The sequence below is a fragment of the Stegostoma tigrinum genome, chromosome 25 (assembly GCF_030684315.1).
Source record: "Stegostoma tigrinum isolate sSteTig4 chromosome 25, sSteTig4.hap1, whole genome shotgun sequence".
NCBI lineage: Eukaryota > Metazoa > Chordata > Chondrichthyes > Orectolobiformes > Stegostomatidae > Stegostoma > Stegostoma tigrinum.
Window position 1 is genome coordinate 37,901,090 of NC_081378.1, and position 144,179 is coordinate 38,045,268.

A 144,179-nucleotide genomic window follows, 5' to 3' on the forward strand; every position below is an offset into this window, starting at 1 on the left:
GAAGATCCCTTTGACTTGCTGCCAGATTACATCAGCTGTCTGGAGAGGAAGACAGCACATCCCAGTGAGCCCTGGATCATTGTCTGAAACTTTCGTTAAGATCAGCAATGAGGACTCCTGACTCTTTCATTAAATGCATTGTGTGCTTCCTGGAGGCAGCAATTGTAACGCTTTCTGCAGCTGTCAGGACAGGCAGCAGTTACTTTGGGACCACTCACCAGTTTGCCCACTTGAGTGCTCCGATTCTCAAAGTGGGACAAGGTGAAACATGGCCTGATTGAAATTTGACAGCTCGAACTACAGCAATACATGATGCACTCGTGGGTCTCATCAATGTTGCGTAAATACCTCAACAAAAGCAATTATATGAATGCCCTTTGACATAAAAGATCTGTTCTGACAAGCACAAACCAGTTGGAGCCAGAGGGAAAAACTTTCATAGCCTCATTCGTTTGTGACTGGATACCTCAACAAGCTCCATCAGTAGATTATAGAATTCGAAATCAGAGGCATGAGGTTTTTCTCAGATTGGCGAATGAAAATTTCAGGCACTCCCCACGGCTAAAGGTTCGACGGTACTCGATACTCAATGCCAGTTGCTGACCTTGTCATACGTTGCAAATCACATCCCAACGCCACCTTACATGAAATTCATATTTACCAGGTGTACTTGTTTCAGTGGAGGTTGTGAATAGGCTGGTTGTCGTCGGAACAGTTGTTGACGGTTGGTTTTCGCAGCAAACTCGAATTTGGTAGTCAGAACAGAATGTTTCTGACGAACTGCTGGAGTGAATACACACCAATCCTACTCCTTTAATGCATTCCACATTGTCTTGTGATTCACTTAGTGGCTTCGAAGGGTGTTGTACAAATTGACACTGAACGTCACCAATAGAATCAGTGGGAGCACACAACCTCTTGCGTATGGGCTCAACATCATTCGGATCGTAATAGGATGGCGTATGTATATTGGACCAGGAAGACCATTCACCAAGACAGACCACCTCTGGAATAGAAAAGAGGGCAGATATTTAACAGCTGCATTCAGCAAATAGAAAAAGAGTATTCTAAACAAGTGAGTGGCAAGGCCGCATTCTTAACATTCAATTGTAGTTTTAACAAATACAATTCCTCATTTCTCGATGTAATGCCAAACAGCTGAATGAGAATTGTCACACTATATTCAGAACAAATACTTGTTGCATGTTGTTGCACGAATCCGGAAAAATCGTTGGAATGTTCCAAAGTTGTCGAAGGACTCAGAAAGTTGCCTCAGTTCCTAGACACAGAGATGACACCAGACCTGCTGAGTTACTTCAGAAAATTCTCTTTTCGGTTTCTCACATTCCCAGCAAGCCCAGCAGTTTGCTTTGTGAGGTCTTCCTCTTCAGTGAAAGTTGATGCAGAAGCAGAGATTGTACTTCCAGGGCAAATGCATAATGGGGGTGGATAATCAATAAAGTGGGACTGAAAACTTGGGTATCATGTGTGTAACATTCATCAACAGCTAAACTTTGTCTGAAAGCCGTGTGGGAAGTCATCCTGATGCAACACCAGAGAGATTGTCTGCTGCAGATGAAAGCTACGGTGTTTTGGTGATGTTCAAGGTGCAGGAGTGTCATGTGATCCCACAGGCTCCCCAGCTTAGAGTGTGATGCAATGACCACAGCTGACACTGGGAATTTTCTGACCAGGCACTTCAGTTATAACCACTCTGTCTTGATAAAGTATGTATGACGTTGAATGAAACATGTCATCACTCACCAGTTGTGGAACTGGCAGGTGAACTGGCTGTGGTGGTTATCTCTGTTGTTGTTGTTGTTGTTGTTTGTCCTGGTGGGAAACAAATGCAAGCAATCACATTCAATACACCCATGATAAAAGAGGACAGTGTTATGAAAATGTCAGCGTCACTGACACACCGAAATGCCCACTGCCCGATATCCTGTTAGCTGCCATTACTTGTATTTGCTACAGCACTCACTGGTGCCTGCTTTTTATCGTACTTGCGTTTTGAACTGAAGACAATTCTCGTTCAGAATGAATGTATTTACTTTGCACAAAAGCAAACAAAGAGAGAAGCAATGATAGACAATTGTATTACAATTATCATTTCCCTCTCAGGCCTTGCTGTTCTACAAGGAAGCAATTCCTCACTCACCACTTGTCAAAATACTGGTGGAGCCTGTTGTTGTTGGTGGCAAAGGTGTCGTCGTTTCTTCTGAAATGAGAAAATGATGTTCAAAATCACTAGATGCCGGCTTGATTTAGAATCCACTCATCTAATATTTATTCTGAAATGCAAAGTGATCCTGGGTCACAAAAATTTGATGTTAATTTTTAAAATGTGCATTTACATGGCACCATCTTACGATGAAATGGACAAGAAGATTGAAAACATTTCTGATGCGCGTTCGCTTCCAAGCCAAAACATCTGTAAAGGCAATCTGACGTGAAAATACATTGTAACGTAACATGAAAGGAGATATTACTCACCCGCTGTGGAACTGGCAGCCAATCCAGTTGTGGTGGTGCTTCCTGTTGGAGCTGTTGATTCTTCTGAAGGAAACAAAATGCATTCAAAATCTTCACATTCAATTGGAATTGAAAAGGTTCCATTTCTCGGTTACCAGATGAAAACAAGTTCAATGCAACGGATATAGGTCAACTGATTAAGACAGGAGGTGAAACACTGTTTTGCCTTCAAGCAGTGCATTGTTATGCAAACAATCAAACTACAAAGAAACTTTGACACAAATTAGAACAGGCCTTCACAAATTAGGTGTGAATTGGAAATGAAGAAGCAAAGATGTTGTTAACTGCCGACATGAAGAAAGAAATTTATGCAAAAAGCTCCCTGATGGTTAAAAATGATTTTTCTCACCAGTTGTCGAAGTGGCGGTCGTTGCGGGTGTGGTGCTTGTCCCTGTTGTTGTGGTCACTTCTTTTGAAGAGAAAGACAAACGTTAACAACCACAGTATCCAAGTTGACTTTGCCGCAGCATTAACGATGTTCCACATTGCAGCAGGGCCATACTGTTCCCAGCAATCCAGTTAGCAACTGAAATGATACTTTTCTGCTGTCTCTACAGATTTATTGCTAATCCTAAGCATAAAGCTAGAATTACTATTAATACTTGACACAGCTATTCCAAATGGAAGGGAACTCCATGTTTCTAGAATACTTCTACTCCCACTGTGATAACACTCAATATGATTGGCCGAACTGCCTGCTTCAGAAGATCAATGTTGCCCAACACCTGAAGATCCCATTGTCTTGCTGCCAGATTACATCAGCTGTCTGGAGAGGAAGACAGCACATCCAAGTCAGCCCTGGATCATTGTCAGAAACTTTTCTCAAGATCAGCAATGAGGACTCTTGCCTCTTTCATTATATGCATTGTGTGCCTCCTGGAGGCAGCAATTGTAACGCTTTCTGCAGCTGTCAGGACAGGCAACACTTACTTTGGGACCAGTCACCACTTTGCCCACTTGAGTGCTCAGATTCTCAAATTGGGACAAGGTGAAATATGGCCTGACTGAAAATTGACAGCTCGAACTACAGCAATACACGATGCACTCGTGGATCTCATCAATGTTGCATAAATATCTCAACAAAAGCAATTTACTATTAATACTTGACACAGCTATTCCAAATGGAAGGGAACTCCATGTTTCTAGAATACTTCTACTCAATGTTGCCCAACGCCGGAAGATCCCTTTGACTTGCTGCCAGATTACATCAGCTGTCTGGAGAGGAAGACAGCACATCCCAGTGAGCCCTGGATCATTGTCTGAAACTTTCGTCAAGATCAGCAATGAGGACTCCTGCCTCTTTCATTATATGCATTGTGTGCTTCCTGGAGGCAGCAATTGTAACGCTTTCTGCAGCTCTCAGGACAGGCAGCAGTTACTTTGGGACCACTCACCACTTTGCCCACTTGAGTGCTCAGATTCTCATAGTGGGACAAGGTGAAACATGGCCTGACTGAAATTTGACAGCTCGAACTACAGCAATACATGATGCACTCGTGGGTCTCATCAATGTTGCGTAAATATCTCAACAAAAGCAATTATATGAATGCCCTTTGACATAAAAGATTTGTTCTGACAAGCACAAACCAGTTGGAGCCAGAGGGAAAAACTTTCATAGCCTCATTCGTTTGTGACTGGATACCTCAACAAGCTCCATCAGTCGATTATAGAATTCGAAATCAGAGGCATGAGGTTTTTCTCAGATTGGCGAATGAAAATTTCAGGCACTCCCCACGGCTAAAGGTTCGACGGTACTCGATACTCAATGCCAGTTGCTGACCTTGTCATACGTTGCAAATCACATCCCAACGCCACCTTACATGAAATTCATATTTACCAGGTGTACTTGTTTCAGTGGAGGTTGTGAATAGGCTGGTTGTCGTCGGAACAGTTGTTGACGGTTGGTTTTCGCAGCAAACTCGAATTTGGTAGTCAGAACAGAATGTTTCTGATGAACTGCTGGAGTGAATACACACCAATCCTACTCCTTTAATGCATTCCACATTGTCTTGTGATTCACTTAGTGGCTTCGAAGGGTGTTGTACAAATTGACACTGAACGTCACCAATAGAATCAGTGGGAGCACACAACCTCTTGCGTATGGGCTCAACATCATTTGGATCGTAATAGGATGGTGTATGTATATTGGACCAGGAAGACCATTCACCAAGACAGACCACCTCTGGAATAGAAAGGAGGGCAGATATTTAACACCTGCATTCAGCAAATAGAAAAGGAGTATTCTAAACAAGTGAGTGGCAAGGCCGCATTCTTAACATTCAATTGTAGTTTTAACAAATACAATTCCTCATTTCTCGATGTAATGCCGAACAGCTGAATGAGAATTGTCACACTATATTCAGAACAAATACTTGTTGCATGTTGGTGCACGAATACGGAAAAATCGTTGGAATGTTCCAAAGTTGTCGAAGGACTCAGAAAGTTGCCTCAGTTCCTAGACACAGAGATGACACCAGACCTGCTGAGTTACTTCAGAAAATTCTCTTTTCGGTTTCTCACATTCCCAGCAAGCCCAGCAGTTTGCTTTGTGAGGTCTTCCTCTTCAGTGAAAGTTGATGCAGAAGCAGAGATTGTACTTCCAGGGCAGATGCATAATGGGGGTGGATAATCAATAAAGTGGGACTCAAAACTTGGGTATCACGTGAGTAACATTAATCAATAGCTAAACTTTGTCTGAAAGCCGTGTGGGAAGCCATTCTGATGCAACACCAGAGAGATTGTCTGCCGCAGATGAAAGCTACGGTGTTTTGGTGATGTTCAAGGTGCAGGAGTGTCATGTGATGCCACAGGCTCCCCAGCTTAGAGTGTGATGCAATGACCACAGCTGACACTGGGAATTTTCTGACCAGGCACTTCAGTTATAACCACTCTGTCTTGATAAAGTATGTATGACGTTGAATGAAACATGTCATCACTCACCAGTTGTGGAACTGGCAGGTGAACTGGCTGTGGTGGTTATCTCTGTTGTTGTTATTGTTGTTGTTTGTCCTGGTGGGAAACAAATGCAAGTAATCACATTCAATACACCCATGATAAAAGAGGACAGTGTTATGAAAATGTCAGCGTCACTGACACACCGAAATGCCCACTGCCCGATATCCTGTTAGCTGCCATTACTTGTATTTGCTACAGCACTCGCTGGTGCCTGCTTTTTATCGTACTTGCGTTTTGAACTGAAGACAATTCTCGTTCAGAATGAATGTATTTACTTTGCACAAATGCAAACAAAGAGAGAAGCAATGATAGACAATTGTATTACAATTATCATTTCCCTCTCAGACCTTGCTGTTCTACAAGGAAGCAATTCCTCACTCACCACTTGTCAAAATACTGGTGGAGCCTGTTGTTGTTGGTAGCAAAGGTGTCGTCGTTTCTTCTGAAATGAGAAAATGATATTCAAAATCACTAGATGCCGGCTTGATTTAGAATCCACTCATCTAATATTTATTCTGAAATGCAAAGTGATCCAGGGACACAAAAATTTGATGTTAATTTTTAAAATGTGCATTTACATGGCACCATCTTACGATGAAATGGACAAGAAGATTGAAAACATTTCTGATGCGCGTTCGCTTCCAAGCCAAAACATCTGTAAAGGCAATCTGACGTGAAAATACATTGTAACGTAACATGAAAGGAGATATTACTCACCCGCTGTGGAACTGGCAGCCAATCCAGTTGTGGTGGTGCTTCCTGTTGGAGCTGTTGATTCTTCTGAAGGAAACAAAATGCATTCAAAATCTTCACATTCAATTGGAATTGAAAAGGTTCCATTTCTCGGTTACCAGATGAAAACAAGTTCAATGCAACGGATATAGGTCAACTGATTAAGACAGGAGGTGAAACACTGTTTTGCCTTCAGTCAGTGCATTGTTATGCAAACAATCAAACTACAAAGAAACTTTGACACAAATTAGAACAGGCCTTCACAAATTAGGTGTGAATTAGAAATGAAGAAGCAAAGATGTTGTTAACTGCCGACATGAAGAAAGAAATTTATGCAAAAAGCTCCCTGATGGGTAAAAATGATTTTTCTCACCAGTTGTCGAAGTGGCGGTCGTTGCGGGTGTGGTGCTTGTCCCTGTTGTTGTGGTCACTTCTTTTGAAGAGAAAGACAAACGTTAACAACCACAGTATACAATTTGACTTTGCCGCAGCATTAACGATGTTCCACAATGCAGCAGGGCCATACTGTTCCCAGCAATCCAGTTAGCAACTGAAATGATACTTTTCTGCTGTCTCTACAGATTTATTGCTAATCCTAAGCATAAAGCTAGAATTACTATTAATACTTGACACAGCTATTCCAAATGGAAGGGAACTCCATGTTTCTAGAATACTTCTACTCCCACTGTGATAACACTCAATATGATTGGCCGAACTGCCTGCTTCAGAAGATCAATGTTGCCCAACACCTGAAGATCCCTTTGTCTTGCTGCCAGATTACATCAGCTGTCTGGAGAGGAAGACAGCACATCCAAGTCAGCCCTGGATCATTGTCAGAAACTTTTCTCAAGATCAGCAATGAGGACTCTTGCCTCTTTCATTATATGCATTGTGTGCCTCCTGGAGGCAGCAATTGTAACGCTTTCTGCAGCTGTCAGGACAGGCAACACTTACTTTGGGACCAGTCACCACTTTGCCCACTTGAGTGCTCAGATTCTCAAATTGGGACAAGGTGAAATATGGCCTGACTGAAAATTGACAGCTCGAACTACAGCAATACACGATGCACTCGTGGATCTCATCAATGTTGCATAAATATCTCAACAAAAGCAATTTACTATTAATACTTGACACAGCTATTCCAAATGGAAGGGAACTCCATGTTTCTAGAATACTTCTACTCAATGTTGCCCAACGCCGGAAGATCCCTTTGACTTGCTGCCAGATTACATCAGCTGTCTGGAGAGGAAGACAGCACATCCCAGTGAGCCCTGGATCATTGTCTGAAACTTTCGTCAAGATCAGCAATGAGGACTCCTGCCTCTTTCATTATATGCATTGTGTGCTTCCTGGAGGCAGCAATTGTAACGCTTTCTGCAGCTCTCAGGACAGGCAGCAGTTACTTTGGGACCACTCACCACTTTGCCCACTTGAGTGCTCAGATTCTCATAGTGGGACAAGGTGAAACATGGCCTGACTGAAATTTGACAGCTCGAACTACAGCAATACATGATGCACTCGTGGGTCTCATCAATGTTGCGTAAATATCTCAACAAAAGCAATTATATGAATGCCCTTTGACATAAAAGATCTGTTCTGACAAGCACAAACCAGTTGGAGCCAGAGGGAAAAACTTTCATAGCCTCATTCGTTTGTGACTGGATACCTCAACAAGCTCCATCAGTCGATTATAGAATTCGAAATCAGAGGCATGAGGTTTTTCTCAGATTGGCGAATGAAAATTTCAGGCACTCCCCACGGCTAAAGGTTCGACGGTACTCGATACTCAATGCCAGTTGCTGACCTTGTCGTACGTTGCAAATCACATCCCAACGCCACCTTACATGAAATTCATATTTACCAGGTGTACTTGTTTCAGTGGAGGTTGTGAATAGGCTGGTTGTCGTCGGAACAGTTGTTGACGGTTGGTTTTCGCAGCAAACTCGAATTTGGTAGTCAGAACAGAATGTTTCTGATGAACTGCTGGAGTGAATACACACCAATCCTACTCCTTTAATGCATTCCACATTGTCTTGTGATTCACTTAGTGGCTTCGAAGGGTGTTGTACAAATTGACACTGAACGTCACCAATAGAATCAGTGGGAGCACACAACCTCTTGCGTATGGGCTCAACATCATTTGGATAGTAATAGGATGGTGTATGTATATTGGACCAGGAAGACCATTCACCAAGACAGACCACCTCTGGAATAGAAAGGAGGGCAGATATTTAACACCTGCATTCAGCAAATAGAAAAAGAGTATTCTAAACAAGTGAGTGGCAAGGCCGCATTCTTAACATTCAATTGTAGTTTTAACAAATACAATTCCTCATTTCTCGATGTAATGCCGAACAGCTGAATGAGAATCGTCACACTATATTCAGAACAAATACTTGTTGCATGTTGGTGCACGAATACGGAAAAATCGTTGGAATGTTCCAAAGTTGTCGAAGGACTCAGAAAGTTGCCTCAGTTCCTAGACACAGAGATGACACCAGACCTGCTGAGTTACTTCAGAAAATTCTCTTTTCGGTTTCTCACATTCCCAGCAAGCCCAGCAGTTTGCTTTGTGAGGTCTTCCTCTTCAGTGAAACTTGATGCAGAAGCAGAGATTGTACTTCCAGGGCAGATGCATAATGGGGGTGGATAATCAATAAAGTGGGACTCAAAACTTGGGTATCATGTGTGTAACATTGATCAACAGCTAAACTTTATCTGAAAGCCGTGTGGGAAGCCATCCTGATGCAACACCAGAGAGATTGTCTGCTGCAGATGAAAGCTACGGTGTTTTGGTGATGTTCAAGGTGCAGGAGTGTCATGTGATCCCACAGGCTCCCCAGCTTAGAGTGCGATGCAATGACCACAGCTGACACTGGGAATTTTCTGACCAGGCACTTCAGTTATAACCACTCTGTCTTGATAAAGTATGTATGACGTTGAATGAAACATGTCATCACTCACCAGTTGTGGAACTGGCAGTTGAACTGGCTGTGGTGGTTATCTCTGTTGTTGTTGTTGTTGTTGTTTGTCCTGGTGGGAAACAAATGCAAGCAATCACATTCAATACACCCATGATAAAAGAGGACAGTGTTATGAAAATGTCAGCGTCACTGACACACCGAAATGCCCACTGCCCGATATCCTGTTAGCTGCCATTACTTGTATTTGCTACAGCACTCACTGGTGCCTGCTTTTTATCGTACTTGCGTTTTGAACTGAAGACAATTCTCGTTCAGAATGAATGTATTTACTTTGCACAAAAGCAAACAAAGAGAGAAGCAATGATAGACAATTGTATTACAATTATCATTTCCCTCTCAGACCTTGCTGTTCTACAAGGAAGCAATTCCTCACTCACCACTTGTCAAAATACTGGTGGAGCCTGTTGTAGTTGGTGGCAAAGGTGTCGTCGTTTCTTCTGAAATGAGAAAATGATATTCAAAATCACTAGATGCCGGCTTGATTTAGAATCCACTCATCTAATATTTATTCTGAAATGCAAAGTGATCCTGGGTCACAAAAATTTGATGATAATTTTTAAAATGTGCATTTACATGGCACCATCTTACGATGAAATGGACAAGAAGATTGAAAACATTTCTGATGCGCGTTCGCTTCCAAGCCAAAACATCTGCAAAGGCAATCTGACGTGAAAATACATTGTAACGTAACATGAAAGGAGATATTACTCACCCGCTGTGGAACTGGCAGCCAATCCAGTTGTGGTGGTGCTTCCTGTTGGAGCTGTTGATTCTTCTGAAGGAAACAAAATGCATTCAAAATCTTCACATTCAATTGGAATTGAAAAGGTTCCATTTCTCGGTTACCAGATGAAAACAAGTTCAATGCAACGGATATAGGTCAACTGATTAAGACAGGAGGTGAAACACTGTTTTGCCTTCAGTCAGTGCATTGTTATGCAAACAATCAAACTACAAAGAAACTTTGACACAAATTAGAACAGGCCTTCACAAATTAGGTGTGAATTAGAAATGAAGAAGCAAAGATGTTGTTAACTGCCGACATGAAGAAAGAAATTTATGCAAAAAGCTCCCTGATGGGTAAAAATGATTTTTCTCACCAGTTGTCGAAGTGGCGGTCGTTGCGGGTGTGGTGCTTGTCCCTGTTGTTGTGGTCACTTCTTTTGAAGAGAAAGACAAACGTTAACAACCACAGTATCCAAGTTGACTTTGCCGCAGCATTAACGATGTTCCACAATGCAGCAGGGCCATACTGTTCCCAGCAATCCAGTTAGCAACTGAAATGATACTTTTCTGCTGTCTCTACAGATTTATTGCTAATCCTAAGCATAAAGCTAGAATTACTATTAATACTTGACACAGCTATTCCAAATGGAAGGGAACTCCATGTTTCTAGAATACTTCTACTCCCACTGTGATAACACTCAATATGATTGGCCGAACTGCCTGCTTCAGAAGATCAATGTTGCCCAACACCTGAAGATCCCTTTGTCTTGCTGCCAGATTACATCAGCTGTCTGGAGAGGAAGACAGCACATCCAAGTCAGCCCTGGATCATTGTCAGAAACTTTTCTCAAGATCAGCAATGAGGACTCTTGCCTCTTTCATTATATGCATTGTGTGCCTCCTGGAGGCAGCAATTGTAACGCTTTCTGCAGCTGTCAGGACAGGCAACACTTACTTTGGGACCAGTCACCACTTTGCCCACTTGAGTGCTCAGATTCTCAAATTGGGACAAGGTGAAATATGGCCTGACTGAAAATTGACAGCTCGAACTACAGCAATACACGATGCACTCGTGGATCTCATCAATGTTGCATAAATATCTCAACAAAAGCAATTTACTATTAATACTTGACACAGCTATTCCAAATGGAAGGGAACTCCATGTTTCTAGAATACTTCTACTCAATGTTGCCCAACGCCGGAAGATCCCTTTGACTTGCTGCCAGATTACATCAGCTGTCTGGAGAGGAAGACAGCACATCCCAGTGAGCCCTGGATCATTGTCTGAAACTTTCGTCAAGATCAGCAATGAGGACTCCTGCCTCTTTCATTATATGCATTGTGTGCTTCCTGGAGGCAGCAATTGTAACGCTTTCTGCAGCTCTCAGGACAGGCAGCAGTTACTTTGGGACCACTCACCACTTTGCCCACTTGAGTGCTCAGATTCTCATAGTGGGACAAGGTGAAACATGGCCTGACTGAAATTTGACAGCTCGAACTACAGCAATACATGATGCACTCGTGGGTCTCATCAATGTTGCGTAAATATCTCAACAAAAGCAATTATATGAATGCCCTTTGACATAAAAGATCTGTTCTGACAAGCACAAACCAGTTGGAGCCAGAGGGAAAAACTTTCATAGCCTCATTCGTTTGTGACTGGATACCTCAACAAGCTCCATCAGTCGATTATAGAATTCGAAATCAGAGGCATGAGGTTTTTCTCAGATTGGCGAATGAAAATTTCAGGCACTCCCCACGGCTAAAGGTTCGACGGTACTCGATACTCAATGCCAGTTGCTGACCTTGTCATACGTTGCAAATCACATCCCGACGCCACCTTACATGAAATTCATATTTACCAGGTGTACTTGTTTCAGTGGAGGTTGTGAATAGGCTGGTTGTCGTCGGAACAGTTGTTGACGGTTGGTTTTCGCAGCAAACTCGAATTTGGTAGTCAGAACAGAATGTTTCTGATGAACTGCTGGAGTGAATACACACCAATCCTACTCCTTTAATGCATTCCACATTGTCTTGTGATTCACTTAGTGGCTTCGAAGGGTGTTGTACAAATTGACACTGAACGTCACCAATAGAATCAGTGGGAGCACACAACCTCTTGCGTATGGGCTCAACATCATTTGGATCGTAATAGGATGGTGTATGTATATTGGACCAGGAAGACCATTCACCAAGACAGACCACCTCTGGAATAGAAAGGAGGGCAGATATTTAACACCTGCATTCAGCAAATAGAAAAAGAGTATTCTAAACAAGTGAGTGGCAAGGCCGCATTCTTAACATTCAATTGTAGTTTTAACAAATACAATTCCTCATTTCTCGATGTAATGCCAAACAGCTGAATGAGAATCGTCACACTATATTCAGAACAAATACTTGTTGCATGTTGTTGCACGAATCCGGAAAAATCGTTGGAATGTTCCAAAGTTGTCGAAGGACTCAGAAAGTTGCCTCAGTTCCTAGACACAGAGATGACACCAGACCTGCTGAGTTACTTCAGAAAATTCTCTTTTCGGTTTCTCACATTCCCAGCAAGCCCAGCAGTTTGCTTTGTGAGGTCTTCCTCTTCAGTGAAAGTTGATGCAGAAGCAGAGATTGTACTTCCAGGGCAGATGCATAATGGGGGTGGATAATCAATAAAGTGGGACTCAAAACTTGGGTATCACGTGAGTAACATTAATCAATAGCTAAACTTTGTCTGAAAGCCGTGTGGGAAGCCATTCTGAATCAACACCAGAGAGATTGTCTGCTGCAGATGAAAGCTACGGTGTTTTGGTGATGTTCAAGGTGCAGGAGTGTCATGTGATCCCACAGGCTCCCCAGCTTAGAGTGTGATGCAATGACCACAGCTGACACTGGGAATTTTCTGACCAGGCACTTCAGTTATAACCACTCTGTCTTGATAAAGTATGTATGACGTTGAATGAAACATGTCATCACTCACCAGTTGTGGAACTGGCAGTTGAACTGGCTGTGGTGGTTATCTCTGTTGTTCTTGTTGTTGTTGTTTGTCCTGGTGGGAAACAAATGCAAGCAATCACATTCAATACACCCATGATAAAAGAGGACAGTGTTATGAAAATGTCAGCGTCACTGACACACCGAAATGCCCACTGCCCGATATCCTGTTAGCTGCCATTACTTGTATTTGCTGCAGCACTCACTGGTGCCTGCTTTTTATCGTACTTGCGTTTTGAACTGAAGACAATTCTCGTTCAGAATGAATGTATTTACTTTGCACAAAAGCAAACAAAGAGAGAAGCAATGATAGACAATTGTATTACAATTATCATTTCCCTCTCAGACCTTGCTGTTCTACAAGGAAGCAATTCCTCACTCACCACTTGTCAAAATACTGGTGGAGCCTGTTGTAGTTGGTGGCAAAGGTGTCGTCGTTTCTTCTGAAATGAGAAAATGATATTCAAAATCACTAGATGCCGGCTTGATTTAGAATCCACTCATCTAATATTTATTCTGAAATGCAAAGTGATCCTGGGTCACAAAAATTTGATGTTAATTTTTAAAATGTGCATTTACATGGCACCATCTTACGATGAAATGGACAAGAAGATTGAAAACATTTCTGATGCGCGTTCGCTTCCAAGCCAAAACATCTGCAAAGGCAATCTGACGTGAAAATACATTGTAACGTAACATGAAAGGAGATATTACTCACCCGCTGTGGAACTGGCAGCCAATCCAGTTGTGGTGGTGCTTCCTGTTGGAGCTGTTGATTCTTCTGAAGGAAACAAAATGCATTCAAAATCTTCACATTCAATTGGAATTGAAAAGGTTCCATTTCTCGGTTACCAGATGAAAACAAGTTCAATGCAACGGATATAGGTCAACTGATTAAGACAGGGGGTGAAACACTGTTTTGCCTTCAGTCAGTGCATTGTTATGCAAACAATCAAACTACAAAGAAACTTTGACACAAATTAGAACAGGCCTTCACAAATTAGGTGTGAATTGGAAATGAAGAAGCAAAGATGTTGTTAACTGCCGACATGAAGAAAGAAATTTATGCAAAAAGCTCCCTGATGGTTAAAAATGATTTTTCTCACCAGTTGTCGAAGTGGCGGTCGTTGAGGGTGTGGTGCTTGTCCCTGTTGTTGTGGTCACTTCTTTTGAAGAGAAAGACAAACGTTAACAACCACAGTATCCAAGTTGACTTTGCCGCAGCATTAACGATGTTCCACAATGCAGCAGGGCCATACTGTTCCCAGCAATCCAGTTAGCAACTGAAATGATACTTTTCTGCTGTCTCTACAGATTTATTGCTAATCCTAAGCATAAAGCTAGAATTACTATTAATACTTGACACAGCTATTCCAAATGGAAGGGAACTCCATGTTTCTAGAATACTTCTACTCCCACTGTGATAACACTCAATATGATTGGCCGAACTGCCTGCTTCAGAAGATCAATGTTGCCCAACACCTGAAGATCCCTTTGTCTTGCTGCCAGATTACATCAGCTGTCTGGAGAGGAAGACAGCACATCCAAGTCAGCCCTGGATCATTGTCAGAAACTTTTCTCAAGATCAGCAATGAGGACTCTTGCCTCTTTCATTATATGCATTGTGTGCCTCCTGGAGGCAGCAATTGTAACGCTTTCTGCAGCTGTCAGGACAGGCAACACTTACTTTGGGACCAGTCACCACTTTGCCCACTTGAGTGCTCAGATTCTCAAATTGGGACAAGGTGAAATATGGCCTGACTGAAAATTGACAGCTCGAACTACAGCAATACACGATGCACTCGTGGATCTCATCAATGTTGCATAAATATCTCAACAAAAGCAATTTACTATTAATACTTGACACAGCTATTCCAAATGGAAGGGAACTCCATGTTTCTAGAATACTTCTACTCAATGTTGCCCAACGCCGGAAGATCCCTTTGACTTGCTGCCAGATTACATCAGCTGTCTGGAGAGGAAGACAGCACATCCCAGTGAGCCCTGGATCATTGTCTGAAACTTTCGTCAAGATCAGCAATGAGGACTCCTGCCTCTTTCATTATATGCATTGTGTGCTTCCTGGAGGCAGCAATTGTAACGCTTTCTGCAGCTCTCAGGACAGGCAGCAGTTACTTTGGGACCACTCACCACTTTGCCCACTTGAGTGCTCAGATTCTCATAGTGGGACAAGGTGAAACATGGCCTGACTGAAATTTGACAGCTCGAACTACAGCAATACATGATGCACTCGTGGGTCTCATCAATGTTGCGTAAATATCTCAACAAAAGCAATTATATGAATGCCCTTTGACATAAAAGATCTGTTCTGACAAGCACAAACCAGTTGGAGCCAGAGGGAAAAACTTTCATAGCCTCATTCGTTTGTGACTGGATACCTCAACAAGCTCCATCAGTCGATTATAGAATTCGAAATCAGAGGCATGAGGTTTTTCTCAGATTGGCGAATGAAAATTTCAGGCACTCCCCACGGCTAAAGGTTCGACGGTACTCGATACTCAATGCCAGTTGCTGACCTTGTCATACGTTGCAAATCACATCCCGACGCCACCTTACATGAAATTCATATTTACCAGGTGTACTTGTTTCAGTGGAGGTTGTGAATAGGCTGGTTGTCGTCGGAACAGTTGTTGACGGTTGGTTTTCGCAGCAAACTCGAATTTGGTAGTCAGAACAGAATGTTTCTGATGAACTGCTGGAGTGAATACACACCAATCCTACTCCTTTAATGCATTCCACATTGTCTTGTGATTCACTTAGTGGCTTCGAAGGGTGTTGTACAAATTGACACTGAACGTCACCAATAGAATCAGTGGGAGCACACAACCTCTTGCGTATGGGCTCAACATCATTTGGATCGTAATAGGATGGTGTATGTATATTGGACCAGGAAGACCATTCACCAAGACAGACCACCTCTGGAATAGAAAGGAGGGCAGATATTTAACACCTGCATTCAGCAAATAGAAAAAGAGTATTCTAAACAAGTGAGTGGCAAGGCCGCATTCTTAACATTCAATTGTAGTTTTAACAAATACAATTCCTCATTTCTCGATGTAATGCCAAACAGCTGAATGAGAATCGTCACACTATATTCAGAACAAATACTTGTTGCATGTTGTTGCACGAATCCGGAAAAATCGTTGGAATGTTCCAAAGTTGTCGAAGGACTCAGAAAGTTGCCTCAGTTCCTAGACACAGAGATGACACCAGACCTGCTGAGTTACTTCAGAAAATTCTCTTTTCGGTTTCTCACATTCCCAGCAAGCCCAGCAGTTTGCTTTGTGAGGTCTTCCTCTTCAGTGAAAGTTGATGCAGAAGCAGAGATTGTACTTCCAGGGCAGATGCATAATGGGGGTGGATAATCAATAAAGTGGGACTCAAAACTTGGGTATCACGTGAGTAACATTAATCAATAGCTAAACTTTGTCTGAAAGCCGTGTGGGAAGCCATTCTGAATCAACACCAGAGAGATTGTCTGCTGCAGATGAAAGCTACGGTGTTTTGGTGATGTTCAAGGTGCAGGAGTGTCATGTGATCCCACAGGCTCCCCAGCTTAGAGTGTGATGCAATGACCACAGCTGACACTGGGAATTTTCTGACCAGGCACTTCAGTTATAACCACTCTGTCTTGATAAAGTATGTATGACGTTGAATGAAACATGTCATCACTCACCAGTTGTGGAACTGGCAGTTGAACTGGCTGTGGTGGTTATCTCTGTTGTTCTTGTTGTTGTTGTTTGTCCTGGTGGGAAACAAATGCAAGCAATCACATTCAATACACCCATGATAAAAGAGGACAGTGTTATGAAAATGTCAGCGTCACTGACACACCGAAATGCCCACTGCCCGATATCCTGTTAGCTGCCATTACTTGTATTTGCTGCAGCACTCACTGGTGCCTGCTTTTTATCGTACTTGCGTTTTGAACTGAAGACAATTCTCGTTCAGAATGAATGTATTTACTTTGCACAAAAGCAAACAAAGAGAGAAGCAATGATAGACAATTGTATTACAATTATCATTTCCCTCTCAGACCTTGCTGTTCTACAAGGAAGCAATTCCTCACTCACCACTTGTCAAAATACTGGTGGAGCCTGTTGTAGTTGGTGGCAAAGGTGTCGTCGTTTCTTCTGAAATGAGAAAATGATATTCAAAATCACTAGATGCCGGCTTGATTTAGAATCCACTCATCTAATATTTATTCTGAAATGCAAAGTGATCCTGGGTCACAAAAATTTGATGTTAATTTTTAAAATGTGCATTTACATGGCACCATCTTACGATGAAATGGACAAGAAGATTGAAAACATTTCTGATGCGCGTTCGCTTCCAAGCCAAAACATCTGCAAAGGCAATCTGACGTGAAAATACATTGTAACGTAACATGAAAGGAGATATTACTCACCCGCTGTGGAACTGGCAGCCAATCCAGTTGTGGTGGTGCTTCCTGTTGGAGCTGTTGATTCTTCTGAAGGAAACAAAATGCATTCAAAATCTTCACATTCAATTGGAATTGAAAAGGTTCCATTTCTCGGTTACCAGATGAAAACAAGTTCAATGCAACGGATATAGGTCAACTGATTAAGACAGGGGGTGAAACACTGTTTTGCCTTCAGTCAGTGCATTGTTATGCAAACAATCAAACTACAAAGAAACTTTGACACAAATTAGAACAGGCCTTCACAAATTAGGTGTGAATTGGAAATGAAGAAGCAAAGATGTTGTTAACTGCCGACATGAAGAAAGAAATTTATGCAAAAAGCTCCCTGATGGTTAAAAATGATTTTTCTCACCAGTTGTCGAAGTGGCGGTCGTTGAGGGTGTGGTGCTTGTCCCTGTTGTTGTGGTCACTTCTTTTGAAGAGAAAGACAAACGTTAACAACCACAGTATCCAAGTTGACTTTGCCGCAGCATTAACGATGTTCCACAATGCAGCAGGGCCATACTGTTCCCAGCAATCCAGTTAGCAACTGAAATGATACTTTTCTGCTGTCTCTACAGATTTATTGCTAATCCTAAGCATAAAGCTAGAATTACTATTAATACTTGACACAGCTATTCCAAATGGAAGGGAACTCCATGTTTCTAGAATACTTCTACTCCCACTGTGATAACACTCAATATGATTGGCCGAACTGCCTGCTTCAGAAGATCAATGTTGCCCAACACCTGAAGATCCCTTTGTCTTGCTGCCAGATTACATCAGCTGTCTGGAGAGGAAGACAGCACATCCAAGTCAGCCCTGGATCATTGTCAGAAACTTTTCTCAAGATCAGCAATGAGGACTCTTGCCTCTTTCATTATATGCATTGTGTGCCTCCTGGAGGCAGCAATTGTAACGCTTTCTGCAGCTGTCAGGACAGGCAACACTTACTTTGGGACCAGTCACCACTTTGCCCACTTGAGTGCTCAGATTCTCAAATTGGGACAAGGTGAAATATGGCCTGACTGAAAATTGACAGCTCGAACTACAGCAATACACGATGCACTCGTGGATCTCATCAATGTTGCATAAATATCTCAACAAAAGCAATTTACTATTAATACTTGACACAGCTATTCCAAATGGAAGGGAACTCCATGTTTCTAGAATACTTCTACTCAATGTTGCCCAACGCCGGAAGATCCCTTTGACTTGCTGCCAGATTACATCAGCTGTCTGGAGAGGAAGACAGCACATCCCAGTGAGCCCTGGATCATTGTCTGAAACTTTCGTCAAGATCAGCAATGAGGACTCCTGCCTCTTTCATTATATGCATTGTGTGCTTCCTGGAGGCAGCAATTGTAACGCTTTCTGCAGCTCTCAGGACAGGCAGCAGTTACTTTGGGACCACTCACCACTTTGCCCACTTGAGTGCTCAGATTCTCATAGTGGGACAAGGTGAAACATGGCCTGACTGAAATTTGACAGCTCGAACTACAGCAATACATGATGCACTCGTGGGTCTCATCAATGTTGCGTAAATATCTCAACAAAAGCAATTATATGAATGCCCTTTGACATAAAAGATCTGTTCTGACAAGCACAAACCAGTTGGAGCCAGAGGGAAAAACTTTCATAGCCTCATTCGTTTGTGACTGGATACCTCAACAAGCTCCATCAGTCGATTATAGAATTCGAAATCAGAGGCATGAGGTTTTTCTCAGATTGGCGAATGAAAATTTCAGGCACTCCCCACGGCTAAAGGTTCGACGGTACTCGATACTCAATGCCAGTTGCTGACCTTGTCATACGTTGCAAATCACATCCCGACGCCACCTTACATGAAATTCATATTTACCAGGTGTACTTGTTTCAGTGGAGGTTGTGAATAGGCTGGTTGTCGTCGGAACAGTTGTTGACGGTTGGTTTTCGCAGCAAACTCGAATTTGGTAGTCAGAACAGAATGTTTCTGATGAACTGCTGGAGTGAATACACACCAATCCTACTCCTTTAATGCATTCCACATTGTCTTGTGATTCACTTAGTGGCTTCGAAGGGTGTTGTACAAATTGACACTGAACGTCACCAATAGAATCAGTGGGAGCACACAACCTCTTGCGTATGGGCTCAACATCATTTGGATCGTAATAGGATGGTGTATGTATATTGGACCAGGAAGACCATTCACCAAGACAGACCACCTCTGGAATAGAAAGGAGGGCAGATATTTAACACCTGCATTCAGCAAATAGAAAAAGAGTATTCTAAACAAGTGAGTGGCAAGGCCGCATTCTTAACATTCAATTGTAGTTTTAACAAATACAATTCCTCATTTCTCGATGTAATGCCAAACAGCTGAATGAGAATCGTCACACTATATTCAGAACAAATACTTGTTGCATGTTGTTGCACGAATCCGGAAAAATCGTTGGAATGTTCCAAAGTTGTCGAAGGACTCAGAAAGTTGCCTCAGTTCCTAGACACAGAGATGACACCAGACCTGCTGAGTTACTTCAGAAAATTCTCTTTTCGGTTTCTCACATTCCCAGCAAGCCCAGCAGTTTGCTTTGTGAGGTCTTCCTCTTCAGTGAAAGTTGATGCAGAAGCAGAGATTGTACTTCCAGGGCAGATGCATAATGGGGGTGGATAATCAATAAAGTGGGACTCAAAACTTGGGTATCACGTGAGTAACATTAATCAATAGCTAAACTTTGTCTGAAAGCCGTGTGGGAAGCCATTCTGAATCAACACCAGAGAGATTGTCTGCTGCAGATGAAAGCTACGGTGTTTTGGTGATGTTCAAAGTGCAGGAGTGTCATGTGATCCCACAGGCTCCCCAGCTTAGAGTTGGATGCAATGACCACAGCTGACACTGGGAATTTTCTGACCAGGCACTTCAGTTATAACCACTCTGTCTTGATAAAGTATGTATGACGTTGAATGAAACATGTCATCACTCACCAGTTGTGGAACTGGCAGTTGAACTGGCTGTGGTGGTTATCTCTGTTGTTCTTGTTGTTGTTGTTTGTCCTGGTGGGAAACAAATGCAAGCAATCACATTCAATACACCCATGATAAAAGAGGACAGTGTTATGAAAATGTCAGCGTCACTGACACACCGAAATGCCCACTGCCCGATATCCTGTTAGCTGCCATTACTTGTATTTGCTGCAGCACTCACTGGTGCCTGCTTTTTATCGTACTTGCGTTTTGAACTGAAGACAATTCTCGTTCAGAATGAATGTATTTACTTTGCACAAATGCAAACAAAGAGAGAAGCAATGATAGACAATTGTATTACAATTATCATTTCCCTCTCAGACCTTGCTGTTCTACAAGGAAGCAATTCCTCACTCACCACTTGTCAAAATACTGGTGGAGCCTGTTGTTGTTGGTAGCAAAGGTGTCGTCGTTTCTTCTGAAATGAGAAAATGATGTTCAAAATCACTAGATGCCGGCTTGATTTAGAATCCACTCATCTAATATTTATTCTGAAATGCAAAGTGATCCAGGGACACAAAAATTTGATGTTAATTTTTAAAATGTGCATTTACATGGCACCATCTTACGATGAAATGGACAAGAAGATTGAAAACATTTCTGATGCGCGTTCGCTTCCAAGCCAAAACATCTGCAAAGGCAATCTGACGTGAAAATACATTGTAACGTAACATGAAAGGAGATATTACTCACCCGCTGTGGAACTGGCAGCCAATCCAGTTGTGGTGGTGCTTCCTGTTGGAGCTGTTGATTCTTCTGAAGGAAACAAAATGCATTCAAAATCTTCACATTCAATTGGAATTGAAAAGGTTCCATTTCTCGGTTACCAGATGAAAACAAGTTCAATGCAACGGATATAGGTCAACTGATTAAGACAGGAGGTGAAACACTGTTTTGCCTTCAGTCAGTGCATTGTTATGCAAACAATCAAACTACAAAGAAACTTTGACACAAATTAGAACAGGCCTTCACAAATTAGGTGTGAATTGGAAATGAAGAAGCAAAGATGTTGTTAACTGCCGACATGAAGAAAGAAATTTATGCAAAAAGCTCCCTGATGGTTAAAAATGATTTTTCTCACCAGTTGTCGAAGTGGCGGTCGTTGCGGGTGTGGTGCTTGTCCCTGTTGTTGTGGTCACTTCTTTTGAAGAGAAAGACAAACGTTAACAACCACAGTATACAAGTTGACTTTGCCGCAGCATTAACGATGTTCCACAATGCAGCAGGGCCATACTGTTCCCAGCATTCCAGTTAGCAACTGAAATGATACTTTTCTGCTGTCTCTACAGATTTGTTGCTAATCCTAACCATAAAGCTAGAATTACTATTAATACTTGACACAGCTATTCCAAATGGAAGGGAACTCCATGTTTCTGGAATACTTCTACTCCCACTGTGATAACACTCAATATGATTGGCCGAACTGCCTGCTTCAGAAGATCAATGTTGCCCAACACCTGAAGATCCCTTTGGCTTGCTGCCAGATTACATCAGCTGTCTGGAGAGGAAGACAGCACATCCCAGTGAGCCCTGGATCATTGTCTGAAACCTTCGTCAAGATCAGCAATGAGGACTCCTGCCTCTTTCATTTTATGCATTGTGTGCTTCCTGGAGGCAGCAATTGTAACTCTTTCTGCAGCTGTCAGGACAGGCAGCAGTTACTTTGGGACCAGTCACCACTTTGCCCACTTGAATGCTAAGATTTTCAAAGTGGGACAAGGTGAAACATAGCCTGACTGAAATTTGACAGCTCGAACTACAGCAATACATGATGCACTCGTGGATCTCATCAATGTTGCATAATTATCGCAACAAAAACAATTATATGAATGCCTTTTGACATAAAAGATCTGTTCTGACAAGTACGAACCAGTTGGAGCCAGAGAGAAAAACTTTCATAGCCTCATTCGTTTGTGACTGGATACCTCACCAAGCTCCATCAGTAGATTATTGAATTCGAAATCAGAGGCATGAGGTTTTTCTCAGATTGGCGAATGAAAATTTTAGGCACTCCCCATGGCTAAAGGTTCGACGGTACTCCATACTCAATGCCAGTTGCTGACCTTGACATACGTTGTAAATCACAGTCCCGACGCCACCTTACATGAAATTCATACTAACCAGGTGTACTTGTTTCAGTGGAGGTTGTGGTTAGGCTGGTTGTCGTCGGAACAGTTGTTGATGGTTGGTTTTCGCAGCAAACTCGAATTTGGTAGTCAGAACAGAATGTTTCTGAAGAACTGCTGGAGTAATTACACACCAATCCTACTCCTTTAATGCATTCCACATTGTCTTGTGATTCACTTAGTGGCTTCGAAGGGTGTTGTACAAATTGACACTGAATGTCACCAATAGAATCAGTGGGAGCACACAACCTCTTGCGTATGGGCTCAACATCATTTGGATCGTAATAGGATGGTGTATGTATATTGGACCAGGAAGACCATTCACCAAGACAGACCACCTCTGGAATAGAAAAGAGCGCAGATATTTAACACCTGCATTCAGCAAATAGAAAAGGAGTATTCTAAACAAGTGAGTGGCAAGGCCGCATTCTTAACATTCAATTGTAGTTTTAACAAATACAATTCCTCATTTCTCGACGTAACGTCAAACAGCTGAATGAGAATCGTCACACTATATTCAGAACAAATACTTGTTGCATGTTGTTGCATGAATCCGGAAAAATCGTTGGAATGTTCCACAGTTGTCGAAGGACTCAGAAAGTTGCCTCAGTTCCTAGACACAGAGATGACACCAGACCTGCTGAGTTACTTCAGAAAATTCTCTTTTCGGTTTCTCACATTCCCAGCAAGCCCAGCAGTTTGCTTTGTGACGTCTTCCTCTTCAGTGAAACTTGGTGCAGAAGCAGAGATTGTACTTCCAGGGCAGATGCATAATGGGGGTGGATAATCAATAACGTGGGACTGAAAACTTGGGTACCATGTGTGTAACATTGATCAACAGCTAACCTTTGTCTGAAAGCCGTGTGGGAAGTCATCCTGATGCAACACCAGAGAGATTGTCTGCTGCAGATGAAAGCTACGGTGTTTTGGTGATGTTCAAGGTGCAGGAGTGTCATGTGATCCCACAGGCTCCCCAGCTTAGAGTGTGATGCAATGACCACAGCTGACACCGGGAATTTTCTGACCAGGCACTTCAGTTATAACCACTCTGCCTTGATAAAGTATGTATGACGTTGAATGAAACATGTCATCACTCACCAGTTGTGGAACTGGCAGTTGAACTGGCTGTGCTGGTTATCTCTGTTGTTCTTGTTGTTGTTGTTTGTCCTGGTGGGAAACAAATGCAAGCAATCACATTCAATACACCCATGATAAAAGAGGACAGTGTTATGAAAATGTCAGCGTCACTGACACACCGAAATGCCCACTGCCCGATATCCTGTTAGCTGCCATTACTTGTATTTGCTGCAGCACTCACTGGTGCCTGCTTTTTATCGTACTTGCGTTCAAAATCGTCACATTCAATTGGAATTGAAAAGGTTCCATTTCTCGGTTAACAGATGAGAACAAGTTCAATGCAACGGATATAGGTCAACTGATTAAGACAGGGGGTGAAACACTGTTTTTCCTTCAATCAGTGCATTGTTATTCAAACACTCAAACTAGGAACAGATTTTCACACAAATTGCTACAGGCCTTCACAAATTAGATGTGTATTGGAAATGAAGAAGCAAAGATGTTGTCAACTGCCAACATGAAGAAAGAAATTTATGCAAAAAGCTCCCTGATGGTTAAAAATGATTTTGCTCACCAGTCGTTGGATTGACGGTCGTTGAGGGTGTGGTGCTTGTCCCTGTTGTTGTGGTCACTTCTTTTGAAGAGAAAGACAAACGTTAACAACCACAGTATCCAAGTTGACTTTGCCACAGAGAATCAGGATTTAACTGCACTTTTGTTTTCATATAATTGGTAACAAGTTTTAAAAGAAAGTATACTCACCAGTTGTATTTCTGGCGGTCGTCTCAGTGATGGTGCTCGTTCCTGTTGTTGTAATTGATGTTTCTAAAGGATAAACATAAACATTCAACTTCAAAAGTGTCTGATTTGGGAGAAGAGTAAAACCAGGTGGATGTTTCTTTGATTTAAATATGCATGTCATGACCACACATCAATACCCTGAAGTACTGTTAACATTTTAAACTCTTAACTCCAAAATTTGCTTTACTTTTTCTAAAATGAAGTCTAATACCACCAAAAATTACTGTTGCTGCAATTTAAGCAACTGTGTGGAGGGGGAGTGAGACCAAATGTCACATTCATGGATTCTGAAAAGAAATTTAAACAACAGCCTTTCAAGAGGATGAGAGTCAAGTCAAAACAGACTGGACTATTGCTTTTTGTGACTGTGACTATGACACAGAGTTGACACCCTTGTTTTGAAATAACTCATTGTATGTCATTTTACAATTTTATGATAACCATTTAGAGACTAATCTTTGCAAAACTGTAAGGAACTGACTTCCATGAACAATGGTCAAAATTTTGGCAGAATATTTACATTTTAGGCTTTCTCATAAATGTTACAAAAATTTACTTCATGAATTCATTAAAGCTCTAATCCATTATGATTTCAATTTTGCTCTTTACTGATAGTTTTGTATTGGTGTTTGCATTTGTCCCAAATTTTGTTTCAATTTTTGAGAGCTTTCATCATTTTTTTTTCTGTAAACTGGTAACACAGAAGGTATATATACCTTTTCTAGCCTTTCAATTCAAAAAATCTGCCTCTGGGCATTGCAAAAATAAATTCAGGGCCAGAGATGGATCCCTTGGCTCGAGGGTACAATACAAATCAATAACAGGCAAAACGCTTTGATAGTGTAATATTTTGATTTGACACTCTGCTTTGCCAGACATGTTTTTGGTTCACTGGTGTCTAAATTTGGTAACAGCAGAAAGTTTGCAGCATGCTCTCACAGAATGGGCAAGCAAGGATTCTCCTTGATCTAACCTTGGACCTTGCCCACGTAATGCAGGATCCTAGACCTTAACTAAGTGAGAATCCACAATCCTCCTTCCTAATGGCAACCTTATCAACGTGCTGGAACATTAGCCACTGCCTTTGGGGTGGTTCAGTGGGCGTGAGAGGGCTATGAGAAGCAGTGGCAACACAGGGAGGCAGCAAACCCTAAGGCTCCTGTGTATGTAATGCCTTTCAGAAATACTACAGAATTCAAAATGTTTCACATTTGTAATGTAAGAAACAGAACTATTTAGTGTCAGAAATGTGAAAATGACCCCATAATCTCTTTTTACGATATTGATTTAGGGCTTAATATTAGACAGCACACTCCACCTCTATGTTTCTTTTTTCAAAACAAAATAAAGGGATTGCTTAAATATATTTGAGAAGGTAAGCAGATCCTCCAATGAATTCCTTGACTAAGAGTCAGGACCTCCAACAATACATCACTCCCTCAGCATCTAATTGCAGTGAAAACTTGTACTCAGCTCCTTTCCTGGAGTATATAAAATAATATTATACGTTATTACTTCACAAGTTTAGTTTCCTCTTTACCTGTGCTTGTTATTGTTGGAGAGGATGTAGTTGTCAATGATGTAAGTGGAGTTGAAGTGGATGATACAGTTGTGCTCAGTGTTGTGGTTGTAAAACCTGTTGTGATAAACATATCTCAAATAACTCTGCAGTTCTATTCTAAATGTGACGTTTGTTCCTAGATGGCTTAAAGCCAACCATGCCATTGTGTACAAGGCCTACAGCTAAACATTATTGAAACATTCAGGTCATAGAGTCATAAAGATGTAGAGCATGGAAACAAATCCTTCGATCCAAGTCATCCATGCTGACCAGATATGTCTCACAGATAAAATATTGAGGTACCTTGCAGAAGTTGATGATACAGTTGACATGGTAGTTCATGTTGGAGTATTGAATAGTACACAGTACATGTGTTCACTTCTGGAGTTAATGCTAAATGAAGACACTAAGCCACTTGAACTTGGTCACTATAGCAATGTGGCATTACAGTTGACTTCAGTGTGTGCAGATTAAGGGTGTGAGCACGGTAGGAGTAGGTCTTATAACTAAAAATGGCCCAATAAAGTTGAGACTGTGTGTGCCTTTTGCAATCCTAAAGATTTCGTCACATGATACACTGTCTCCAATTGTCCCATTCACATATTGCCTGTCCTCATGCAACAAGCCTTTCAAATCAATTAGTCAGAAAAATAGATTGTTCATTACTCCGTGCATGATCTGTTCTGTTGCTCAAATCACCCTATCTTTTGAAGCTCCACAAATTTGTCAGTAATAAGCCAAAAGGTTGAAAGAAAATTATTTATTTTGACGCTGCCTGTTATTCTGTAAAGTTGTCTTCCAATCCTGGAGGATCTCAAAACAATCCTGGAGGTTGCCAAAGCCAACCCAAAAGTTTGCAATTATCGTTCAAGACTTCATATCAATAATGGTCCCTCAAACCTAATGTTAAATGATTGGCAGAACTGATATGAAACCCTTCACCATTAGCAGGACAAGCATTGTCCTGCAGCAAAACAGAAATGGACATTTCACGTGCATTGAGCTAACACTTGAAGGTTAAGATGAAAAGTTACTTACGCTCACATTGCGTGACTCCATTGGTACACATACTACAAATGAAACAAATAAGGTATTACAACAAGGTACAAGTGTAAAGTGTTTTAAAGAACGTATAACTACAATGCAGGAAGATGAAGGGCAAAAGAAATTGCAGACTTTGAATCATATGTAAAGGTGGAGGTCTTTAGAAAGCTTTTAAATGCAAGGGAGAGGGTGACAAGGGAGGATTGGTAAGAAATGGACTTTGATGAAACATTCATAGCAGCTGACAGGTCAGCTGTAAATCTGTGCTGGAGGGAACAAGGAACTATAAATAGGCTGGTCTTGGAGAACCAGAATACAAACAAAGGTGTAAACTGCAGAAGGAAACCACAGAAATAGTAGAAGGAGAGATGATAGTGGAATTTGAAAGACAGAGTAAAGACAGTAACTTTAATTTCACAGGCAATAGCAAGAGTGATGGTTATTAGTTTAGTTTGGATAATACTTTAAATGCATTTTATATTTAATTATCAAAATGTCCATTTTATAAGTTATTGTCAGGATCATAACGATTCATAAAATTGTTTTTATTTTGTTAAGATTTAGAGCCACAAAGAATTTCCCTTCACAATTAATCAAAATCTGTGCTATGTCAACTGCCAATACAATTGAATTTTATCTGGGATTTATCTGACTGAAAGAAAAATACTCCCTTAACTGCAAATGGAATGAAAGGTAACTTATTGAGAACAGCTCCTCATAACAATTCTAACTGGATGAATTAAACATAAAGGTATGAAAGATCCAGAAGAATTTCAATTATTATTTTGTATTCAGAATAAGACTGGAGATCAAACAAAGTAACTGCATTGATATGAATACTGTACCATTTCTCACAGTCATTCCATGTTATTTCACCAGGTTGAAGGATTCTTCCATCGTAATAACAGGTACATTGAGGTAGTGTAACACACTTCATTGTATTTTCATCCAAATAAGGAGCACTTACTGGGCATTTTGCATAACAACCTAAACAGTGAGAAATAACATTACTGTAAGGTATAAACAAACTCCTTACATGTTGGATGTCCTAGGTCAGAGCAGAAAATTAATAAGACATAAGTCAGGAACCAAAATATTTCTGTGCTTTTCTCTTATAAAGCACAATGAGTGATGCGCTGAAAGATAAGTCAGAAATTTCCCTGGGCTGGGATATATGGTTGCATGAGATGGGATCAGAAAACCCAGAAAATCTCCTTCTTATGGTACATTGATCATTATAAACTGATTCTTTATGACCCTTTCTCAAGAGGCACATTCTTAATTTAGGAAACTTAATTAGTCAATTAATGTTACAATAGGGCCCCAGTCAGACCCTGTTTTGTGTCTTCAAATTTTTTTAAAATTTCTGATAAAATACAATGAAAACACAACCTTCAAGATTTGCAGATAATTTCTTTGCAATGGAATGGCGTGAGCAAGTTTTTGTTCTCAATGTTCCACATGGCTGGTAATGCCAACTGCATTCATCAGGAGGGTTATAATAGTCACAATACACAGCTGTAATGTAAAAGAAAACAATTCAAATGTGATCATTAGTTATTCATTCAGTTCCTAAATTAAATACTATTTAACCATGCGTGAAAAACACATATTGGCCTGGCTTTTCATGGGGAGGGAGAGGGTTTCCAGCTTGTGCAAAATGGCGCTGGAACCGTGATTCCAGAAATGCTGCCCTAGAAAACAGTGTTTGCCGTTTCTGCCAGTGCAGAAACAGTTTGCTTGCACCTGGATTCATAGTGGCAGTTGCACAAGTAAGAGTGCAGCTGCCTTCAAACATATTCACTTCTTCTTCATGGTGGATTTCCAGACTGCAGCTCATGGCCCTCACACTTCTCTATAAAATCTCAAAGCCTGCTGAAGTTATTAGGAGAGTAGCATACCTTTCTAGAGATGGTCCAGGACAGTTTTGGAAGAGGTAAAGTGTCCTTTGGGAGAGATAACATACCATTTGGAGTTGTAAAGAGTAGACACATAAGTGTGTGAAATGTGGATAAATTCAAGGGAACTGTGAACCCTTTCAGGTTATTTTATTTTAAACCCCAGCCTTTAAATTTTACAGTTTCTACAGTTAAAGGCAATAGACAATAAGTGCTGGAGTAGGCCATTCAGCCCTTCGAGCCAGCATCACCATTCATTATGACCATGGCTGATCATCCACAATCAGTATCCTGTTCCTGCCTTATCCCCATAACCCTTGATTCCACTATCTTTAAGAGCTCTATCCATCTCTTTCTTGAAAGTATCCAGAGAGTTGGCTGCCACTGACTTCTGGGGCAGAGCATTCCATATATCCACCACTTTTTGAAAGGATATTTTTGAAAACTACAAGATGTCACATTATGCTTGATGAATGCTCACAATTTGATTCTTTGTAACAAGGAAAACAGAAATATAAACTTACGACATAGGTCTGGGGTTCTCCAGTGAATACAAACATCAACTTTGTTACAAGCTTCCGCATATACTGCTACTGCAGTACAGAAGCCCAGATATCTTCCCTCCATATCACAAGCGCAAGCTTCTTCGACACATGCTTCATAGTATGGGGTTGGGTCAACCTGATAAAGTACCACAGGATCAGAAATCACTGGAGCTTTTTGTAAGAGTTTCATGTCTCTTTATAATTGTTCATCGTTTTACCTTTTTATGACAAGCTTGAAAGACTGCGCCTTTAATTATGTTGCATCTCTTCTGAGCCCAAGATAAACAATATGGATTCCTGTCACAAGGGAATGTTTGGTTCACTGTATTGGAGCAGGACTGTGATATTTTCCAACTGTTCCCAAACTCCACAGGACTGGTCACCACATAATTCCATTTTGTTGTCAAATCGTCTTCAATGTCATCATTGAAATTTCCACAAAGGCCACAAACTTTGTTCTTGACAGCACAAAAAAGAATTAAACCAATAGTAAATATTATAAAACTGTAATGCATGTTCCATAATTCTTTGCAAGGTAATCCTTGATTGAGAGCAAGTCCTGGAATAGATCAATTTTGCCTTTGGAATTTCATCGCAATTTGTGTGAGGTGTCTCCAGTAGGCTCTTAAACTCTATGAGGGCCTATCACACGTCGAAAAGCCAATTCATTTGATAGAAAAAAATCTAGAATTGAATTGCTGTAAGCGTACTATGGAAATATAATTGATAGCGCTATCATTGTCTGTAAAGTACCTTGGAGTGACCTGATGCTCTGAAAGGTATGGGAGAAATGCAGGTTCTTCCTTTCTTCACAAGTGAACAACACAGAGACCCATCTTAGGGTGTGTTTCAGGAACAATTGGTGTGGACTCTTCATAAATACAGCATCACGACATTATACTGGCAGTTGCCATTATAAAAGAGAAGATATGAATTTAAAATGGAAATATAAGGACAAGTATATAAATTTAAAATTGATAATGATAACCATCAATATACCATGATACCCACATTCTCCTGATTATGAACTTCTATCCAGAACCCACCCTTCAACTGACCTAAATGATTCCTTGTTTGCAAAGCCACAGGAAGCTGGTAAGTTGTGTGTTTAAATTCCTCATACAAATTTCTATTTTCATGGGTTTTTGTCGTAGTTTCATATTGAAATGTATGAATTTATAATCAAAACACTTTGTATGTGTTTGAATAATCTTGACAATAGATGGCAGCATAGGAGTAGGGTTCTGAAGTGCCCCATCAAACTCATTCTCCAGAGATAGTAGGAACTGCAGATGCTGGATAGTCTGAGATACCAAGGTGTAGAGCTGGATGAACACAGCAGGCCAGGCAGCATCAGAGAAGCAGGAAGGCTGATGTTTCAGGCCTCGACCCTTCTTCAGAAAAAGAAGGGTCTGGGCCCGAAACGTCAGCCTTCCTGTTCCTCTGATGCTGCTTGGACTGCTGTGTTCATCCAGCTTTACATCTTGGTCCAAACTGATTCTCCAATTTGTTTTTCTCCTTCCAGGCATATGATTTGATCCTCTGTGCTAAACACTTACCAGAAATATTTTGAAAGAATGCATTCTGGTGACGTTGAACAACACTGTTTCACCTTACAATAGATAGGTTTTGCCTTCTCACACTGGTGTTCCCAACCCCTTGACTTCAAATCAACCTCTTAAGGGCCTGCCTTTGCTCCTTTTGCCTGTGGTTTCCCACTTTGGCCTTGAGCTGTAACATGAGTGACTTGCCCTCCTGCCGTCATAGAGCCTCAGGTTCTCACTGCTCACTCGCACATCAACACCTCAATTTTTACTTATCAAATTCATAGTAATTCATATTATCTTCACCCTTTCAGTAAATTCTGTTTTGTATGGTTACCATTGTCAGTTTTTCTTCTACTGTTGAATGACACAATTCCCCAATCATATGTACATGATTAAATATTATCCAACTGTTGCATTTTCTGATTATTTTTAATGTTATTCCTCCACATGTAAATGGATGAATACTGCACAACTATTTCCGGGATGGTTATTGTAGTGATTGGAAACAGGCGGATCTCCTTGACTATTAAGACCCTTGATTGTTGCTTTTAACCTGGGCCAAACAGGGAGCCCTGGCTGACAGATATAAACAAGAAATTCAAGAAGTCTCCTCAGTCTAGAGGTGGGCTCTGTGCTATCTGTTCAGAGCCCATGTACTATGCACATGTAAATAACAGGTAGTTTTTTGACAATATGCTAGCCCAGTATTTATTTTGGTTATGATACTGAATAATTATCATACTGAATAAAAGAAAGTCTTCAATTCATGTAGCATCTTCCCTGACTATGGATGTATCAAAGCAGAGTCAATGGTGGACTTCTTTGTTGCATTGTTGACATGAAACATAGGAAATATGGTACTTGCAGATAGCACATAGTCATAAGTGTCTGTTCAAGAATGAACACTTAATCTGTTTGTATTGCTGATAGTGGGATAAATCTTAGACAGAGCATCAGGGATAAACCCCTGCCAAGCTGAGATCTTTCAAACTGAGAGACCAGAGAGGGCCTTGGTTTAAAGCTTCATCCAAAAGGTGGAGGTTCGGACAATGCAGTACCCCTTATACTACACTAAAATATTAGAATAAGTGGTTAGCACTGCTGCCTCACAGCACCAGGAACCTAGGTTCAGTTGACTGTATGGAGTTTGCACATTCTCCCTGTGTCTGCGTAGTCCTCCTCCGGGCCGTCCAAATACCTCCCACAGTCCACTGATGTACAGGTTAGGTGGATTGGCCATGCCAAATTGCCCATTGTGCCTAGTGATGTGCAGGTTTGGTGGATTAGCCATGGTAAAGGCGAGGTTACAGGGATTGGGTTGGGGTGCAGGCCTGGGTGGGTCTTTGGACGGCTAGTGCAGACACAATGGGCTGAATGGCTTCTTTCTGCACTGGTTGCCACATTTGACTCAAACCTACAACTTTCTGACTCTAACACAGCTGGCAACTAAACAGGTTGATTTATTAATTACGAAATACTACAAAAATTATTTTTCACTCCATTATTTCCACTTCACTGCCATTGTTGGTCCTACGTGCAATCATAATTTCTGAAATATAATTGGTCTACTTTTACAAATTCTGATCTATGCCTCCCAGCCATTGCACCCTTTTGTACAACTCTCCAGAAATTTCTCCATCTTACCTTCATAATGTTTTCACTATGTTCTGGTGCTTCAGTTAACACATTGTAAAACATTTTTGTTGTTTGAATTAATCAGGTATCACAATTAATTCCATTTTTAAAATTCTGTTTTCTCTATTGATGAACAAATGTGAAGGAATACCATGAACTTCCACATTGTACTTACCTTCCACTTTGCATCCAGTGTGATTGACAATCTTGTGCGTTTGTCCCATATCACAGTGATCCCATTTGAAAATGTCAGGACCAAATAGAGTCCAACTGTGTGAAGTGTGTAGAGATTATCTGTGCACTGGGTATTCCCAAGAGACACCTCAGTTATTCCATTCCCACTCAAAAGAACTAGTTCTCTATCCTGTAAGAAAATAAGGGAATTTATATCATAATCATTTCAGATTACCTCATGCAATAAAATATCCAACAGATGATTTTAAAAGTTATAAATTAAAACACACACCTCAACTAAAATCCTGATATTCCTTGAGCAAGTCACTCCATTTTCACAGCAGGGAACACTTTCCGTCAGTATTTGGAATGTACCGATTGCTCGTTGACATTGGTCCTAAAATTAAAGAGACTTGTGTGAAATTGTACATTGGAACCTCAGCATGTAATCTGGGATGAATGCCAACTGAACAATTCAAATGTAATTTGTAACTTGTTCAATGAAATAAAAAACATTCACGACTAGACTTGTCTTGATCTTTCAAATTGTAATAACAGAAACACTTAAATAAACTTCTCTTCCGGCTCCCAGGCCACCACCCAAGAGTTCACCCTAAACTGTGTCTATTTGTAATCTATATATTATGTAATGATTTAAAATTCTAAAATATAGTGGTGGAAAATTCACTGAGGCAGATATAACAACAGGTGGAAAAGGGTTGGTGACTGGGAGAGTCAAATAAATGTGCCTCAATTCCAATTCCTGATTCCCACTGTCAGGAACGCTGCTGCAATATAATAAGTGAGAGGGTGAGAAGAGGCCGATATGGGTATTTTGCTCATTCATGGCTGGATGTCAATTAGTCTATCTAAGGCTTATTCTGACTACAATTTAATGGTGGCCCAATGATTTAACGTAACTCACACGGGTCTCCCACTGCTCCCGAAGGTCATCCAACAGACCCACTGAATGAACAATGGGCCAGGCTGCAGGAGGAGTGGGGTGATTGAAAACTATTCATCTATCTTTTCTGAGATAATGGGAACTGCAGATGCTGGAGAATTCCAAGATAATAAAATGTGAGGCTGGATGAACACAGCAGGCCAAGCAGCATCTCAGGAGCACAAAAGCTGACGTTTCGGGCCTAGACCCTTCATCTCTCTGATGAAGGGTCTAGGCCCGAAACGTCAGCTTTTGTGCTCCTGAGATGCTGCTTGGCCTGCTGTGTTCATCCAGCCTCACATTTTATTATCATCTATCTTTTCTGTTCACTTACCAAACACATTGTGACTCTCATCACAAACTTCAAGGGTCTAGCAATGATCTGTGGTGAAAGCCATGAAGCATTATCATCTTCAGCCACCACTTTCAGTGTTGCTGACACCAAATGTAAACCACTGGCCACCTATGATCTGACAGCTCTTAGGGTGTCTATTCCAGAGTTCATGTTGTTGTGGGAGGCTTGACACTGATTAGGTAAGTTCCCATTTGCAGTGAAATCACATGGGGCCTCCAGGGAGGAATTTGTGCAAAATTTCCATTGATTGGGAGAAATCTCCTCTGTTGAAATAAATCCAGTTGAGTGTTAGTTTCTACATTAATACTAATGACACCCAGCTCTACTCTCTGCCTCCACTCATGACTCCTCCACTGTTTAAGTTCTTAGACTTCTAATTGGGTATTCAGTATTGGATGAACCAGAAGTTCTTTCAATTAATTATAACATTACTTTCAATCTGTGCTCCCTGACCACTGATCCCATCCCTTTCCGCAGAAATGACTGAGGTTGAATCATGCCTTTCACACTAGCTTGATGCAGTATTTGTCCCAAGGATGAGCTTGTGACCACATTTTCACTCCATCACTGAGGCTTCAATTTCCACCTCTTTAATGTCACCTTATCTGCCCTTACCTCAGCCGATCTGCTATTGCCATCTCTAAACTTCATGACAGGCCATCCACATTCTACCCTTCAGAAATATGAAGTCACTCAAAGTTCTGCTGTCCATTCTGAACTTGTAGCTACTCACACACCATAAAATACTGTACTTACTGAGCTGTATTAGCATTTGGTTAAAACAATGCTTCCTTTTTAAAGTTCTCATCTGCATTCTCCAATCACGGCCTATCCGTCCCTTTCTCCACAATTTCTTCTGGCTCCCTGATAATAGGAATTGCAGATGCTGGAGAATCCCAGATAACAAAGTGTGGAGCTGGATGAACACAGCAGGCCAAGCAGCATCTCAGGAGCACAAAAGCTGACGTTTCGGGCCTAGACCCTTCATCAGAGTTCTTCTGGCTCCCAACTCTCCAATGTATTTGTAATCCTTTAATTTGAATCTCTTTAGCAAATACAGTTTTGGTTAATCTGCTGAAGCCATGCTGTCATCTGGCAAGACACTTAGATTTTTGAATTTCCTCTTGAAATCACCTTCATTGAATATCTCTCTTTCTTCCTCTAAGATGCTTTTTAGAAACTATCTCTTTGGCCGATCCTTGGGTGATCAGACCTCATATGTACATTGGTTCATAGCATTCCACGAAGGCCACTCAGATGTCATCTTATGTTAAAGGTGCACTGTTTCAGTTGTTGTTACATTGCTCCCAAGTGGATGCAAAGACTAGAAAGGGGGAAAGGCAGGGTTTTATTGATTTTTGGAAAAGAGGCAGGGCCTTGTAAATCACACGGAGAGAGATTTTATAGATCTTGGGGAGAGAAGCAGAACCATGTAGACCTTGGGAGAAGATGCAGGGTTTTATACAACTTGCAAGCTTTAGGTGGAGGCTAGGACTTTAAAATCATTGTTTTTATGACTGAAGAGTTACTCTCATTTCAGCAAAACTGATTGATAGCTTTTTATTACGGCACTTTCAGCCTATCTCACTTACATCCAGGCATTAATTTGAGTGTGACTGTAACCATTTCTGGTCAGGTTTTCAAGACTGTGATATCTGCTGCATGTGGGTCTATGTGACCATTAACTGCGAATAGAATTGGACTCAGATATAATATTATGTTCACACAGCCTGTCAAGATTTGCAAATATATAATAATTGATTGGGTAAAAGTAGTTTGAACTAAGGACTGTAAATAACTGGCAAATTGTACTGATGAATTCATGATCATAACCATAATGGACTTGAAAAGAACAGAAGCTCTTCAACCCTCTCCAGCACGATGCCAATCCCAATGAGTTCACATAACTTGGATTCTGTATGTCGCCAGTTATCTGCTTCTCAGTCTTCTATTCATATGTGTCCAAACTGCTTTCTTTCAGATAATACTGAGTATTTAAGAGCCTATTGGCATCAATATATTTTTGCCTTAATTTCGTTTTACAACAAGATAAATAAATAATTATAGTGTTCGCCTGTGGGTGTCAATGACAGAGAACATTTTTGTGCATCATGTGATGAGTATGTAACTGGCAAGGCTGATATTTGTTACATTTCCTTAATTGTCTTAGACTGGTTGTGGTGGTCCATCTTCTTGAACTGCTATAATTGATGTAATTTAGAAGAAAGTTACATGCTGTTTGAAGAAAAAAAACTGAAATTTACCAAATAGTGATTGAAATAAATGTCGTAGTAAGATAGTGTTACCAATGAATTTACCATGATAAATGGGGCTCTTTGTAATTTACCTCAACAAAGGTGTATTCACAGTTCCCATCATAGCTGTATCTTCTTCCATCAAAGGTTATGTAGTGACCATCTCCATAAACTAGGCAGGTCTTTGGGCATGGTTTATTAGTACATGTCCATAAACCACCTTTGCATGTGCTGTGATATAAATAGTACAGATTAATACTGTTTTTCAATTTTGTATAGTTGGTATTACATAGTTTTATCGCATTAGATGGGGTGTTTGGTTAGCTCAGTTGGCAGCACAACTGATTTACATGCAGAGGGATATCAAAATTGCAGTTTTAATTTCTGCATTGACTGAAATTACCATGAAGGACTCTCCTTCACAACATTCCCCCCTTGTCTGAGGTGTAGTGATCCTTAAATTAAGCCACCACCAATCATCTCACTCTACTGAGAGGGTAGCCAATGGTATGCTAGGACTATGGCAATGTTTTTCTTTACTGGTATTAGATTGTAATATCTATACAAGCTCACCAGTCATTGCAGTCACTTTTAATTGTTTCTCCTGAATTGAAGATTTCATCACAATATGAACAAGGACACTTTTCTGGTAAAACGCAATTTCCATTGTAATCTTCCACCAAACCTTCAGGGCACACACAGCCAGGGACACAAGCTTTTGGCTTTATAAAAGAGAATACACAATGTCTCAATTGGCAGTGTTGGTCCTTACACATATACAGGATGTATGGATTGATTGTCACAAAGCTAAAAGATGCCACATTTCCATTATTTGTTGTGCAAAAAAACCCCCACAATCTGTAGTTGTATAAAACCACAATCTTTTGCACTTTGTCTTATAAATTTAATTGAAATTTATTGCATACAGTGCAACAACATCCGAATTGATCATTTCATGCATTATATATTGATTCTGTTAAAAATAATTGCCTTGAGGCCTTGTACAACTCACTATAAATTAAGACATTGGAAAACCCAGAAGATGCAAATTTAGGGTTACTTACGCACGGTCTGTTTAATGTTTGACAAGTCTTTCTACAAATATCAGGATTCTGACAGTTTGAAAATTCTTTTTTTCCACATTCTAAAAAAAAGAACAGCACCACATTTTAAGGCAATTGTTACTCCTTATTTTGATTTTGATTTAAATACGGTCTCTTAGTTGTTGTAAAAGAGGTTGAAAACAATTATTTACCTTTTGGTACAAACGGGCCCTTCTCACCAGGGCAGGAGGGAATTCCATCGACACAGAAACTGAGAGAAGAATCATACTTTGTTATATTAAAGTTGTTTGTTCTCAATGTTTGATACAAATTGTGCCGTGCAAAATAAAAGTACTCACCACTGAGCTCCATTAACATTCATAGGCTGGTCTTTTTGCACAATCAAACCATCAAAATAACACGGGCATTCTGATCTGCTCACACATGTTCCTTTCTCATTCATGTACTTTCCTTCAGGGCAGCCACATCCATCAACTGGTACATCCTGAACCTCACAGGTGATATCAGGCCTTGACAGGAATCTGCATGTACGGTTACAGGCTGTCATACCATACTGGAAAACCTGGGTACTTGGGCAGGTTACACCTAAAAATAGGGAAGGGCTCCACATCAGCCAATTTACTTCTGCCACAAGTGCAGTTGAATTGCTAAGTGTCAAAACACTTTATAAATTGTCTTTTACAATGTAACCACAGTATTCTTTTCAGAAAAAGTCCAGCAGGGTTAGATTTTATGTAAGGCCTTGTTCTGCATTTTTCAATTTATTCATATTGTAACAAACGCTAAATGATTAGTTTTATTTCACGAGAACGAGCTCCTATCATGGAAGATGCCAGAATGTTAATAATAATATCATTACATCTACCTAATAAGCAGAAAATAGTCATATACTGTAAAGTCATTAACAGCAAAGCATTGTAGATGTTGGAAATCTGAAATAAAAATAGAAAGTTCTGGAGAAAGTCGGCAGATCCGACAGTATCTGTGGAGCAAGAAAAAGAATTTACATTTTGAATCCAAAATGATACTTCAGCGGAGGTCCGATGTCAGATTTGAAATATTAACTTTCCGAGGAATAATGATTTCATGCAGATTGCTGCTCTGATCCTTCAATTTCATGAAATAAGGAAGTTCAGCATTTCTGAGAGGTGATTCCTCTTAGGCCTCCACCAATAACTGTGGAGCAATAATTCCGCTGGCAGTTCTTTCATAGGGTAGAGCAATCAGAGGAAGGCAAACCATGCCCCCTATTCACAGCAGTCAGCTGCAGGATTCTGAAATGTAAAGGTCCCGACCGCCAACTTGAGCAGCTGTTATCAAAGGTAATATAGATAAGGTAAGTGTGATGTTGAGGTACTGACAGAATAGGATGCCTGCTGTGTGGTAGGGGGTTTGAATGCCAGGGTGAGATGCCAGATGAGTAGGGTTTAGGGTGCCTGGTTAGTATTGTGTAAGCTTCAGCATGGAGGATGGGGTTGGGCCATGTCCAGCTGCTTGAATTGGGGTGGATGAGGTTGATGGATGGTACTGTAGTCTATCCAGACTGCGTCCAAACACACTAAACTTACTTTGAAATAACAATGTAAGAAAAAGCAACAAGGCTAGATCATTCTGTTCTACAACTCACTCCACCATGTAGTATAATCGTAACCAATCTTCTAGCATTTCTCCACTCTCCTGCTCATTTTTCAAATAGAGTCATTGAGGCTTACAGCATGGAAACAGACCCTTCAACCCAACTTGCCCATGCTGCACCTTTTTCACAATTTTTAGTAGTCCCTTTTTCCTGCATTTGATTTATATCCCTTCATACCTATCACATCCATGTAAGAGTCTAAATGTTTCTTAAATTTTACTTGCATCCATCACTACTTTTGGCAGTCCGCTACAGACATTCACCACTCTCTGTGAAAGGATCGCCCCTCTGGACACTTTTGTATGTGTCCCCTCTCACCTTAAACCTATGCCCTCTAGTCTTAGACTCTCAAATGCCTTCATTTACTGGCAGATCAAAGATCTATCATTCTAAACCTCTAGGGACATTTAATTTCAAAGAATCACAACTCCCTGAACAATTGAATTCTCTCCACAATTCAGTAAAGGGTAAAGCTGTCACAGTCCAGGGAAAAAGAGTGCTGCTGTCTCATTGGAACGAGACAACTGGTAGTGGTTTAGCCTATGGGTCACCATGCCTCAGACCAAGGGAGAAGAAGAGGAGACTTTCACAGGCTGTGGATGAGGGATATTTACAGTTTTCAACACAGATATTGAGAGGCTTTTTTTTATGTAAGGACAACAACATGAACAATTTCCATTTTTGGAATAAAACATCCCAACATTCTTCAGAGGAGTGCTTTACAGCAAAATTTGATAGTAAACTAAATAAGAAGCTGTTGGAATAGATGGCCAAAAATTGAGTAGATAGGTCTTAAAATGGGTCTTAAATGAGGGAATAAGATAGAGGGGCAAAGAGGTTTAGAGAATCAAAGTTGCTCAAGGGCTAAAATTAGAGGATTCTTGGAAAATTGGCATCAAGGTGCAGATTTAGCATGATCTAATTGAGTGACTGAGAAGACCTGAGGAGTTTGAACACTGCACGCATCTTCTTAATGCTCCTGGGCCACATCCATCTTTGATTATAACTTATTATGTGATTACAAACCACTTACTGCAAATTGATCTTCTCCAGTTATTCATAATGATGCCTTGAGCGGCACAGGCATGAGAATAAGCTTCTAGTGCAGCACATATACAGTCATCGACCCTCTCACAGTGACATGATGCAACTTTACACATCTAAAACATACAACAAAAAAAATTGTTGTAAATGACGTCTTTTACCATTTCAATTATAAACGTCATTTTGAATGTAAAATTATACCGAAAAAATTACTTACTTTCATTTATTAATATATTTCCATAAACTCAAACTTGAAAATACCATACAATTGGAATCAGTAAGGAAATGTGACTTTGAATCTCTGAATTGTCGTATTGTTAAGATAATAGTCAATTTGATATATCTGATTAATTGGGAGCACGATCTGAAATGTGTATCCAAACCGTTGGAAATAATACTTCATTTGAAGCTGATTTTGAGTATTGCATCCATGATAAATGATTGCTGTTTAAAGTTGGCCCGATAAGTGGCACACAAGCAAATGGGTAGCATGGTGGCTGAGTGGGTAGCCCTGCTGCCTCACAGCGCTAGCGGCCCAGGCTTGATTCCAGCCTTGAGTATTTATTTTGTGTGGGGTTTGCACATTTCCCCTTTGCCTGTGTGGGATTTCTCTGGTTTCCTCCCACGGTCTAAAGATACACAGATTAGGTGGATTAGCCATGCTAAATTGTCACACAGTGTCCAGGAATGTGCAGGCTAGGTGGGTTAGCTATGAGAAATGTGGGGTTACAGGTCTGGGTGGGATGCTCTTCAGAGGATCAGTATGAATTTAATGAGCAGAATGGTCTCTTTCTGCACTGTGGGGATTCTATGATTCCCTAGTCCAGTAAAATATCGTGAAGATCAACTAAGTATAATTGCAATTTCAAAGATAGTTTTGACCTGTTATTTTGCTAATTGTACATCTTTATTTGTAAAGATTCATACAGAATGCTGACTTACTTCAAAATACTTAGAAAACTCCACTGCAGAATGGCACTTGGCGAAGGCACCTTTGGGATCCTTTAAATAAGCACAGTTTTGTTTGGCATAGATTTCTGAAATACAAATGTAAAGTATGAAGATATAAAATGTAAAGTGTTTGGATCTATGTTATGTAACTTTATTATTTTTCACTTATATAGTCTCAGAATTATTTCATTCGCTCAAGCACACTAAGAGGTAACTGCTTGTGTACATTGCCACTTTTTCTAAATGGTCATTTGCACACAATTTGGTTTAAATGTATTTAATCTGGTCCTCATGCTTTGTACAGACAGCCTATCCAATATTTATTTCTTATCAATTCCTCATAAATTAATCTCTTCCTCTTTAATTGCTGAAGTGGAGATGCCAGTGTTGGACTGGGGTGGGCAATGTCAAAAATCACATGACACCAGGTTATAGTCCAACAAGTTTACTTGAAAACGCAACTTTCAGAGCACAGCTCCTTCTCTGAAAGCTTGCATTCTCAAACAAACCTGTTGGACTATAACCTTGTGTCATGTGACTTTTGACATTAATCATTGAAGTTTACTTTCCCCCTATTAATTATTCTTTCTCTGAATTATTCAATATTCTTTCCTACAGTCATCTTAATCCTTATGAAACAGTGGTCATTGTCCCTAAACAATCTCCCACTGATGTCGATTTAATAGTCTCTTCTCAACCTATTCTCTCAACATCTTTTGCTTAATTTTTTTTCTCTAAACAGCAAATTTGTTTTCATTTTACTGGCAATGTATTCTTAAGGCTAATGTGGTGCCACTATTAATGAACATGGTAAGGAAACGCCAGGAGGATTTGACCGGTGAGCCTGATATTGATGGTTGGCAAGTTGTTGGAGGGAATACTGAAGGACAGGATTTACATATATTTAGAAAGGCCAGGACTGATTAGGAATACTCAACATGGCTTTGTGCATGGAAAATCATGTCTCACAAACTTGATTGCGTTTTTTTGAAGAAGTAACAAAGAGGATTGATGAGGGCAGACCAGTGGACATGATTTATATGGACTTCAGTAAGACATTCGGCAATGTTCCTCATCATAGACTTAGCATGGTTAAATAGGTTAGATCACATGTAAAACAGGGAGAACTAGCAGTGTGGTTACAGAACTGGCTTGAAGGTAGAAAACAGAGTGGTGGTGAAGGGTTGCTTTTCAGACAGGAGGCCTGTGACCAGTGGTTTACCACAAGGATTAGTGCTGGGTTCACAGCTTTTTTTGCCATTTATATAAATGATTTGGATGTGAACAAAGGAGGTATGGTTAGTACGTGTGCAGATGACACCAAAATTGGTGGTGTAGTGACAGCAAAGAAGGGTACCTCAGAGTACTTGATCAGATGAACCAATGGGCCGAAGAGTTGCAGGTGGAGTTTAATTTAGATAAATGTGAGGTGCTGCTTTTTGGAAAGGCAGGACATGTACACTTAATAGTATGGTCCTGGGGAGTGTTGCTGAACAAAGAGACTTTGGAGTGTAGGTGCATAGTGCCTTGAAAGTGGAGTTGCAGGTAGATAGGATAGTGAAGAAGGCATTTGGTAAGCTTGCCTTTATTGGACAGTGTATTGAGTATCGGAGTTGGGAGGTCATGCTGTGGCTTTACAGGATATTGGTTCAGCCACTAATGGAATACTGCGTGTAATTCTGGTTTTCCTGTTACAGGAAAGATGTTGTGAAATTTAAAGGGCTTATGGAAAATAAAGTAACATACCAGCATGTCAGAATAAGTCAATAGGCCAGCAATTGCTAGCATACCAGCATGAATGTGTGACAATAAAGTGACATACCAGCATGTCAGAATAGGTTAACAGGTCAGCAACAGCTAAATTTATGTTAGCATAGATCAAACGTCAGGCCAGATACAGGCCAGCAAATGTCAACAATTAGGTCGAGTAGACCTGTAATGTCAACTGTTAGCCATGTAGTTTCAGCTGTTTAAAACAATTGTGGCATAATGTAATTAGGAGGCTAGTTAAATCACGTGATCATGTAATCTCAGCTGTTCAAACAATGGTGGCATAATGTAGTTAAATCATGTGAATTTTGAAGGCCACAATGATATAGTGTAATAGGCTAAGGGTGGAGTAGAAGACCATTGTGGCAGACATGATTCAGAAGACAAATAGCTTTAGAGAGATAACACAAACTAACACAATTGGTTTATTGCATGTTTGTAGAGGGATAACCCTAGTTGACACAATTGGCCATGCTGATAACCTTAGAGGAGCATGACAACTGAAAAGGTATAAAACATGACAACCCCGAGGGTTGGGGTCAATTGGGATACCACTTTCTGATTGCCACAGCCTTTGCTTGCAAATAAAGGTTTAACTTCTTGAAGAACTCTCCATGTCTCCTGGTGATTCTCCAGGACAGGGTCAGAAAAAGTTTACAAGGATGTTACCAGATTTGGAGGATTTGAGCTAAACGGAGAGTTTGAATACACTGAGGTTACTTTTCCTGGAGAGTCGGAAGCTGTGAGAGAGGGCCGTATAGACGCTTATAAAACAATAAGGGCCATGGATAGGTACATAGTCTTTTCCCGGGATGGAGGTGTCCAAAAGTAGAGGGCATAGATTTAAGTTGAGAGGGGAAGGATTTAAAAGGGATCTAAAAAGCAATGTTTTAACACACAGAGGACAGTGCGTGCAGGCAAGGAAGTGGCGGAGGCTGATACAATTACAACATTTGAAAGTCATCTGGATGGATGCATGGATTGGAAAGATTAAGAGGAAAATTGGCCAAATGCTGGTAAATGGGACCAGATTTATTTAGGACATCTGGTCAGCCTGGACGAGTTGGGCCATAGGGTCTGTTTCCGTACTTTATATCTGCGTGACTCGATGCCTCTATAAATACTGAAGCTTCTTTCACTCTTCAATCACCCAGCTTCTATGTTCATGAATTGACGTTGTTGAATCAATTAAAAGTTCTGATTTATGCAAAAACAAGTAAATCAATCTTTGATATCTAACAATAGGTGTTGTGATTGGGGGAGCATGTGTATATAGGACGAAAGAGATTACTGTTCATTGAGTGCTGTATACTCTGACCAGCTAAAGAACTAAGACCCTCATTAAAAGAAAGAGAAGCAATTTGACCACCTAGACCAAGATTCCATTCAAACCTACCATCTTCTGAGCTAACGCAGGTCGGGTTCACTTGTGGTGGAGGGCAATTATCACCTTCCCGCCAAGAGTTAGCAAAAGCTACATATGTGTACTCCACGATGCCCTGGGCAGATAGGAAGTCATCTTCTGCATTGTGATTGAAGGTCCCACATAAACCTGGAGATGGAACAGCATAGATCATTGCAAGAGAAACATCATGGTCATGTGTAAACCTGCTGCGATGGATAAACACAATTCACCCGATTTCACTAATAATCCACATTTCCTTGGAAGGTTACACAAGAATGTCTTTGTTTTGTCTAAACAAGGAGATTTTAACCAAACTTATTTGTTGGGAATTTGTACTGAAAACAAAAAATGTTGAAGATCACAATAGGTCAGATAGCACCCACTGACAGAAAGCAAGCTAAAGTTTCAAGTCTTAGATAACTCTTCACTCAGCATTTTTGTTTTCAGTACGGGCTCCAGCATCTGCAGTAATTTTGCTCCTCCCTCATTGGGAATGAGATAGGATCAGAACAATGCTGTTTTAGACCCAGTCACTGGAGTATACTATTTGGTGGAATGTTGTACCTTTGGTGGTTCCATTGGCAGTTTGGGGCAATGAGATATAAAGCTGCATGATGGGATGTATCTGTATTTGCATCTTCATCCCAGACTCTGTTGATACTTGAAAATATTTCGAAGACTGGTGAAATATTTTGATATTACCTATTAAAAAAAGAACAAATTAATGCCAATTTAAACATTTTATTTATTGTTAGTTTTAATGGCAGATTGTTTACAAAAGAATGTTACCATTTACTAAAGGAACTCCAACTCTATTTCCATTATAGTCAACAGCGCCATCATTATTGAATACGTAGCTGTCCTAGAAGGAAAACCAAAGTATGCTTTAACATTCAGGAAATAACAAATTGGGGAATATAAATTGCACAATTGAATACTGCAAACTCTTACCTGATACTTTGTGTATGTAACTCTCTGTAAACATGTCTGCTTATACGCTAATTGGCAAGGATGCATTTCAATTTTTACTGTCCAGTATTTTGTCTGTGAAAAATTAAAAATTGCAAAAACTAAAATTGATAATGATTGGAAAGATGTGCAATTTTAAAGCAAAGGATTTATTTCAGAAATTAAATGACAGCAATTAGAAACAGTTAATCAGCAAAATCTGACTTACAACAACAGCGTAGTATGAACAGTCACCTATCAAATTATAGTATCTGCCATCAAATGTTGTAATATGAGTTCCTTCTTCAATCTTGCAAATTTCAGGGCAGTTACGATCAGTGCAGTCCCACATTCCCCTTTGACAAGTGCTAAAATCATAACAAAGTAATTTATAACAATGTATTTTTGTTAAAAAAATTCACATTCATTTATTGATCAGAGATAATGGGAACTACAGATACTGGAGAATCCAACATAACAAAGTGTGGAGCTGGATGAACACAGCAGGCCAAGCAGCATCATAGGAGCACAAAAGCTGACGTTTCGGGCCTAGACCCGTCATCAGAAAAGGAGGAAGGGGAGTGGATTCTGAAATAAATAGGGAGAGAGGGAGAGGCAGACTGAAGATGTATTGAGGAGAATATAGTTGGAGAGGAGAGTATGAGTGGGGAGGTGGGGAAGAGATAAGTCAGTCTGAGGAGGACAGACAGGTCAAGGGGACGGGATGAGGTTAGTAGGTAGGAAATGGAGGTGCGGCTTGAGGTGGGAGGATGGGATAGGTGAGAAGAAGAACAGGTTAGGAGGTGGGGACGAGCTGGGCTGTTTTTGGGATGCAGTGGGGGGAGGAGAGATTTTGAAGCTGGTGAAATCCACACTGATACCATTGGGCTGCAGGGTTCCCAAGCGGAATATGAGTTGCTATTCCTGCAACCTAAGAGTGGCATCATTATTGGCACTGCAGGAGGCCCAGGATGGACATGTCGTCTAAGGAATGGGAGTGATGTGTGTTATAATTAATTAAATAAGTAATTATTTTTACCATGACTGGCAGAAAGTGTTTCTTATTTGTCCAGACTCATACACCGCCCCATCGTATTCACAAGGACATTCCATTTGGCTGATGCACATGTCATCACCTCGTATATCATCGAGGACAGTGCCTGAAGAAAAATAAAATACATAGCTCAGTGGTTTTGCTCATAGCTACTAACAAGGAGCATGATTTTTACAAGAAGATGTGCAACCAGTTTTGCCTTTCTTTTGACTAATTTGGAAGCATCCTATGAATTGGTAATCTAATCTGATCAGCAAGTATGACTCTGGGTCTTTAGTGACCCATCATTATAATTACCCACCCTACTCTCGTGCTGATACCTCTCAGTATCCACCCAACTGCTCCAGTTCCAGTGAGGCTCAATGTAAACTTTAGGAACAGCATTTCATCTTTCTGTTAAGCCCGTTGCAACCTCCTGGATTCAACATTGACTTCAATGTTACCAATTAAAATCTCTGTCCTTTTGTTATTTCTAATTCTTACTGTATCTTATTTCACCCTTTTAGCCAGAGGCACATATAATGCAATCACAGATTTTCTTTGCTTTATTTCTTGCTCTATCTCTACTCCCTTATGTCTTTTCTGTCAATCTTGTGTGACTCCTATTCTGTCACGCCTTCCTTTTGAGCTTTTCCACATATCCCTTGCTCAAAATCTATCGCACTTCCAACATGATGTAATGTCACAGACCAGATACATCAGCTCTGTATTCCCACTACACAGATCTGTCAAATCACCAAGTGTGTTTTACTCCAGTGTTCTGTTTTCTCTTCAGATTTGCAGCATCTGCAGTATTTTGCATTTCAATGAGTATTTCCAACATTTTTTAAATCATTCCAATGTACTCTGTTGTATTTTCAACCGTAATATCTAATGAAAGCTTTGACAAATAGACACACAATTAGAAACCTGATTATTTTTAGTTATTCGGTTAAAATGAATATCATGTCCTTAAAGGAGAAACACATTGCTTCATCTCGAAATACTGCAAATTATCTGAAACTATATTAAACTGCAGTGAACTCCTGACAACATATTTTGAAAGGAAATTTCCTTCCTGTACATGATCATAGAACAGTCATGTTAAACAAGAAATGTGTGCATGTTTCAAGGAATCATTCAAAAAATGAGAAACAAGCTCATGACATCAAAAAGCAAATGAAAAATTAGTTCAGACCTTCTGTTGTCATCATTTTGTTGATTCTACTGTTTATTTTATAAGTCAAGCAGGTTAACACGATTTTCAATGTTAATATTGAATACATTTAGGTAAAATTATTCTCAAAGAAAGTTGCACAGTTCAGAACTCTTAAGCAAATAATTACCTTCTGGGCAGCCACAGGTATTCACACACTGATCACATTGTTGCTGAGGGTTTGGGTCAGTACAGGTTGACTTGCAAACAGGACCACACTCCATATATATCTGATTCCCAGGACAGATTGGTGGTGCTGAAAATAAAGGGTCTTTTTAATATAATTTGCCTTGTGTATTGCTATTAAACAGCTAAAAGGTCAGTGCAGATATCTTATTCAACAGTTTATTCAAACAACGATTAAAATAATTATTTCCCCTTTAATAGAGTATGTTTGAAGTTCTGCCTGACCCTTCAAAGATAACTTACCACATCCTATCACTTTTCTCCATTTCTTCCAATCTGAAGATTCTGAATTTACACACTGATGTGACATTTCTGCAAAATTGGCACAATTACATTGCTCCATTCCTTTGCAAGCACAAATATCCTTCTGACAAATCTCTATGTATTTATCTTCCATGGCTTTGTTAGAACAGGATGGGAAAATCTTTGGCATTTCTGAGCAGACCTGAACATAAGAAATAAAACAAGAGTCAGAAGGATAATTAAATAAATCAAATTATTAAACAATATTTGGTGCTACAGTAAACGTAAGGTTGTTAATCATGTAAAAACACATCTTTAACAGAAAGTATAAATTTACTTATTCAAAAGGGAAACAATGATCAGCAACAAAACCAAATCATCCACTCCATCACAGAATTTGAGTACAGTAAACAGCTGTATATTAAAACAAATAAATGCTGTATTAATTGCGACACATGTATGACCATCAGGAATGAGTTTCCAGTGTATGCAAACGCGTAAACAAAATTGTATCACAACCATATTAAAAAAAGTTATTTTCAACATCACAATGTTTTATCCTCGTGTATACATAGGCATTTCCTAACTGGAAACATTACTTCCTTTTGTCATAGTTCTGTGTCACCATAAGCCATTGTAAATTAACATATTGAAATCTACCATTTGCTTTTTCCAAAAAGCAGTTACAGTGTAGCCTACGGCGATTAAATTTATTGTTTATCCCTACATATTATCTATAAGGGGAAGCAACGGCCTTGTGGTTTTATCAGTAGACTGTTAATCCAGAGACTCAGGTAATGTTCTGGGGACCTGGTTTCAGTAAATATCTGGATTTAAGAATCTAATAATGATGGGGCAGCACAGTGGCTCAGTGGTTAGCACTGCAGCCTCACAGCTCCAGGGACCCAGGTTCAATTCCAGCCTCGGGTAACTGTCTGTGTGGAGTTTGCACATTCTCCCCGTGTCTGCGCGGGTTTCCTCCGGGTGCTCCGGTTTCCTCCCACAGACCAAAGATGTACAGGCTAGGTGGATTGGCCATGCTAAATTGCACGTAGTGTTCAGGGGTTTGTGCGTTATCGGGGGATGGGCCGGGTTGGGATGCTTCAAGGGGCGGTGTGGACTTGTTGGGCCGAAGGACCTGCTTCCACACTGTAGGGAATCTAATCTAAAAAAAAATCCATTGTTGAATTGTTGGGGAAAAGCCCATCTGGTTTGCTATTGCCCTATAGAGAAGGAAACTGCTATCCTTACCTAGTCTGGCCTACATGTGATTACAGATCCACAGCAAAATGGTTAACTCCTAACTGCCTTCTGGATAATTAGGGATAATAAATGCTGGCCTAGCCAGTAATGCCCTCATCCCGTGAATGAATAAAATGAACCACCCTGCCTACTAATGCTTGCCTTGGAATGCTTTCAAAGAATTTACATTGCAAATTACCTTAAATATTAGTAGATTATCAAAAGAATAACAGCTTCACCAACATTTTCAGGAAAGGGAGCTGAGTCTGATTGTGGTGGCATTTCTTAGCACATCACTTGGTTTTAAATTTGTTGATTAGAAATGACTCCACCTACAGTTTCTCAGGATGATTGGGGATGAGCTACAATTAGGTCACCTGAATTCAATCTGTTTATATCCATATTACGTTAAATCCAACAGATATAGCATCCTTCGAGTATTCTCGGGCCCTGAGATTTACCTTAGCTGAAGCACAATTAGTTTCTTTAGGGAATGTTGCAGTGCAGGAGCTATCTGAAGAATCCAACTTGTATTGGATAAAGTCCAATTCTGCAAAATCAAATAAAAAGTGAATGTCATTTGTTTTCCATGCATTTGCTTATTTTTAATGAAACTTAGACATGATAGAACTGAACAGAATATTATGTGATTAAGATATATTTCATAGAGTAGAATTAAGAATTTATTTATTTTTACCAGAGGCTGCTGAGACACTTTCATCAAAAGCTCCACAAAGGCCACATAATTGTCCATGGTATTGGCCATCAACTTTTACCTGAAATTGGCAGAGAGATGTTTTAAGCAAAAGACGAAAATCTTCACACGTTTTGACAAATTTATTATCTCCATTGTGCCAAACAAGCAAATAGTTAGAAAATCAAACTCTTCCTATCAAGAGAGGTGTTACATTATTACTCCACAGAAGAATGTCTTCCATCAATGTGTACCAGTGATATTAAACATAGAGAAGAAATTAAGTCAGTTTTAAAACCCTTTATTAATTCCAATGGCTTAATATCATGAATGAATAGTGCACTTTCTGAACTTTCTTACCTGTAGTGCATCTTGGTAGTTCCAAGTCACACTTATAGTATGCTTCCTGTTTGAAAATGACACGCCAGTTCCACTTTTTTGGATATTAATCACTTTGTCAAAATATGGCAATGAAATTCTATTTGAAAAGTAACAATAAAAGAAAATATATTGGAACTTGCAATAAGATTTAATCACATTAATTTTTTTTGTAATAATATTGGATTTAACAACATCAGGATCTGTTTCTCGTCAAATCCTTCCAATAGTAGAAAGGTAAGAAATATGGTGAGTAGTGCAATAAAAATGACCAGCTTCCCCAAAAGGAATATCCATATTGGACTATTGCAAATGAGATCAGAGGATGATGGCAAAATAACTATTGCAAAAACAAGAGCAAGTCGTAGACAAACAAGAATTCCTGGTGTTGTTGAGGGCAGAGCTCATGGGTAATGCAACTGGGGTTAGGGGTACTGGATTGAGTCCTGGCAAATTTACTCCTGTTCAGTGCTTGGCAGATGTTGGTCACTTCTATGCATATAGGTCCTGCAATTAGTATCAAAACCAATCAATAAACTTAACTTACACAGAGCGTTTAACCATAAATGTCCCATTCGCCACAACAATCATAACACTTTCAATTTTTATGAAGATGTGTTCCAAATTGCCATTAGAGCCTCGCCGGATTTCCACATTAAAATCTTCCGTATTGCCTTTGCATTGGCGAGTCAGAATGTAATTACAGGTTGATGCCATGTGGTAAAAATCGTCAGTGTAAGTCCTGATTGCTCCATGACCCCATGTCCTGCAGGTACCTGATGAAATATAAAGAAAGTAACCCATCCATTGGAACAGCTATCAAAACATTACAGTTGTGATAATTTCTATGTTATCTTGTAATGTAGAGGGATGAAGAGATTGAATATTCATATATGTTGGAAATGAATACAAAGATATACTTACGTGACCCATCATATGATTTGCTAGAAACATCCCGCGCATACCTAAAATTCTGCGTGACAGCAGATCCATCCAATTCTAGGAGGAAATAAGTTTACAGTTAAGTTAGCTCAGAGAAAACAAAGAAGTTTGAAATTTATCATCAAAGTCAATATTTTTTTCATTTCTTACAGTATTTACTTTTCTTGAAGCATTTTTTTAAAGCAATACTCATCTTGATTTTGAACAGAACCATTATTTTGTGGTTTCAATGTAGAAATTCTATGCTGAGCATGGTATGGCATATTTGATATAATTTAATGTGATTGCCGAGTGTGCAGCAATTGACTTTCTAACCGTCATTGAAATTAAGGATTTTATACAGTAGTCACTGAAGCTAGTATGGAGACTAATGAAACAAGGGACCCTGCGCCTTTCTAAATCTGGAAGTAAGTTGTCCACAAATACCTAGCAGATTCCTCTTTCTAACAGGAAAGCAAATCTGGAGGCAGGTCACAGGGATGTTTTGGCTAGAGCAACCACAGAATTATGTTGGCCAGCATGTGAGTAATCAGGTGCTTTCACGTTTACTTTAAATTCACAGAAAAAAATAATGGAGTGTTTAACCAGGTTAAGGTAAAAATTAAACTAAAGGCAAGCATTTTTGGAAGAAAAAAATGCTTGAAAGTATGGTATCTCTGACGACTGTGGTGCACATTACAGAGGTATAAAACTAGGTTTTTATTTGGCCTCAATGGGTGAGCAGATTTTGGCAGCCATTATGAAGTCAGTGTACTGTCAAAAACATACATACACCCTACTGACAAAAGGTTTAACTTTTCAAGGATAAATGTGGAAACACTCATAAATTCAATTGATTTCCAGTGATTGTAATCTCAAGGTGCCTCAGTAGCAGATCCTCTGAAGGGATGTGGATCGTTCGCAATTGATTTTGGATTTTTGCATTATTCCAAAAGTGGACCAACTTCCAAAGTTATTTCTAGTTTCTTTGGATTATTAAAAGTGAGTACATATAGTTTTACCAGAATTACCATCACAAAACACGGGTCATTCAAATCTTTGAGCTACTTTTTTTTGCCTTAGGTGAATTATAACTTTTTGTATTGGGTGCTTTTATTATTTTGATGGAATTTCTGGACAATATTATCTGAAAGCACAGTTTTTCTATATCTGCAGATATCAATCAGCTCTATCACACTGTCATCTGTTTCAAATTTTGCAGTCTTATTAAATTATGATGTTGTTTATCTGGCATCCAAAAGTTAATGAGCAGATACTTTCTCCAGCTAAAGACTGGGAAGAATGAAGCCATAGTTTGCAGTCCCTTCTCCAACTCCATTCCCTAGCTAACCCACTAAATCCCTCTTGCTGCTTTAATCTCATTTGAGTGTTTTAGTCATGTTTCGTTGTAAGTAAATTGCAAACTGAACTCTGTCCACCACTCTGTAACCTCAGGCTCCAATTTTCTCTAATTTCCATCTATAGTGTTGTGTTTAGCTTAAAATAGCAACCAGAAATGATATTGCTTACTCAGTAAATACTGCCACAACATACTTCAACTAGGTCTTCGTGAAAATGCGTAGCCTGGCTTGTGGATGCAGTTGTTCGTTAGCTTGCTGAGCCGATTTTTCCAACTGGACAAAATTCATCTCCACCTGTATCAGTCCAGTTATGCGGGATGTGGATGTTCTAGGTAAGTTCAGGCCAAACTTCTCGGTTCACTCAGCCCATGTTTAAATATTGCAAAGTGTCCTGGAATTGTGCTTTGTTTTAAAGCTCCAAGCTGACCTGGATTTCTGTGTTCAGGCGCCTTGGATTACTCTCTGGAGTGGTGGCATACTACTTTTGGGTAAGTCTTAACATAACTAGAGCACTAGTTAAGGACTTGAAGGCAACTTATCAGCTTCAAGCTGCAACAATTTAGGTAGCAGACTGCTATGGAAATCAGATATAACACAGTGTGGAGCTGGAGGAACACAGCAGGCCAGGCAGCATCAAAGGAGTAGGAAAGCTGATGTTTCGGGTCAGGACCCTTCTTCTGAAGAAACGAGGAGCTTTCCTGCTCTTCTGATGCTGCCTGGCCTGCTGTGTTCCTCCAGCTCCACACTATGTTATCTCTCACTCTAGCATTGTTAGTTCTTACTACCTCTGCTATGGAAATCATTTCTTTTGTCTCTGGAACTGGTTAGATACAACTTTGCCAGAACCATACAGGACCTGGTCACTTCAGCCTTTGACCTTCAAAACCGTGAGGCAGTTTGTTTGACTGTTCTTTAATTTTGGTTAATGAATCTGGAATTGAATGACAGTGTCAGCAATGGTGGCCATTAAGCAATCATCGATCATTGTGAAAATCCTTCTCATTCACTTGTGTCCCCTAGGGAAAGAAATCTGCTGTTTCTACTGGTCTAGATGTGACATGGACCCCATAGCAATATGGTTGACTCTTAATTTTTCTTGAGTGTTATGCTTTTCACTGAATGCATATAGTAAATGGCAGAATATTTCATTTCAGAATTTTGAATGTTAACTCACCATAGTTGTTCATTGAGTAATCCCGTTTAATTCGTTGGTGGGCAAAGACATTGTCTGTGTTAAACAAAGATCAGTCTTACACAAATGATATAACACATTCAAAATTCTTACACAGAACATAATGAGAGAGAGACTTTGATATCTTTTCTGTGTTTCAGAGGATTTGAAATTCAAGTACCAATGGGTTAAAAACATGCTGAAGATAGCTCATTTTTGCCTTTACATATCTGTTTAATTATTGACTAGAAATACATCCTAAGCAGTAGCAGGCCATCCAAAAGGAGAGGTAACACACAATCTATACAACATTGATTTATCACCTACTATTATAGGCCGACAAAAAAATTCTAACAAACAACATTTTCTATATAGTACATTATGCCCAATCTGATACTAAATGGAAAATTAACTGCGACAAATGAACATACTAAAATGGTTAGGTTGGAAATAAATTACACATTTGGCTAGATGGTTAAATTGTGGTGCAGCATGACAGCAAGATGGATTCAATCCCTGTGCTGGCAGTAGTGGTTTAAGACTTTCTTCCATGCAATACCTTGTGCCTAATATGGGTTAATGTCCCTCAGGTTTTGCAACGAAATGTGGCTCTATGAAGCTCTTCCTGGACTTGAGCTGGTTGCCAATAAGTGGCACTAGCCATCTCAGTGCTATATTAAAGGCTGAAATGATATTTCAGAATTGTTCAGCAAGCCTTTAAACCAGGAGTTCTTATTCCAAAAACACTTTATATGCCAGAAATAGGTTTGAGGATATAAAAAGTGATTTCAGGGAGTTAGGATGGAAGCTGCAGAGCAGGACGAACAGAGTAGTGTTCTCTGGTTTACTACCGGTGCCACGAGATAGCGAGGTGAGGAACAGGGAGCGGGCGCAGCTGAACACGTGGCTACGCAGCTGGTGTAGGAGGGAGGGTTTCAGATATGTTGATAATTGGGATGCCTTCTGGGGAAGGTGGGACCTGTACAAGAAGGATGGGTTGCATCTGAACTGGAAGGGGACCAATGTCCTGGGTGGAAGGTTTGCTCGAGTAGTTCGAGAGGGTTTAAACTAGTATGGCAGGGGGGTGGGAACCTGAGCTGTATACCAGAGGTGAGCGTTGATGCAGGTGAGGCAGTAGCAAGAGGTAGACCAGCTAGTGGGAAGGATTTTCCTGGGAAGGAACCAAGGGATCGGTTAAAGTGTGTTTGCTTTAATGCAAGGAGTATCAGGAATAAAAGTGATGAACTTAGAGCATGGATCAGTACCTGGTGCTATGATGTTGTGGCCATAACAGAGACATGGGTTTCTCATGGGCTGGAATGGTTGCTGGATATTCCAGGGTTTAGAACATTTAAAAAGAATAGGGAGGGGGGAAAAAGAGGAGGGGGTGTAGCACTACTAATCAGAGAGGGTATCACAGCTACAGAAGCTTCCATTGTCGAGGAAGATCTGCCTACTGAGTCAGTATGGGTGGAAATTAGGAACAGCAAGGGAGTAGTCACCTCGTTAGGGGTTTACTACAGGCCCCCCAATAGCAGCAGGGAGATTGTAGAAAGCATAGGTCGACAGATTTTGGAAAAGTGTGGACGCAGTAGGGTTGTTGTAATGGGTGACTTTAACTTTCCTAATATTGATTGGAACCTCCTTCGAGCAGAAGATTTGAATGGAGCTGTTTTTGTAAGGTGTGTTCAGGAGGGTTTCCTAACGCAGTACGTTGACAGGCCGACGAGGGGAGAGGCCATTCTAGACTTGGTGCTCGGAAACGAGCCGGGGCAGGTATCAGATCTTGTGGTGGGAGAGCATTTTGGTGATAGTGACCATAACACTCTCTCATTCTACATAGCTATGGAGAAGGAGAGGATTAGGCAGAATGGGAGGATATTTAATTGGGGAAGAGGAAACTATGATGCGATTAGACACGAGTTAGGAAGCATGGACTGGGAGCAGTTGTTCCATGGTAAGGGAACTATAGACATGTGGAGATGGTTTAAGGAACAGTTGTTGGGAGTGATGAGTAAATATGTCCCTCTGAGACAGGCAAGACGGGGTAAGATAAAGGAACCTTGGATGACGAGAGCGGTGGAGCTTCTAGTGAAAAGGAAGAAGGTAGCTTACATAAGGTGGAGGAAGCTAGGGTCAAGTTCAGCTAGAGAGGATTACATGCAGGCAAGGAAGGAGCTCAAAAATGGTCTGAGGAGAGCCAGGAGGGGGCACGAGAAAGGCTTGGCAGAAGGAATCCGGGAAAACACAAAGGCATTTTACACTTACGTGAGGAATAAGAGAATGGTCAAAGAAAGAGTAGGGCCGATCAGGGATAGCATAGGGAACTTGTGTGTGGAGCCTGAGGAGGTAGGGGAAGCCCTAAATGAGTTTTTTGCTTCTGTCTTTACGAAAGAAACGACCTGTGTAGTGAATGAAACCTTTGAAGAGCAGGTGTGCATGCTGGAATGGATAGAGATAGAGGAAGCTGATGTACTGAAAATTTTGTCAAACATTAAGATTGACAAGTCGCCAGGCCCGGATCAGATTTGTCCTCGGCTGCTTTGGGAAGCGAGAAATGCAATTGCTTCGCCACTTGCGAAGATCTTTGCATCCTCGCTCTCCACTGGAGTTGTACCTGAGGACTGGAGAGAGGCAAATGTAATTCCTCTCTTCAAGAAAGGAAATAGGGAAATCCCCGGCAATTATAGACCGGTAAGTCTCACGTCTGTCGTCTGCAAGGTGTTAGAAAGGATTCTGAGGGATAAGATTTATGACCATCTGGAAGAGCATGGCTTGATCAAATACAGTCAACACGGCTTTGTGAGGGGTAGGTCATGCCTTACAAACCTTATCGAGTTTTTTGAGGATGTGACTAGTAAGGTTGATGAGGGTCAAGCTGTGGATGTGGTGTATATGGACTTCAGTAAGGCATTTGATAAGGTTCCCCATGGAAGGCTCATTCAGAAGGTCAGGAGGAATGGGATACAGGGGAACTTAGCTGCTTGGATACAGAATTGGCTGGCCAACAGAAGACAGCGAGTGGTAGTAGAAGGAAAATATTCTGCCTGGAAGTCAGTGGTGAGTGGGGTTCCACAGGGCTCTGTCCTTGGGCCTCTACTGTTTGTAATTTTTATTAATGACTTGGACGAGGGAATTGAAGGATGGGTCAGCAAGTTTGCAGACGACACAAAGGTCGGAGGTGTCGTTGACAGTGTAGAGGGCTGTTGTAGGCTGCAGCGGGACATTGACAGGATGCAGAGATGGGCTGAGAGGTGGCAGATGGAGTTCAACCTGGATAAATGCGAGGTGATGCATTTTGGAAGGTCGAATTTGAAAACTGAGTACAGGATTAAGGATAGGATTCTTGGCAGCGTGGAGGAACAGAGGGATCTTGGTGTGCAGATACATAGATCCCTTAAAATGGCCACCCAAGTGGACAGGGTTGTTAAGAAAGCATATGGTGTTTTGGCTTTCATTAACAGGGGGATTGAGTTTAAGAGTCGTGAGATCTTGTTGCAGCTCTATAAAACTTTGGTTAGACCGCACTTGGAATACTGCGTCCAGTTCTGGGCGCCCTATTATAGGAAAGATGTGGATGCTTTGGAGAGGGTTCAGAGGAGGTTTACCAGGATGCTGCCTGGACTGGAGGGCTTATCTTATGAAGAGAGGTTGACTGAGCTCGGTCTCTTTTCATTGGAGAAAAGGAGGAGGAGAGGGGACCTAATTGAGGTATACAAGATAATGAGAGGCATAGATAGAGTCGATAGCCAGAGACTATTTCCCAGGGCAGAAATGGCTAGCACGAGGGGTCATAGTTTTAAGCTGGTTGGTGGAAAGTATAGAGGGGATGTCAGAGGCAGGTTCTTTACGCAGAGAGTTGTGAGAGCATGGAATGCGTTGCCAGCAGCAGTTGTGGAAGCAAGGTCATTGGGGTCATTTAAGAGACTGCTGGACATGCATATGGTCACAGAAATTTGAGGGTGCATCCATGAGGATCAATGGTCGGCACAACATTGTGGGCTGAAGGGCCTGTTCTGTGCTGTACTGTTCTATGTTCTATGTTCTATGTTCTATGTGTGCATCACTTACAAGCAAAACACATCAGTTATTGAAAAAGACTTGCAAATCATCATGGTTGAATGTTTTTGTGCCAGCCCCGCCCAAGGAGGTAGGAATGGATGTAAGGCAGTAAGATTTCCTCCCACATTCGAAACAATCAGGGAATTTTACTGATGGCCAGACTGTGACTATATAAGGCGGTAAAATTACCTCCCACCCCCCAAACAATCAGGAAATTTTACTGATGGCCAGACTATGACTAAATACCTAAATTCCAGCTATTTCCTTCTCTGCCGTTCTTCTATTTCTTTCTCTGTCTTCAAATGTTTTGGCTCAAGAGACACATTGCTCAGTCATCGTTTGCCAAGGTGGTACATGCACATGCTGCATCATTAGCAGCACACATGCCCACAAATCTGCACCCTGAAGGGTATCGAGAGGAGGAAATTCTATGCTCACTGCTGAATGCCACTGTCACAGCAATATATCAGCCATCGCCACTAATGTTTAACCTGGGTGAAGCACTCCATGAGATTTTAAAAGAAGTGTCAGAAAATTGTTGCATAGCTCATTAATGTCAAACATTTAAGATTTTGTATCATCATAATTTTGGAAGTTCTCAACAGGCCATTCTGAGAGTAGTTTTCCCTGCCAACACTTAAGTACCAAAGGAGGATTCAGGGTCTAAATAAATACTGATTTGACCCTATGATGTACAACTATTCTTTTATCAGCCTAAATCATTGTGACAATATCGAAAAACGTGAGAACAAATGAACAAAATATTACAGCCCGTGTTTTCTAATCCTGCTCTCAACATTTGTAATTTTAAAGCAAATTTGCAGAACACAGGAAGTTGAAAAATACAGATTCCAAACAGACTGGCCTGAGAGATAGTCAATGGAAGTGAATGAATGTCTGCAGCACTTCATTTGTTTTGCATTATTGACTTATTAGGCATTGCTTCATCCCACGAGTTGAAAAATACAACCTCTGTTTTGAATATGAAGATAAAGGTTGTACTACAATTTGAAAAATGTGTTTGCTTAGTCATTTCCTGGATGGTTAGTGTTTTGCCGTAAGTTCTAAAGCAGATGAATGGTTATTTAGAAAGGACTGAGAAGCAATCTATGACTATACATGATTCAATAATCCTGTAAATCTATTTACTCTCCAAACTCTTAAAACACTTTAAGAGATGGTGCAACTTGCAAGAAAATAGAATGTCCTCCTTCTGCACTGTAACAACTCTGTGAAAGTTTGATACAAGCATTATTGATATTAATGCTAATATTATAGCTGAACAAAATTGTGCAGATTCAGTGTATACTCAACTGAGTGACAGGCAACTGTGATGCAATCAATCAGAAAGGAAGCCCAAATAATGGGCAAGAAAGAATGGAAAGACAATCACCAAAAGCCAAATTCCTTGCTATCATCATGCCACCCTCCCTAATGCCAGTGCAAGTTGTAGGTAACAGACATTGGTAATTCACATCATAGCACATCATGATACCACACTAACAAAGACAAGGAGAAGATTTTTAGATTTTTTCTGTGACCTATACATAGATTTGAGCATTCAATGAAATCTGAGAGCTGCAATATTGCAGTACTGTAAGATGAAACATTGATCAGACCTTTCACAAATGTCAGGCTCTTCAAATGAGACGCACATTCCATTTTACTTCACAGACCCTGCAAAGTGGACACACTTTTTGTGCCTAAAATTGTAAATGTCAATATTAGAATCTTTTTCAGTATGCCCAGTGTTGAATTTTCAACCAGTAGGTTGGAAGGATAAGGTTTATTAATATATCCCATGAGACAGGTGGTCAGTTTATATACCTTGATATAGTAATTCATATGATTCATGAAAATCCAATCAAAATCACATCCATTTAATTGTTTGCTTAAAGTGGGTTAAAATAAACTCTTGGAAAATGATTTCTATTTTAACTACATTTATCAATATTATATCACTTCATGTTTGAAATAAACATACTTACCTGATATGTTTCTTTAATATCTGAAATATAATACATTAATAAATCTTACCTTTAAAAAGGGACAATGCCCAAAGAATTAGAAATATGGAATATTTCATTGCAATGGTTTAGGAATTGAACAGATTAACATCTGACTGAGTCCTGCCGACTACTGGGTTTTCTATTTCACAATTCTTTTATACCTTGTCTTTGATCAGTCACCTTAGAATGATATGAGGAAATTAACGTCAGTGCGTAATAAATCTTAAATAAATAGGTATTTTAACCTTCTGAGAACAGAAAGAATTTTAATATGTAGGAACCTCTCCCTTAAGCTGTTGGGTGATGAAGGATAGGTAGGTTTTAATTTTGTAAAAATAATGCACCAATATCCTCTACAAGGGAGCAAAGTTACCTACAACCTGTATTACAATAGACTTTAATGCAAAAACATTCAAAAAGCTTCACAAATGGCAATAAATATCTAGATGCAGACAGATAAATTAGCAACAAGGTCTAAATGATGGGATTTGGATGAAGCGAAGGTTGAGAGGGGATGGAAGTTCAAAGGTCAGGAAGGCTTGAAGCTTTGGCACCAATGTTGGATAGACTGTAGAAGATGAAGCAAATAAGGTAGAAAAATGCTGTGAAAGGATTTGAAAGCTTAAAAGAGGGAATTGAGAATGAGGTGTTTACACAAAGAAGGTGAGAGATAGGAAACTATGCAGGTGAGTATTCTGATGGACAAGTCAGTCTTACCAAGGAACAGGGATGGGTGGCTGAATTTTACACCACGTGGAGTTTGTGAAGAGGGGAAGTTGTTTACTGGGACACCCAGCATAATTGAAATTACAGGTAAGAAACATTTACTTGATGAGATAGCCATGTGCAACTTTATATTTCATTCGTCCAACTTTGGCGCTGTTGCTTGTGAAATATTTTATACAGATATTTTGACCAGTTTTTTTATGCATAAAATGCAATTACCCAGGTGCTTTTATTGTATGAGGAAAACAAAAGGACTCTTGTCCAAATTTAATTTCATTAAAACATTCACAAGTTGAAGAAACAAATCTAAAGGAACAAATGAAGTTAATTTTGCTGGAACTATGAATATAAAATGAATATTAATAAAAAAAACCTTGGCTGACTACCTGTAAAACACATATACTACCCATTTTGGGGAACTTGTTTAGGTTGATGGACTTAATTCTTTGAAATCCATTGGCAAGGCGCTCAGGGTCTTCTTGGTAAGAAGGTGGTGTCACGCAATGTCTTCACTGGTCAAGACGTTGCTGAGGGAAAGTGTCCCTTCTTATCTCCCCTTTCTAAGCCTTTCTAGAATATTCTCTGACTTCAGCCACTTTGCCTCTTAGGCAGAAGCGTATACTGCTGGGACCAGGACTATTCTGCCTGGTCCTTCTTTCATTCTGTGCGAATTGAGAGGTGAAAAGGGGCCAGAAGCTGCTACTTTACAACATGGAAGCTGTGCTACTTAAACCAGGGAGGCAGAGGGAAACGTTACTTACAATAGAAAGACTTGGGCAGTCGAGGTTTTTGTTCAGCCAAAATCCTTGTCATTGGAACACCTGTTCAAGTGAATCCATGAGCCTTGGAGTCAGGACAAATCCTCAACAGTCCTTGGCCCTGGGTATCGGGAAGTGGGACTGGAGACTCACATCCCTCTCAGAATAGGTAAAATTGATGGTATCTTTGCGAGCCAGATGCCTTCATCTGGTTTACATGTTCCTCCTGGAATTCGTTAGGGTCTTATAAACTTGCCTTATCCAATATGGAGTGAGTCCGGAGTATTTGGGTGACAGGAACGTACCTGATTGGAAAACCTGGAGCATGACCATTTGTCCTACCTGTTCATTTTGCTTTTGTGTCGAAATGGGATTTGCTTGGTCTCCTTTTCTGCCCTGATTTAACAGTGGCTGCCATCTGCATGGCCTACATGGACTGTGGTCTCGGACACATCTAGTTCTAATAGCAGATTGATTCCTTTCATGGGGCATCCAGTCATGCGTGTAGGGGGGTAAATCCAATAGAATGTCCTTCTGAGTTCCAGACCAACATCAGATTAAAGTGTAACATGATATTTCAAGTGGAACTGTTTTGCTGGAAGATCTTTCTAACTATACTGTTTAGGGTATAGTTCACTCACTCCATTATCACATTTAATTAGGGTTGGTATACAACGTAGAATTTTTGGTTTATAACAGAAAATTTTGCTTTATCTCAGCAGTGAAATGGGATACCTGATTTAATTCAATGCCTTGCAGGGGCCCCCATTTTAGTGAATAGCTGCTTTAGTGATTATCTGTTGTGATTTTCACCCTGTTTGTCCAGGTAGGGAATGTTTCGATGCATTTACAAAATGTATTAACTGTCATCAGTTTACAGGGTGGTAAAGGGCTGACATAATCAACCCGCAAATTCATCCAAGGATCCTCTACTGGTAGGGTGTGTCTTAACTCTCTCTTGTGTGCGTCCCTCTTTCGGTTGTTTTGTGCACAGTTTTGCAGGTGATGCAGTTTTCAACATAATGCTTGCTGTCTTTACCCATTTCTGGCCACAGACACAACCCCTTAATTTTCTGTGTCATGGCTTCATCTCCTTGATGGCCCTGGACATCATGACTCTGATAATTGTTGGCATCATACATCATCCGTCCTTAGCGACAAGACCAAAAGACATAGGAGCAGAAGTTAGGCCATTCAGCCCAGTGGGTCTGTTCTGCATTCAATCATGACTGATAGGTTTCTCAACCCCATTGTCCCACTTTCTCCCCATAACCCTTGATCCCCTTGATTATCAAATCCTATCTATCTCAGTCTTAAATTAACTCAATGGCCTGGACTCCACAGCCTTCAGCGTCAGTGAATTCCACAAATTCACCACTCTCTGCCTAACTATGCTTCTCCTTATCTCCGTTCTAAAACGTCTTCCCTTTACTCTAAGGCTATGCCCTCGGGTCCTAGTCTCTCCTACAATGGAAAACTCTTCCTAACATTCAATCTGTCCAGGCCATTCTGTATTCTGAAAGTTTCAATTTGATCCCCCCATCCTTCTAAACTCCAATGAGTATTAACCCAGAGTCTTCAAATGTTCCTCATATTTTAAGCATTTCATTCCTGGGACCATTCTCATGAACCTCCTCTAAACCCGCTCCAGGGTCAGTACATCTTTCCTGAGATATGGGGCCCAAAATTGTACACAATGCTCCAAATATGGCCTGACCAGAGCTTTATAGAGCCTCCAAAGTACATCCCTGCTTTCATATTCAAGTCCCGTCAAAATAAGTGCTGAAGTTGCATTTGACTTCTTAACTACTAACTCAATCTGCAAGTTTACCTTGAGAGAATCTCGACTAGAACTCCCAAGTATCTTTGTACTTCAGACTTCTGAATTTTCTCCCCATTTAAAATGTAGTCCATGCTTTTGTTCTTCTTACCAAAGTCTTCTGACCTCACACTTTCCCACATTGTACTCCATCTGTCACTTCTTTGCCTACTCTGCTAAACTGTCCAAACCCTTTTGCAGCCTCCCCGCATTCTCCAAATTCCCTGTACCTCCACCCAATTTTGTATTGTCTGCAAACGTAGCCAGAATGCCCTCAGTTCCTTCATTTAGATCATTAATGTATAAAGTGAAAAGTTATGGTCCCAGGACTGATACTTGCGGAACACCACTTGTCACTGGCTGCCATCCTGAGAAAGACCCTTTCATCCCCAATCTCTGCTTTCTGCCGGACAGCCAATCTTCTATCCATGCTAGCACCTTGCCTCCAACACCATGGGCCCTTATCTTTCTCAGCAGCCTCCTGTGCGGCACCTTGTCAGAGACCTTCTTGAACTCCAGATCGATAACATCTATTGGTTCTCCTTGGTCTAACCTGCTCATTATTTCCTCAAAGAATTATAACAGATTTGTCAGGTATGACCTCCCCTTGATGAAGCCATGCTGACTTTGGCCTATTTTACCCTGCACTTCCAAATATTCAGAAATCTCATCCTTCACAATGGATTCTAAAATCCTATCAACATCGAAGGTTAGGCTAATCGGCCTATATTTTTCCATCTTTTGCCTTATCCCCTTTTTAAACAGGGCTGTCACATTATCAATTTTCCTGTCGTCTGGTACCCTCCCTGACTCTAGTGATTCCCAAAAAATCACCACTGCTGCCTCCACTATCTCTTCAGCCAACTCCCTTAACTGTATTTTGTTCTTGCACCTAATGTGGAGGTGGGGTATGTTCCTTCTATTATCAGTTTTATTTCCCCATCACAAAAAAACAAAAAAACTAAAGAGAAGTACAGCACTGGATCAGGCCCTTCAGCCCTCTAAGCCTAAGCTGATCATCATGGCCTGACTAAACTGAAATAAACCTTCTGTCCTTAAATGGTCCACTTTCTTCCATTCCCTCCCTATTCATGTAACCACCAAAAGGTCTCTTAAATTTCGCCAACATACCTGCTTCCACCATTTCTTCTGGCAGTGCATTCCAAGCTCCTATCACTCGCTATGTGAAAAACTTCCCTTGCATTTTTCCCTTAAACTTCTCCCTCTCACTTTGAAGCTGTGCCTCCTTGTAATTAAGAATTTAACCATGGGAAAAAGCCTCTCACTGTCCACCCTATCTATGCCTCTTATAATTTTGTAGACTTCTATCAGGTCTCCTCTCAGCTACTGTCTTTCCAGTGAAATCAATGCTAGTCTGTTTAAATTTTCCTCACAGCCAATACACTCGAGACCGAGCAACATCACGCAGAAGCTTCTCTGCACTCTCTCCAAGTCCTTCTGGTAACGTGGCGACCAAAACTGCACACAATACTTCAAACATGGCCTAACAAGGGTTATTATTGAGTAGTGTTGTAGGACAGAGAGACCTTTGGGTTCAGGTACATAATTTTTGAAGCTTATATTGCACAGGGCGGTTAAAAAGGAATATAGCACATTTGCCCACATTGTTCAGTCCTTTGACAGTAGGAGTTGAGAAGTCATATTGAGGTTGCACTGGATGTTGGTGAAGCCTCTTCCAGAGTATTGCGTTCAGTTTGGGTCTCCCTGTTATAGGAAGGATATTTTTAATTTGGAAAGGGCTCATAAAAGATTTACGAGGATATTGCTGGGAACGGAGGGTCTGAATTATCAAAATAGGCTGGGTAGGCTGGGACTTTTTCCTTGGAGTGTAGGAGGTTGAGGGGTGACCTTATGTAGATATATAGAATTATGAGGGGCATAGATAAGATGAATAACAAAGGTCTTTTCCCTAGGGTGGGGGAGTTCAAAGCTAGGGGGCATATTTTTAGGGTGCCAAGAGGAAGATTTTAAAAAGACATGAGGGGCAACGTTTTTTAGACTGAGAGTGGTTCCTATGTGGAATGAACTGCCAGAGGAAGTAATGGATGCAGGTACAATTACAACATTTAAGATATGCGGATATGTACATAAATAGGAAAGGTTTGGATGGATATGGGCCAATGCAGGCAAGTGGGACCCGTTTGCCTCGGGAATATGGTCAGTATGTGCTAGTTGGCCTGAAGAGTCTGTTCCCATGCTGTATAACTCTATGTGAATTATGTCCACGGGGGCTTGGCAAATACAGTTGAGTGCTCTTCCTTTTGCTGCCTGCACCTATTTAACACCTTCACCAGTTGTCGTTGACTGCTGCTAAAAATCACTGTTTCCATGTCATGCAGCTGCCTACCTTCTGACATTCCAGGGATTGGGTCAGGCAGAATGGAGCATGGGCCTCATGTGCATTGCTATTAGTTTTATTTCCTCTGTGTCATCAAGCCCATGTAAAACTCTTCATTGGTGGGTATTCTCAAAGAGCACATGGGGGTCAGCAGAGGGCTCAAATGTGGGGACCTTTTTCAATACGTGAGCCAATGGTGCTCTTGCGAATAGGGTTGTTATGTGATTAGATTTTCCTTATTTTGGCCATCCTGGTGGATTGTTGTCAGAGGAAGCATTGGGGCTGGGAAAAATATGAGGGATTGCGGAGGGCTCTCTGCAATACTGGGGGAGGAGCTGGGGTTCACAGACAGTGGTATACATATGAGCCAGTTTCTCCATTCCCCCGACAGTCTACTTCATAATCATTTTCTCCTTCTGACTCTATTGGTCCCAGTGCATACATCAGTAATCTCTCTGCTGAACGTTGGGACTTGAATTAATCAACCCAACACTGGGATTTAGGAAGGTCCACAGCATGCGTTTTAATTTTTCTTTGCCTGCTTCGTGCAGGATTGCGAGTGTGACCTGCAAATTTGCGCATATTTTCCTAATAATTCAGCCGTAACTTTTTGGGGCTTTACCGCAGTCACTGATCACACCGTTTGATTTGATTTATTTATTATCGAGTGGATTATGTTACAAAAGAGAGTGAAAAGTGTTGCCAATCTCCGGTACCATCATCCTCACAGAAAATTAAGCCAAAATACTAAATATAAAGGCAGAAGAATAAAGCAATAAAGAAAAAAGAAAATTTTCAACTTAACAGTGCTTGTTCAGTGCTTCCCCTATGGCCCAGGAGACCAGGCGTGAGTCCCATTGCCACTGTTTGGCACCATCTTGCCTCCACTGATGCTGTCACTACTGTGAGCCCTTGCCAATGATGATGCCACCAATGTCACCGGGTACACTAGCCCAACTCTGCCGCCGCCATGAATTTGTTTTGGGCTCACCTTGCCGATGCAGCGGCTGCTGATGCCGCAGCGTCTCATGCTGACCCCCAAAATTCGCCGCTGCCATGATGAAACTGCGCTGGATGCAGATGCTGCCAGGACCGCAAAGTGCCACAGCGGCCATGAGTCGACGCTGGGGCCATCTCATCAAGCTTCGTTCTATAAAAGCACTTGCAAGTTAGAGAAACAACTCCGACGCATGTACTAGCCGCTCTGGTGAACTTGGTTGCGATGCTGGATTCAATTCAGTGAACTCCATCGACGGGGGACTCAGGGTCTTTTTAGTATGAAGGTGGCTTTCACACAGAGTCTTCACTGAGGGAATGGCTGCCAAGTGTCTCCTCTTTTCTCTCCTATCTGAGCCCTTCTGGAATGTTCTCTGACTTCAGCCAATGGGGCCATTGGACAGGCATCACAATGCCCAATAAGGTTAGACCAGGTCATTCTAGATGTACCCATCCCCTTTCCAAGATGTGATTACTCCATTTTGCTGAGGGATCTGGCTGAAACTGGGGAATAGACAATCATAATGTCTCTCCCTATCGTTCTCATAGAATACTTCTCAATAAGTTTTGAGTACTCCCATTCAGCATGCAAGGCAGCTCTGAGCTGATCCATTTGCTTTGGACTTGTGGTGGCATTGGCCTCTTTGCATTCTTTCAGGTTTTGTTGTGGAAACTCATTAGCCAATTTTATGTTAGGCCAAGTTGCTTACGCAATTGGCCACAGTGCTATGAATCAACGGTCAACTGACTGGATTTCAAAGAGAATTCTGGGAAAATGGGAAGGGAATGTGATAGCAGTGATCCAAGTCCAAGATCTTTGAAGGAAAAGGAGTGTGAAGTCAAACTATATTTCAAGCAGTGGTTTTCAAAGAAGGGACTAATATCATGAGGACGGACTGCACCTGAAGAAAGACCCATTAACATTCAGTCAGTTTGGAAGCCAAGGCAGGAAATGCTGTACTAAAAAATTTCACAGATTATGATTAGAAGATTTAACAGGTGAGTCTCAGGCAAGAAATGAACCAAATGTTCAGGAGAAGATGTATAAGACAGATAAGAGATTAGGGCTAATATTGGTGGACTGCTCAGGGCCATGTTCCCTCTCACCTACAGGAAATCAGAAATGGACTGTTCAGTGAAAAAAAGTAGGCACAAGCTACATTAATGTATGTCAGAGGTTAGTCTTAAACCTTCTGCAAATCTCTAACCATTGCCTTTGCTCCTCACTCATCCTGGAACTCCAGTGGTGCTCCTTCAGTGGAACACAAAGCATCCTCGCTGGTATTACTGAGTGCAAGTGATGCACAGGACCTTTGCCCCTGAGGTTTTGATTCCAAGTGAGACATTGCAGGTCAATTCACCATTGCCTGATTGACGCATGCTTCAGCAAGTCTTCCTTGGTCTTTCCCAAGCTCATCAACTGGCTGACAAGATCTCTGATGTAGTAGAAGACTAAGTGTGAAAGATGTTTTGTCCCCTTTAAAGTGTATGTTTTGTCATTTTATACATCTCTGGATTAAGCACCTGTATTTTTTAACATGAGCATCAAAACTAGGGAGTTCCTGTGAACAGTTCAGTTGTATATATCTTGCACTTTCTTTTATTTCCTTTGAAGAACAGTTTCCGTCTCTTGGCATGCTGTAACGTGCAGAAATTATAGGTTTGAATCCCTGAACAAAGGCACTGTGTGACGATTAACCACTATTCTAAATTAATTACTGCCTCAGTTTGTCTTTTACATTTTTAGGCTGTTAAATGATACAATAAAGTACTCATTTCTTTGCTCTACCTGTTGTGATTAAATGATTCGCAATGACGACTTTTAAAAACCCTTCTGAAATGCTGCGATATTTTGAATGCTAGTAAAAGAATGAAGCCACACTTGAATTGCCTTGAAGGAGTAAATGAAGGAGATATCTTTGCTTTGTGAACCTTAATTCCAATATCACGTTCATAGAGATATAAAGCTGGATTTATAAGCACTTGCTTGCCAGATGTGTTTTCATTGTTATGGCATGTAAAATAAATTGGTTGGCTATCTCGCCACTGTTCCAACAACCACCAAACTTTCACCCATAATACAGAGGTTATGCAGGCACTGAAATCAACAGCCTACCCAACATATATAAGTCATTAATTCAGGATAAATACCCTGCCCAGACCCTAACCATATTATGGCATGAGCCAATGGCAGTGTTTTTAAAGGTGTACTTTGAAATGATAGGAAGGAATTGGAGGGCACCATCTTCAGAGTCTGTACTCCCAATGAGTATCGCGTGCCCATATGAAACCATATGAAACCCCTTCCTTCCCTGCTTCCACTTTAAACTCCACACCTTGCCCTCTCTTCCTAAGGTGATCAAATTGTCACCACTGGCTTGACTGTGCCAAGGATCCATGGGACCTTCATCTCGGGGCTGGTCGCAATTCCTGTAGTGTCTAATACTGTGGCCTGGTGTAGCTGAGACAACTTCTCTCACTCAGAGGCTAAAGTCTCATGAACCATCAATTTACCATGGCTTTAATACAATACGGCTGCAGGGCTTTTGCTTCAGTCTGTTGGCTGACCACTGACTTTCCTTCCAGAGTGCAAGCTGTCTGCTCCTAACCCCTGGCATAAAACTCTGCTTACATTTATATATGACATAAAAGAAGGTTATTGGACAACGAAGTGCCTGCCAATCTTCCATGGAACATTCTGTCCCGACATGTTTATTTTCTTCAAGTGCCCATCAAATTTGTTTTTGAAAAATTTTTTGGTTGCACATTCACTACCCTCATGGACAACAGATTCTGGATCGTATTATTTGGCTCTAACACATTGACTATTGACTTTGGTGATTTGCCACAAGGCTAGTGGCTCAGGCATCTGTTCCGCACATTGGAGAGCTGACTATCCATGACCTGTCTTGTAGTTTGTGATATGTAATTGTTCCCCTTATGAGTGATTGCTGTTTGGGTCAGGCAGCTTTTGGCAGATTATTTTATTAGCACCGTTGCACATAAATCGTTCTTTAACTGAAAGTATGTCTTTCACATGTACATACTATTCCATCATTGCCCTGGAGAAGTTGGTGGTTATCTGCCTTCTTTAATCAAAACAGTCTTTGGGGTAGAGGCACAATCAGTGTTGTTAGGAAGGGAGTTCCAGGATTTTAAGCCAACAAAAATGAAGGAACTGTGAGTTAGTTCCAAGTCAGAATGGTGTTGTATTGGAGAGGAACTTCTAGGTCATGGTGTGCCCATGAATCTGATGCCCTTGTCCTTGTGAATTTGAAAGATCCTGTAGAAGGAGCCTTGTGAGTTAGTACAGTACATCTTAGAGATGGTACACCCTGCATCAGCGCTGAAGGGAATGAATTTTAAAGGTGGTGAACGGGCAACAATCAAATAGGCTGCTTTGTTCTGGATGGTCTTCAACGCCTCGAGTGGTGTTGTCATTGGACCCTCACCCATCCAGGCAATTGTAGAGTATCCCATTAGAGTCCCAAGTTCCTGGGTAGACAGAAGATGAGTTAATCACCTCAGAATTCCCAGCCTCTGATTTGCCGTTGTAGCCAGTATATATGACCCATCCAGTTTAGTTTCATTAATAAAAAGGAACAGAGGTTGAACATTCAGTCTATCAAATGCATTCTGTCATTCAACTGATTTATGGCTGACCCTCTATCTCAACACCACACCCCCCACGCCCCCATACATCGACACTTCAGCCTCTGGAAATCTTGGTTTCCTCAGGGTTTCCTGAGAAAGTGTCACCAGATCCAAAACATTAACTCTGCTTTCTCCTTCACAGATGCTACCAGATCTGCTGAGATTTTCCAGCAACTTCGCTTTTTTTCTGGAAATCTTGGCATCAGCCTTGAGGAGGGATGGATCTGTTCTGATGGGATGGGCTCTGGTCTCCACCTGAATTATGCTAGTTACAGAGCCCTTGCAAATTGCACAACTAGGACTGGGCATAGGTGTTTAAACTAAATGGCTGATTCAGTGGCGTGGAGACTTACAGAAAGAGTTAAGGAGGGGGAAGGATTCAACAGAAGTTAATGTTTCCAGAACAAGTAATAGGACAGAGAGTATGGAAAAGGTCAGGAATCTAACTTTGGGCACAGTAGATAAAGTTACAACTATGAGAAGGGTTGGTGGTTAAAGGCAACACAGGACTGAAGGTGCTAAACTAAATGCACAGTATACAAAACAGGGTAAATGAGCTCTTGCACAGAATGAAATTAGCGAATACAATATTGTGGGTATCATAGAGACATGGCTGCAAGGAGATCAGGGCTGGGAACTAAATATTCAAGGATCCTGTTGAAAAGGCCAACAGATGGGCTGAGGGGGCAGGTTGCCATGTTAATAATAAATGAAATTAAATTGGTAGCAACAAGGGATAGGTATAGAGTTGGGAAGTGTAGAAACTGTATGGGTAGAGTTAAAGAACTGCAAAGGAGAAAGAACCCTGATGGGAGTTATGTCCAGTGTCCCTGAGCAGTAATCAAGTGGACTAGGACAGTAAGGTTGATAATGAATGTCAAGAAAACGAAACCATGGAATGTTGATGAGATGGATATTAGAGCAACCTGTGGTAGACCCCACTAGGAAAAAGGAAATCCTGGATTTGGTGAAGTGCAATGAGGCAGACTTGATTAGGGAGCTGAAGATGAAGGAACCCTAAGGCATAGTATTCATAAGATGATAGAATTTACTCTACAGTTTGAGAAGGGAGAAACTGGAATTAGAACTGCAACTGAGTAAAAATAATTACAACAACATGACGGAGGAGCTGGCCAGAGTTGATTGGAAGGGGATCCCAGCATTAAAGACAATGGAGCAGCAATGGTGGAATTTCTGGGGTTATTTTGGGAGGCACAGAAGAAATTCACCCAACAGAAGAAGAAACATTAATGGGAGGATGAGGCAACTGTGGTTGACAGGAAAAGTCAGCGATGGCATAAAGACAAAAGAAAAAAACATACACTGTGGTGAAGATCTGTGGGAAGCCAAAGGATTGGAATGCCTTTAAAAAGCTACAGAGAATAACTGAAAGAGTAATAAGGGGGGAGAAGATGAATTTGAGAGTAAGCTGCCTATTAATATCAAAGATGATTGCAAGAGTTTTTATTAGGCATCAAAACATTGGGAGCCAGAGAGGACATCGAACTGCTGGAAAATGAGGCTGGAGATGCAGTAATGGGGAACAAGGAAATAGCAGAGAAACTGAATAAGTACTTTGCATCAGTTTTCACAACAGAAGACATCAGTAGCAAACCAGAACTTTAAGAGAGTTAAGGGGCAGAGGTGATTGTGGTGTCTATCACTAAGGAGAAAGTGCTGGGGAATCTAAGAGATCTGAAGGTGGTAAAATCACCTGGATTGGGTAGACTATACACAAGAGTTCTGAAGGAGTTGGCTGGGGAGGTAATGGAGGCATTCGTGGTGATCTTTCAAGAATCACTGGAGTCAGGGAGAGTCCCAAAGAACTGGAAAATGGTGATTGTAACGCCTCTGTTTAAGAAGGGAGTCTTTTTCCAGCAGGATGGCAGCCAGTAACTCATGAATTTTTGCAAGGGTCCGTGCTGGGACCTCAACTATTGATGTTCTACATTAACAATCTGGATGAAGCAACTGAGGGCATTGTTGATAAGTTTGCTAAGAAGGACAAGTGTTGAGGAAGTAGAGATGTTGCAGAAGGACTTGGACAGGCTTGGAAAGTGGGTAAAGAAGTGATGGAAGACAAAGTGGTGAAGTATATAAGGTTATACATTTTAGTAGGAAAAATATTGGGAAACATGGAAAAATTTTGGAGACTTGAATCTCAAAAGAACTTGGGAGTCCGAGTTCAGGATTCTGTTAAGGTTTACATGCAGATTCAGTTGGCTGTTAGGAAGGAAAATGCAAAGTTGACATTCATTTCAAGAGGGCCAGTAAAAAAAGAGCAGAGCTGTACTGCTGAAGCTGTATAAGGTTCTGGTCAGACAACATTTGGTATATGTGAGCAGTTTTGGGCTCCATATCTAAGGAAAGGTGTGCTGGTGTTGGAGGATATCTAGGGGACGTTTACAAGAATGATCTAAGGAATGAAAAGCTTGTGAAAGGAGGAGCAATTGAGGACCCTGGGTCAGTACTTAATGGAGTTTAGAAGGATGATGGGGAGGGGATCTGATTGAATTTACAGAATACTTAGAGGCCTGGATAGAGTAGACATGGGGAAGATGTTTCCACTAGAAGGAGAGATTAGGACTGGGGGCGCAGCCTCAGAGTGAAGGGATGACCCTTTAGAAGATGGTTAGAAAATCATTGTTACTTATTACTTGTATTTGTGAAAATTCAGTAAAATGTCTATAAGTTGCCACAAAACAGTGCCATTTAATTCCATAAAATATGTATAAAAACAAAATGAGACAAAGTTAAGACAAATATCATTTTTTATTCATTCCACAGCCTCTTGGTTTCATGAACCGACCTTTGCTGAGGACCGGGTCCTGCTGACGACTAGGAGCATCTCAAAATGGTCACGACTGAGATCCCATTGAATCTGTCAAGGACTGGGGTCCTGCCGAATCCACCAAGGTCTGGGGGCTAGTTGAAGCTGCCTAGGACTGAGATGAGATGAGGAGGAATTTCTTCAGCCAGATGGTAGTGAATCTGTGCAACTTATATTGCCACAGAAGGCTATGGAGGACATGTCATTGAACGTATTTAAGACATAGATGGATAAGTTCTTGATTAGTAAAGGGATCAAAGATTACAGGAAGAGTGGGGTGAAGGAAAATAGCAACCACAAATGGTGGAGCAGACTCTGTGTGCAGAATGGCCTAATTCTGCTCCTGTATCTTATGCTGTTAAGATCTATCTATTCACTTGTTTCTTCAATATATTCAGTGATGAGACCTCCACAAATTTCTGTGGTAGAGAAATGTATAGGCTCACCATCCTTTGATTGAAGAAACTTTTCCTCATCTCAGTTCAAAATGGCCAACCACATTATCCTGAGTCCGTGACCCCTTGTTCCGCACCCCAACCAGAAAAAATATCAATCCTGAAACCTGCCTGTCTGGCCCTATTTGATGAGCTCGCCTCTCACTCTTTGAAACTCCACTGAATATAGTCCCTGTTGACTCTGTCTCTTCTAATATGACAAATTTGCCATCCCAAGAATCAGTCAGATGAACCTTTGCCACACACTCCTGGTGGCAAGTATCTTTTCTTAGGTAAGAAGGCCAAACTTGCACTCAGTTCCCCAGGTGTTATCTCACCAAGGTCCTTTGCAATTGCACTAAGACTCCCTTGCCCCTGTGCTGAAAACCTCTTGGAATAAAGGCCAACATAGGGATGGGTGATGACAGTGCTTTGAAGGATATAGGTTACTACTGGAGGAACATTTATCGATGATCATCACCGTCCTGCCCTCGATGGTAGGATGATAAAGCAGAATGGCTAGTATGGCTAAGCGATGGGGTCATGCTCAGTGGGTAATGTTGGGATATGAAAACATGAATGAAAAAGTTGTGTGGGAATATATAGAAGCTCAGTACTTTGTACAGGGCTTCAAGGAAGAAAGGAACATTGAGGTCTTGGCTTTGAGGGCAGATTGGGGTGGTTGAGTATTCTCGATTTCTAGGTTGAATCCGTGACTCATTCTGCCAGAAGTAGCCCTGTGCTACCTTCCATATTCATGTGAATTGTAAATGCGCAATGGAATTGGAAAATGGCAGTGACCACACTCAAACTGACAAAGTAGGTGGATATTTTTCTGTTTATGCACAAGGGTTGGCTTGTGAATGATGTGAGAATCTTCAAGGGGCAAGTGCATTAATCAAGAATTTTCCCAGCATAATTTGAAGACATCTGTAATCATTGTCCTCTGCATGTGAAACATAAATCTGGGCTACCTTATGGTTGATCTCTTGGCCAGAGGAAACAGGTCTTTAGTATCTGCTCTCTTAATACCCCTCAATGCCCCTCAATTAAATCAACCCGCTGCTCTGTTCCCATGACAATAACTGTGACATATTCAATCTTTCCTGATAGCTGCAATTTTCAAGCTCTGGCAACATTCTTTAATGTTTTCATTACATTTTCTCTGGAGCAATTATGTCTTTCCCGTAACATGGTGAGTAGAATCTGACACAAAAAATCTAGGTGTGACCTAATCAGTATTTCACACTTCTCCAGCATTACATCCCTGCTCTTCTATGCTATAGCTCACACATCAAAAGAGAGCATCTTTTATGCTCCTAAGATGCTGCTTAGCCTGCTACGTTCATCCAGCTCTACATCTTGTTATCTCTCATGCTTTCTTTACATTGTACTTACCTGTTGTGCGACCATCAGAGACTGTAAACAGCACTCCAAGATCTCTCATTTCCTCCACTCCTTCAATAACCTTATTTACTAGACTTTCTTGCCCTCTACAAATGCCTTATCTCACACTTGCTAAGATTGAATAACATTTGCTAAATTTTCATCCACTCAGCTACTCTATTCCGGCAGTCTACGGCATTTCCTACGCTATCGACTATACAACCAATTTTAGTGTTAGCCGCAAAGTTCCCAATTATGCCTTTTACAATTAAATCAAAGCCATTAACATATAACGCAAACAGCAAGGGGCTCATAACTGAGCACTGGGACCATTGCTAGAAACTGCTCCATTCAAAAAGACATCCATCAACCTGTTAACAAAGTGTGGAGCTGGATGAACACAGCAGGACAAGCAGCATCTCAGGAGCACAAAAGCTGACATTTTGGGCCTAGACCCTTCACCAGAGAGGCTCTCTGATGTTATCTTTGTTATCTTGCATCTGCAGTTCCCATTATCTCCATCAACCTGTTATTTTCTGAAGAAAGGTCTAGACCCGAAACATCAGCTTTCTTGCTCCTCTGATGCTGTTTGGCCTGCTGTGTTTATCCAGCTCCACACCTTCTTATCATCAACCTTTTATCTTTTGTTTCCTGCCATTGAGTCCATTTTGGATCCATCTAACCACATCCCCTGTATCCTGTAGGTTTTACTTTTCTGACAAGCCTATAACATGCAACCTACCAAATGCCTTACTGAAATCCATGTACACAACATTCTGTGTAATACCTCTTGAAACCTCTGGCTACCTCCTCAAAAAATTAGTCTCAGTTTTCATGTCATTAGCTTCTCTTTGAAAAGCCATTTCTGTTCTTGATTGGTGGACAGTGATTTCACTGGACTGAGTTTCATCAGAACACAGGTGGACAGCAATGGAGCTCTGGGTGAGGATGGATGAGTTGGAGGAACAAAACTAGGCTATATTGTCCTTTGAGCCTGCCAGGCCATTTAATAAGATCATAGCTGCAAATCTGTTCACCAGATTACCTCGTACAACTTGTGGCAAGCATTGATTGAACTCAGCCTCAAAATTATTCAATTGCCTCATGACCACTGGCCTTTGAGAAAGAGAATTACACAGAGTAACAGTAGCAAATGGGTTTTAAAGTGTTGATTCCTGGCAATATGTGAAATGTAATGCTTATAGTGATACAAAAGAATGCATGACCGTGACACAGAAGAGTACAACCTGCATGGCTTCATCAGTGTTGGGTTCACTGCTGTCAAACTGCAGATAATTCCTTAATGTACAAAGGCAATATACTTGTCATTGATTATGCCTACTAAAGGCTCAATAACCTCTCTAAAATTGAATAATCATACATATAACCTGGTGGCATTTGTAAAGAACCTCAGCAAAATTTGAAAACAATGATAAAGAAATTTAGGGAGTCAGGGCTGAAAAAGTGATGCAAAAATAGCAGACCTAAAGGGAAGGCAGTGAATAATTCAAAGCCTCCCGATCCACCAAGTGAAAGCTAAGAGTCAGAAAGTCAAATCACAAAGACATTCCAGCTGAAATAGGGTGAACAAAAATTGATATTATCGTACAGCTTTGGAAAATCCAGGTACTGGATTTGGAGTCACTTAAAAATAAAGAAAAAAATCGATCTGAGGTCATTGTGAATCTTTTATTTTATTATTTTTAAACTGCATTCCACATTTCTCATTTCTCCCAAAGCAGAACCAATTTTGCATACTGTCAAGTCCTGTCGGAATTATATATGTTTGATAATCCTTTATTCAACCAAGCTCAAATGGATATATGTGATAATGGGAACTGCAGATGGTGGAGAATCCAAGATAATAAAATGTGAGGCTGGATGAACACAGCAGGCCCAGCAGCATCTCAGGAGCACAAAAGCTGACGTTTTGGGCTCTCTGATGAAGGGTCTAGGCCCGAAACGTCAGCTTTTGTGCTCCTGAGATGCTGCTGGGCCTGCTGTGTTCATCCAGCCTCACATTTTATTATCTCAAATGGATATATGCCAAACTTTGATTCCAGGAAGTATTCCACCCTTTGTAATTGCCTAAGTTAATATCGACCCAGCCCCTGAAAGCAATTTTTATGTATGTAAAATATCAGTAGGATGTGATAAATGCTTTTTACATGTAGCAAGTATGGGTATGAGGAAGTATATAAGCATTGCCTCGTTATGTAAAATATCCTGCTTGAAACAAAATGCATTTCACGGTGGCAGCAGTGGCTGTCTGCAAGAAAAGACTCCAAGGTCCCTGGGACAGATTTTTTGGCAACTAATTCAAGACCAACTAGGCAACAACTTTGGGCATCAAAGAATTTGGAAAAATAGAAGCTTCACCTTTTGTAAATACAAATCTGTACATAGGCATTAGATAGGCAGATGACAGAGCTACTTTCATTCAACGTCTAATTTCTTTCAATTACAACTTTTAAAACCAAACCAGAGTAATTGCAGTACTTTTTTTTAAGGCAGTTTTATCCTTCTATCAGCATAGTTACAAAGGTTTCTGAAAGAAATGACGTCATAAGAAACACTTAAAAACAGTTCTTACGCTACCTACCACTCTGTAAAGATCAATTGGTTCAGCCATTTTGTTTCTTCACAATGACACAAAGTAAGGGGAAGACATTATCACTCCTTATTTAGTGCAAGCACCATCTTTTTGCTGTAAAAAAGGACCACCCAAGAAAAGACCAACACCAGTGAACAAAAAGGGAAACCAAGCAAAAGGGAGGCTGAATAAAAACAAAGAGAAATGAAACGTGTGAATGAAATGAACAACAATGCAGTGCAGGCTACATCTAGGTAAGGCAAATGTTTTCAAAGAGAAGTAGAAGATAAGCACTTCATTCTATATTCAGCAACCAATTACACATTTACTGAATGATAGTCGCGCAAACATCATATGTAGTTTTATTTTCAGATCAAGCAACAGGTGATCCCAAGAAAATTTTGTTTTTAATCAGCTAGGCAGGGCTTCACAGAATTAATACATTCTGTTTTTCTTCAAGCAATCAGGAAGATCCAAAATGCCAAGCTCAAGACAAGAATTAATTCCATGACTCTAATTCATACCATAACTTGGCAACCCCAAGTGTTTATTGACCAATTTGTCAGAAGATACAATAATAAAGAGCTTGAGTGTGATTTTTCCTGGGAAGAATTCTCAAAAAAGCTCATTAAATGAGTAACCACCTCTACACCAATTAAAGACTTCATGAAAGATTTTCTGGATGAACAGATAGCCATACTATTGGCTCCATATTTGAAGCTAGAGATAAGTATAAAACCATAGTTACAGGCCAAGAACAAATACATGATTTAGGTGAAACTAACACTATTGCTACATCAGCAAAGTGTATTAAACTGACAATATCTGTTACAGATTGTAGTGACTGGAACCAGGGCCGGGCGGATCTTACTGACTATGAGATCATTGATTTGGGTTATTAACCTACACCAATTAGGGAGCACTGGCTGACAGATATAAACAGGAGATTCAGAGAATCTAGGGACTGGCTCTGAGCAAACTTTCGGAGTCCATGTACTGGGCACGTGTGGATAAAAGATGAATTGGTGACAGGGTACCAGAAACCTTGCAGTTATTTCACAGATGCAGTTTTTTACACCTACTCAAAAGCTGTCCAGCGCAGCATGATATCTTTAAAAACATGTGGCACCAAAGGACACTGGGCACACATGTGCAGAACATCTGGCTTCAAAGACCAAGCCAGATCCCAGAACAGGTGACCAACACAATGATGCAGTTCTGCAATGCTGGTAGCAAGGAAAGTATCAAGAACCAGTATAAGTGGAAACAAAGTCCATGATTTCAGGTTAATGATGAGGGAACTATATGTATAAATCTCAATATTTGCAGATAACACAAAGCTGGACGTAAAGGTAAGCTGTGAAAAAGATACAGACACATTGTAGTGTGAATTGGGCAGATTGAGTAAGTGGGAAAATGCATGGCAATTGTAGTGTAATGTGGATGAAATGTAAGGTTATCAACATTGGTGGCAAAAAATAGAGGGCAAATTATTATTTGAATGACTGTAAATTGAGAGTGGGAAATATTTAACTAGATTCAGTTGCCCTAGCATGAGGAGGACACTGAAAATAAACACATAGCTGTTTCATGAAGTTAAGAAGACAAATTATATGTGAGCCTTCATAGTGAGAGAATTTGAATACAGGAATAAGAGTGTTTTACTGCAATTGTACAGGGCATTGGTGAGGCCACACCTGGAATATTGTGTGCAGCTTTGGTCTCCTTATCTGAGGAAGGATGTTTGTGCTGTAGAGGGAGTACAGCGAAGGTTTACCAAATTAATTACAGAGATGGCAGGACTGACCTATGAGGAGAGACTGAGTCGGTTAGGATTTATTCAGTGGTGTTGAGGAGTTTGAAAGGGGATGTCATAGAAACTTATAAAATTCTAACAACACTAATCAGGGTAGGTACAGGAAGGATGTTCTCGATGATGGGGAAGCCCAGGACCGGGGTCACAGTTTAAGGGTAATTGGCAAAGCTTTTAGGACAGGGAATGTGGTTGAGGCCAGAACACTTTGTGTTTTCAGGGAGGAGGTGAATATAGCTTTGTGGCCAAAGGGAACGTGGGATACAGAGAGAGGGCAGCATGAGGATATTGAACGCGATAATCCACCATCATCATATTGAATGATGGGGCAGCCCGAGGGGTCAAATGGACTACTCCTGCTCCTATGGTTTCTATGTTTCTGATGCCCACAAATCTCATCCAGAACCTAATTGGTGAGCTGGTGAGAAGGTGGAAAAAGCCTACTTATGAATTATTTACCCTCCTTCCCTTCTCCAAGGAGATGAAAATTCTTCCCTAAGAAACCATTAATTTTATACATTTCAAGGAATATGGAGACAGTTAGGCAGCTCTTTGAAAGTTGAGATATAACGACTTGTGAACAAATATTGTCCAAAATTTCTTTGAAACCTCCAAAATTACAGACACTCAATTATCAAGCATGAAATATATAAGTACAAAAATTGTTTAATTTTTGGCTAACAGATGAAGAAAATGATCAGGATAAAAGCTGAAATGAAATACACCAGAATGACTAATGCGAAACTTATATCTCATCCCGCATACTAGGGCAGATACAGCCAAAGTCAAAGTTACTACTTCCTGTTCACTAAAATGTTGAATGCCATTGAAATTATGAAGGCAATATTCATGGGCAGAAGACCAAGGAAGTAGCAAGCAAGAAAGCAAGTCTTGCTCAGTGTTAAATGCGGCTGTGATTGATGTCAAATATAGCCATCATGATGTTCAATATACAATAGTAGTACTTCTTAATTTTATTATTCTAGAGCTGTATTTGTGAGGATTGGGTGCAGTGCACAATTCCACACACATGACAAATGAACATTTGCTTGACCCACTAGAATAAGAAGATACAATTTGAATTAAATATCAGACTCAATGGATAGGGCCTCATGCTATACATTTCCCCACCACAATATTACACTGAAGTGTGAGCCCAGGTACTAGGCTTGAAGTTTGCACAAAAGTTTGAATCAACACTCCTCTTCCTTGCGCTTAAAAATTATATGTGTTTCTGTTCATGTGTGTACATCTCAAATTACTGACATTTTTGCTGTCGTTATCTTTGTTATTGAGGAATAATGACCGGATACATCCACTAATAAGAACGTACTATCAAACACAGCAATTTCTGAACCCTAATCTTGCAGGTTATAAATAGCATAAACTGGTAGATTAAAACTAAAAGCACAAGGGGGATTGAAGAGTTGGGACTCAAATTACCATTTGACCACAAGAACACAGTTGTAATAAGTCTGTAATTTTTTGGATTACATTCTTGAATTGTACAATATGCGCCAATAAGAATTAAGGTATTGTAATTTACTGCATTAAATTAGTGGGAGTAGATCCTGGCCTTGGCAATATACTGACAACAAACATTATTATGTCAAATAAATCTTGGAAGCTGCAATTAATGAGAAAAAGTTCAAAGTGGATTTCACAATTTTGTACCACCTGAAAATATTATCATGGCCAAACTGTCAGAGATGTTGCACAGAAACACGAAGCCATTGCCTAGTTGCATTTTCCAATAGAGGAAAAAGGCATATAAGGAAATGATTCACTGTCTGAATAAATTGAGTATTCTCTAAAGTTCAGTCCCAGCTGCCTCTTTCAAGGTGTCAGAAAGCTCAGTAAACTCAAGAAACTAACAGAAAACTCCTGAAACAATTTGAAAACTATGAGAAAGTCCCCATGACATTCAGATAACTTTGAGTTATGACTACATGTTGTCATTAGCTGGATCTTATAAGAACCAGCAGGAGATGTCACTCAGGTCAGACTGTCAATATTATTGTCATTGTTATTACTACAAGGGTAATAGGTGCTCCATTTCCCCTCATGGTCCCTCATAAAGTCAAATATGAATGTGCAGCATCTGCAGCCAACACACGTTTCACTTTCTCAGTCAGGCAGCAGCCTTTAAATCATATGTTTGCCCTCATGTGCCAGTGTGCTTTGGTTTCCCTTTTATCAACAGTCACATACTGCCAAGATGGTGGAAAGTGAGAAAGATGGACCTTGTTTTTTTATTCCATCCTGCAACTCCCAAACCCCTTCAAGGATTGCTGCTGCGTGAACAACCAAATGCTGTACAGTGCAGGAGCTGTTTCGAGTCATGAAATGATAGGTAGCCAAAGATCACAGATTTGAGGTGACTGGCAAATGAACATTCAAAAATAGTTCCGTGTGTTGTCTAAAACAGCAAGTTATTAGCATCTGGAATGGTAGCCTGAAAAGATAAGTGGAAAGCAAGTTCAACATTTATGTTCAAATAGGAAGTGGAAAATGCTGCAAGATAATAGTAAAACAGCATTGGAAAGGTAGTTTGTTGGTCAGCTGTTCTACAGAGTTAGCACAAGCATGATGGGCCACATTGCCTTTTCTTACTGCTGTATTATTCCACAATTTTTTGGTAAGAGAGAAATTTTATATACTTGAATGTTCATTGTCCTACTACTAAGTTTCTGAAACCCTTTTTCACGGATACTCATCCTGAATCAGGCATTTAATTCACTTTGGGATCTTATGAAATTATCACTAGGACAACATGAAGCTTCACGACATGTACCTGAAATCTTTTTTCCACTCACCGGTGTTTCATTTATTTTCATCTAACTAGCAACCAGCATGACACTATTCAAAATTTTCAGCCACCTTTTTTATCCCAAAAGTTCTGCTCATCTATTCTATTGAAGTGTTGCACTTCTAAATGCATGGAGTAATTTCATACAAAGTGGCTTCGTTGCATACAACAATAGATTTTACACATGTACTTTCCATTCGCTGGATAAAAAGAATCCAGTCAAACTAGATTGTGGAGTCAAACTTCTTTGCTGCTTTCATTTAATGAAACATTTGTTGCAACTTGATTTTTGAACAGCCAAGTTTTTGGGAAGAATGCAAAGACATTTTGTTGTTTAATCCAGGAAGATGTTTCTCAAAAAACAGTTATTGTATGTCGTCCATCAAGCAGCTTTTCATACAGTGTTTATTGAGAATGCAAGATTTATTTTGACTAAGGCTCGTCTAAGCCCATAAAGTTGCCATCAAATCTTTGCAGTTTAAACATTTCAGTTGTTTCTTTTCTCACAGTTTATCTAGTGTTGGAATTGATTCACATACATCTCAAGAGCCATTGGTAAATAAAGGCATAAAAATATTGTATGTGATGATTTAGAGATAGTAAGAACTGCCGATGCTGGAGAATCTGAGATAACAAGATGTACAGCTGGATGAACACAGCAGGCCAAGCAGCATCGGGGAGATGGAAAGCTGACGTTTTGGGCCGAAACTCTTCTTCAGAAATGGTGGGGGGAGGGGGATTCTGAAATAAACCGGGAGAGAGGGGGAGGTAGATAGAAGATGGATAATGGAGAAGATAGGTGGAGAGGAGAGAGACAGGTCACAGAGGCAGGGTTGGAGAAGTAAAGGTGAGTGTAGGTGGGGAGTTAGGGAGGGGATAGGCTGGGCCAGGGAGGATGGACAGGTCAAGTAGATGGGATGAGGTTAGTCAGTCGGAGGTGGGGGTGGGGCTTGAGGTGGGAGGAATGGTTAGGGAGGCAGGGACTAGCTGGGCTGGTTGTGGGGTGCGGCCGGGGGAGGTAAGATTTTGAAGCTTTAAATATGAGATGCTGTTCCAGCAGCTTTCATGTGGCACCATTGTGGCAATGCAGGAGGCCCAGGATGGACATATTATCCAAGGAGTGGGAGAGGTAGTTGAAATGCTTTGCAACTGGGAGGTGTAGTCGTTTGTTGCAAACCAAGCGTAGGCACTGCGTAAAGCCCCCGCTTGGTTTCCCTGATGTAGAGGAGGCCACAACGGGAACAGCAAATACAGCATACCACATTAGCAGATGTACAAGTGAATGTCTATTTGATGTGGAAGGTCTTCTTAGGGCCTGGGATGGCGGTAAGTGGGGAGGTGTAGGCGCAAGTGTAGCACTTGCTCTGGTTGCAGGGTAAAGAGCTGGGGGTGGTAGGTCCGGAGGGGAATCTGTAGCGGACAAGGGAGTCACGGAGAGCGTGGTCCCTCCAGAAAGCAGATAAGAGTGGGGATGGAAAAATGTCTTTGGTGGTGGGGTCGGATTGCAGATGGCGGAAATGTCGGACAATGATACTTTGGATTCGGCGGTTGGTGGGGTGGTACGTGAGGATGAGGGGGATTCTGTTTTGGTTATTATTGCGGGTTGCGGGTGTGAGGGATGAATTGTGGGAAATACGAGAGACACGAACGAGGGCATTTTCAACCATTGTGGAGTTGTGATCCTTGAAAAACGAGGATATCTGGGATGTCTGGGAGTGAAATGCCTCATCTTGGGAGCAGATGTGGCAGAGGCGAAGGAATTGGGAATAGGGGATGGCCTTTTTGCAGGAAGGTGGACGGGAGGAAGAATATTCCAGGTAGCTGTGGGAGTCGGTGGGCTTGAAATGGATGTCGGTTTCCAAGTGGATGCCAGAGATGGAAACAGAGAGTCCAGGAAGGAGAGAGAGGTATTTGAGATGGCCCAGGTGAACTTAAGGTTGGGGTGGAAGGTCTTAGTGAAGTGAGTGAACTGTTCAAGCTCCTCTTGGGAGCACAAGGCAGTGCCGATACAGTCATCAATGTAACGGAAGAAGAGGTGGGAGATAGGGTTAGTTAGCTTCAGAAGAGGGATTGTTCCACGTAACCTACAAAGAGGCAGGCATAGGTTGGGCCCATGAGGGTACCCATGACCACCCCTTTTGTTTGTAGGAAGTGGGAGGAATTGAAGCAGAAGTCGTTAAGGGTGAAGACGAGTTCAGCTAAGCGGATGAGGGTGTCAGCGGAGAGAGGCTACTCGGGCCTGAAAAGCAGGAAGAAGCAGAGGGCCTTTAGGCCATCTGTATGGGGAATGCAAGTGTATAGGGACTGGACGTCCATGGTAAAGATGAGGTGTTGGAGACCAGGGAATAGGAAGTTTTACAGGATGTATAGGGTGTGGGTGTTGTCACGGACATAGGTGGGGAGATCCTGGACCAAGGGGGAGAAAATGGTGCCAAGATAAGTTGGAGTGAGTCCAGTGGGGCAGGAGCAAGTGGAGACGATAGGTCAACCAGGGCGGTCAGGTTTGTGGATTTTGGGAAGGAGATAGAAGCGGGCGGTGCAGGGTTGGACAACAATGAGGTTGGAGGCTGTGAGTGGGAGGTCACCTGAAGTGATGAGGTTGTGGATGTTTTGGGAGATAATGGTTTGGTGGTTGGGGGTGGGATCATGATCAAGGGGGCGGTAGGAGGAGGTGTCAGAGAACTGGCGACTGGCCTCAGTGATGTAGAGATCAGTGCACCACACTACAACTGGGCCTCCTTTGTCTGCAGGTTTTATGGTGAAGTTGGGATTGGAGCGGAGGACTGCACATTCTGTTGGGGAGAGGCTGGAGTGGGTGAGGGGGTGGAGAGGTTGAGGTGATTGATGTCACGATGGCGGTTGGAGATGAAGAGGTCGAGGGAGGCTAGGAGGCCATGGGGTAGTGTCCAGGAGGAGGGGATGTTTTGGAGGTGGGAGAAGGGGTCAGTAGTGGGAGAATTAGGCTCACAGTAAAAGAAGTAAGTGTGAAGGAGGAGGCGGCCGAAAAACTGCTCAATGTCCAAACGTGACCAGTATTCATTGATGTGTGGGTGGAGGGGGATAAAGGTGAGCCCTTTACTGAGGACTGAACATTCGTCCTCAGTAAGGGGGAAGTCTGGGGTTATGGTGAAGACCTGGCAGGGCTGGGTGCTACTGTCACTCTGGAGCTGCTAGCTGTGGAGGCGGTGAGCGGAGCATCATCGGCGGTGGGCAGAGCGATGTAGGCTGGTAAATCTTGCATGTTGGTGGCAGCAGTGTCCTCGATGAGCATGTTGTTGGCCTCGGAAACAGAAGCAGCGGCATCAGCAGCGGTGTTGATGGCATTGGCTGTATTGGAATTGGCGTACCGGGCGGCGAAGCTTGTGACATCATCCATGGAATCCCTGGGTGCTCCAAAGGTGGCCACATGGCCAATGGGGGTGGGCACATCGTGGGAAGGAACTGGGTGGGTTGGCAGGCACCTGTAAGTTTAAGGTACTTTTGGCCTTTAGTGTCCAATGTATGATGATTTAGCCTGCTTTGCTAAGTGAGAAACAAGAAATAATTAGGAGGATACAGAAAAGGACAGTACGGTGTGTACAATTAAATGTTAACTTGTTAGAATACTTGTCCTCTACTGAATGCCCCATTGGAGTAAAATTACATTATTGCCCTAAGATAGCAGGCATATCTGTCAAAAATGGCCACAAGCATTGAGATTGATTTCAAGGACAACTGGTGACTCAGTGGTTAGCACTGCAGCCTCACAGATCCAGGGACCCAGGTTCAATTCCAGCCTCGGATAACTGTCTGTGTGGAGTTTGCACATTCTCTCCGTGTCTGCATGGGTTTCCTCAGGGTGCTCCGGTTTCCTCCCACAGTCCAAAGATATGCAGGCTAGGTGGATTGGCCATGCTAAATTGCCCGTAGTGTTCAGGGATGTGTGGGTTATCGGGGGATGGGTCTGGGTGGGATGCTTCAAGGGGCGGTGTGGACTTGTTGGGCCGAAGTCCTGTTTCCACACTGTAGGGAATCTAATCTAATCTAATCGAAAAGTTAATGATGCAAACATAACAAACCAAGGAAGACTTACAGCTTCTCATAGAATGCATTTAAAGTTTTCTTAATTGCATTTTGTTTTGAAAGTTAGTAGCTTTTAAGGGCATTTTGAAACAGTCAGTCAGAGTTTCATTATGTTAATTAACTATTATCACACACTAAACTCGTAAAAACTGTTTCATGTTCTGGAAGAGCCACTAAACATACTACCCCTTCTCGATTCATCATCATTTTTAGTTTGTTGTCTGCTGTGTTTTTAAGATCCCATTCAAGTTTAGAAAGTTTTCTGAAAGAAAGCTTTCCCCAAAACTACCACAGAAGGGAAAGGGTGACAGGCATAAGTTGTAATTCATGACTTCACCCTGGAAATGGCCAAACATCTTGTTAGCCATTTAATGATCCTCAGCTAATGGCACTTATGGACCTCAGCTTGCAACCTCCTTGATTACTTGCATGTGAGTGGACCAGGAAGATGGCTAGTTGGGCAACTAGGAAACCAGAGCATCCTGCTCGCTAGTTTTGGGTCAATGGTACGCCAATTGCTCCAATCTGACAGCAACTGGGGCATGGATGTGGAATATCTGAAAGCTATGTCTCTGAACTTGCCTTTCATTCCCCTGACCTATCCCATTCCCTATAACTCTCACTATACAAGAACAGTATCACAATTGCTAACATTCTTATTGTGAAACCCCCAAGGTATAGACCTTGACTGGTGGCCCTTAGGGCCTGGAAGCTGACAAATCCCATTTACCAGCATCTTCTACCAACCCAGGATGCCAGTACTAGGGCCTATACAACGCTAAGAAACTCCGCTGTGCTGTACTTGCTCAGTGGTTAGGGTGATGTGTTTGTCACCACCCAATACAGTCAAACCACACTTCAGAAGAAATGGAAAAATTATGCCCTTGGTGTTTCCAATTCATGCCTGTTTAGTCTATGGAACCAGAATCCGTTAATGTAACAACTGGAGACGTTGAGGGTCTGGAATGTCCTCAGGCCTACCGCTTTGCTGCCAGACCATTGACAGTAGGTTTGCGTGAGCCCCAAGAAACCAGAAAAAATATTCTTCTGGAATTTTTTTTGTCACTAATTCTACCTTCCCTTTTTTCCCTCTCTGAAATTCTTCCACTCAAGCTAACAGTAGAGCTTTGAATATTTTGTCGAACACAGAGAGGTAAGGGCTCAGGAAGATAGTTCTTTGAAATTTGAATCACAGGAAGACAGGGTGGGTGAGAAGACATTCAGCATGCTCACTTTCATTGTTTTGACCATTGATTATAAGAGTTGGGATGTCATGTTGAGGTTGTACAGGACATTGTGAGGCCATTTTGGAGTACAGCATACAGTGAATTGGGGATGTTCACCTATGATTGAATAGTGTTCAGCACCATTTGTGACTCCTCAGATACTGAGGCGATTCATGTTCACATGCAACAAGATGTGGACAATATCCAGGCTTGGGCTGACAAGTGGTAAGTAACATTTACGCCACACAAATGCCAGGATGTGGCCATCACCAATAAGAGTCAATCTAACCACTGCACCTTGACATTCAGTGGTGTTACCATCACTGAATCCCCCACTATCAACATCCTGGTGGTTACCATTCACCAGAAACTCAACTGGATTCACCACATTAACAGAGTGGCTACAAGAGTAGGTCAAATGCTAGGAATACTGTGGCAAGTAACTTACCTCCTGGCTCCTCAAAGACTGTCCATCATCTACAAGGCACAAGTCAGGAGTGTGATGGAATACTCCCCACTTGCCTGGGTGAGTGCAGCCTCAACAACACTTAAGAAGCTTGACGCCATCCAGGACAAAGCAACCCACTTGAGTGGAACTACATCTACAAGCATTCACTCCCTCTACCGCTGACGCTCAGTAGCAGCAGTGTGTACTATCCACAAGATACACTGCAGAAATTCACCGAAGATTCTCAGACAGCACCTTTCAAACCCACGACCACTTCCATCTAGAAGGACAAGGGCAGCAGATATACGGGAACACCACCACCTCCAAGGTCTCCTCCAACTCACTCACTATCCTGACTTGGAAATATATCACTGTTTCTTCCCTGTCACTGGGTCAAATTCTTGGAATTCCCTCCCTTATAGCATTGTGGGTCAACCCACATCGAGTGAACTGCAGCAGTTCAAAAAAGCAGCTCACCACCACCTTCTCAAGGGCAACTAGGGATGGACAAGAAATGCTGGCCAGCCAGCGACACCCACATCCCACAAAATGAGTAAAAAAAAAGTTCTAGTTGCCCTGCTACAGGAATGATATTATTAAATTGGAGAGAATTCAGAAAAAAAAATTATCAGGATGTCGCTGTCTGGTGGGTTTGATTTATAAGGATAGGCTGGATAGGCTGGGGTCTTCTTTCACTGGAGCATAGGAGGTTGAAGGGTGACCTGATAGAGGTTTGTAAAATCACGAGGGTCATAGATACATTGAGCAACAAAAGGTCTTTTCCCTAAGGTGGGAGACTTCAAAACTAAGGTGGAATATTTTTAAGGTGAGAGGAAAAAGATTTAAAAGGGATCTGACGGGCAAATTTTTCACACAGAGGGTGGTTTATAAGTACTGCCAGAGAAACTGGTAGACGCAGGTAAGGTTAAGGCATTTAAAAGATATTTGTATAGGCCCATGAATAGAAAAGGTTCAGAGGGATATGACCCAAATGGAAGAAAGTGGGACTAGTTTAGTTTGGGGAATTTAATCAGCAAGGGCTAGTTGGACGAGGGGTTTGTTTCCATGCTGTGTAACTCCATGTCTCTATGATTCTATGACTTTATCTCAGCTCAACACCCAACCCCAAACATCACAGCTTAACACCGGTGCCCAGCTATTCACCTTACTACCTGCTCTGCAGCCTAAACATCAAACCCAACCACTCCTCTCTAGACAACCATTACTGTGGCTCAACTCCCAACCACTCCTCCCTACTGCATACCATAGTACACCCTTTCTATTACCACAGACAACCCCGAACCACTCACCACCATGCTCCACAGCCAAACACTCCTCATAACACTGATACCCTCAAACACTGAGCACTCCCTGCCTGTGCATCAAAATTGCAGCCCAGCCCCTACTCGACTGCCAAAGAGGCCTAACTCCAAACCATATCCTGCCCCTGCAGTTCTGACCTCTCAGGACAAGGGCATATCACTTGACAGCAAATCTTCAATCCCTGGTAGCACAGTCCATCCCTACAGATAATGCTTACTGTGGTTTAGGCTCCCGCCTAGGCCCATCCCAGCAACCAAGCCATACCTGATGGTGACTGATATGACAACACGTTGCCTGAGAACACAATAGCCAAGGCTAAACTCCAGATGTTAGTCCCTGCCCATGTCCAGGAGTAAAAAATTTAATTCTGTTCCTCTGTCCACAGATGCTGCCAGAGTTTCTCCAGCAAAACTAGATCCTAGATTAAAGTCAGAGGGGAAAGATTTAAAAGGGACCAGTGGGGCAACTTTTCTACACAGAAGGCAGTGCGTATATGGAATGAACTGCCAGAAGAAGTGGTAGAGGCGGGTACAATTACGACTTTTAAAAGACATTTGGACAAGTTTATGGATAGGAAAGGTTTAAAGGATATGGGCCAAATGCAGGCAAGTGGGACTAGTTCAGTTTAGGGACCCGGTTTGGCATGGATGAGTTGGGTGGAAGGGCCTACTTCTGTGCTGTCTGAATCCATGACTCTATAACTCTTCCATAAACAAACAATCCACCTTCAATATCTTCTCCAGTCTAAAGGTGCTGATGTAATGATACTGATTGCTTTGTAAATAGTGAGGTGAATTTCCTCATTGTTCTTGGCACAACAGCAGTTCTGAAAATACATTTGTGTCACTTCCATACCTTTTTACCAAACTGGAGGTTAGGGTCTGTGAGCTTTGGAAAATTCAGAAGTTTGATTACTGATATCTGCTGTTAGAGAGCATTTTATTGACCTTTTTGGAAAGATGTGTTCCCACAGAAACTTGTACTTGATTTGACTGGTTGTCTCTGGCTCAGGCAAATTGATGATTCTTAGACCCCAAGATGCATAACCCTCACTCCATTCTATGCATCCAAGATAAAGGGGCTTTTCCCCTTCCAGTGTGTTATACTGCAAATTGTTTCTGTGCAGGAGGAAGAGCAGAATAGGTTGCAGGGAAAGAAAATTATTCAGCATATCAGATGGTAATGGGTAAGCTGTTAGAGCTCCTGGCTTTCCCAGGAGTTCACAGGCTGAACAGTTCCAATGTAAATCTTCCATAAATGACTTGCAACATTCCAAACTTTATTCCTCAGTCAACATCACAAAACAGATTATTGGATTATTATCTCATTGTTTTTCTCGCAGGAACATGCTGTGCATAAATTGGCTGCTCTGTTTCCCACATTACAATTTTGACTGTGCTTCAAAATGTACCCCATGTTGTGTGAAGTTCTTTGTGTCCTGTTTTGGGAAGGTGGGAAAGTAGCTTTTCTTTCTCAGACACTACATTGGTAATATTTCTTCCACTGGCAGAATGAAGATTGTCAGTCACTCTCACCTACCGGAACCTTTCAGCAAATATCAAAGAGCAGCTGTGGCATCCTGATTGTGGAGAGATTTATTCACATTCATACAATTGTTCCAATAAAGGTGTGGACCCAGTGAACATAGCCATTAGTTGCAGCCTCTGGTGGATCAACTGCCAAACAAGAAAATGACGTTGATTCATTCATTCAGCATTGCTTAAATTTTCTACAAGAAATTACTGGGTGGATGTCAGGCAATTTAGTTTCTGCATAGAGCATCCAACACCCCATCCTCAAAGAATAATTCCCTCAAAATTCATTTGCAAACTAATATATATAATCAAAGGCACATGATTAGTGTACATGTTTTCTATTTCATCTGTTTTGACACTGAATGACATACTTGCTTTTTGTGTTCTGTTTCCACATCAAGGCTGTCCACAATGAATGGTAAAGTTTCCAAAAGGTGGAAACCTGATGAGAAAAGAGATTAGGAAGTTCAAGGATTTGAAAGTACGAGAGAAAATGTTGAAACGTTTTGCAAAAATGTTTCAGTTATGAGGGCAAATTGAAGAAACTGGATTTGCTTTCCTTGGAGAAGAGAAGGTTGCGATTCAAAGTGATGAGAGATCTGGACAGAATATTTACAGAAAATCTCCCATTGATGGTAGAATCAAAAATGAGAGAGCATTGAGAGAGCAAAGCAAAACATGCAGAAAAACTTTTTTTATCAAGTGTGTGCTTAGAGTTTAGACTGTATTGCCTAAGCATATGATGGAAGCAGATTCAATCATTGGATCATTATGTGAAGAGGAGAAAATTTTGGAGGGTAATGAGGCAAAGGCAGGGACAGCATAAGGTGCATTGTGGTGGCATAGAGCTGACACTGACACAACAGATTGAATACCCTTCAGCTGTACTGTAAGCATTCTGTGATTCTGAGAAAGCCAGTAGATAAATACAAAAACCAATCTGAAAAATTAACTGGAGGAACACAGCAGGCCAGGCAGCATCAGAAGAGCAGGAAAGCTGACGTTTCAGGTCAGGACCCTCCTTCAGAAATGGGGAAGAGTAGGGGGCTGTGAAATACAGTAGAAAGAGGAGAGGTGGAGCTGGGGAAGGAAGGTGGCATGGCGATAGATGAGTGCAGGTAGGCAATGGTGGGGGTTGGTCAGTGAGGCGGGAGGACCAAATAGGTGGGAGAGAAGATGGACAGGTCGAGGAGGCAGGGATGAGAGAGAGGGTTGGTCACCGGATGAGGTCGGGGTGGGGAGATTTTGACAACTCCTCCTACTTCTTGCAGACTAAGGGGGTGGCCATGGGGTGGCCATGGGAACCCGCATGGGCCCAAGCTATGCCTGCCTCTTCATAGATTACAAGGAACAGCCCCTGTTCCGTAGCTACACTGGGGCTATCCGTCACCTCTTCCTCCGTTATATCAATGACTGTATCGGCACCACCTCATGCTCCCATGAGGAGCTCGAACAGTTCATCAACTTTACTGGCACCTTTCATCCCAACTTCAAATTCACCTGGACCAACTCTGAAACCTCTATCTTCTTCCTGGGCTTATCTGTCTCCATATCTAGTGACCACCTCCAACTTGGTGCCTATTTCAAGCCCACCGACAACCACAGCTACCTAGACTACTCTTCCTCTCACCCACCTTCCTGCAAGAATGTGACACCCTACTCCCAATTCCTCCACCTCCGCTGCATCTGCTCCCAAGATGAGGCATTCCTCTCCCAAACATCCCAGGTGTTCTTTTATTTCCAGGACCACAATTTCCCCCCACCCCTGTGGTCAAAAATGCTCTCAACCACATCTCTTGCGTTTCCCACACCCAGCCCTCACACCCCTCCCCACAATGAAAACAAAGACAGAATCCCCCTTGTCCTCACGTATCACCCCATTAACCTCCAAATTCAATGCGTCATTCTCTGCCACTTCCACCACCTGCAATCTGAACCCACAGCCAAGGATATATTTCCCTCCCCATCCCTATCCACCTTCCGGAGGGTCTGTTCTTTCCACAACTCCCTTGTCCGCTCCACACTCCCCACTAGCTCCACCACCTGACCCTGAAACTGCAGGAAGTGGTACACCTGCCCCTACACCTCCCCGCTCACCTCCATACCATGTCCCCAAAAAAGTTTCACATCAAACAAATGTTCACCTGCACATCTGCTAATGTGGTCTGTTGTATCTGCTGTTCCCGATGTGGCCTCCTCTACATCGGTGAGACCAAGTGGAGGCTCGGAGTCCACTTTGTAGAGCACCTACGCTCAGTTCGTGACAAGCGACAACATCATCCAGTAGCGAACCACTTCAATTCCCCTACCAACTCCTTAGACGACATGCCCATCCTGGGCCTCCTCCAGTGTCACAACGATGCCACCCGAAGGCTGGAGGACCAGCATCTCATATTCCGCCTTGGGACTCTACAACCCAATGGCCTCAATGTGGACTTTATTAGCTTCAAAATCTCCCCACCCACCACCTCAACCCATGATCAACTCTCTCTGCCTCCCGGGTCTGACTGTCTCCTCTCCCACCTATCTGCTCCTCTCACCTCACTGACCAACCCCCACCAGTGCCTACCTGCACTCATCTATCAGCATCCCACCTTCCCTCCCCAGCCCCACCCCTCCTCTTTCTACTGTATTTCACAGCCCCTTACCCTTCCCCCATTTCTGAAGAAGGGTCCTGGCCCGAAACATCAACTTTCCTGCTCCCCTGATGCTGCCTAGCCTGCTGTAATCCTGCAGTTCCACACTGTGTTGTCTCTGACTCCAGCATTGGCAGTTCTTACTATCTCTGAACGATTAACTGATTTTTACCTTGTTTATCTAAATAAACTCAGTAAACAGAAGTCAAAGGATGATACAGCACAGAAAGATGAGATAGCACTCAATTCTTTTTTTTTGTCTTTGTTAGAATTATCCATTTAGTTCTAATCTCTGCTCATTTTCAGAACCTTATAAATGCTTTCATTTCAAAGCTATCCACATCATCTTTAAAAGTTATCATTAAACCTGCTTCAGCTATCTTTTCAGGCAGTGCATTCCAGAGCAATGCAATGTTTAAACAAATTCCTTATTTCATCAGTGATAATGGGAACTGCAGATGCTGGAGAATCCAAGATAATAAAATGTGAGGCTGGATGAACACAGCAGGCCAAGCAGCATCTCAGGAGCACAAAAGCTGACGTTTCAGGCCTAGACCCTTCATCAGAGAGGGGGATTGGGTGAGGGTTCTGGAATAAATAGGGAGAGAGGGGGAGGTGGACCGAAGATGGAGAGAAAAGAAGATAGGTGGAGAGGAGAGTTAGGTGGGGAAGTAGGGAGGTAGGGAGGGGATAGGTCAGTCCAGGGAAGACGGACAGTTCAAGGAGGTGGGATGAGGTTAGTAGGTAGGAGACCCCAAGCCCCAGGCCCCAAACCCCACCTCTTCCTCCGTTACATTGATGACTGTATCGGCGCCGCCTCTTGCTCCCCAGAGGAGCTCGAACAGTTCATCCACTTCACCAACACCTTCCACCCCAACCTTCAGTTCACCTGGGCCATCTCCAGCACATCCCTCACCTTCCTGGATCTCTCAGCCTCCATCTCAGGCAACCAGCTTATAACTGATGTCCATTTCAAGCCACCGACTCCCACAGCTACCTAGAGTACACCTCCTCCCACCCACCCTCCTGAAAAAATTCCAACCTCTATTCCCAATTCCTCTGCCTCCGCTGCATCTGCTCCCATGATGAGGCATTCCACTCCCGCACATCCCAGATGTCCAAGTTCTTCAAGGACCGCAACTTTCCCCCCACAGTGGTCGAGAATGCCCTTGACTGCGTCTCCCGCATTTCCCGCTACACATCCCTCACACCCCGCCCCCACCACAACCGCCCAAAGAGGATCCCCCTCGTTCTCACACACCACCCCACCAACCTCCGGATACAACGCATCACCCTCCGACACTTCCGCCATCTACAATCCGACCCCACCACCCAAGACATTTTTCCATCCCCACCCCTGTCTGCTTTCCGGAGAGACCACTCTCTCCGTGACTCCCTTGTTCGCTCCACACTGCCCTCCAACCCCACCACACCCGGCACCTTCCCCTGCAACCGCAGGAATTGCTACACTTGCCCCCACACCTCCTCCCTCACCCCTATCCCAGGCCCCAAGATGACTTTCCACAGTAAGCAGAGGTTCACCTGCACATCTGCCAATGTAGTATACTGCATCCACTGTACCCGGTGTGGCTTTCTCTACATTGGGGAAACCAAGCGGAGGCTTGGGGACCACTTTGCAGAACACCTCCGCTCGGTTTGCAATAAACAACTGCACCTCCCAGTCGCAAACCATTTCCACACCCCCTCCCATTCTTTAGGCGACATGTCCATCATGGGCCTCCTGTAGTGCCACAATGATGCCAGCCGAAGGTTGCAGGAACAGCAACTCATATTCCGCTTGGGAACCCTGCAGCCTAATGGTATCAATGTGGACTTCACCAGCTTCAAAATCTCCCCTTCCCCCACCGCATCCCAAAACCAGCCCAGTTCGTCCCCTCCCCCCACTGCACCACACAACCAGCCCAGCTCTTCCCCTCTACCCACTGCATCCCAAAACCAGTCCAACCTGTCTCTGCCTCCCTAACCGGTTCTTCCTCTCACCCATCCCTTCCTCCCACCCCAAGCCGCACCCCCATCCACCTACTAACCTCATCCCACCTCCTTGACCTGTCCGTCTTCCCTGGACTGACCTATCCCCTCCCTACCTCCCCACCTATACTCTCTCCACCTATCTTCTTTACTCTCCATCTTCGGTCCGCCTCCCCCTCTCTCCCTATTTATTCCAGTTCCCTCTCCCCATCCCCCTCTCTGATGAAGGGTCTAGGCCCGAAACGTCAGCTTTTGTGCTCCTGAGATGCTGCTGGGCCTGCTGTATTCAGCCAGCCTCACATTTTATTATCCTTATTTCATCCTTGGGTCCTTTAGTAATTATTTTAATTTTGATTGTTCCATTCACTGACCCTTTTCTCCACAGGATCTAGCAAAGATTTTCATGTTTTTGAAAGTTATTATCAAATCTTCCTTAACCATCTTTTCTCTAAGTCACACAAACCCAAGTTATTCAAGCATAAGTGTTTCCTCTGCAGCAGTGTTCCTCTAGTACCTTGTCATCTTTGCTGGTACCCAGGACTGAGTATGAAACTTTCACAGGTGTCTAACCAGTGTTTTATAAAGGTCTACCTTTATACTCTATGATGATAGAATTTCACACCCCTCCCCCACACCCAAAAGAAAGTTTGTTCGGGATTTCAGTTCTTTTAATTCTTGATCAGGAATAAAGCCCAACTTCAATGGACCTATGAATTACAGAAAGATTCCAGCACTGACGGAGGCTGGTCATCCTATTGGCTATGCGTAGCTGTCTACAAGAACAGCTTTATTGTTTCAATTCCTCAGCTTTTCCTGCGGTTGTTTTGTTTTTGGGGTGGCGCACCCACAATTTGGGATCATGGGTTCAATTCCCAGATGGTGAAGTTTGATTGACCAGGACCCTAAAAACTGAAGCATGAAACAAATGTTGATTGCTATAAATACTTATCTGGCTCACTAATAATCTTCAGGGAAGAAAATTTGTCAGGTGTCCATTATACCTGAAGAACTGTGTCTGTAAGAGGACTCAGTATTCTAGAGGAGGCTGCACAAGTATTCATAAAAATTCATCATAACTTCTTCTGAGTTTGTGCACTTTCAATCTAAAGCCCAGGATTGGGGGACCCAGGTTTCAATCTCATCACAGAAGATGGTGGAATTTGAATTAAATCAATTTGAAATTATAATCTAAGGATGGCCATGAACCCATTTTAGATTGCCCATAAAATCTGGTTAGCTCATCAGTATCCTTTAAGAAAGGAAATCTGGTGATTATACTTGGTCTGACCTACACATGACTTCAGTCTCATGCAATGTGGTTGACTTCTACACCCTATGAAATGACCAAGCAAGCTATTCAGTTGGATTAAACAAATAAATAAATGAAATTGAATGATCAACCAGGCATTCACCTTGGCATTGGAAATGATAATGACAAACTCAGCTCTGTCAACCCTATGATGCTCTCCATCCTAATATCTGGGTGCCATTATTTGGAAAGTAAAGCAGACTGCTAAAATCATATTTCCAAGATTGAAATTTACAGAAAATGTCCGTGACAAACTATCACTGTCTATGGGTATGTCCTATCCTACCACACGACAGTTTCAACAAGAGGTGGTGCCAAAGTGGTATAAAAGTGAAACTTGCCCTAGGAGTCCTCAATATTGAGGCCAGACCTCATGAGGTCTCATGGCATCAGGTCAAATAAACCCAACTCCATGGTTCAACCTCAGCCCACATCTCCCTCTCCAGTGATCAGGACTTGAGCACTTTCCTTTTCTCTCTAGTCCTGCTTATTAATCAAAACGACAAGAAATAGCTTCATTAGTTGGCACTGCTGCCTTGCACATTTCAACTATGCTTTTTATTAATTATTTGTTTAAATGATCTGTACTGTTTTAGAATTGTGACTGCATGCTCTTATTGCCAAACCTTGCTTTTCTGAAATTTTGGCACTGAACTGCAAGTGGTTCCTCATGCAGTTAACAACATACAGCTGCTCCACTAGTGCTGAAGGAACTAGCAAAAGGGAAAAACTTATTTTGGCCTGATCTTGTCCAATCTACCTGTTACATATGCATCTGTCTTTGGCAGTGTTGATGAGAGTAACAGCTGCACAGTCCTTCTGGAACCAAAGTTTGATTTTTCCAAACAGGACGTCCTGAATTATGTTATATGGCACTACCACCATACGAAATGTTTAGATTTGTTATCAAAGACCATCTGCAATCTTATGGCCCAACATATCTTCCTTTCTGTTCATCAAGCCAAAGAGCCAGGCCCTGGTTCAATGAGGAGTACAGGAGGACATTCTAGTAGTCTCACCAAAGAGACAAAAATTAGTTGTCAACCTGGTAAAGCAATAACACAAGAGTGAGCCAAATAGCATAATGAACAATTGACAGACAAAGCTAGGTGCTTCCTCAATGAACTGATCTCTGCAGACGTACCCGAACCATTTGTGGGTGATCATGGGCAATAAAAGAACTTACATTAGGTGGAGGTTTCACAAATATTCCCATTCCCAATGATGAGGAAATCCTATCACATCAGTGTAAAGAATAAGATTGAAGCATTTGTATTAATGTTCGGCCATCAGTACCAGGTGTATGATCCATCTTGGCATCCTCCAGAGTTGCCAGCAACATGGCTGCCAGTTCCACCCTACTCAACTTACTGCATGTGATTGCAGGAAATAGCTGAATCCACTGCCAAGAGCTACAGGCTCTGACAACTTTCCAGTTACAGTATTCAAGATCTGTGCTCCAAAACTTGGTGTGCTCAGAGCCAAACTGTACCAGTTCCAGTAGGCTAACATCTACCTGAGAATTTAAAAAATTTCCTGGGCATTTATTGCCTATACAATTATTGGAGGGAACAAAATAAGAAATTTGCAAAGTGGAGTGGGAATCGAGGAAGCTACAAGGTGGAAGGAGAGAAAACTGAAGTCTGTAAAAATGTGGGAAAGGAATAGACTGCAGAGAGAAAGAGGGAAAGGATGCTGCAATGAGAGGGAGGGATGGATGCGGCTGGAAAGAGGGAGGAGAAGGGAGGATACTGCAGAACGAAGAGGACTGTGAATCCCTGACTCCTTAAAGACGTCTCTGCTCTCTGTCACTCCGATATACTCCTTAGTCATTATAACCATGCCTCCAAATTTCCTTCCCATGGACTTAGAACACCTTGTGCCCTACAATATTTAGCACACAGTCCTCTGCTAGAATCGCAACATAATTTTTTCTGTTGATTGTGTTTGCTGCTCACAAACTTATCAAGCATTGCATATCCACATACATGTGCAGTAAAGCTAACTTAGAAAACAAACAAAAGAACTATGGGTCTGTAAACCAGGAACAAAAACAGAAGTTAGAAAAGTTCAGCAGGTCTAGATGCATGTGCAAAGAAAAAGTCAAAGTTAACGGATTCAGTTCTGAAGAAGGGTCACCAAACCTGATCCAACACCCTGGGTGAGTTTGTTCAACCCTTCCCGCTTAACCTTTTTGTTTTTAAATGCTCTTCTATTTTCATGTCCATCTTTGGTCTTGCCTTTATCACTATAACCCTAGTAAATTGTACAAATATTTGTCAGTGCTCTCTTCATGGATCCATCCAGGTCTCAATTCGTTCTGAACCAGTCCCACTGCAGGAATTTAAAGCACTCTGTTCTTCATCATTGCTGCAGCCATACATTCAACTGTCCTATTGTCCTGTTTCTGAACTTATCACTGCGTGGAAACTATGAGAATGGCTAGGGTAAAATTGATCATTATTTCTGAGGTGCTGTTTGTTAGTTTCTTTCCCAGCTGACTAGAATTTTCCTGCAGGATCTCAGCCCTCTTTCTCCCTGTGGTATTAACATTATAACAGATCATGACCACGAGCTGTTTACACTCCATCTTCGAGTATAACACAGAATCCGATGATCAGGGACCACTAATAAATAATAAGTCTGGGAGTAGAAAAATCATCCTAGCAGAAGAGTATTTTTAAATTTGTTGTAATCTCTACCCTGCCAGAATTCAAAAGAAGTATCCAGACCAACAAAACTGAAAAGACATAGTAAGTGACTTCAGCAGTCTAAGGGAAAAAATTGGAAAAAACTCATTTGAATCAGGAATTAAAGAGTTGAGATAAGACTGATAGTTTATTGGGATTAAGTAATTATGTAGAATTTTGCTGGGATAAGAGTTGAGTTGTTCTTTTGCTGCTTATATTAAGATTTTTCTACATTATCTTATCTCTCTATTTTGCCCTTTTCCCTTTGTGACATTAAATTATGTTCTTTTGTTAAAAGGATTTTTGGTAGCCTCACATGAATATTTAAATATCTGCACAACCATGGTAATTGTTAGACCCTGTTTGAGTCTGACAATCACTGACTGCAGTTGCTGGCATGTACAGGGGGATGAAGAGTCAATTCTCTCAACTTCATAAATTGCTTTATTAATGTGTTAAACAAGATACATATTGCTCATATGTTTTATTACAGACTGGGCCTTACATGTTTTCTCAGAAACTGAATGGGAACCCACTTACACATGCACTAGGGTCCTCTGACACTCCCTGAGCAGTCACAGAGTATAAAAGCTAATACCCGATCAGTATAGCTGCTGCTGCTAATAAAGGCTGATGCTGGCCAGGTGCTGCACTTGGTGTCGTCACCACGTCCTTGACTTGAGGTGTGTTTCTGTGATAGTTAGTCTCTGGAGGTTTCACTGGCTGCATGCCCCGAGAGTCTTCTTTTTATTCTTTCTCTTATCTCTCATGAGTCATGCTTTCTCTTTCTCATTGCCTCAGGCTTATCCACATACCGCATGCCTTTGCCTTTATAGCTCTAGGCCCAGAAACTTAGGTAGCATTGCCTCATTGCTCCTTGTCCAAATAAGACTTTTGGCATTACCTCATCTTTCTTACTTTTTGCAGAGCTTTATTGGTACCAAGTGGTTCTGAATGGCTTAGGCCAGCACCTGGACTCAGGTCATTTTCAGTTCATAAGCTGTTTTGCCCTGTGTGTGTGAACAGTTTTACACTGAGAATTCCCAGCAACATGTTGGTGGCTGGTACTTCTCTCTCCCTGCAGCCTCTTAGCTAACATCTCCTCCTCCTGATCCAAAGATACTTATCTTAGGATCATTCTCTGTCTTTTTCTGTAGACCTCTCCTAGGATGGTCAGAGTTCTCCAATGGGTGTATGTCACCTACTGTGTTATATCATTATAATAGGATATGCTTAAAAATGTACATTAAAAGACATATGTTTAAATATATATGCATATAAAAACATGCGTTTGAGAAAAAGATGTATATTAAAAAATGCGTACATGACATAATTCACAATGTTTCCACAACATTCCTTCCATTTCATTACAGCCTTCACTTCCAATTTTCCTACAAGTTCATTCTTCCACCTTCTGAGATGACATACATTGAGCATGATGATTATTAAAGTACATAATATCTACACGTACTACTGCAGCATGCGATAGAATTCTGATTTATGAATGTATTTGAACATTGGTTCCCCAACTCCAGAATCTATCCAAAAACTCAGGGCCCCACAAAAACTCCTTCGTACATCTTGGTCTTTTTCTTTAGATCACTCCAGGGATTCTCAGTGTTCCCCAATGGGTATATCTCTTCTACTTTATCTGCATGAATTCTAACTATTTTAGTGTGTTTAGTCCATTGATGAATTAAGTCTTTTTCTTCTCCAACTATACATGTCTAGTCTACATATGGATGCAACATGCTTTCGTACATCTTGGTCGGTATTGGTACATTGGACTGTGAGATTTCCTCTGACCATCAGACTGGTTATCAGTCAAGGCAAAACGTGCCCAGAGATAGCCAGATCAGACATCACATTTTTGATGGCTACATTGTGTCCTTCCAGACAGCATTGTTGCCATCCCTTGGTATAATTCATAGCGGCTGTGGCTATATAAAATGTTTGCCTCACAGAGGCATATTGAAGAAAAGACTGGTTGTTAACAGACAGAATGGAAAATGAACAGTTTTCATAGATACTGCAAACATAAACTGTAAGTCCCTGTCTCATAATCTCCTCAGGATAGACCCAATGATTCCTGCCATCCCCTTGGTGGCATTTGGACATATCAACCCCCTTCTCAGCATCATCCATTACAATACCATGGGACGGTGGATTGCTTAAAAATATCCAAGTACCCTCATGATATTTTTCCACATTATGGACTATCTTTGAAGAGTAGGTCAGATTGTTCTCATGTTGAGGAATATAAAACACTGCCTCAACATAATATTTCCCTTTATCCTTGTCACAGGCACGTAGCATCCTATTAGTTAATGTCAAACTTCTGAGGTGGCAGAGAGTTTCTCCTCTCTGACCCACTTTGCTAACTATTCATCCGACACCCAGTCTGGAATTTGATGCACATGAAGCTGTAACAAGTTAGTGCCAATCATAGTCAACACACAAGTGGTATATATGGCACACATTTTGGCCTTAAGGACTTCCTCAGAAGCATTGGTCATACGATCAATAATTAAATTCATTGTATCCTGCAGAGGTTTTAGAAATTTAACTGTGGCCAGGGTCACTTGTGACACATCTTAACCCCTCCCATTTGTATTGACATATGACTGATTCTGCTCTTTCTATTAGTTTTCTCAGTTCTGTGTCTTTCTTTTGCTCCTCTGCTAAATCCATTGTCACAACTTGTTTCTCCTTCTGGCCCCTGATTTCTTCAATTGGTGGCCACCATTCCTGCACCTTTACAGTACCATGTTTGGCTAACTCATCAGCCTTCCTGCTCCCCTCGAGAGATGGTTTTGAACGAGCTTTGATCTTTGTGACACCATATTCTTTCCTGTGTGCTTCTTCAAAGGTGTATCGGAACAGTGGAGCTGATATAAGGGGCTTTCCATCCGCTGAGATTAATCCTCTTGCCTTCCGTAGGGGCAAATATTCCTTGAGGCTATTATAGATGCACATGCTGTCAGAGTAGGTAACTGATCCAGGAAGAAAGATTTCCGGGTGTGACAGCTGTTTACTCTGCTGTATGTGCACTCATGCTTCTGGGCAACTTTAGAGCCATGATATATCTTTCCTGTCTATTCCCATCCTCCGTGTGTACCCCGCACCCAGTTTTTCTCTCTCCATCCTGTCCTGGTGAGGAACCATCCATAAAAATTTTGAAATTGAGTTCTTCCTTTCCTTTTTCCTTTACCTCCCAGCTTTTGGCTCCCATCTTAACCCCTCCCATTTGTTTTGATACAAATGGGGCCTTTGGAGCCATCTTTAATCCTTCCATCTAATAGTGGCTGGATGGAGGTATGTTCTGTTAATATTGTGAGTGGGTTCAGTTCAGCTATGCAAGTGAAATGCTGCACTTCCCAAAAGACAACTTTAGCAGATGTTTTTCACATACCATATATCCCTGCTCTACTCGTGAGAGCATGTGTGAGGTGTACGCTATGTTTAATTTCTCGTGTGTCCCCTGCAGCAGAACTGCTAAATGGATAGCATCTGAGTTGGCCACTTTCAATGAAAATGACCCATTTGGATTTGGAGTTTTTAGAGCGGGTGCCTAAGCTAGTGCTTGCTTTAGAGCTGCAATGGCCTGTGTGTGTTACGTTTTCCACTCCCAACTTGCACTCTTTTTTAATAACTCCATCAATGGAGCTGCTTTTGTAGCGAATCTGTCAATTTGGTCCCTGAGATACCCCAATATACCCAGGAAGGATCTTAACCCTTTGACATCCTGTGGAGTGGAGAGTCTGCAGAATGCCTTCAGCCTTCTTTTGTCAATATCTTGTTGCCCAGGTGACAGAACCATTCCCATGTAAGTAACGTTCTGCTTCCTCACCTGTGCTTTCTTACAGCTTACTTTCAGACCCAACTCTTGCAACAGCTGCAGCAACCCACTTAGCAGCTGATAATGTTCCTTTTTAGGTTCAGTTTGTAGAAGGAAGTTATCTACATACTACACCAGACAGCGAAGTTTTGAGAGATAATGGGAACTGCAGATGCTGGAGATTCCAAGATAATAAAATGTGAGGCTGGATGAACACAGCAGGCCAAGCAGCATCTCAGGAGCACAAAAGCTGACGTGGCTCTGATGAAGGGTCTAGGCCCGAAACGTCAGCTTTTGTGCTCCTGAGATGCTGCTTGGCCTGCTGTGTTCATCCAGCCTCACATTTTATTATCAGCGAAGTTTTGAGAGCCCTTTTAACCCTTCTCTTAGACGTTGGCAAAACATGGGCAGGGAATTTTAAAATCCCTGTGGTAGGGCAGTCTACACACATTGCTGGCCTCAGAAAGTAAACGCGAATTTATATTGGCATTCTCTCTCCAGTGGGATTGACCTAAATCCGTTACTTATGTCCAAAACCGTGAGCCATTGTGCATCCTCATTTTGTTTAATTACTGTTTCTGAGCTCGTCACTACGGTGTGAGCTGTTAGTGGGCTGGCTTTGTCCAGTGCACTGTAGTCCATAGAATCATAGAATCCCTACAGTGCGGAAACAGGCCATTCGGCCCAACAAGTCCACACCGAACTTCAGAGCATCCATCTCCCTATAACCCACCTAATCTACGCATCACTAAACACTACAGGCAATTTAGCATGGCCAATCCACCTAGCCTGCACACCTTTGGACTTGTGGGAGGAAATCGGAGCACCTGGAGGAAACCCCTCGCAGACCTGGGGAGAATGTGCAAACTCCACACAGACAGTTGCCCAAGTGTGGAATTGAACCTGGGTCCCTGGTGCTGTGAGGCATTCAATGCATGCAATCGATGTTAAAAATAAGAAAACACCAATGTTAAAAATAAGAAATGACCATATGAGACAATTTAACCCACCCTTGAAATCTGAACTAATGATCTTCAGACTTGTATTCACCCATTTTTTTTCCACCTGTTGCACCTATTTCTAATCATTGTCTTTTTTCTGTCTTAATCATGAATGACTGCATGTGTACTTGTGTTTGTTGAAGGGGCAGTTTAAATCACATTGTTATCAATTGGGAATCACTTCTATCTTCAGTCTTTTGTTAAAGTCCAATACATTACAATAAATCTTTATTTTTCTGTTGCTCATAAAACCTTGTGTGCATTGCTTTTGTCCCGAATAGCAAACAGTTGGGCAAAATGGGTGGTCTAATTGGGATTTATACGTATGGGATGGCTTGTTGAAAAGTAGGGTACATTCATTTCAGTTAAGTCATAACACTTTCTGGATCTAAATCCAAACTTTCAGTCATTTCTGCTTCAAGTGTACTATTATTTCTTCCTTTGATAATTGTGAAGGTCACCTTAATGAAATGACTCATTAAACTTACAATTCTAAAATGATCGTACTCCATCATTTAGTTTTCCTCAAAATGAATGGTGAATGCCTGTGATAACATAGTTCATATTCTTTAGTATGCATTTGATTATAGATCTGTCATGACTTCAAATTCTGTTTTCCCTAGAGCATTTTGATGTTGCATGTTGCTTCACCTTTGCCTAGAGCTTTTCTTGACTCAATTTCAAAACAATTTTTACCTCTCATGTCACAATTTTTAGTTCTGTTTTTGCCTTAAAATCTTGAGAACTTCTTCAGTTTGGATCATCATATAATTTACTTATATACAATGATCATCTTTTTACTATTGCATTTCTTACACAAAATATTTCACAATTTTGTTTTAAAGCACTCATTAGATACTGTTGTCTCTGCAGGGGTTAAGTTAATTAAGGGATAAAGCTTTAGCCATGTAAGTGAAAAACAAAAGCTAGTAAAGAGAAATTAAGAACAAACAAGATGTTCAGATTGTCATGGCTAGTAATCCAGAAGGCACTTTGTCAGAGGCCTCAGGTGAAGAACAGACAATGCCTATAAAAGACTGTGGGAAAATAAAGATAACAAAAGAAACGTGGACATTGAAGTGTGGAAATTATAATGTGCATGCTGTAATCATATAAAGCTCAACCGTGTTCTGTAATCTTTCAGAGTGATCTTAAGGTTTCCTCTCCAGATGTACATATTAAATAATTGATTGTTACCTGTTCTCCTGAGGTAACCTTATCTGTTTGTCACAATGACCTACACAACATCTCTTTCTTTTCATCTGTCAATGATTTTACGTTCTGGCACATAACTCTCATTTTGTGATTTTTTTTCTCTGCTTCTATTACTTTAACCAACTGTCTCTATGTATTCTTCATGAATTTTCCCCCATTTCATTTTGCTCAAGTGTTTATTTTCCTTTCCATTTCTATCTTCATTATTATCTTCTCATCTGTCTTTCCTTTGAGCCTTTGTTTTCATTTTGCTAAAAATATCTTTGCGATATGTTGTATTCTCTGTTTCGTGGCTTTCTATTGTTTTCTTTTTCCTTGTTCTGCGTCCTCCATTTGCTCTATTTCAACAGTCCTGACATATTCATACTTTCTGTTTTACTTTGAGCGAACACCTCTGATATTCTCAACTTACAGCGCTCTGAGGTCTAAATGCTTGTATATTTTTGTTTTGTATTTTCAGTTTCATTTTAATCTTTGCCACAAGGAGCCAATTAGCCTGATCTTTCAGATCTTTCCTATCCTGCCATCTGATGACCCGACTGTGAACCCATCCCTGCTGAATCTGCTGGCTTGCAGGCAATTGACGCTCAGTGTGGCGTTAGTTGGCCAATGGCGAGACTTCCACTCACATTTATCCAATCAGGTAGATCAGCATCTCTGTAGTCCCACCAGAATCAGATTTGAATGATGGCCACAACTAGGTCTACAATCGCCACCCCAACAGGAGCTTCAGACTTGTCCAAGCCTAGGGGGGAGGTTGAAGGGGGTTTGATAAACCAAGACAGGGTTAAAAGCAAGTCACCTCATATGGGCACAGCATATTCGTTTGCAAGCTTACACGATACCAGCTTGACGAGTAAAAAGGACTAGTATACACGTCTGGCATTGCTCTCCCCTTTCTGCAGATAAAATAGCAGCAGGAATAAATTTGGGTACCTCAACGGCCATTAATTGAACGCTTAAACACACCCATAGTCCCAAGGGCAGATGGCTGCCTGACTTCTCCTCTTCAAAGTGGGAGATAATTCTTTTTGTGAGTCCCTCATCTTTAATTCTACAATCAAGGCTACAGACAAATATATGACCAACCATTCAGCCCCTCAAGTCTGTTCCGCTATTTGATAAGTACGTGAATGATCTGATTATGAATCTATAATATTCTGCTCCTATCTGTCAGGAAATCAATTTATCTTATGCTAGGATGGAGAAAGCTCCTGCAGTGATGCTCGATGCCACAGTAGACAATAAGATTTTTTGTCCAGTGCTATGCTGCCCTCACATGACTGCCAATGTGAATATATTATTAAAAATGCCTAAATGCCTACCCTTGTTTCTCAAACTCTTTCTCCTTCTTGGCTCCTGCAGGTACCAATGATATCACCACAGTCTCCACCCGAAGGGAGTAATCCCACAAGAAGCCTCTGATAGATATCAACATCAATTTCAATCCCTCACCTCTGAGTAAGAAGTCACATATCTCTTGGAGGAAGCACAAGAAAGCTGCTCCCTGTACCCTCCACTAGATCAGATACTAACACTTCACTGAGATTTGAGCAGAGTGCACAGGCTGATGGTCACACCACGACCATTTCTCCATCTCTGGGTGGGGATGAAATGCCTCAGTTCACAAGCGCTCAGTGGACTGTTGGATACCAGGTGTCTGATCAGCCCCAGGTAGGAGATCAAATCCCTGGATTCAGCACCAAAAATTTTATTCAAATAGACAGGAGAAGCAGAGATTTTTACCGGAGGCACTATCAAGTTGACCAAAAGCTTGCAGCATTCCACTTTGCCTGACAAGAGAGCATATGGCTGCCTCCAGTGACAGAGCACCCCCTGCAGAAACAGGCCCAGCAAGTTCAGTGTCTGCTGGATATATATACAGACCTGCACTTCATTGCTCTAACCACTGATGCTTAACATGAAGTGCAACGCAGAAGGACGAGACAGTACGACCTTACTGCAAGTTCCCTGTCCCAACTGGAGGCTGTTTAAGCTGAAGGGGGAATTTCTTTTTGAGGCAGGGCATGGTTTAAGGTCTCATTCCTCTAGATATGAATGCGACTAGGGTTGCCTAACCAAGCTCTAAGGCCATCAGGTTTCATTAAAGGGAACATACATACACTCTCTACCACAGCTAAGGAATTGATCCTATACGTAGTGGAAGAGTACAGAAAAAGATACTCTGAGAGCAAATAGGTGGCACAAGTGGTATTTCACTATAAAGACATTATCAAATTTGAAAATAGATGCTCACCATTCACCATCAACTGTCAGAGGGAACAGCATCTTAGCTGTAACTATAAGAATAAAGTCATAGAGGTTTACCTTCATTATTGCCACACAATGTTCTCACCCAGTCTGGGTGATAGTTAGGCTTTCCATAGCAGCCATAAAAACAAGGAACTGTTGGGATTGAAATGAAGATGCATTGGATGTTGTGAAGACTTCTATTTGCTTGTAATTATAACTCTTATTAAGCAACACAAAACACATTGAAAGAGTAAGCATCAAGCTGCACTTAGAGTTGGGATTATAAAGGAATTGCTGACGTCAACAACAGCAAAACATTTATGCCAGTGAGAGATGACTTTGTATAGGTCAGTTCCACTGAACAATATTTGGAAAGAAGTCTTACCTGCATTGCTGAGACCAATGATGCTGTGCTGTAGAATGCTGAAGGCGATGTCTCTCAAAGGACATCCTCACCTTCTTCCTCAGCACATTGCTGGCTTGACCTGCCATTCTAATCTCTCCACTTGTGCAGAATAACTCTGCTACATTCTCCTCATTGGGGGTGAGCTTTTGGTTACCTGGCACACCTTTACCAGTCTGTTCCATCTCCTTCTTTTTGACAACCTGATTGTCTTGCTAGGACAGAAAGCGAAGTTCTGAGTTTGAGTCTCCATGAGCACATTGTGAGCATAGCCCTGTCAGGTTGTGAGCCTTCTGCAGTAAGTGAGTAGGAAGCACAATACCCCCAATGCCATGAGAATAATAATCCAGAGATTTAGAATAATAATCTACAGGCACTGTTTTAAATTCCACTATGCCAGTTGCCTCATTCAATTAATAAATACATCAATGTAAGGCTAGTTTCAGTAATGGTGGCCACAAAACTAGAAATCTTTTGACTTAAGAAACTGTTTCATTAATATTCTTCAGGAAATCTGTCATTCTTCCCCAGAGGTTAGGTGCCAACCATAGCAATGGGACTGAGTATGAGAGTTAGACTGGGTGATGGCCCATGGTTGCAATGAGAAGATAACGCTAACTATCCTTATGGACTGCAGGGGATTGCTCATCCTATTGAAGCACTGGGGTGGGCTTCTTAGCTGTGTTGTGTGACAATCTGCATGACAAACCCATCCCAGGCTGAAGAACATCTCCTTCTTTTCCTGGAAAGTTGGAGCAAGACTCTTTGAAACTTGATGGCAACTTGTTCTTGGTGTGTAACATTCTCAAAGGGAGGGGATAAACAAGAACAGAGGTGCCTAGGTCCCTCTAAATTTAGTGACAGCAGCCACTTTGACCCTAAGGGTTCTGGTGGGAAGTGGATCCTGAGGCTGCACCTTACTCTCCCACCACTCCCACTCCATAGGATTGGCTGTTTAACTTGCACCACAATTTGTTCTCATTAGCTGAAAATTATACACTAAATTAAGAAAACTCATGCTGGGCCATGGTGAAAGTAATACCTACTAATGCAACCAAAACCATTCTTCCACTCCAAAATGGAGCATTCCAGACACAAAGTCTGTTTCTTTCTTTGAACTGATGTTGCCTAAACCACTCCTGGCTTTTCCAGTATTTTGTATTTTCAATATATTTATAACCATCTGATTTGCGCAGCCTTTGCCTGTAACCACATTAGAAACATCATGATTCGGGAGATTAGAAATGACAGCTATACAATGGCTAGGATGTTATGCTTCAGTAACTGGATCCGTGTATTATTAAGTGTATTGGCTAAAGGCCAAATCTAAATCCAAGGTATCTAGAATGATGTACAGCAGCAACTTTTACTTATATAGCTCCTTTAATGGAATTAAATGTCCCAAGCTACTTCCCAGAAACATTATAAAACAAAGTATAACATTGAGCTGCAGGAGGAAATATTATCTCAGATGAACAAACATTTGGCCAAGGTAGTAGGTTTTTCGGAAAGCCTTAAAGGGAAATAAAAGTGGTAGAGGATGGAATTGTGTACAGACATTATTCTAGAACAATGTAAATCAAAATCATCAGGAGTGGAAATATTAATATTAGGGCTGCTCTAGAAACCAGAAATTGAGGAACATTGATATAATGAAAGATGGTGTGTTAGGAAGAAACTGCAGATATGGGAAAGACTGAGAGGCCATAGAGGGATCAAACTGAAGGATGAGAATTTTAAAATCAAGACTCTGCTTAATCAGAGCAAATATAGGACTTCGAGTTAATGGATTGAGCTTTGGTCAGAAGTAAGACATGGATAGTAAAATTTTAGCTGTTCTCAAGTGTAAAAAAGGAGAAACTTGGTGGTTATAAATTTAATGGGAATCATATCAACAATGCAGGAGATAAATCTCATGAGAAGATGAGCTCGGAGAGGGCACTTGGGTGATAGGAGAAAAAAGAAGAATGATATGAGTTCAAGGTAGAGTAGGGGGAATAATCGAGAAAGTCCGGCCGATTTTGCTAATGGAAGGAAAGGAACAGTAAAATCAGCTGATCAGAAAATCTTGATATTAATTGCAAAGGCATGATGAGTTCATAGTATTACTTCTAAATGGCCATAATATGATAGAATTCTCCAGAAAAGTGGAGTCAATGTGGTTGATTATGTGACTAAGACCCTGAATCTATATATAGAAAACTACCATGGTGTGAGGCTGAAGTTGGTCACAACATATTGGGGAGAATTTCTTAAAGGAATGACATTAAAAAGGCAATGGTAAACATTCAAAGAGTGAATTGGCGAACTTCAACTGTTGTTCAATACTGTCCAACACTAAGAGGAAAGCACAGTGGTTCAGTGGTTAGCATTGCTGCTTCATAGCATCAGGGAGCCAGGTTTGATTCATCTCGGGTGACAGTCTGTGTGGAGTTTACACATTCTCCCCGTGTCTGCGTGGGTTTCCTGTATGCCTCAGGGATCAGTGTTTGGACTACAATTGTTTACAATCTACATAGATGCTTTGGAGTTGTGCACTAAGCGTGGTGTATCAAAATTTGCAGATGACACTAAGATGAATGATAGAGCAAAGTGTGCAGAAGACACTGAAAGTTTGCAGAGGGATATAGGTATAGATATAGATATAGATAGTGAGTGGGCCAAGGTCTGGCAGATGGAGTACTATGTTGATAAGTGTGAGGTCATCCACTTTGGTAGGAATAACAGCAAAATGGACTATGTTTTAAATGGTAAAAAGTTGCAGCACGTTGCTATGCAGAGGGACTTGGGTGTCCTTGTGCATGAATCACTAAAAGTAGGATTGCAGGTGCAGCAGGTAATTAAAAAGGCAAATGGAATTTAGTCTGCCATTGCTCGAGGGATGGAGTTTAAAAACAGGGAGGCTATGCTGGAACTGTATAGGGTCCTGATGAGGCCACACCTGGAGTACTGTGTGCAGCTTTGGTCTCTTTACTTGAGAAGAGATATCCTAGCACTGGAGGGAGTACAGAGGAGATTCACTCGGTTGATTTCAGAGTTGAGAGAGTTGGATAATGAGGAGACACTGAGTAGACTGGGATTATACTCATTGGAATTCAGAAGAATGAGCGGAGATCTTACAGAAACATACAGGATTATGAAGAAAATAGATAAGGTGGAGGCAGGGAGGTTGTTTCTGCTAGCAGGTCAAACTAGGACTAGAGGGCATCGCCTCAAAATAAAGGGAAGCAGATGTAAGACTGAGGTCAGGAGGAACTTCTTCACCCAAAGGGTTGTGAATCTGTGGAATTCCCTGCCAAGTGAAGTGATTGAAGCTACCTCACTGATTTTTTTAAGGCAAGGCTAGATAAATTTTTGAACAGTAAAGGAATTAAGGATTATGGTGAGTGGGCGAGTAAATGGAGCTGAGTGTCAAAAAGATCACCCATGATCTAATTAAATGGCAGGGCAGGCTTGCGGGGCCAGATGGCCTACTCCTGCTCCTAGTTCTTATGTTCTTATGTTTCCTCTGGGTGCTCTGGTTTCCTCCCATAGTCCAAAAACGTGCAGGTTACATGAATTTGCCATGCTAAATTGCCCATAGTGTTTAGGGATGTATAGGTTAGGTGGGTTAGCCATGGAAAATGCAGTGTTACAGGAATAGGGTTTGGGGGGTGTGGGGTGCCGAGTCCCACCCTGCCTCGTGTCATCTGCAAGCTTGCAGATATTATATTTAGTTCTCTAATCTGAATCACTAATATATATTGCGAATACCTGGGTTCCAAGCACAGGTCTCATTGGTTACCCAACAGGTCACTGCCTGTCTGCTTATTCCTATTTTTTGTTTCCTGTCTTCCAATTCGTTTTCTACACATCACAATATACAAGTCTCAATCCCTTATGCTTTAATTTTAATGTCAGTCTTATTTGGGGCTCTTATGAAAGTATAAATAAACCACAGCCACTGGCTCTGCCTCATCAACTCTGTTCATTACATCCATGAAGAATTCCAGTAGATTTGTCAAGCATAATTTCCCTTTCATATATCCATGCTGATTCTATCCAATCCTGCCACTGTTTTCCAATGCTCTGCTGTTAAATCTTTTGGACTGAGACTTGAGTATTTTCCCACTACTGATGTCAGGCTGACTGGTCAATAATTGCAGCTTTCCCTTGACCTGCATTTTTAAATAATTGGTTACATTAGTGAACCTCTGATCTGTAGGAACTGTTCTAGAGTTGATAGAATTTTAGAAGATAACCAGCAATGCATCTATTATTTCTAAGTCTACTTCCTTATGTACTCTGGGATGTAGATTCTCAGGACTTTGGGATTCATCAGCCTTCCATTAATTTCCCCACCACCATTTCCCTATTAATGTTGATTTCCTTCAGTTCCTCCCGCTCACTAAACACTATGTTCTCCAACATTTTTGGTATGTTATTTGTGTTCTCTTTTGTGAACATAAACCAAAACACAGATTTCATTGGTCAACAATCTTTTTGTTCCCCATTATAAATTCCCCCGTTTCTGATTGTAAGGGACTTGCATGTGTCTTCTTCGGTCTTTTCTCTTCACATACCTATAGAAACTTTTGCAGTCAGTTTCCATGCTCCTGCAAGCTTACTCACACACTCTTATTTTCCCTTTCTGAATTAATTCTTTTGCTCTCCTTTGTTGAAATCTGAACTACTTCCATTCCTCATATCTATTCCCTTTTTTTCTGGTCAATTTGTACGCCTCTTCCTTAGATCTAATACTTTCTAATTTCTCTCGAAACCATGATTTGGTCACATTTCCCATTTTTTATAAAATCATGGAATAAGGGCGTGCAGGGGTGGGGTGCTGGAGGTCAACGAATTCTATAAAATCCTGACAGGAGTACACAAAGTAGATGCAGGAAGGATGTGCCCAATGGCAGGAGGAGCTGAGACCCAGGGGCAACAGTCAGAGGACATAAAGTAAACCATTTAGGACAGAAATGAGGAGTTTTTTTTCCCCAGGGACTGTTAAGCCTGTGACATTCATTGCTGCAGAAAGCAGTCAAGGCTAAATTATTGCATAATTTCAAGGAGTTGGAGACAGCACTTGGACCTAAGAGATCAAAAGATGTGGGGCAAGTATGGAAACAGGCTATTGAGTTGGATGATCAGCCATGATTATAATCAATGGTAGAACAGATGCAAAATGCCAAAAGACTCAATCCAGCTCCTGAGATAATGGGAACTGCAGATGCTGGAGAATCCGAGATAACAAAGTGTGAAGCTGGATGAACACAGCAGGCCAAGCAGCATCTTAGGAACACAAAAGCTGACGTTTCGGGCCTAGACCCTTCATCAGAGCTCTGATAAAGGGTCTAGGCCCGAAACGTCAGCTTCTGTGCACCTAAGATTCTGCTTGGCCTGCTGTGTTCATCCAGCTTTACACTTTGTTATCTTTAATCCAGCTCCTGTTTACTGTCTTTCTATTATTGGCGTGAAGATAGCTATGGCAGGTGAGTGGGGTTTCAGAAGACAGTGTACAGTTAGAATCTCACATTAGCTGGTGAAAGTTTCAGGAAAGCCTTTGAATATTTTAGCAATTCAGCCTGGAGGCATTGGTAGTGCTGGATACCAAACAAGATTATCAGATGGATGATTTCTTGTTCCTTGTTGTAACTCTCAGCAACTGATTGATTCATGTTATCGAAAAGTGCAAAAACAAACAAAAAACCCGAAAATTTTAAGGCCTGAATTTAACAACACTTTCCCCACAAGCCCCATGTCCAATAAACACAATTTAAGTGGGCGTTGAGGTGAGATAGAGTTCAGCCACCAGTAATAATGGAGCAATAGGATGAGTGGGGCCTCAAAGAAGAATCTAATTCAAAGGGCTTATGCCATGCTCCAAAGTCACTGGGATCCATGTTCCTTTTGCACTACAGGCCTGACTAAAGCTCGTAAAAGTTGGCATCAGCAAGTATCCAACACGTATGAGAGTTGGGTAATTCTGAATGCTTACTTATGAGAGAGAAGGATCAGAGGGGGTCACTTTTGCTCCAACAAGGATACTTTGTGCTTCCCAGATAATTCCCAACCCCATGTTATCCATATCTGGCCAGGATCTATTCCTACAGTTCTTCAGAGGTGGTCTGTGCCCAGGGACCCAAATGCCTTTCAGTCTTCTTCAACTTCAGTTTTAGCCATGTTGAAACCTTCAGTTGAGAAATCCTGATGTCTCTTTAACATTCAATTGTACATTTTAATTCTAGCCATGCAATTTTGCAATGAAACAAATTCACATTTAGTCTGAGAATTACTCAAAGTGATACAAAGCCACAGAGTCATACTGACTCATACAGGCTCAGAGAATTTGTCCAATTAGTCCATACCAGCCATGTTCCCAAACCAAACTAGTCCCAATTGCCTGTATTTTGCCCATATCCCTCCAAACATTTCCTATTCATATACTTATCCGAATGTCTTTTAAATGTTGTAATTGAAACTGCATCCTCTGGCAAGTCATTCCACACACTAACCACTCTCTGAACAAAATGGTTGCCCTTCATATCCTTTCTAAAATCTCCATCTTCCCACTGTAAAAATACATTCCCCAGTTTTGAACTCCCCAACCTTATATGATACGACTTTTGCTATTCACCTTATCAATGCCCTGATGATTTTATAAACTTCTATAACGTCACTTCTCAACCCCTGATTCTCCAGTGAAAAATGTCCTGGCCTCTCCAGCCTACTTTTATAACTTAAACACTCTATTCCTGGCAACATCCTGGTTATCGTTTCTGAATGCTCTCCAGTTTAATAATATCTTTCCTATGACAGACTGATCAGAACTGCATACAGTACTCCAAAAGAGGCTTCACTAATGCCCAATGCAATTTCAACATGATGCCCTGACTCCTATGGCTAAAGGTCTGAGCAATGAACGCAAATGTGCTAAACACCTTAACCACTTTGTCCACCTTTGACACAAATTTCAACGAATTATGTATCTGAATCTCTAGGTCTCTGTTCTACAACAAGACCCAGACCCTACCATCAATTGCATAATTTCTGCCTTTGTTTGTTTTATCAAAATGCAATACTTTGCATTTATCCAAATTAACCTCTGTCTGCCACTCCTCAGGATGTTCTTCTCTGTTTGTACTTTCTGCCAGAGGATAAGGTGGATTAGGAGAAAGAATAACATTGCAAAACATTTGACTGGCAAGATGGCGCATGAGACGAAACTTTGACACACCCTTAGAATTTTACTATGAAAACAGGAATATTTAATATGAACTGTTGGTTAAGATTCTTGAGGGATTCTACACAGTCCTGAGGCAGAAAGCTTCCATCACGGGGATAGTTCTGTTATTGGCTGGCATCAGGACAAGGTATATTGACTTTTAACACAATAAATTCCTTTGATTCAAACATGTGAGATGTTATCTGTATTACACAAAATTGAAAATGAAAGTGTGATGCTGAGCTCAAGAGAACTCAAGCTGCTCTGGCTACTGCACCTTGCAGTAGGAACTCACTAGCCGAGTCTTTCATTAATAGCCATAGAACATTGCCTAGAACTTGGAGACTCTCAGATTTAAACCCAACATCAGTTCCTTGATCACAAGCACTACTCTCCAGTACAGTGCTGCACTGTTGAAGGTGCTATCTAGTAATGATAAGCCAAGGCACCAACTGTCTATTCGGGAGAATGGAAAAGAATCCATGGTGCTCTTTGGAAAAATAGTAGGGCATTTATTCCTGGCATCCTGGCCAATATTTACCCTTCAAATAAAGTCACAAAATTTGTTGACCTGTTCATTAAAGCCAGCAAGCTTTTGGGTGTTTGTTGTGCACATATCAAGCTTCAAACTCTCCTTACCGCCAACCTCATCCCAAGACCAGACCCCACTTATGTCCTCGCCTCCTTGACCTATTCATCTTTTTATCCACCTATTCGCCCCTCCCACCTCACTAACCAACCCCCACCCAGCTTCCTACCTACTAGACTCATCCCAGCCTCTTTGACCTTTTTATCTTCCCTCCCACCTACCTGCCCCTCCCTCCTCACTGACCAACCCCCATCCCAATTCCCTACCCACACTCACCTTTCATGGCTTCATTCCCACCTCCTTGACCTCACTTGAAAAGGACAATCAACAACAGCAGGATTTTAACCAAACCTGACTCACGTCAATGTGATTGATCAGTGAATCAATACAATGAAGCATCAAATGCTGAAAAACAACACAGAATATCAAGCAGAACCAGTGGCAATTGAACTTTGACTCTACAGTGTTAAGGTTAATCTGTCATTGTTATCTGACAGTAAACAGAGTCCTTTTAAGTCCACCTTGACCTAGATGACCTCAACAAGAACAGGTAGCCAAACCATGTTTGCTGGACACGAACAAATTCAGTGGGCTGAATGATGTTAGGATTCAGCCAAATTTTTTGGTGAGTTTCATGGAGGTTTTCTCTCTGCAAGGCCTTGTGTTTCTGCCTCAAACTCACCTCATTGACTATGCACCATGCTCCTTTCCTATCATACTTGTCCTTTTTTTCCACTCGCCATGGGTAGAAGTATTCATCAGTTCCAGGGATTGCTGGCACTGTTGCCATATTTAAAAGGCCGTTGTGCATCTGTTCAAGTTCCGTCAATATGAAGCTGGCCCTCAAGTTTTGATTTATTTGCTCCGGACTTGACCGATGAGGGAAAATTGGTCCTTCATTCGGTGATAGGGACATTGGCATCATGGCTAATGGGACAATTTTGAGAAATGCCAACCTTCCCCTGGAACTGTCAGAGGAGACCATTCCATCTGAGCCTGGAAGAAGGCGGCCATCCAAGGTCAGAGTGGTCTTCATGGTTTGGAGAAATGCCCACCAAAGTGGGACAATGATCCTAACCCTAACCTTCATTCTTTTGCCTGGTAAGTGCCACTATCTTTTCTCTGCTATCTCACAATCACTATCCTTTTGCTACCGGCTTATTTCTTCTACCAAGGTTTTTTTTTTGTTCTGAAGAAGGGCCCAAAATGAAAGCTCTGATTTCTCCCCATAGATGCTGTCAGACTTGCTGACTTTTTGCAACAATTTCTGTTTTTGTTTCTGATTTCCAGCATCCACATTTCTTTTGGCTTTTTAACTTTTGAGGGCAGCGCGGTGGCTCAGTGGTTAGCACTGCAGCCTCACAGCACCAGGCACCCGCGTTTGATTCCAGCCTCAGGCGACTATCTATGTGGAGTTTGCACATTCTCCGCATGTCTGCATGGGTTTCCTCCAGGTACTCTGTTTCCTCCCACAGTCCAAAGATGTGCAGGTTTGGTGGATTGGCCGTGCTAAATTGTCCATAGTGTTTGGGGATATGTAGCTTAGGTGGGTTATAGGGGGGATGGGTCTGGGTGGGATGCCCCAAGCATCGGTGTGGACTTGTTGGGCTGAAGGGCCTGTTTCCACACTCTAAGTATTCTATGATTCTTAATTTAAAAAAAAATTCGGTCACAGGATGTGAGTGTCACTGGTTAGGCCAGCATTATTGCCCAGCCCTAATTGCCCAGAGGGCAGTAAAGATTCAATGTACATAATGATGCCACTTTCCTTCCCTTAAGAATATTAGTGAAGCAGATAGGTTTTTTTCCAAGCATTAACAATGAATTTGTGGTCATCATTACATACTTACTTCCAAATCTTATTGAATTCAAATTCTACCACCTGTTGCAGCAGGATTCAGACGCAGGTCCCCAGAACACAGTCTAAGCCTCTGGATTAACAATCCAGCAATAGTACCACTAGGCCATAACCTCCCCTAACACACTATCGCTCTTACTGTTCATGCAATATCTTTCCTTATTCACTTTTACCCACCCAATACCACAGACTACAGTCGCTTTCTCCCCATAACCCTTGATTCCCTTGACAATCAAGAACCTATCTATCTCAGTCTTAAATATACTCAATGGCCTGGCCTCCACAGCCTTCTGTGCAGTGAATTCCACAGATTCACCACTCTCTAGCTGAAGAAGCTTCTTATTATCACCATTTTAGAAAGTCTTCTCTTTACTCTAAGCGTGCCCTCGGGTCCTGGTCTCTCCTACCAATGGAAATATCTTCCCAACATCCAATCTGTCCAGACCATTCTGTATTCTGTAAGTTTTAATTAGATCGCCCACCCACCCACCCCCCAACATCCTTCGAAACTCCAATGAGTATTGACCCAGAGTCCTCAAATGTTCCTCATATGTTAAGCATTTCATTTCTGGGGCCATTCTCATGAACCTCCTCTAAACCCGCTCCAGGGCCAGTACATCTTTCCTGAGATATGGGGCCCAAAATTGTACACAATGCTCCAAATGTGGCCTGACAAGAGCCTTACTGAGCCTCAGAAGTACATCCCTGCTTTCATATTCAAGTCCTCTCAAAATAAATGCCAAAGTTGCATTTGCCTTCCTAACTATTGGATCAACCTGTAACTTTACCTTGAGAGAATCCTGAACTACAACTCCCAAGTTTCTTTGTATTTTGTACGTCAGCCTTCTGAATTTTTGCCCCATTTAAAAAATAGTCCATACCTCTATTCTTCTTACCAAAGTGCATGACCTCACATCTTCCTACTTTGTACTCCATTGGCCACTTCTTTGCCCACTCTCCCAACCCGTCCTAATCCTTCTGCAGCCTTCCAGCATACTCAATATTACCTGTCCCTCTACCTATCTTTATATCATCTGCAAACTTAGCCAGAATGCCCTCAGTTCCTTCATCTAGATCATTAATGTATAAAGTGAAAAGTTGTGGGCCCAGCACTGACCCTTGTAGAACTCCACTTGTCACTGGCTGCCATCCTGACAAAGACCCTTTTAACCTCACTCTCTTCTGCCTGCCAGAGAGCCAATCTTCTATCCATCCTAGCTCCTTGCCTCTAACACCGTGTGCCCTTATCGTACCTAGTAGTCTCCTGTTTGGCATCTGTCAAGGACCTTCTTGAAGTCCAGGTAGATAACATCGATTGGCTCTCCTTGGTCTAACCCGTTAGTTATTTCCTCAAAGAATAATAACAGATTTGTCAGGCATGACCTCCCCTTGATGAAGCCTTGCTGACTTTGCCATTTTTTTATCCTCCACTTCCAAGTATTCAGAAATCTTGTCCTTCACAATGGACATTAGAATCTTACCGACGACCGAGGTTAGGCTAATCAGCCTGTAATTTTCAGTCTCTTGCCTTATTCACTTTTTAAACAGGGGTGTCACATTAGCGATTTTCCAGTCTTCTGGGACCCTCCCTCACTCTAGCAATTCCTGAAACATCACCACTATCACCTCCACTATCTCCTTAAGAACTCTGTGGCGTAGTCCATCTGATCCAGGTAATTTATCCACCTTCAGACCTTTCAGTTTCTCTAGCACCTTTGCCCTGGTGATGGCCACCGTACTCAGCTCTGCCCCCTGACTCTCTCGGATTGTTAAGATATTATTTGTGCCTTCCACTGTGAAGACTGACACAAACTCAATATTCAGATCCTCAGCCATTTCCTTGTTCCCCACTACTATCTCTCCAGCATCATTTTCCAGCAGTCCAATGTCCACTTATGCATCTCTTTTGCCCTTTATATATCTAAAGAAACTCTTACAATCCTCCTTTATATTGCTGACTACCTTACCATTATATTTAGTCTTCTGCCTCCTTATTTATTTTTTGTTACCCTCTGTTGGTCTTTGTAAGCTTCCCAGTCCTCTGATTTTCCATGGCTCTTTGCCACATTAATTGCTTTCTCTTTTGCTTTTATGCTGTCCTCGACTTCCTTAGTCACCCATGGTTGCTTTATTGTCCCTGTATCATGCTTCTTTTTCCTAGGGATGAATTTTTGCTTTGTCTCCTGAATTACTCCTAGAAACTCCTGCCATTGCAGTTCCACTGTCTTTCTTGCTAGTTTCCGCTCCTAGCCAATTCTGCCCAGCTCCTCCCTAATACCTCTGTAGTTGCCTTTCGTCAGCTGTAATATCATTACCTCTGATTCTATCTTCTCCCTCTCAAATTGCAGAGTAAATTCAATCATATTATGATCACTGCCTCCTAAAGGTTCCTACTCCTTAAGCTCCCTTATCAAGTCTGCCTCATTGCACAGCACTAAATCCAGTATTGCCTGTTCCCTTACAGGCTCCACCATGAGCTGCTCCAACAAGCCATCTTGTAGACATTCCACAAATTCCTTTTCTTGCAATCCACTGCCAACCTGATTTTCCCAGTCCACTTGCATATTGAAATCCCCCATTATCACTGTAACTTTACCTTTCTTTCACACCTTTTCTATCTCCTGGTGTATCTTGCGCCCCAGCTCATGACGACTATTTAGAGGCCTGTACATCATTGCAACTATGGTTTTTTTGTCCCTTCGCGGTTCCTCAACTCTACCCACACAGATTCTACACCACCTGACCTGACTTCATTTCTTGCCATTGAGTTAATTTCATTTCTTACTCATAAGGCAACCCCATCCCCTCTGCCTATCTTTTCAAAAGACATATATGCCTCTGTGATGCCCACCATGTCATACCTGCCAAGTTTATTTACATTATTCCTTATACTGCATGCATTCGCCTTCAGTACTGTATTAACTGCCCCACATATCACTGTCACTCATTTATTCAGCGTGCTAGAAGTTTGATTTCTAACCCTGTCCAAACACTCTGTCCTATTTCTGTCTGGGCTGGAGACTTTAATAACCTCTCCCGAGTTCTCCTTCCCCATTATTTTTTTCATATTTTTCCACACAGTGGAATGTATCCCTGCAGGTGTTAGCCTGCTGCTTTCTTCTCCATTGGGTAAGTTTTACCCTGCCCTTCCCTGAGGAGATGTATGAGAAAGTAAGTTGAGGGGAGGGAGGGTGAAGGGCTGGTCAGTAGTTGTGCACTCTGGCAGATGTGCACCAAGTGACCACCACCATCATGAGTGTTTAGAACAATCCCCCCAGCCCAAGGTTTACATATCCCCCAACCCCAGGTTTCTACAACCCCAGCCCTACTGTTTATATAATCACCACCATCGTTTATGAAACCCCCAGCCCAGTGTTTATATAACCCGCAGCCCAGTCTTTATATAACCCCATCCCTGTGTTTATATAACTCCAGTCCAGTGTCTGTATAACCCAGTTCGGTGTTTATATAATCCCCAGCCCCATGTTTATAGTAATTTTATAGTAACCAACCCCTAATTCAACAACACCTCACAGCTCAGTGTTAACATCTTCCCAGTCCAATTTTTATATAATTCTCTCCCAGTCCAGCAGTTTTTGAAATGTTTATAACCCCCCAAAGTAATCGTTATAGCACCTCGCAACCCAGTAAATTCATAATGCCCCCACAGCCCAATGATACTTTTATTAACATGAGAGCCCAGTGTTTTACAACCTCCCCAAAACTAGTTTGTGCTCTTATAAAAGTCACTAGCCCAATAATCTTATAACACCCTCTCTGCCCAGCGCTTATATAAACTCCTACCAACTCAGTAACTTTATAAACTACTCACCCACTAGTTCAGTGAATTTTATGAAACCCTCCAACCCAGTTTAATGTTTTGTTTAATATAAACTCCCCAACTCCCAGCCCAGAAATGGTTTTACAAATTTCCATCCCCAGCTCCGTGATTTCACATTCAGAGATTGAGAATGACCAGCGCAATGTAGGATTGTAGGATAATAGGTCAGCACAACATTGTGGGCTGAAGGGTCTGTGCTGTGCTGTACTGTTCTATGTTCTAATGGCAGCAATTGTGCTGTCCTCCTCATTTCTCCCCTTCCTCCCACTCTCTTCGTCTCAGATCTAGCACTAATCCAGCGTGAGGTACTTTCCAGTGCTGAACTGTTTGTCTGCACTACACCACAAGCAATCAAAGGCCGAGTGGCAGTGCCTCGTCTCTAGTTGTTTTGGATGCCCCCCCCCCATCTGCTGGACCAGCATGTTGCGCTGCTCAGTCTGTGTGGTAACCAGCATGCAACGGCTTCTCCATGTTAAAAGAACTTTTGCACAGGCACCTTCAGGATGATGTTTGGGATCTGGAACATCAGGACCCTTATGGACAATCCCACCAGTGACTGGCTGGAACATCACACTGCCATCTTTGCTCAGGAACTCAGGTGCAATCATATTGACATCGCCGCTCTGAGTGAAACCGAGCAGGCAAGGGAAGGATAGTTCAGACGACAAGGTGGTGGCGACACCTTTTTCTGGAAAGGCAGGCTGGAGAAGAGCGCCACACCCATGGATTTGACTTTGCCATCAAAAGCGAACTGGTGGACCCACTCAAAGACTCGCCCTGTGAAATAAGTAACGCCTGATGATACTCCAACTCACCCTTGTTTGGAACCAGAAAGCCACAGTGTTCAGTGCATATGCACCAACATTCGATGCAACTGCTGAGGATAAAGGGAAGTTCTACTCCAGCCTTGACCAATCTCTCTTTCGGGTCCCTGCAGCAGACAAACTGTTCATTCTGAGCTACTTCAACACCAAAGCCCATAGAAGTGCAGACATTTGGGGTGATGTAATCAGGCAAGAGGGAGCTGGGAAGCATAACTCCAATGGCACCCTTGTCCCAACTGAAGGGATTCTGGTTTGCGATCAGTAATTTGCTGATCTTTAGGTGGTTCAAATCACTCCCAGATGCCTGGTTCTGACACGAGACGTTTTTAGGGAATGTGGAATGAAGAAGGCAGTAGACAGGTGTTTCCAGGCAAAAGAATTTCTGTTTATTAAGTACAAAAGGTAAATATATTACAAGAAATAAAAAGCAGATACAAAATGGTGAAATTGATACTGTCAATTGTACAGAGGATACTACTTAAATACACTATTAAATTAAAGGCAGGTTAAACACTATTAGAAGATAAACGATAGCTTTAATCACAGACACTTTAATCAGATGTCCTAACCTTGGGGTTCCCTGCACTGTCACGATCCACCTTTCCTTCTGTGCTCGCTAAGTTGGGTATTTTAGGGTCTCAAGAATATAAACTCACCGCTGGTAATAAACGTGATTTTGAAATACAGCTGGATGTTCCCGCCTGCTTCAATGAAAACTTTGGACGGTGTAGGCCTTCAGTCTGGCTTGAGTCCACTGGTAGACTGTGTGTTGGAGTACTTGTGTTTTTTCTGACTTTGTGCTGGTGTTGCAAGCCAGTTTTCACCACAGGAGGTATCTGAGGACTTGTCAGTCAGGTTGGTGAGTTTCAGAAGGCATCGGTTGTCAGGTCTGCTGGTTGTTGCTCTTGGCTTCACTGATGCAGAATAGGGCTGTCTCGCCAGGTTTTGGGATCCCCTGGAGGTAGCTGTGCAGATAGTTCTCGGGCCGTAGCTCTTTGGGTTCCCTCTATGGTTCTTGTTTCCAAAGCTGCTTGTTGGGACTGGAGCCTCTAGGGAAGCTGTTTCTCCAGAGCTTGTTGCTGAAAAGGTTCTCTGTCCCAGATCAGGGCTAGCAGTTATACAGACTGGGCACTCCATTATCTCCTCTCCAATCTGTTCTATCCACTGTATTTCTGCTGCCCCCTTTTGAGGCACATAAACAGAAGTTGCTGGAAAAGCTCAGCAGGTCTAGCAGCATCTGTGAAGAAAAAAGTCAGAGTTAATGTTTCAGATCTGGTGACTCTTCCTCAGAACGTGAATGTGATATGGTAATGGAAATGGGCTTTAGCAAATATTTGGTCTAACACCAGGAGTGACAGCGAAATTAATGTCAGTAGGCAAGAAGAAAGATTGGAATGGAAATCCCATTGGAGAAAGGAGCAGAACTTCCTCAAGGTGGGCATGCCTGGAAGAGATGCTAAATAAAAACTGAAAGAATTGTGGATGTCGTAAATCAGGAACAAAATCAGAAGTTACTGGAAAAGACCAGCAGGTCTAGCAGCATCTGTGAAAAAAAAATCAGAATTAATGTTTTGGGTCTGATGAGCCTTTCTCAGAGCTAAGGCATTTGGTATTGTAATAATTTGGAGTAAGTGTAAACGTATTTTGATAAAGTGGAATGTCTAGTATTTCTGCAAAGGAATATTAATTGAAATCGAATATCTTGGTATCCGTAACGGGTCCATGATGCCTGGGTTAATTTGGTTTCTTAGGTCTGGTTAATTGTTCCTTTAGAGTAGATGTGTGAATTGGGTTTTTAGGCTGAACAGTGGTTCCAAGCAGCTATCTTTGTCTGTGTAATTTTCCCAGAGCATAGCCCAGCTGCCTTTTTCATTAACTTTTAAAAGTTATTTGCAAAGTCCAGGATTTGGTCCAGTATTTCAGAATATTGGGATTTTTGCTCATTCCTACAGACACAAATGCCACAAACATCTCCTCATCACCAACACACTTTTCCACCAAAAGGACAAATACAAGATAATGTGGTAGCATCCACCCTCCGAACAATGGCGGTTCCTTGACCATGTTATTGTCAGAACGAGGCTTCAGAAAGATGTTAAAATCATATGCACCATGACAGGAGATGATGACTGCTGAATGGACCATCGCCTGATCAGGATCAACATAAATATAGCTCCTTCGCAGTGGACAAACAGAGGCAGTACTGCAAAATATTTAAACTTGAGTTGCTTAAAGACCCAGATAAAATAACCTCATACAAACTATTCCTCTCCAAAAGCCGAACACCCCTCAGAGACACCGACTCACCAGATCCCAGTAGTCTCTGATCTGCCCATAAGACCACTGTCATCAATGCCTGTTAAAACTCGGTCGGCCACTCAACCAGAAAACACTAAGACTGGTTTGATGAGAACGATCATGAGATCCAGGAACAATTAAGTCTAAATGTAAAACAACAATTGCACTCAGAAGAGATTGGGCAGGCCGACAGGCGACTGAAAGCACAGGTAGTAAAGCAAATCTGTAATATAAAGAACAGTAAAGCACTGGAGGCCCAATGAATGGTTGCCAGCCATGACATGCACAGTTTCTTCTGTGCTGTCAAGACCAGAAACAGATCAAATACCCAAGGCCCCATACCACTGCAGGCCAGTGAAAGAAGCCAGCAAAAAACAACGGTGGGGAGAAGTTCATAGAGGGCTCTGTCATTGACCCAAATGTTCTTGAACACATCCTACAGCTTAATACATGCTATGAGTTGAGTAACAAAGAACATTATAGCACAGTACAGGCCCTTCGGCCCTCAATGTTGTGCCGACCTGTCATACCGATCTCAAGCCCATCTAACCTACACTATTCCATGTACGTCCATATGCTTATCCAATAACGACCTAAATGTACCTAAAGTTGTTGAATCTACTACCGTTGCAGGCAAAGTGTTCCATTTCCTTACTACTCTCTGAGTAAAGAAACTACATCTGGCATCTGTCCTATATCTATCACTCCTCAATTTAAAGCTATGCCCCCTCGTGCTCGCCGTCACCATCCTAGGAAAAAGGCTCTCCCTAACCACCCTATCTAACCCTCTGATTATTTTATATGTTTCAATTAAGTCACCTCTCAACCTTCTTCTCTCTAATGAAAACAGCCTCAAGTCCCCCAGCCTTTCCTCGTAAGACCTTCCCTCCATACCAGGCAACATCCTAGTAAATCTCCTCTGCACCCTTTCCAAAGTTTCCACATCCTTCTTATAATGCAGTGACCAGAACTGTACACAATACTCCAAGTGCAGCCACACCAGAGTTTTGTACAGCTTCACCATAACCTCTTGGTTCCGGAACTCGATCCCTCTGTTAATAAAAGCTAAAACACTGTATGCCTTCTTAACAGCCTTGTCAACCTGGGTGGCAACTTTCAACGATCTGTGTACATGGACACCGAGATCTCTCTGCTCATCTATACTACTAAGAATCTTACCATTAGCCCTGTACTTTGCCTTCTGGTTACTTCTACCAAAGTGCATCACCTCACTCTTGTCTGCATTAAACTCCATTTGCCACCTCTCAGCCCAGCTCTGCAGCTTATCTATGTCTCTCTGCAACCTACAGCATCCTTCGTCACTCTCCACAACTCCACCGACCTTAGTGTCGTCTGCAAATTTACTAACCCATCCTTCTACGCCCTCATCCAGGTCATTTATAAAAATGACAAACAGCAGTGGACCCAACACCAACCCTTACGGTACACCACCAGTAACTGGTCTCCAGAATGAACATTTCCCATCAACTACCACCCTCTGTCTTCTTTCAGCAAGCCAATTTCCGATCCAAACTGCTATATCTCCCACAATCCCATTCTTCCGCATTTTGTACAATAGCCTATTGTGGGGAACTTTATCGAACGCCTTGCTGAAATCCATATACATCACATCAACCGGTTTACTCTCATCTACCTGTTTGGTCATCTTCTCAAAGAACTCAATAAGGTTTGTGAGGCATGACCTTCCCTTCACAAAACTGTGCTGACTATCCCTAATCAATTTATTCTTTTCTAGATGATTATAAATCCTATCCCTTATAACCTTTTCCAACACTTTACCAACAACTGAGGTAAGGCTCACTGGTCTATAATTACCAGGGTTGTCTCTACTCCCCTTCTTGAACAGGGGAACCATGTTTGCTATCCTCCAGTCATCTGGCACTATTCCTGTAGACAATGACAATTTAAAGATCACTGCCAAAGGCTCGGCAATGTCCTCCCTGGCTTCCCAGAGGATCCGAGGATAATTCCCATCCGGCCCAGGTGACTTATCTATCTTCATCCTCTGAAGGATTTCTAATCCCTCTTCCTTGTGAACCTCAATCCCACCTAGTCTAGTAGCCTGTATCTCAGTATTCTCCTCGACAACATTGTCATTTTCTAGAGTGAATACTGTTGAAAAATATTCATTTAGCGCTTCCCCTATCTCATCTGACTCCACACACAACTTACCACTACTTTCCTTGATTGGCCCTAATCTTACTTTCGTCATTCTTTTATTCTTAAATACCTATAGAAAGCCTTAGGGTTTACCCTGATCCTGTCCACCAACAACTTCTCATGTCTCCTCCTGGCTCTTCTGAGCTCTCTCTTTAGGTCTTTCCTGGCTACCTCGTAGCCCTCAAGTGCCCTAACTGAGCCTTCACATCTCATCCTAACATAAGTCTTCTTCTTGCTCTTGACCAGAGATTCCACCTCTTTCGTAAACCATGGCTCCCGCACTCTACAGTTTCCTCCCTGCCTGACAGATACTTACTTATCTAGGACACACAGGAGCTTTTTCTTGAATAAGCTCCACATTTCTAATGTACCCATCCCCTGCAGTTTCCTTCCCCATCCTATGGTCCTTAAATCTTGCCTAATCTCATCATAATTGCCTTTCCCCCAGCTATAACTCTTGCCCAGTGGTATACACCTATCCCTTTCGATCGCTAAAGTAAACATAACAGAATTGTGATCGCTATCGCCAAAGTGCTCACCTACTTCCAAATCTAACACCTGGCCAGGCTCATTACCCAGTACCAAATCTAATGTGGCTTCACCCCTTGTTGGCCTATCTACATACTGTGTCAGGAAGGCCTTCTGCACGCACTGGACCAAAACTGACCCATCTATAGTACTCGAACTATAGTGTTCCCAGTCAATATTTGGAAAGTTGAAGTCCCCCATGGCAACTACCCTGTCTCTCTCACTCCTATCGAGAATCATCTTTGCTATCCTTTCCTCTACATCTCTGGAGCTATTCGGAAGCCTATAGAAAACTCCCAACAGGGTGACCTCTCCTTTCCTGTTTCTAACTTCAGCCCATACTACCTCAGTTGACGAGTCCCCAAACATCCTTTCTGCAACTGTAATACTGTCCTTGACCAACAATACCACACCTCCGCCCCTTTTACCATCTTCTCTGTTTTTACTGAAACATCTAAATCCCGGAACCTGCAACAACCATTCCTGTCCCTGCTCTATCCATGTCTCCAAAATGGCCACAACATCAAAGTCCCAGGTACCAACCCATGCTGCAAGTTCACCCAACTTATTCCGGATGCTCCTGGCATTGAAGTAGACACACTTCAAACCAACTTCTTGCTTGCCGGTGCCATCTTGCTTCCCTGAAACTTTATTTTGGACCATCCTACTCTCAACCTTTTCTATAGTCGAACTACAATTTTGGTGCCCATCCCCCTGCTGCATCCCAGTCTTGCATTAAATGGAGAACGCCATCTGCCAACTGAAGAACAACAAGCCTGCTTGGGTAGATGGTATCCCTGCTAAGGCTTTGAAAAGTGTGGAAGCAAAGAGATCCTACCGCAACAACACACCCTTGTCTGCCTTATCTAGAAGGAGGAGATCTCTGAGAGTTGTGAATATTTTCAGAATTGGGAACAAGTCCGACTGTGGTAATTAGAGCGGAAGCTCCCTGCCATCGACCCTTGAAAACATCATCGCATCAGTCCTCCTCAATGCCTCCTCCCTGTGGTTAAGGAACTCCTCCCAGAGTCGTAGTGTGGCTTTCAGCCACAGGAGGGCACAGGGGACATGATTTTCACTGCGCAACAGTTTCAGAAGAAACACAGAGAAAAGAACCTACCCCTGTACATTCTTTGAACTTACAAAGCCCTTACATGCAGGGCTGCATCATTGCCCCAATACTGTTCTCAATCTACCTTGCTGCAATGCTTCATCTCACCACCAAAAAGCTCCCCACTGGGGTGGAGCTAACTTATAGAAACAGTGGGAAATTATTCAACCTCTGCCACCTTCAAGCCAAGTCCAAAGTCAGGCCACTCAATATCATCTAGTTGTTGATGGCAGATTATGCCTGTGTATGCATAATTTCCGAGAACATTCTCCAGACCATCATCAGTACTTTTACAGAGACATATGAGAGCGTGGGTCTCACCCTGAATATCTGCAAAGTGGAGGTCTTCCATCCTCCTGCCCTGGCATTGTGGGCCAAACCTCAAATCACCAAGGTCCACAGAGAAACCTCAGAAACATTGACAAGTTCCAATAACTCAGAAGTGTTCTGTTGGCCAAAGCAGCTGTTGATGAAGAGATCCAGCACTGTCTCCTATATGCTAGTGTCTGAAGAAAAGGCACTCGAGAACAACAGCATCAGATCTGACACCAAGGTCATGGTGGCCCAGTATGGCTCTGAGACCAGAGCTGTCTACAGTTGATACCTCACGGCACTGGAGCAGTACCACCAAAGCTGCCTGTGCAAGATCCTGAGAATCCGCTGGGAAGAAAGATGGACGGACACCAGCATCCTCAACTAAGCCAACATTCCCAGCATCAAGGTATTAATCCCCCTTGTTTGGCTACAATGGGCTGGGCTCGTCATCCACATGGCTGACATGAGACTCCTCAAGCAGGTGCTCTACTCCCAGCTTTGAAATGACAGGCAAGCCCCAAGTAGACAGTGGAAGTGCTTCAATGATACCCTTGAGACTTCACTGACAAAGTGTGGCATTCCAACAGCCACCTGGGAATCATTGGCCCAAGATGGTCCCATGTGGAGGAACATCATCTGGTAAGGCATCGAGTACCTTGCCATCAGGTAAGGCAGGCAGAAACAACGAAAGGAGCGTGCTGCCACACCAATGCCCCACCGCACCCCTTCCCATGACCACCACCTGCCCCAAGTGTAACAGAGCCTGCGGTAGCTGTGTCAGGCTGTACAGCCATCTACAGATACACGCTGACAGCAGACAACAGCCATCCTCATTCTGTGAGACACTGCTAATGGTGATGTTATATATAACCAGAGACATTTTTCTGGGGCAATTTATACAAATTTATTTATGATTATGTAATAGATTGAGTAGACTGCGTGGAAATTTTTTTTTGGAGGTAGTGATTGAAAAATTACACTATCTCCTCCACAAAGTCCCAGTTACCACATAACATTTGCCATCTGGGTCAGTATAAGGCTTTCTTCAAACTTGCTGGAACCAATTTCCAGATATTGACCTCATTAATAGCCAACTTCTGCTATAATTTAAATAGATTTATTTAAACATCTCTGTCTCAGAAGATCCATTCAAACAAAAGTAGAAGATTATTTTGTCTTTGGATTAAACGAAATGCTGTTAATGTGTGATTCACTATTTAGAACAAGAACAAAGAACAATATAGCACAGGAAGAGGCCCTTCATTCCTCCAAACCTGTGCCAACACATTTGCCCTTCAATACTATAACTGTCTTCACGTATAGGATCTGCGTCCATTATTTGAATGAGCATTAGAGATGTTGCCTGTGAAATATTTTATGTAAATACTTCCACCTGGCTATTATTCCTAAAATGGATTTACGCAGGTGATCTTACTGTACGAGCCAAACAAAGGACTGTAATTCAAAATTAGCTTTATCAAACATGTGCATGTTAAAGAAACCGCTCTTACACAACAAATTAACATTTCTCCCCAAAGTACTGTGACTACCTAAAAAATAGTTATGCCACCTGCTCTGCTGAACTTAGCTGGATTGCTGGATTCAATTCATTGAACTCTGTCAACAGGGACTCAAGGCCTTCATGGTAAGAAGGTGGGTCTGGCACAGAGTCTTCGCTGTGGGAATAGCTGCCAGGTATCCCTTCTGACTTCGCCTTTCTGAACCCTTCTGGAATGTTCTCTTAACTCTGCCAATGGGGACATAAGGTAGGGAGCACTGTGCCCAAAGAGGTTAGACTAGGTCATCGTTGGTGTACACAAACTTTTTCCAAGATATGATTAATACATGGTGCCAAGGGGCCTATCTGAAACTGGGGAATACACAAACATAATGTCTCTCCCTATTATTCTGACAGAGTAGTTCTTAATGAGCTGCAATGTCAATATGCAAGACAGATTTAGGCTGGTCCTTTTGCTTTTGACTGGTCTTAACCTTGGCCTTTTTGTTTTCCATTAGGTCTTGTTTACAGAAACTCTTTCGCCATTTTTGTGTTTGGCCGAGTCCACACATTACATTAACAAAGTAAATGTCAATAGAGAATTCCTCTGTTTCTGACTCTAATCTCAAATTGCTGTTTCTTTTTGTTTGCCACCCAACAACTGTATCATATTCGTTTGGATGGATGGTATGTATTTTTGGTAATGCAACTTTAGGAAAATCTTTGACATTTTGTCATCTGTGACAACGTTTGGTACTAATTTTAAGATGGAGCAAATCCATCCAATTTGTTTGACTGAGCAACAAAACTGATCAGAGTGACTCACATTCCATCTAGCTTCCTTTTTTCAGCTGCTGTATTCTGGTCAAGCCTGTCTTACAGTTATTTAAGTATCTTGAGGAAATAAAACTATTAAAGTTGCAGAGACAGTACGAACTGCAGATCTGGAGAATCTGAGATAACAAGGTGTAGAAGCTGGATGAACACAGCCGGCCAAGCAGCATCAGAGGATCAGGAAGGCTGATGTTTCAGGCCTAGACCCTTCTTTAGGAAATTTCCGAAGAAGGGTCTAGGCCCAAAATATCAGCCTTTCTGCTCCTCTAATACTGCTTGGCCTGCTGTGTTCATCCAGCTCTACGCCTTGTTAATAAAGCTGCAACTTTTTTTGCAGCATATGTCCTCAGGCCATCTTTCCTTGGCAGTCACGACACCACTTACACAATTTTCCAACAAACAGTTCTAATTCCTCTTCAAAGGACACATAAGAAATACTAAGTATAACATTATCGAATTGTTCCTGTTTAACAGGTTGTGCCAACTTGAAAAGGAACAACTATTTCTGATTTCCTTATGGAAGAAAAAACATAACCATGAGTGATTGTTTTAGATTATAGGAGCAATTGAATCTAATTTCTCTGGAACATTTGCACAAAATTAGAAAACATCAGAGGACAGGGACAGTTAGAACTGAACACAACTTTGAGTTGAACACAAATATGGAACGATCAAAGTGCTCTCTTGCTTTTTGGTCACAATGAATTTAATTTACATACTCTGAATATTAATTTCAGGGCACAAATTATAGAAGAAGTGGAATTAATACACATATATGATGCCCAATATATCGGGTGCTTATGCACCATTTTACACCTGCGAAACTAACGTGAGACCTGCTATTTAATTAAGCTTGTCAATAATATTTGTTTCTACTTCACTATTGTGGCCAAAAGAAAACTGAAAGTGAGTAAGAGATCAAATGTAAATTCTGGGCTGTTAAGGAAACTGACACTGTTTGCTGGTTCTCTATTCAGTCCATAATAAATCAGCCATGAAAATTCTAGTCTGAAAGGGAATACATTGTTTCTTCTACCGCCTCAGTGTTTCCCTCCTCCTCAGCTGTGTGCTGTACATCTGGGGGCAAGAGTTGTGCCTTGGTGATGGAGAGGTCATGCAACAAATAACGAGCCATGTCAAATTTTGGCATTCACTCTTGTGGGCTCTAAGGGCATTTTCAGAGTGATTGGCTACTTCTCTGGCAAAAACAGAGTAAAAGATGGATGAGATGGAGGGCTTTTTTTGTTCCATTTTCATTAATGGGATGAAGGCATTGCTGGCTAGGCAGCATTTATTGCCCATCACTAATTGTCCAGAGCGCAGTTCAAAATCAACCCCACTGCTGTGAATCTGGAGTCACACGTAGGCCAGACCAGGTAAGGATGGCAGCTTCCTTCCCTAAAGAACATTAGTGAGCTGGATGGGTTATTTTGACAGTTGACATGGTCATTATTAGATACTTAATTCCAGATATTTAATTGAACTCAAACTCAATTGGCCATGGCAGGATTTGAAACCAGGTCCCCATACGTTATCTGGGTCTCTGGATTAACAGTCCAGTAATAATACCACTAGGTCATTGCCTCCCCCACAGGGTAAATAACTGAACTTGGAACTTTGATATAAGGATTTGTTTATTTGATCTTTCCATATTTGTGTTCAACTCAAACCCCTGTTCTGTTCCGACCGGGCCTGTCCACTAATTTTCTAATTTTGTGCAAATGTTTCAGAGAAATTAGATTGAAATGCTCCTATAATCTAAAACAATCACTCATGGTTATGTTTTTACTGCTATAAGGAAATCAGAAATAGTTGTTCTTTTTCAAGTTGACACAACCTGTTAAACAGGAACAATTGTCTAATGTTATACTTAATATTTCTTATGTGTCCCTTGAAGAGGAATTAGAACTGTTTATTGAAATATTGTGTAAGTGATGTCATGACTGCCAAGGAAAGATGGCATGAGGACATATGCTGCAACAAAACTTGCAACTTTAATAATATTATTTCCACAAGATATTTAGGAAGGGGGAGCAAAAGGGAATGCAGCAATAGTGTAAGACCATATATTGAGGTGGATTGTCACTGTTTAGTGCAGCAAACAACTACAGCCCGCAGGCCATGTTGCTAGCCTGTGGCCAGGTCATGAGCATCTCATCAAATCTGGAGAGGTGTCAAAGTCTACACTGAAGTGGCTTCCAGCTTGTGCTCTATAGACACCAAGACTGGAGAAGTGTCGTTATAGTGCTAGTGTGATCGACAGCTGAAATATGCTGGAATCAGCTTTCTAGAGAGCCATAAAATAGATAAGTTTTACTATGGGATGAATAGATCATGACATGCACATATCTAAGAGAAATCATCTGGTAATGGAAGTTACAAAACAATAAAAGGATAAAACTAAAGGGCCTTATTGAATGCATGTGGCTTTTGAAATGAAACAGATGATCTAATTACCCAGATGATAATACATAATGCAATCTGATATCAATTCCAGAGACATAGCCTCGGGATGACATCATTTGGACCTGAATATTGACAAGTACATGACATTTAGGCAGGACAGCAAGCTAGGAAATGGTACAGTGTTGGCTCTATTAACTAACTATGTTATTAGCACAATAGGGAAAGGTAACCAAAAAGTTCATCTCATCTTTACTCTGTTGATAGCTCCTTATTGTTACAGAAAACAGAGTTAACATTTTGAGTCCAGTGGCCCTTCTTCAGAATTGACTGTAACAATGAAAATATGATATTTATGCTGATTACAGAGAGGGGAAGGAGTGTGCAGATAGGCAGAGGGGGACCTTAGAGAGAAAGACAGGAAAGATGTTAGCCAGACAAAGGGATTGAGATAGTAAACCAGGGGAGAAAAGAAGCTAAATAAATGATAAGGGGGGTGAGACTTTGCGAAAAGCAACCCATATCATGGCAGGACCTTGGGGTGAGCGGGTGAGTATTAGACATGGAAAGAGGTAGACATGCTCTAAAATTATTAAACTCTACATTCTGTCTGCTGTAATGTTCCCATTTGACTGCGGTAATGCTTTATGAATGTTGTTGATTTCCATTGACATGCACGTGGAATACTTTCTATCAGCAACCCAAACCTGTCCTTACTACATGATGATAAGCAGTGACCCCGAGACTCACAGAACTGGAGGCTAGCAGCAAGGGAAAGCCTGAAGGGAAAGGCAATGGCAGTTAGTGCAGGGGCAGTACTGTGGCTCAGGAGCAAAAACAGAGCGTTTCAGATCCAGTGACCTTCTTCAGAACTTAGCTCATTAGTTAGCATTGCTGACTTACAGTGTCAGGGATCTGGGTTCAATCCCACCCTCAAGTGACTGTATGTGTAGTTTATGCACGTTCTCCTCACGTCTGTGTGGGTTTCCTCCCACAGTCCAAAGTGTGCAGGTTGGGTGGATTGGCCACGCTAAATTGCACATAGTGTCCAGGGACGTGCAGGCTAGGTGGGTTAGCCATGAGAAATGCAGTGTTACAGGGATAGGACAAGCGGTTAGGCCTGGGTGGTATGCTCTTTGGAGGATTAGTGTGGACTCAATGGGCTGAATGGCTTGCTTCCAGACTCTCAGGATTATAAGAGGATAAAGAACTTCAAGGCCAAATTAATCATTGGATCCAGTGAGGAAGACCTGGTGCAACACTGACAAAGCTCAGGAAAAGCCCACAGAAAAGAATGTTGCAAGCTGAAAAATCATTTGGGCCAACAGAGTAAGTGAATGCTGCAGGTTAGAGGTCTTTACAGAGCTTGGAAAATAAAAACCACACAAAAAATTCATGAACAGAATGCACAAGAAGAAGCAAAGCCTCCTCACTGAGCCCAGCAATAAGCAATTTGCTCAGTCAGTTTGCAACAGCCATGAGGGTTAAGAAACAGGCCACTCCAAAGCAAGGGTCACAGCTCAAAATGTTAAGAGTTTTTAAGTGCTCAGGAAATAACAGAAGCTGAAGAGCAAGAATGACTCATTTTTGAGGATGTTGTAGACCTCCAAGAGAATTGCTAGCATGCAGATATCGCAGTTGGCAAGAAAAATAATGTTAAATCAGACCATTGTTAGTGTAAAATGCCCATAATCCAATTGCTGTGAGAAGCTGCCATCATACTTCACTAAGGTACTTGCCTTAAATAAGGAAGGAGCACTTATATCCTCTACATCATCCAAGAGAATCCCAAGTATATTGTTATACACTTAAGACAAAAGATGTTTAGACAAGAAGATGAGGGAGATAGAAGGAAATTGTAAATCGTTCTTGAAGTTTGTTGGGAGACTGACTGGCAGGGAGCTGTTTGGTAAGAATGAACTATCCTTTATTCTATTCATACCTACTCAGCGTGTGTGAACACTCTCACATCCAGGGTGCAAATTCCTTCTATTAGCAACCAAGACCAGGTCTTTTCATACTGTGAAAAGTCCTTCTGCCCCTCCTCTTCCTCCATCTTTCAGCATCCTTGTATCCTCAGTGTAGCGTCTTCTCCCTCTTGTGCAGCAGGTCACAAGCAAATGCAAACCACCTCACCCAACATCTGGAAGTGAGCATTCAGCAGATCCCTTGAGTTCAAGACCTTCACCATGTCCTTTACCATGGGCCACAAAACTCCCTATAGATGCCATAACATTTTAAAAGCAGTAGGTACCACCAAACATCTCCTAACATTCAGCAACAGACAGAAAAAAATAAATAAGTAACCAACCAAGAAGTCCCTTTCAACAAAGTGAGCAGTGAGTTTTTTCAGTTACTGAACATTGATTTGGTTGTGTGGTGGTGCAGCTAGAATAATTTTCAAGAGCAAAAGTTAACACTGCTGGTGTGAACTGAAGCAACTGTCTGATATAGATAGAGATGTGAATCAAACCCAGGATTGAAATCTTACATGTATAATGGCAGGTTCCTTGAATACAAGAAATAAAGTGGTATTTCTGCTGCATTTGACCTCAGCCAAACTGATGTCATGTTCTACTTTAATTCATTTCACTGAAACCAGAGCTTTCTACTTATAATTACAAGGTGACAACAGTATTGCAGTACTAATACTGGAACAGCTTTATAGAGTCTGGATGAATGTTGCAACAACTTGATTTCAAATCCTATAACAGCAACTAGCTGAGATTAATATGCATTAATTGCTGAATCTGAAACTTTTTAGACTCATTAATGATGATCAATTGCTAGACTGTTGTAAAAATTTACTTGTTCCACTAACATCCTTTAGAAGAGGGTATCCAATATCCTAAACCGGCTTAGGTTACACCTGGTTTCAAACTCTCAGCAATGTATTTGATCCTCAACTGCCTCTGAAACGACAAAGCAAGTTACTGACCAATAATCAGTTCAGCCTGAAAGAAATTGACAATTTGGGGAGGATAAATAAGTGCTAGTTTGGCCCAACAATGTCCAATACATCCATGACCATACCCAACAAAGGTAATGGTAAAAAGCCTGGAATCTGCTCAAAGATTTAAAAAAAGTTTTGACAAATTTTAAGTTAAAAATAATGTCAAAATTGAAATTATATTAAGCACATGGAGTTTTTGCTTCTTTTCTATCTCCTCAACAAGAAATTCTGTCAGGTTCCTCTCCAGGAATGTGCTCATGTACCCAGGTGATCCAAAGTGAATGTGCACAGATTCAGGAAAATATTCCATTGTGCAAATATGCCTCCAGCTAAGCCAAGCACCAAGCAAGAAAAGAGCTTCAAAAAGAATTCTTTATTAGGTTTGCATTCAAGTGACATGTTGGATGTACTATCTGGGTATAAACTGATTTCTTCTGGTCTCCAATTTATTAAATATTAGATATTCAACTCAGTCATGACATTATCTAACTCCAGGTTGCAGAGAGCTGATACAAGGGGTAATTTACAATTAATTGTGAAAGCACCTTAATCATAATATTAAAAATTACTGGTGAGATGTCTGCAATAGCAATCACTGTTAAAGTGATGTAAGATATTAAAGCACGCCTGTGTGAAAGATGACTCAGAACAAGTATTGATACAGAAAGGTAGGTGTATCAGAGACCACCTCTCTGCTATGTGTAGAGATGTTTAAGATGACTTCATCCAAATGATATCAAAATATAATGGTTGCTGAACTTTCCTTCCTGGTCCTACATGCCATCTTGCTTGTAAGCGCAAGAGTAAGTATCGTTCTACGTTTGGCTTGTGGGAAAATATCAGGTCAGAACAATTAGTTTCACCTGACCACAAACACGGCCCATTTTCCTGAGTCAGTGTTCATTGCTCATTCCAGTCAAGATCTTTCTGGTAAAACTTTATCAACAAGGTGCAGCCTGCTGATTTAAAAACAAAAAGTTTGGCAGAGGTATAGCAGGAAGACTCATAGCAGCAGCAGAGGTTGTAAAATCATCTCAAAGGAGGGGAGTACAGAGCAAACTTGGAAGGGTGCAGAAAAGAATTACTAGGATAGTGCCAAGGTTGGAGTGTTTGAGCAATTGGGAGAGGCTGAAAGATTTAAAGGGGACCTCAGCGACAATTTCTTCTCACAGAGGATGGTGCATGTACAGTATGAACTGCCAGAGGAAGTGGTACAGGCTGGTATAATTGCAACATTTAAAAGACATCAGGATGGGTATATGAATAGGAAGGGTTTTGAAGCATATGGGCCAAATGCTGGCAAATAGGTCTCAATTAATTTAGAATATCTGGTCGACTTGTACGAGTTTGTCCGAAGGTCCAATTCCATGCCATACATCTCACTGAATCTATGACCCTCAAAGTTTTGAAGAACCTCAGACGAGATTGCACCCTTCAGCAGGCAATTTGGTGGAGTCATTCTCGTAGTATTAAAGGACATTAGGTTTTTGCCCTCTGCCCCATGACCTAGGAAACTTGCAGCATTATTTCTGGTTCCAGCATTATCCAGTCAAGCAGGCCAATGAGATAAAAGCAGTGAGAAGGAAAATCATCAGGAAATAGGTCCTATTTAATTTTCCAATAATATTTCCATACAGTGTCTGATAAAAGGCTGGCTAGTGGACTCTTCAATGGGATAAGGCTTGAATATTTACTAAGTGCATGCATGTTAGCTAATTTTGCCCTATTATCTCCAATATCTTGCTTAATGAGGGATCATGGAGAATATTGTACTGTCAAGTATCCCAAGCTGTGAATATTGAAGAAGAAAATATTCAATCTGCCACTCATTCAATGCATCAATATGACTTTTATCATTACTTCACAGGACATGAACTTTGCTGGTGAAGCCACAGTTGATGGTCCATCCTAATTGTCCTTGATAAGACACTGGTGAGCCTGATAGATGTGTGATTTAATGTTCACAGGGCAGTCAAGAGTCAAATATAACACTTAAAGTAACCCAATAGACACATGAGGTGGAATACTGGACGTGGTGTTTAATTAGCTGGACTAGCAGTAAACATTTACATCATCACCTCTGCAAGTCCACCAGAATTAAGTCAGGGTGGGAGCCCTGTGGTCAGATTCTGCAATGACTGTTCATGCAAGACCTCACCTTGTTACCGCTGGTATTAATTCTGTTCTGGGTGGTCAAAGTACAGTGTGCAGCACTGTTGAACTTGTGGCCTGCACATGATCTCCCGGGGCAGGAGTGCCTCACCTGCTGAGGGGACCGCAGCATCAGAAAGTCAGGCATACCCATTAAGTACCAAACTCCTGCCCTTGCTGCCAACCTCTCCCTGTGACCCCTCCAATCATTAATTACTCTAAGATAATAGATCTCCATCAGCTCTCAATCTAGCTGTGTCTGCTCCTTCTCAACGGCACTGCCATTCAAAAGTGCTTGTTTACTATACATCCTGAACTCTGACTGGCCAGTTTCTCCTAGTAGACGAGGCTTCTTCCCCCAGGGGCCTTGATTCTGAACATGGCTGCTCATTACTTATGTATTTAAGTGACAATTAATATCACCGGGCCTTCCTAAAGAAGGCAATCCAGGTCTTTTGCTGTTTCTCCAGCTGGCAAATGAGATCCCCAACAGCTCCATCAAATCCAGCCCAGTAGTAGCATTGATGAAGAGCAACATTTTTCTCCATTGGACAGCAAAACCATTTTCCTTTCTCATCATCATAATCATCACGCCTTAACTGCCTTTACCTCATCACTGTTGGAGAATTAAACAGATCAATAATAACCTTGACATGCCTTGTTACCTGGAAATGAGCTCCTGACCCTATTGAATCAGGACATCCACTATTGAAACACCCACGCAATGCTTTGTTATTCCTCCACACTCCTCTCTTCCGATTCTTTCCGAGTTCGCATTCAATATTGCAACTTCCATAAGACTTGTTCACATTCAAAATGTTTGCAGCCCATACCCTAACTTGTTGAAGACCATGTTCATGATTGACTTCAGAGTTGGTAATGCCTTGGTCTTATAATTCTCTCCCTTGTTCCCATATCCCTTCATGTTCTTGTGTTTTATTGTTTTTAAAGTCTCCACCAGCTCTGCAGTCATTCATTGTCTCTGCCCCCTTTCAATTCTGGCCTTTTCTGCAACTTCAGTTTTCACATTTTCACCACGGTGGACTTGCCACCAGCTGTTCAGCTCCTAAGTTCTAGCATTCTCTACCTACATATCGCTGCTTCTCTATTTATCATCCCTTTAAGATGCTCCTTAACATCCACTCTTAGTTCAATCTTTTAATCACCCATCCTTAATATCTCCTACTGTGCTATCACATTTTGATTGAAAATGCTCCTGTGATGTGCCTTGGGACATTTCACTTTCTTCATGGAATCATGGAATTGTTGTAGCACAGAATGAGGCCATTTGGCCCATTTTACCAGTTCTGTTGCCTTGTTCCAATCTCAATTTTTCTTCAAATAATCATCCATTTCCCCCTTGAATGTTTCAATTGAAGTTATGTCCACCACATTTCCGGGCCTTAACTACACATTGTCTGAAAATGTATTTTTCTTACATCACCCCTGCTTAGTTTGCACATCACTTTAAATCTATACGCTCTCATCTTTGTTTTTATTTTAAGAGTGTGAATATCTTCTCCCTATCTACTTTATCCAATTCACTCATTGTTTTGAAAACCTCTGTCAATTGTTGAAGGATTGTTATGTTGTATGACCACCAAGTGTTATGAGGCTCTCTGAAGAATTGTTTTGGAGCAGCAGTAAATGGGGAAACAGATTAAACAGCAGCCTCAGTAATCTATGTTTGAGTTATCTCTCCAACTGTTGGTGCATTTACAGTTTTGTCATGGAAATTCCATAGAGTCATACAGCACAGAAACAGACCCTTCAGTCCAACCAGTCCACACTGACCTGCCTGAGCTTGGTCTATGTCCCTCCAAATATCGTTTATTCATGCACTTATCCAATCATCTTTTAAACATTGTAACTGTACCAGCATCCACCGCTTCCTCAGGAAGTTCATTCCACACACTAACCGCTCTGTCGGTAACAATAAATTATCCCCCATGTCCTTTGTAAATCTTTCTGCTTTCATGTTAAAAATGCATCCCAAAGTTTTGACATCCCCACCTTAGGGAAAGCATACCTGCCATTCACCTTATCTGTGCCCCTAATAATTTTATAAACCTCAATAAGATCAGCTCTCAACCTTCTATGCTTCAGTGAAAAAAGTCCCAGGTATCCCCTCTCCCCTTCTAACTCAAACCCTCCATTCCCAACAGATAAATCTCTGCCAAACCCTCTCTAACTTAATAATATTTTTCCTACAATAGGGCAACCAGAACTGGACACACAAGTCCAGAAGAGGCCTCAGCAATGTCCTGTACAACCTCAGCATAACGTCCCAACTCCTACACTCAAAGGTGTTAGTATTAAGGTGCACTGTCTTTCCTCAGCTTTTGTTTTCAGGTTGTGGGCTGGAGGGAGGATAATAATGAGGCTAGATGCCATTCCTGGTGAGGTGCAATGGACCACAATCTTATTACACCCACCTAAAGCAACAGCAAATTTACTTTGGAAGCATGTAGACAGTGGTGATATTACTGGCCAGAGACCCAGACCAACATTCTAGAGAGACATGTTCAAGTGTGGTGGAAGCTGCATTTAATTTATTAATTCAATTCATTAATTAAAAAAAGTGGAATTGTTAAAAGTTAGGACACTGTGAAGCAATCATTGATTGTCAAAAGAAAAACACATCTTACTCTCTAGTTATTACTTAGGGAAAGAAATCTGCCAATTATAACTAGTCTGGCCTAGAAGACTGTAGATTCATAGCAATGTAGTTGACTCTTAAATAACTACAAAATATACCAAAACAGAATGAACAACATGTGCCACCCATGATTGCCTTAAGCACCAGAAACTACATGACTTCCAGCCCAGTCAATTCTGTAAAGTCTTCCTTCTTAATATCTGAGTCCTTTGCCCAAACCTGAAATACTGACCCATCGAAATGACACAGAACAGCTCAACATTGTCAAACTGACTATAGCATACCTTACACACAATGTCCCAGATACCAGCATCACCATCCTTCCGTAAGTCCTGTCTCAAAGACACCTCTGACCTACCATAGATGGCAACACAGTGGCATAAAGTTGAGAGTGAGATTCCCAGGAAGTCGTCAACATTGACTCTAGAAGCTTCATACTGAGCAGTTAAACCTGGGCAAAGAAATTTCCTATTGGTCACCAAATACCACTTTCAACACCCCACATCCTCCCACCTGCCACTCCAAAACATATCACTCAAGTAATGAGCCAGTTTATCTTCATGTTGAACACCAAACTGGTCAATTCCTGAAGGACGTCAATGTAGACTGGGCCTGTGAGAGTTGGTGAAGGAACAATCAAAACCATCAAGAGTGAAAAATAGTTTTGACCTTGTCCTCACCAACGTAACTGCCACAGATGCATCTGTCCATGGCTGTATTGTGGTGACAAAGTCCCGTATACATTGTGGATATCGTCCACTGCCACCATGATCAATGGGTTAGATGAAGAACAGATTTACGAACTGAAAACCAGCAGTATATAAGGCACTGTGGGCCATCAGCGACAGAGAATTGTTTTGTCCATGACTTGTAACTGCACACGGCTAGCATGCCCCTCACTCTACCAATATCATCAATCCAGAGGCTGAACCCTGGTTAAGAGCGCAGGAGGCCATGCCAGTATCAACAACAGACACGTTTGAAAATGAGGTGTCAATTTAGTGAAACTGAAAGCCAAATAATGGAAGTAAAATGCAATAAACAAAAATAAGTGATCCCATAACCAAAGGATCCAATCAAAGCTTTACAGTCCTATTACACCCAGTCATGTATGGTGCCAGACAGTTAAAGACCTAATCAGTGACTCTTCAAATATCCCTTGCTCCAATGATTTGCCTCATACTCCTGGGGTTCCCACATTCGCAGATGTCTTCCTTTCATTCATTTCACTCCATGTGATATCAATTAATTGTGCCAGTGTTGGACTGGCATGGGCAGGGTCAGAGTTCACACAACACCAGGTTATGGTCCAACAGGTTTATTTGAAAATTCAAACTTTTGGAGAGGGTGTCTTACTCCTTCATCAGCTATTACTGAGAGAGGTAGTTATCAGACACAGAATTTATACGTAAAAGATCAAAGGGTCACACCATTGATGAGGATGTACTAAACAGACCTAAGATGCTGTTAAATCTTTCATCAGTTGGAAGGTTTTAATTGATTAATATGTACATGTAAATCCCTAAATTCTTTTCAAGTCACTGCCCTGAGAGAACTGAAGGTTTCATTAATATATAAAAGAAGTGACATTTTAGCTCAGGCAATGCATGTTTGGTGTGAGGCCTTGTTTAGAATCTATTTGTGTTTTCATTTGGAGTTGGACTAGTTTATTTCAAAAGTAAGAACTTAACACTGCATTGACTGACTGTATATAAATTTTGAACCAAACGGAATATATCTGCAAATACGAATTCACCAGATAGATTTATTTGTGTGTGTGTGTGAGTGTGCGTGTGTGAGAGAGGAAGGAGAGAGTGTGTGTGTGTAAGGGAGAGAGAGTCTGTGTGCATGAGTGTGTGTATGTGCATGTGTGTTTGAGAGAGAGAGTGTGTATACATATGTGGGAAAGAGTGTGTGTGTCTCTCTCTGTGTGTGTGTGTGTGTGTGTGTGTGTGTGTGTGTGTGTGTGTGTGTGTGTGTGTGTGTGTGTGTGTGTGTGTGTGTGTGTGTATGGGAGAGACATTGTGCATATGACAGAGGATCTGTGTGTGACCGTTTGTCCAGGTGTGAGTGTGTTTGTGTGAGTGAGTGTGTGTGCAATTAATTAATGATTAAAGGTATTGGATACCACAATGGCTGTGAGTCCTGGCAACATTCCAGCCATAGAACTGAAGATTTGCACTCTCGAGCTATGCTTCTTACCAGGATATTCTAGTCCAGACAAAACGCTGATATCTACACTGCCTAGTGGAAAATTGTCCAGGTACTTCCTGCCTTCAACAGGACAAATCCAATCCAACTACTAACCCTTTTCCATCTCACAATCAGACTACTGTCCTCTCAATGATCAATGAAGTGATGGGAGGTGTTATCAGTTCTCTAACATGAAGCATTTATTCAGTTTTCATTTGCTCACTGATACTCAGTTTGGATTTTGCTGTGGCTTTGTGGCTTGTAATTTCTTTACATCCTTAATCTAAATATGAAGGGAAAGGGGTGCACCTAAGAGGTGAGGTGGAATGAGAGTGATTGCCTTTAACATCATAGCAGAATGTGACCAAGTATGGAATCTAGAAAGCCTAGTAGAGCTGAAGGCAAAGGGAATCAGAAGGAAGTCTCCTTGGATAGACTGACACTTGGCACTATAGAAAATGGTTGTAGTTTTATGGAAAATTAGTTTGTTAATGTAGATAATGAGCAAAATTCTAACATAGGCAGAAATGCATGGTTGGGACACAAATAAGAGATGCCTACCTCTGCTCTGACACTTGCATGCAGTCTTCTGTAATTTAAAAAAAATACATACACCTTTTACTCCCGAAAATACAGTCATGTTTTTGTTAGTGAACCAATCTTTTACCATCAAAGCACAGCTGTTTGTGCAATAATTGACAGCAATGTTGGCAACTTATCAGCTCCGCACCCACTAAAGGCTCAGAATTTGGCAAGCCCAATACACCAGTGAAAACTGTAGAAAGTCTCTTTGGAGACTCGGCAAATATAAAGCTCGACGTGATCCAGTCATCGTGACTTAATTCCCGGCTGGAAGATTTACGCTTTAACTCAGAGGATTCTAAGCAAACAAGCAACAATAAATGGGATTATGTGATAAAACACCAATTGGGTGACAAGTTAAAAGCATTGCAGACAAATATGGAAAAAAATTAGCTC

The 144,179-nt window shown here is 41.6% G+C and overlaps 2 protein-coding genes and 1 long non-coding RNA gene across 3 annotated transcripts; all 3 read right to left on the bottom strand.

Moving 5' to 3' along the window:
• Window positions 1-5,864: 5,864 nt before the first annotated feature.
• Window positions 5,865-13,962, bottom strand: LOC132210975 (mucin-5AC-like). The gene is made up of 14 exons (XM_059654778.1): window positions 13,954-13,962; window positions 13,835-13,868; window positions 13,630-13,692; window positions 13,295-13,354; window positions 12,898-12,966; window positions 11,795-12,139; window positions 10,307-10,366; window positions 9,919-9,981; window positions 9,584-9,643; window positions 9,187-9,255; window positions 8,084-8,428; window positions 6,596-6,655; window positions 6,208-6,270; window positions 5,865-5,932 (listed from the first exon to the last, which is right to left on the bottom strand). The coding sequence occupies exons 1-14, from the start codon at window positions 13,960-13,962 to the stop codon at window positions 5,865-5,867; spliced, it is 1,368 nt and encodes a 455-aa protein (XP_059510761.1).
• Window positions 13,963-14,030: 68 nt separating this feature from the next.
• Window positions 14,031-17,406, bottom strand: LOC132210959 (uncharacterized). The gene is made up of 5 exons (XR_009447225.1): window positions 17,341-17,406; window positions 17,006-17,065; window positions 16,609-16,677; window positions 15,506-15,850; window positions 14,031-14,077 (listed from the first exon to the last, which is right to left on the bottom strand). It is a non-coding gene; the product is annotated as an uncharacterized LOC132210959 (long non-coding RNA).
• A 302-nt stretch (window positions 17,407-17,708) lies between these two features.
• On the bottom strand, window positions 17,709-66,430 carry LOC125463426 (mucin-2-like). Its single transcript, XM_059654779.1, has 39 exons — window positions 66,307-66,430; window positions 53,586-53,639; window positions 51,054-51,128; window positions 50,677-50,905; window positions 50,112-50,229; window positions 49,755-49,833; window positions 49,519-49,607; window positions 47,816-48,017; window positions 46,177-46,297; window positions 45,367-45,505; window positions 45,141-45,233; window positions 44,979-45,051; window positions 44,754-44,891; window positions 44,181-44,336; window positions 41,006-41,100; window positions 40,053-40,179; window positions 37,722-37,968; window positions 37,575-37,633; window positions 37,384-37,463; window positions 36,893-37,041; window positions 36,412-36,550; window positions 33,059-33,163; window positions 32,768-32,956; window positions 29,629-29,868; window positions 29,390-29,546; window positions 28,360-28,485; window positions 27,813-27,954; window positions 26,962-26,993; window positions 25,903-25,998; window positions 24,324-24,386; window positions 24,136-24,195; window positions 23,583-23,651; window positions 22,480-22,824; window positions 21,440-21,499; window positions 21,052-21,114; window positions 20,717-20,776; window positions 20,320-20,388; window positions 19,217-19,561; window positions 17,709-17,788 (listed from the first exon to the last, which is right to left on the bottom strand). The coding sequence occupies exons 1-39, from the start codon at window positions 66,428-66,430 to the stop codon at window positions 17,709-17,711; spliced, it is 4,887 nt and encodes a 1,628-aa protein (XP_059510762.1).
• Window positions 66,431-144,179: the final 77,749 nt, after the last annotated feature.

Coding starts and splice junctions, on each gene's coding strand:
- LOC125463426 (XM_059654779.1), bottom strand. CDS start 66,430: ATGGCCGCTGTGGCACTTTGCGGTCCTGGCAGCATCTGCATCCAGCGC. Junction 53,640..66,306: donor GCAGCCGCTGCATCGGCAAG/GTGAGCCCAAAA, acceptor TGTTTAACACAG/ACAATGTCTTTGCCCACCAA. Junction 48,018..49,518: donor CTAATTGTGCTTCAGCTAAG/GTAAATCTCAGG, acceptor TCTTATGTTCAG/GTCTGCTCAGAAATGCCAAA.
- LOC132210975 (XM_059654778.1), bottom strand. Junction 12,967..13,294: donor CACCAGTATTTTGACAAGTG/GTGAGTGAGGAA, acceptor GTTTCCCACCAG/GACAAACAACAACAACAAGA. Junction 5,933..6,207: donor GGCTGCCAGTTCCACAGCGG/GTGAGTAATATC, acceptor TTCTCATTTCAG/AAGAAACGACGACACCTTTG.